Below are 121,896 nucleotides of genomic sequence, written 5' to 3' on the forward strand. Positions count from 1 at the left end.
GGCTCTGCCCACCCCACCCCTTCCAGGAGTCCCCATGTGGCCCGTTTTGGATTCAGGTAAGTGCAGGGTGCACATGGAGGCTCGAGGAGGGCAAAAAACGGGTCTACCAGAAGTTTGGGAAGGCTGGAAATGGGACCGGAGCCTGGGATGGCAGTTTTGGCCCTCCCGGAGCCTCGAGGAAAGCCTTTGGAGCCCAGGAAGTGCAACTCCCCTACCATGTTGCTGGAGGCCAACTAGGCCATGCCCACCATGGCCATGCCCACCCAGCAACCGGGCAGAGAAACCCTTACTAAAATTTTTGAAGCCCACTCCTGTTAATATTCCTTCCCTTTCCACATAAAATACAATAGCAGAGTTGGAAGGGACCTTGGATGTCTTCTAGAAACCCCTGAGATATTGGAACACTGCTATCATGTCTCCCCTAGTCCTTCTTTTCATTAAACTAGACATACCCAGTTCCTGCAACCGTTCTTCATATGTTTTGGCCTCCAGTCCCCTAATCATCTTTGTTGCTCTTCTCTGCACTCTTTCTAGAGTCTCCACATCTTTTCTACATCGTGGTGACCAAAACTGAATGCAGTATTCCAAGTGTGGCCTTACCAAGGCATTATAAAGTGGTATTAACACTTCATGTGATCTTGATTCTATCCCTCTGTTTATGTAGCTTAGAACTGTGTTGGTTTTTTTGGCAGCTGCTGCACACTGCTGGCTCATATTTAAATGGTTGTCCACTAGGATTCCAAGATCCCTCTCACACTTACTACTATTGAGCAAGGAACCACCTCTATACTGTGCCTGTGCATTTTGTTCTACTCTCAGGTGCCTTGGACAATAGTTTGACTCCCTCTTCTTTGTGACAACCCCATTATGCACATATTGTGCATAATGATGACTTGCAAATAAATCCAAGCAGTTGCTATGAGAGAGCTCTACAACCATTGACACGCCTGTAAAGGAATCTCTTAACACGATGGGGAATGGAGATCTGAAAACTGAGGCAGAATTGGAAATTCCCACCAATGGGAAAATGCCCACCAACAAGCTCTGTGAAGCTTCAACATTGCAGACTAAGAAGAAATGCCTTTAGCAAGACTAGAGAATTAACTGGGGTAATTGTTAAACATAGGAGGTTGTGTAAGTTTGCTGTAATGGTTTGGTGTAATAGTTAAAGTGCAGGCCTAGAAATTGGGAGATTGTGAGTTCCAGTCCTGCATTAGGCATGAAAGCCAGCTGAGTAACTTTGGGCCAGTCACTCACTCTTATCCCAATTCATCTCACAGGAGTGTGGGAAATCGGAAAAGAAAGGAACATTATTTATGTTCACTACCTTGAGTTACTTATAAAGTAATAAAGGTACAAAACTGATTCTGGAGTAGTGTAAAGCTTTCCTGTAGAAATATAATTCTTACAATCTGAACCTTCTGCATACCTGTTCCTCTCCAAATATGAAATAATTGTGTTTGATGTCTGATCTGATGAAATTAGTGCAATAATTAAATCCTGAATTACTGGTGCAAATCACCTGAAAGGGTTAAGAAAAATACAGTCGATCTCCTTGCTTAAATCATTTCATACATTTCTTACATTTGAGTCAAATCCTTGGATGAGTCTATTGCATTAAAACTTAATAACATGAATTATAGACTACAAAACACGAGGGATGCTATAGCCCAAATATACATAATGGACTTTGGATAATCAATCCAGCTGTTCTGAAATTAGGTTTAGGTTTAGGTTTAGGTAGTTTATTTATATGCCGCCCTTTTCCCTGGGGGGACTCAGGGCGGCTCACAGTTCGGAAGGAAGGGAGGACAAACAGATTAAACACATAAGACAGTACATCATTAAAAGCACAACATTCATACAATTCGGGTGGGTTGCGGTCTTTAGCCCCAGGCCTGTCGGGACAGCCAGGTTTTAAGGGCTATGCGGAAGGTCTGGAGGGTGGTGAGGGTACGAATCTCCACGGGGAGATCGTTCCATAGGGTCGGAGCTGCCACCGAGAAGGCTCTCCTCCGCGTGGTTGCCAGTCGACATTGACCGGCTGATGGAACTTGGAGGAGGCCTAATCTATGGGATCTAATTGGTCGAGTGGAGGTAATTGGCAGTAGGCAGTCTCTCAAGTACCCAGATCCACTACCATGAAGGGCTTTGTAGGTGACAAGTAGCACCTTGAAGCGTACCCGGAGATCGACAGGTAACCAGTGCAGCTCGCGGAGGATAGGTGTTATGTGGGTGAAACGAGGTGCACCCACGATCGCTCGCGCGGCCGCATTCTGGACTAGCTGAAGTCGCCGAATACTCTTCAAGGGCAGCCCCATGTAGAGCACATTGCAGTACTCCAGCCTAGAGGTCACAAGGGCACGAGTGACTGTTGTGAGAGCCTCCCGGTTCAGGTAGGGGTGCAACTGGTGCACCAGGCGAACCTGGGCAAATGCCCCCCTGGTCACAGCTGACAAATGGTGTTCAAAAGTCAGCTGTGGGTCCAGGAGGACTCCCAAGTTGCGGACCCTGTCTGAGGGGCGTAGTATTTGACCCCCCAGCCTGAGAGATGGAACACTTGCCAAATTAGTGGGAGGGAAGCACAACAGCCACTCGGTCTTATCTGGATTGAGCACAAACTTGTTAACCCTCATCCAGTCTCTAACAGCCTCAAGGCCCTAGTTCATCACGTCCACCGCTTCATTGAGTTGGCACGGGGTGGACAGATACAACTGTGTATCGTCCGCATACTGGTGGTATTTTATCCCGTGCCGCCGAATGATCTCGCCCAGCGGTTTCATGTAGATATTAAAAAGTAGGGGGGACAGGACTGAACCCTGCGGCACCCCATATGTTAGGGGCCTAGGGGTCGATCTCTGCCCTCCGACTAACACCGACTGCGACCTGTCCGAGAGGTAAGAGGAGAACCACCGTAAAACAGTGCCTCCCACCCCCACCTCCCGCAGTCGTCGCAGAAGGATACCATGGTCGATGGTATCGAAAGCCGCTGAGAGGTCAAGGAATACCAGGATGGAGGCATGGCCTCCATCCCTGGCTCTCCAGAGGTCATCGGTCAATGCGACCAAAGCGGTTTCTGTGCTGTAGCCAGGCCTGAAGCCAGACTGGAATGGGTCAAGATAACTAGCTTCCTCCAAGGACCGCTGGAGCTGAAAGGCCACCACCTTCTCAACAACCTTCCCCACAAAGGGGAGGTTGGAGACTGGACGATAGTTGTTTAGAACGGCTGGATCCAAAGATGGTTTCTTCAGGAGGGGTCTCACTACCGCCGCCTTAAGAGCGGGGGGAAAGACCCCCTCCCGAAGGGAGGCGGTGACAACCGCCTGGATCCAGCCCCGTGTCACCTCCCTGCTGTTAACAACCAGCCAGGAGAGGCACGGGTCCAGTACACATGTGGAGGCACTTACAGCTCTCATGGCCTTGTCCACGTCCTCAGGGGCAACAGCCTGAAACTCAACCCAGCGATGGCCTACCAGATTATCCCTTACATATAGACTACAATAATTCGTAGCCCTTGTTGTTTCTGGCTAGGTGTCAGGCACTGCACAAGCTGCCGTTGACAATATATTCTAATGGGTGCCAATGTAAGAAACTACCTTGTGTCCAATTGTCTCCTCTATTCAGTACAATATGCCTGGCAATAGATCTCAGGATTTTAGACAGATCTTTTTCAGTTCATAAAGATACCAAGGAGTGTGCCCTTTGAATGCATGAAATATGCCTTTTTCCCATAGAAAAATTAGGATGTAGGAGTATTTGAGCCAAATTTCCTAGGTATGCCTAAGCGCAACGAGAATTCAAACATGCCTAAACTATACATAAAAGAATAAATTTGACCCTAAAAGAAATACCGTAAAAACAATATTCACAATCACAATGGCTACCTAAATTAACTATTCCTTTACACCTAGACATAAAATACAGATGTATGAACTTATATTTAACCTACAAGCTCTTGCATTTTGAAACTGAATATTATGCCACATTAAAATTCATTTTTTTAGAACACATTTAAAATGTGGTTGGCAGTGTGTTGAGTGAACTTGGGCATTTAGGCTAATTCAGTAAGCCACAGTTCAATAAACTAAGGGCTAATCAGTTCCAATGATAAAGTCACAGACTGACTACCTACCTCACCAGTTTTCTGATGGTAACCTGTTAGTCGGATGGCCCCATTGCCTGGTGGGGCACCTTTCACTTTATCAAGAATGATTCCCAGTCGTGCTTCTTTTGGCTGCCTGCAATTTCCCTGCTCGGCATTTGGACTTGGGGGTATTTTTTTACCTCTGTTGGAATTATTAGATGCTGATTAGCTCAGATATTCTTCTTCCACAGCTCATGAAATAACATGTACCATCTTTATCATGCCCCAGGGGAAAATAGATTTCCACCAAAAAAAACCTAAGAAAAAAAATATTCCTACATACAGAGAGAAAAGATCATCAATCTGAAAACCAAATCACACTGAATTTTTACCTGGAATAGGCTGGAGAAGCCTCTGATCTGTTTCTAGGTGCTGCCAATGCCACAGCCAGGAAAATAGTGTAATGGAAGAAGGGGGACAAGGAAGGAGGGCTTTGTGTGTGCTGAATGTCAAGAGAGCGCATCATTAAAGTCTAGAAGATTCTTTAAGAAACCCAGTTTACATACCCATTTGGATGTTAGAGAGCAGAGAGGAAAGTGGAAGGTAATTGATGATGTGGGTGAATAGAGAGCTACAATGTGAGAAATGGGAAAGGACATGAGAAGAAAAAACAAGTAATTGATCAATTAATCACTGCATTTATTTGGAAAACTATTGGGCATAGCAAAACAAACCCCAAAGCAATAATAAAGAGTAAATCTCAAAGAACAAACAAGCTAAACTCAGAGTAATCTAAAACGAGCTAACATTAGAAACTTCTATTTAAATCCTCAGCTATATATTTTTTGTTTGTATGTCACTGGTGTTTTTTTCAGTCGGACAATTTATAGCACTGGTCACTGATCATAACCATAGCTATGGATATTAAATGGCAAGTTTTCCAATAACAATTGTTTGATAAGGAGATTATTTATTTACATTTGTTTGTAAGATGCCCAGAGTTGCCTTTATACGAGACGGTTAGCAGATAAGTCAAATAAATAAATAAATTTCCACTAGTACATTAGAGAGACTTTAAAAAAAAATAATACATTTTGCTTAACAATTTAAAATATTTTATACAGCAATTATCTCTTCAAAAAGCAGGGCTAATTACAGCCTATTTTTCTGAGCTTCGCATAATTTGATGGGATTTAGTGCTTGATAGTTAGATATAAAAAGTGAGGTGAAGGATCTTAACAATGTAGTTTGTTAGCACAGTACTGAACTGAAAGGTGCTTGTAATATGTGTAGCACCCAATTTGCATCATCACCTTGTCTTCTCCATCACATCTCTATTTAAATCCTCCATCAAGTTATACATGCCTCTGGGGCACATAGAGGCTGATGCCCTTTTGTTAATCTGAAAAAAATACTGCTTCACCAGACTGCCTGATTTTTAGCTCAAAGAAATGGGCGTGCCATTAAGATTTGAAATGTCAATAATGCTTATTTACTTTTGGTGTGTACTGACTAGTTGGCAGACTGCTGAATACAAAGTGAAATATATGTCTTACTAGAAATAATTTTTAAAATTTATATATAACCAGCTTTTTAAATAAACTATAGACGGGTCAGGGAGCTATGTTTCTATGCTGATTTGTTTTAAAGTTGAAAGGAAAGACAATTTTGGAGGGAGAAAAGGGTTAATCCTCCTTTTTCACCTTTCATTAGATTTAAGCTGGACAGACTGTTCCTGATTAGGAGGAGGGTCAACTAAACCAGTGTAAGGAGAAGCAGAAAAGGACAGGCTGGTGGGAGCAGGATGGAAAGAATGCTGGGTTGGAGAGAAATCAATGGGAGGCACTGTGGAACTGGACGCCTGTGTAGGAGAGAAGAGAGCACAAGAAGGTTATTATTGTAAACAGCAGGTCTACTGGAGAGCACACTGCAAATACTGTATATACTCGAGTATAAGCCTAGTTTTTCAGCCCACTTTTTGGGCTGAAAAAAGCCGCCTCGGCTTATACTCGAGTCAGTGAAAAATTTGCCCGAAATGGAGGAGAAAAAGGGGCGGGGCCATGCCGCTGGGTGACACTCGTGAATGGCCCGGTGCCCCTGTGAGTTTCCCCTCCCTCTGTGTCAGTTTGCCGCGCAGCGCGCACCGCACCATCCCCCCTCCTCACGTTCTAATGTAATGCAGGGTTGTCTTACGATTCCCCTTCCTCCCCCTCCTGCCGCTCTGCAACGATGTCCCACCTCCTCCTTGTTATGGCAAGCAGCCACATAGCGATGTCCCACCTCCTCTGGTACAGTGATCCAATGATAGGAATCACTGTGCCGTGTGTCATAGGAGGCGGGACATCGCTCCCGCGGCTGCACGGGACATCATCATCACAGCGGGACATCAGCATCATGAGGTGAGTGAAGTATTTCATTGAATACACCGCTAGTTTACTGTTTTTCTTTGAAATAAATATTCAAAAACATTATTGGTATCTATTTTTATTTTTGAAATTTACCGGTAGCTGCTGCATTTCCCACCCTAGGCTTATACTCGAGTCAATAACTTTTCCAGTTTTTTTGTGGTAAAATTAGGTGCCTCGGCTTATATTCGGGTCGGCCTATACTCGAGTTTATACGGTATTCTGGAGCTGGTCTCCTTCTCTCAAAGTACTCTGTTATCTTTGCCGCAACAGACCAATGCTCCGTAACTCTGAAGATTGCAACTCTGCTCAAGAGCTTACAACTTTATTGTTTCAAATATATATGTGGAGTTGCTAGTTTTTTTTTCAAGCTTACTACCTTAAGTTTGTTAGTGTTTCTTCCCTTGAAAAGTGATAAAAAATAATACAGTGGAAAGGTTATTTTTATAGTAGGTGCTTCCTAGATATCCTCATTGCTGAATACAGCCATGGTCCAACAGAATGATATTTTGAGTTTTCTCATTCCATACTAACAACTACCAAGTTTGTTGTCTCAGCACATGCTTTTTATATTTTCCAAGCAAACGTTCAGTCATGCTTGTTATTGCCTTTTTGGCAAACGGGGAAGGGCTCACTTTCTAAAGCATCTTTCAGTCTTTTCCTAGCACAGAAATTTGCAGTACCAGTTAGGAGGTTTGGAAGATTTGATTGGGTCCTCTGCATTCTCCAAAATGGCAGTTCTTGACCCAGTTCTTAGGATTGTGTGATGCTAGATCCAGTAGAAAGAAAGCATGACTGGGATAGTTGCTAACTAAGTTAAAAATATTGGGTCAATCTGACTCTCTTGGCACTTTGGATTGACAGCATCCATTGTCTGGAAAGCACCCTCCTATCTGTCCTATGAATTTGGATATGCATATGAATTTTTTTCTCAGAGAAGTTCTGCTTTCAAGCTGGATCCCTAGGATTTAGATTCACATCCACACATGCTTAAAATGCCAAAACAAAAATGGGTTACAGTTACAGCATCAGGAGCATACTTGAGCATGCATAAATATTTAGAAGGAAGATAATAAATTTAATGCAACAGAAATTAACTGTTCCAACTGTTCCTATTTGGTTTATATATTTTGTGACATGATAACATTGATAATTATAGGGTCCAACTCACTGTAGGAGGATATTTATATAAGGAAGCTCTGCCAGGCTGGATATCAGCCATTGATTGCATATCAGCATCTCTTGCATTCACCAGCCGCAAATAAAGCTCAGCTTTGCCAACCTGAGAAGTTAAAGGAAATGTTATATGATTAGAACAGAAAGATGAATGCAAACACGATGAGTTGAGCATATATAAATTGATATATTGTCAAAGATTAGTTATTTTTAGAATGAATAATCAATTTCAGAATCAGTGGTAGAATTGATGAGATCTGGCAGAGAATCTGTATAAAATCACAAGCACACTAAACATTAAGAGGCTGGCTATGAAGAACTACTGGAATACCTTTTTATAAACAATAATTGTTTGGGTAGGAAAGCTGTTGCTCTGCTCTGCTCTATTCCTTCTTACCTGAGGCACACCATTCAACTGTTCTTCAGTAAGACCTGGCTTTACAGGAAGCACGCGTATAGGAACTTTCCAATGCCCACTCATCACTTGGTGCAGGTGGTCAAAAATGTTGATTTTAGCCCATCCTCTGGGGGACAAATTCTGGATTTCCTGCCCATAAACATCAAAACCTCCAGAGGCCTGAAGCTCAGCTACAAGGCTGATGGAGGTTGAAGGTAGGATTCTGAAAAACACAGGAAATCCACAGCAATATGGCAACTTTTGATGAAGGATCTGATGGACAATGTGCTATAGCATAGAAACCATGACTTTTAAGAAAATACACAGCTAGTGTAAAGTTACCTCCTAAATAGGAAGAAGAAGAATCTAGCAAACCTGAAACTGGATGAAGAAAAGCAATTTTGTGCAAATTTAGGCTACATATTGTTCCCAGTACAAACGCACCAAGGTTTTCAAAAGGTCTTAGAATAAATCTGACATGTGAAAATAATGCCTTGCAAAGGGCCGTCTCAAAGCATCCCTTCTTTCCTTCGTATTGGGCGAACGGCTCAGTTGCCTAGCAGTGTTTTGCCTGAAAGCCCGGACATTACCACAAGGTATACTAAACAATCCATGGTACCTCATGAATATAGCCACGGAACAGAAATGACAGTAGTTGGAACTCAGTTGGAGGTATAGAAATATTAAATAGCAATACTATATTATTCAATAGTTTACTTTGACAGCCTTTAACCGTACTTTGTACTGCTACTAAGACTCAAAGGTGCTTTTTTTCAAGAGGCAACTGGACTTTCTTGTTTTTATTTGAAGACATTTAGTTATTCATCCAAGAAGCTTCTTCAGCTCTGACTAGATGGTGGGGAATGGAAGGAGTTATATTATTTGCAGAGACTGTGTCATCTGCAAGGAATATAAATCCTTCCACTCCCTACCATCCAGTCAGAGCTTGGATGAGAAGTGAAATGTCTTCAAAGAAAAACAAGAAAGTCCAGTTTGCTCCTGGAAAAAAAAATCTTTGGGACAACCATAACTTGGATGACTGAGAATCTCTATAGACATACTGCTACCGTGTTTCCCAAAAACAAGACAGGGTCTTATTTTCTTTTGACCCCCGAAATAAACACTTGGCCTTATTTTCGGGAAGGTCTTATTATTTTTGAGGTGCAGAAGGCAGCGAGTATGGTCACCTCATGGCTGCTGCTGTGTTGCAATATTTTTGGGAAGGGCTTATTTTTAGGGGAGGGCTTATTTTAGTGCATGCGCTCAAAAGCCTGACTGGGCTTATTATCCTGGGAGGTCTTATTTTCAAGGAGACAGGGTATTAAGTATATATTTTTCTAGAATTTAGAAACAATGTATACAGTTACAACACCATAGTAGAACTGTCAACTGAATGGCTTCCCACACAAAGACTTCCTGGTTAGGAAAGGTGTGACATGATGGAAATAGCCTGGAAGTTCACTGTTAGGAATATAATCTAACGGTTGGGTTGGCAATATACAAATCATATAGCAATGCTATACCAGTTTCTTTAAATCATACTGTAAAATGTGATTGGTTGCTGTTTTCCTCAATCGGCCATAAGAGGGAGCCAGAATGACTGTTAGCTCTCTGTTTTGTTAGATGCTAGGCTGATCTGATCTGAGTGTTTTGGAAGCTGGCTGTTAGAAAGTTAGAAAGAGCTATTGTAAGTTTTGCAACTGCTAGCAAACTTTGAGTACTGAACTGATTATATGATACTGTTATATGTTATATGTTATTTGGCTTATCCCTTAACTGAAAGACATTGATGACTGACTGTCTTATCCGTGTATGACTTGGACTGTTTGAGGGCCTCTGATACCTCTATTTCCACGAAAGTAAAAGCCTATTTAAACTACAGTGTCTCTGTATGCTGGTTTGCATGTTTCCAACACAACTCTCACAATGCTTCTCTGAACGCACTCGCTCTCCCAACAGGGAGCTTACCTAACACTCACCTTGGGACTGGCTGTCTAGCTGCTAAGATGGCACAGCATGCTCTTTGCCTGTCCATCAGAGACTGTGGAGAGTGGCCCATATCAGAGGAGACAATAGGAAGAGGTGTGGACTTCCCTAGTTGCTGGCAATTACGATATAAACCAGAGACCAGGCGAACATGGTAGAACATAGGATCCAACCCCAAAAGAAAATCATAGAATACTACAAAACCAGATCTGCAGAGAGAGAATAGAGTTAGTTAAATTCATAATATTCCATGTTGCTACTTTTTCTGAAGAGCTGGATGAGAATCGTCATACCCAAACATCTTGATCAAAATCACTATTACCGTATATACTCGAGTATAAGCCGAGTTTTTCAGCCCACTTTTTGGGCTGAAAAAAGCCGGCTCGGCTTATACTCGAGTCTACAACTGGATCCGGCAGTGCTGTTGCCTGTTGGAGGAGGAGGGGATTCCTTCCTGCGAGACCCCGTCCAGAAAAATGCGGGGAGCGGCAGCGGAGCCCCGGGGCTGCTTCTGCTCCATCCGCTGGACTGTTTCCTCGCCTGCCCGCCCGCCTGCTCATTCATTCCGTTTCCTAGCCTGCCTGGCCACTTATTCGTTTCGTTTCCCTCCCCTGCCTGCCCCCTTGTTCATTCCATTTCCTAGCCTGCCAGGGGAAGGATACTATGAAATCCCCAAATCCTCCCCACTCCAGGGATAGGATACTATGAAAGCCCCAGGATCTCTTGTCTTGCTGGGCAGTCTGCGCCAGCCATTCCCTCTCCTCTGTTAACTCCCTTCCATTCCACGTCCGAGTCAAAGGACGGCCGGTGGCTGCTGGACCTCCTGATGGGCCAGAGGTCTGTCTGTCTGTCTGGATGTTTGTCTGGATGTGTCTGTGTATGCGCGTGTAGTCCGCTGACTTCCACGCAGGTGAGCCGCTGCAAGCCTCCAAACGTGACAGGCTCCCAGCTTGGGTGGAAGAGTTTGACGCCCTTCCCGGCTTTGCTCTCCTTCGGGGTTAGAATCGGAACCCGAGGATGCCGGGTTCCAGTCGCCCCTGGCGTCCGAACCGAGAGTTGCCCGGCGAAGTTCCTCGGTGGGAACTCCGGCCGCTGCCCACCCGTGGGGAGAGAGGGAAGAGCCCCGAGCGAGCCGCCTCGGTTTGGCAACCAAACCCATCCAGCCTTTTACCTCCCGTCCCCCCGCCCGCCCGCTCGCAGCCCCCTCCCCGGGCTGGCGCCAACTCCTCCCCGTGCCCGGCCTCCAGCCGAGGCAAGTCGGTGTCTCTTTAAGCTAGAGAGAGGAGGGGAGGGAAGGCAGGGACCAGCCGGCTGACAATGGGCCGGAGCGGCTGAGTTGGAGCAAATTCCGCGGCGGAGGCGGCGTCCCAGCTCCAGCGGCTCCGAGGCGAGCGGCTTGGCCCTTCCGCTGGGCGCTCGGAGATGAAGGCGCGCTGGCGCTGAGTTGAGCGGCGAGCTTGCCGAGCGCGCGGCTCCGGGAAGCCCCCCTTCTCCTCCCTGCTGGAAGCCGAGCGAGCCCCGCCGCCCACGGACTCCCGCGGCCCGCCCCAGGGCTCCGGGAGGCAGGACCCGGAGGCAGCCCAGCCCTGCCGCCGCCCCCGCGCCCTCCACCCGCTGCGCGAGAGGGGACCCCGCTTTCCCCTTGCCGGATGCGTCCCTGGCGGAGCTGAGCCATGCGGCGGAGGCTCCCGCTCTGGTTCCGGAGCTTGCTGTGCCTCTGGCCGGTCCTGGTGGGACCCGCGGCAGGTAAGAGGCGCCGTCGAGCGCCTCGTACAATGATTTATGTATGAGGTTTAAGTGACTGAGACACACTCCTGGCTACGCAGCAATGTTATTTCTGACTTAGTATACTATGAAATCCCCCAAATCCTCCCCACTCCAGGGGAAGGATACTATGAAATCCCCCAAATCCTCCCCACTCCAGGGGTAGGATACTATGAAATCCACATTCCCTCCCCACTACAGGGGAAGGATACTATGAAATCCCCCAAATCCTCCCCACTCCAGGGGTAGGATACTATGAAATCCCCCAAATCCTCCCCACTCCAGGGGAAGGATACTATGAAATCCCCCAAATCCTCCCACTCCAGGGGAAGGATACTATGAAATCCACATTTCCTCCCCACTCCAGGGAAGGATACTATGAAATCCCCCAATCCTCCCCACTCCAGGGGTAGGATACTATGAAATCCACATTTCCTCCCCACTCCAGGGAAGGATACTATGAAATCCCCCAAATCCTCCCCACTCCAGGGGAAGGATACTATGAAATCCACATTTCCTCCCCACTCCAGGGGAAGGATACTATGAAATCCCCCAAATCCTCCCCACTCCAGGGGTAGGATACTATGAAATCCACATTCCCTCCCCACTACAGGGGTAGGATACTATGAAATCCCCCAAATCCTCCCCACTCCAGGGGAAGGATACTATGAAATCCACATTTCCTCCCCACTCCAGGGGAAGGATACTATGAAATCCCCCAAATCCTCCCCACTCCAGGGGTAGGATACTATGAAATCCACATTCCCTCCCCACTACAGGGTAGGATACTATGAAATCCCCCAAATCCTCCCCACTCCAGGGGAAGGATACTATGAAATCCACATTTCCTCCCCACTCCAGGGGAAGGATACTATGAAATCCCCCAAATCCTCCCCACTCCAGGGATAGGATACTATGAAAGCCACATTCCCCTCCCCACTCCAGGGGTAGGATACTGCAAAATCCCCAATTCCTCCCCACTCCAGGGGAGGAAATAAATATTCAAAAACATTATTGGTATCTATTTTTATTTTTGAAATTTACCGGTAGCTGCTGCATTTCCCATCCTAGGCTTATACTCGAGTCAATAACTTTTCCAGGTTTTTGTGGTAAAATTAGGTGCCTCGGCTTATATTCGGGTCGGCCTATACTCGAGTATATACGGTATGTTTGGATGGAGAAAGAATAGAAGGATAAATATATTTACTTTATATTAAAGTAGTGGCCACTTGATTTTTTTCAAACAAATATTTTATGCAGCAGTGAATTCTAACTGCAACTTATTTAGAAAGGACTGTCTGTCTGTACATGTGCATGAAGGCCTCTAAGGAATGGATATTATAGGTCACAGTTTTACATACACTGGATCATATGGAGCTGGTCCTAGTGTGTCAGAGGGATCCAGAAAGTACTGGTTTATTCCTGTAGCAGATGATCTCAAGGGGTCCTATAACAAAGAGGAGATTTATGAATTTATCAGCAGAATCCAACTAATTCTTTAACAGCATAACCTAAACAATCATATCTACCAAGGCCATCTTCCAACATGTTGTTGTCTGGAAAGATTGAGACAAATTGTGGTGGTAAAACATACCCCTCCATGCACTTGTGTTCACCACCAGACCCCTGCGATGCTCACTCCATGCAGGTGAACTGTTTAAAGTGCCCTTGTAAAAAAAAGCATTAATAGTAAGTCCTTTGATTGCCCATATTTATTGCCCCCCCACATGCGTGCACACACACACAACCTACAGTGCAACCTACAATCTTGATAATACCTGTTTGGAAGAATGCTTGGCAGTAAAAATATGGTGTGAAATGATAATGACACTTTTAAATGGAATTTATATGCAGAAATATTGCTATCTTCATACCTGAGTAGCTCAACTGTTTTCCTGGAAAGACTAAGGATCAATTGAATACTTTTCCCCACAAGGAGACTGAAGTTGAGAGAATATTTGTGATTACTATTGACTGGATTATTATTTTTGCACTTTGCTGTAACTTGGCAGGAAAGAACAGTGACTGGCTCCTAGAGGTTCATGCCGATTCTCAATGCTCAGAAGTTAACAGGATTTCAGACAATTAGATGGTTTCATTTAAGATGCTTGGCAACGATTGGAAAGGGGGAACCGTGCCACGTGGAAGAGTTCTTAAATGCAAGTTCTGACACATTGAAATTTGGCACCATAATACTTTTTAAGATGATCATATAAATGCAAAAAATGTCTTACTATATTCTTTTTCCTCTTTCAGTAGCTAGTAAGTGTATTTTTCAATTTAACATTGAACACATTTTATGCATGCTATCACTTGAATCAAAATATCTGTAAATATAGATCTGTAATTGTGAATAGTTATGGTCACTGATTTTTCAACTCAACGACCAATGGTCAGCAGCTACTAGAGCAAATTTGTTGGAAAGAGAAACTGCAAAATTTACTTGTATATTCCTTGAGGCAAAGTATTAGAATAAGAGAAGGAAGGAAGGAAAATATGGACAAAACTGCACTATAGCCACCCATTGTATAGATTGTGTGTCTTGCACATTTTTGCAGAACATGATTTCCTTACTACACACTGAGAGTTGTGATCACAAATATGAAAGAATATGAAATTATTGTCATAAAAGCTAGAGGTCAAAATTTGAATTTCATCCAAAAGCTACATTCACGATCCATCCAATGGACATCAGCTGGGTTTGGAGAAAAACAAATCCCATCCTTGAGAAAACTCTACCTACTTTCTCTGTGCTTTCAGAAGAGCAATGTTTTCTTGTCCTTTTTTGTTAGAAAATACGTACTATAAACAAAAGCATAGCAGATCCTGCAGATCAAAGACTTCTATATATCTGTAAAACCTCTCTCAAATTTGCCCAAGCCAAAGGGCACTCACCATAGTTCTAGCCAGAATGGTGGGATCAGGAAGTCCAAGGTGAGGAGGAGGAGGTGGCAGAGGTGGTGCTATAGGAGGTGGAAGAAGGGGTGGCGATCGTCTTCTAGGCCACTGAACTTTCCTCCTTTCAATATTGTGTCTCAGCCTACCAATCTCAGCATGTAGCTGAGCCATTTCTGCCATATGTACTTGTTGCAAGTTGTCCAGCTCTAAGTCCAAAGAACCTAATGAAAACGAAAAGGCTCATTAATGTAGCATTGTATCCTATGAGAGCACTTCCAAATGCCAAAAGAATGTGGAGATGGCTGGTCTAATTAAGCATAGGAAATGAATAGATTAACCAGCAGAAATAACTATGTCTATTCTTTTGGTGTTATAGCTTTTCATCAGTTAGTTCATGGCCCTATTCCATTTTTTCTGGATTGGCATCACTCAACATTTATCTACACCTTCAACAGGACATAGTTTTCCTCAATCTATAGGGAATACCAAATTTAACACCCCCAAAAAATTCTTGCTGTACAGATTCATTGGGGTAGCATGTTTCTGGGAGTGACTGAGAATACCCAGAGTGAATGCCAAGACTATATAACAATAGCACTTAGATTTATATACCGCTTTAAGTGCTCTGCAGTCCTCTCTAAGTGGTTTACAGAATCAGCTTATTGCCCCCAACAATCTGGGTCCTCGTTTTACCCACCTCGGAAGGATGGAAGGCTGAGCCAATATAATTGCAGCAGACTCTTCTTACCCCAAGCAAAAAGGTCATGCTGTGGCAGGACATAGAGTGAGATTTGGACATAAGAGTGAGATGATACGGGGTTGGACTAGAGGACCTCCAGGGTCCCTTCCACCTTGCTATTGTAAAGTAAAAGACATTTTCTAGTCTTGTAGAAGAACAGAAGCTTAAAATGTCAAACCACAATTTCAGCTACAGTTCTCGCTCACAAGCCAAGTGTAGAGCTAAACCACGTAAGTCAATATGAAACTAGCACTTCCTGCAAGATACCTGCGAACAATGGTGGGTTTCAAAAAATTTTAGAACCTATTCTGTAGGTGTGGCCTGTTTTATGGGAGTGGCTCGGTGGTCATGTGACTGAGGTGGGAGTGACTTGGCAGTCATGTGACCAGGTGGGCATGGCTTGGCAGTCATGTGACCAGGTGGGTGTAACTAGGTAGCTAAGGTCATGTGATTGGGTGGGCATGGCCAACTCGATGTCACTCACATGGAGGGGCACCTGGCCTGGCTTCTCCTTGCCCCTCCCCTCCCTGCCAGTCCTTGCCTCGTCTTGCATGTTATGGTGGGAGATGAAGCATTTTCAAAGTCATCTTCCCCTTGATACTAGCCAATAAGATGAGATTCTACTGTCAGAAGATGGCCTGCTGTACATTTCCAAATATTGGTTATCACCATTCTCTTGGTAAGACTGAGTGGAGAGATTTATAAAAAATAACAGAATTGGAAGGGACCTTGCAGATTTTCTAGTCCAACCCTTGCGAAAGCATGAGATGAGACCCTATACTATTATGGACAAATTTCTTCTTAAAAACCTCCAGTGATGGTATACCTACAATTTCTGAAGGCATCCCATTTCTCTAAATGTTCTGTCATAAATTTCTCATTTCTAGGTTGGATCTGTTTGATAGGTTTCCATCTCACAGATCCGTCTCATCGTTACTTCCAGTTGAGCCAGGCACCACCTATTCTATACATTTTTTTTTTGCCTGTGTGAAATCTTACTTTACTCTCCATTAAATTGCATTTTTGGTGAGAAATGATGTTCTACCATGGTATTCAGTTTACTACAATGATTTTTGCAAACCACATTAAAGGTTGAAGAATACACCTCTACTTATACTGATAAAGATTATTATTTTTCAACATTAAATCATACAGTAAATCAAATACTTCCAATCCTATAATTGAAAACACATTAGAAAGGCCTCCAATGGATGTTTTACTATTCTTTCTTTTCTTCTTTAATTAAATCTTTCTTTATTTTTTTTCTTGGGCCTTATTGCAATATTTCAAATTCTCACAGATCCTTCACAAAGAACCAATTCTAATTTAACTGGAATACAAAACAATCTCACACACACACCCCTCAGCTCCTCAACACTTCTCAGTGTTATGTACAGAAATATGCTTCTCTTTATTGCTCATTTTCAAATTAACAGGCCAGCTGGTTTGGGAGAGAGAAGCAGCTTCTTCCTCATGCACAAGCCTGATAGAGGACAACTGTCCCTCCCCCCCACTCTCTCTTGTTCCACTGCAGCATCTGGAAAAATGGGATAGGGACCCCCCCTGCGCCTTTTGGGGAAAACACACACACACAGCTGTCTCCAAGGTCCGCTGGTGGGTGCCTTAAGAAAATAGACCCGGGAATTGCTCTCTGGATGGGTTTTCCTTTCTTAAGCAATTTAAGAGCATTGCCACCGTCTTGCAGACTTCCTTCCCTGCTTTTCCTTTTCCTTTTCCTGGCAATCTATTGTGGATGGACAAGCAGAGCTCCAAGAGGGATGGGGGCCCAACTTCAACCAATTTTTTTTAAAAGGGTGCAGCCCGGAGACCATGCAGCCCCCCCCACCCCCCCCACCCCGGCCCAAAAAGAGCCTCCTGTTGCTGTTCCCTCTAGGCAGAGGAGCAAAGGAAGATGATTGAGGGAATCCCCTTCAGTTCTCTACTGCCTCCCCGTCACCCTGTCCGCACGTACCTCTTCAAGGTGCTGGGCTTCTTGGACCCCTTTCCTCTTGCCCCCCCCCAACATCTGCTCCAATGGCAATTATGGCTAAAAGCAAAAGCTCTTTGTAAGTGACTTCTTAACTCTTGTGAAAATAATTTGCCCTTTAACTTCTTGTGGGCTAAGGCTGAAATGCAGGCTTTGTGGCCGCTATCTTTACTCAGTTAAGAAAAAAGGCTATGAACCCTACCATTTTCCATTCTCCTTCTGTCCTTCAGAATTTTCATTTTCAATATCTCATCTTCCAGACGTGATTCTCTAACTCAACCGACAAGAGTTCTGCGTCCAAGTCTTTGAGTTGAGATCATCTTCATATTCTGCAGAAATATGAAGGAGAGTCAGTCAGAAGCAAGGACAACTACAAGTTGTGACCGAGGAAAAAGCATTTGCTAAGGTTTTAGATTTACAGGATCTATCAATAGTTCACCTTAAAGATTCATACATGCATAATAAATAAGTTTTCATGGGTAAGGTCATACTATCCAGTGGAAGAGTTTCCTCATAGACTGGGTTAAGACTTCACATTAAGGTTTACTGCATTTCATTTGGTTTTGGATTGCCATCTTGGATGCACCCAACCATTGAAGATATAAATTATAGTTTTAGTTTTGGCATGTGATATGAATCTAGTGATTATCTGTTAACAGTTTGCTGAGCTCAAGAGAGATGCAAACATTCTTGACTTAAGTGTAGGGTCAACATCCAAATTTGGGGTAAAGTTGATTGGAAAAACATAGCTCACTTTCTTTCTACCCCTTTGTTTAGGCTTTGTGCTATTTTTTTCCAGTGCTGTGGCCTCCAGCTGCAGTTCATACATCTGACGGACAATGTGATGGTCACTGCCTCCACTCTGCAAGTAAGTCAGGTACAGCATCCTGTCAGGGATATGAACAGTCATCATCAAGAATTATTACAATTTTCCCCCTGACTGTATATATTTAATAGTTGCATTCCAAAAAAAATTATGCAAATTTTCATGGCATGGAAATAATTTGATGAAAAAGGATGCTTTTCATGCAGCTGCTATAGGGTTTTGGTAATTCACTGTACCACTGGAGGGGAGTTAAGTATTCTCAAATTAGTAAAAAGTTTGCCTTTTCAATTGTTGGAGACAGTTTGTGTAGAAAATCAATCTAGGACATTTCGTCACTAGCAATTTATGATTTATATTATTATTCAGCCATCATCATGTCAAGAAACATGAAAAGTACAGTTTTATATTGCCACAATATAATGTGATGCTAGAGGAAATGGCCTTAAGAGTTGCAGATACAGGTTTGCTAAGTGATGGGAAAGTTTTATAGACAGAAACAATTAAAGATACAATCATCTCTATATATTCTAAGTTTACAGAAACTGTTATATGTCCTTCCAACTCTTCTTCCAACTCACTGTATCTCAGAAGAGAGGGGCCCAATAGCTGCTGGAAACACCATAGACTTGAGATGGCATTCTCGTCCATTTTATTTACAGTGCCACCTGTCTTTCTATTGGTGGCAGAATCCAGATTGCTTCTAAAAATGAAAAAGGAGGCATTTATTTATTGTAAGTAAAGGAAAAGGTTTCCCTCACACATATGTGCTAGTCATTCCCAACCCTAGGGAGCAGTGCTCATTTCCGTTTCAAAGTCGAAGAGCCAGCGCTGTCTGAAGACGTCTCCATGGTCATGTGCCGGCATGACTAAATGCCAAAGGTGCACGGAACGCTGTTACCTTCCCACCAAAGGTGGTCCCTATTTTTCTACCTGCGTTTTAATGTGGTTTCGAACTGCTAGGTTGGCAGAAGCTGGGACAAGTAACGGGAGCTCATCTCGTTATGCAGCACTAGGGATTCAAACCACTGAACTTTTGATCAACAAGCTCAGTGTCATAGCCACTGAGTCACTTATTTATTTTACTTATTTATTAATGTTTTATATGCCCCATCTCTCCCATAAGGTGCTTTGGGTGGCTTACAGGTTAGAAAACAAATAGAAAAATAATAATATAATAAATATTAAAATATTAAAACTATGGCAGATTAAAAATTTAAAAACAATAAAAAACCAAACTGAGACAGAATGGCACAGAGATTCAATCTTTCTACTCTGTCAACACCTCCAGTGGTGAGCAACCCGGGCCCCATGATAACCGGCAAAACCAAATTTTAATGCCCTTCCAGAAGGCTAAAAGGGTGGGAGCAGTTCTCATGTCTGGTGATAAGAGTATTTGGATGAGGCCACGATGAAAAAGGCTCCTCTCCTTGACCCCACCTGCCAGAATTCCTTAACAGAGAATTGGGGGTTATACAAGAGTCCTTTTGCTTTCTCCATTCATTGGCGATGCATATTATGTTCTCAAGCACGCTATAACAGTCATATTACAGATATCCAGACAAATATTATTAATATGGTCTGCACTGTCTTGATGTCTCACATGGTATGGACTAAAACATTGTCATATAGATCTTGACAAAAATGTGTTCAATTCCGGAGCTCTCTGTCCTGGAGTCTTACCTGTTCCCTGTTGCTACCTGCAGAAGTTCCACCTGTTCCCTCAGTGCATTTAAAGTCAACTTGTTCTTTTTTTCTTGGGTATTCAGCTCCATCAACAACTCTTCTATCTGAGATGAAGAAGAGTTCCCTAATTCAGCTCTGACAGCGTGTACGAATTTCTAGGTAAATACAAAATGGAACAAATTGTGCTGGAACAACTGCATCAATTAACGTATGGTTCAGGAAACACTTTATATATGTTTCATTACTATATGTGTTCTTCTGACCTGTTTCTCAGAAGGAGTAGATTGTCAAATGTCAGGAAAATCAGGAGATTCCGATAGTTCAAATGGATATAAAGATATATTGTAAGCTTGAGCTCTCTACAAGAATCTGAACTACTAATGGCCAAGGGAAATTAGTGGGAGATAAGAGTAGAAGGAATTCAAGGTGGGCTAGATTCACATCTCTTGTGGGTGTGAAGGATCATGACTAATGACGCTCCCTCGGGCTCAGCCGTGTTATCACTTACATAGATCAGAGATATATACCTGTGTTTAATCATATGACAACACTACAAGTAAATAGTTCTCCATAAAGAAGACCTCAGAAATGTAATCTTAACATGCTAGGGTAAAAGTTAGGTTTGAACTTTTTTTCTGAAAATTATATTTATACATGTATAGATCATTTGTTGCCTCTGGATTGAACAACTCTGATACAAACTTGCTCTTGATGAGAAATCTCCTCTGTCTTTTGGGAGTTGGGAAATTCCATACATAAAATATCAGGTACAAGCACCATTGAGGTGGTATTCTTTCATTAACTGCTTCCTTCTCTTATATGGTATACATGGCATAATTACCCCTGTGTGCTAGTCTCAAACACTTTTGGCTAAATGAAAGTTCATTTATCCTTGTTACTTTTTTCTCCAATTCAGCTATCTCCTTAACCTGAACGAGGAACAAAAGGGTGACAATTCAGCAAAATCTCTAATTTTCAAATTACCATCTTTTTGCTGTTCCAGGTGTTGGTTGCTAGCTTGGATTTCAGCCAACTGGCGCTCATGTGCACCTACTATTTGCCTATGACGCTGACAGTGTTCTTGCTGGTGAGGTGTTTGGTTTTCATTCTAAGAGTCAAGCAAAGACACTAGATTCAAATAGATGTTTCTCCTACAGCAAGAGCAAGGAATTCTCCAAAGGTAGATTCTGAACCTTAAGTTCCAACCTCCATCAACACTGACCATGTTGGGTGGAATGTCTAGGAATTATCATACACTAAATCATGACTATGTGAATTATGGTTCTGCATTGCACAGTTAATTATAAAAAAGATGATTATAATAATTAAATTATAGTGATAAGCTTGTAATTTAACACCATTAAACACCCATATCTGCCTATCTCAGGTCCTTGGGAAGTACTTGATAGGTGGAAAAAAATGTAGAATCCAATCTGAACATCTGGCTCACTGTGCAAGGAACTATAATGATAATAATTTTCAAAATAATCTGTAGCCCTAGACTAACAAGAGAGAAAAGCAGTACTGCATAGATGTATGTGTGATGTTATAAATCTCTCTTCAGCCCCCAAAATATATGTTAAAGTTTCTCAGGTTCATTTACCCCTACCTGAAGTGTCCGAAATGTTGGATGTGTGCCTTCAAGTGATATCCTCAATTTGTGGAACTGTGAATAGAAAAATTACTAAATAGCATACTTCCTTTCTAAAGGTGGGTAAAACCCGCACTAATTAATTTATTGCTATATCAAGATTCGTACTTGAACACTATTAACTTATTTCATTTACCATGAAATACCATGTAGTAGGACTATGTAGGAGAAATTTGAAAATTATCCAAAAGCTAAAGCACAATTTAAAATGTCTAAGTCCTAAATCAGTGGTTAATTACTCTGGTAAAGGTTGATGAGCTGATAGGAGCAGAGTCATCTATGAGAAAGACAAAGATTTACCTCTTCAGTCAGTTTTTTCAAGGCCTGGTTATCTGAAACTCTTCCATTATCATCGGAGCTTCTAACATTATGGACTTGTTGCTCGTGTTTCCCCATTTCCCTTGACATATCTGAAATTGTCTCTTTCTGGCTTCGACACATGAAGCTGATAATGTTGATCCATTAGATACCAGCAACCAAGAGAGAAAATAAATCATTACTGTATGACCAGGGTACATATTCAAGAAGATTGGAATGTCTTTATATGTTAGCTATAGCTCCCATAATTGCCAGCCAGCAGTAGTCATTCTATATTATGTTCAAGAGGAAAAGAAAATATTTTGTGAGAAGTTAGAAATTTGTTTTCTTCTTCTTTACAAGAACAACAACAACAACAACTACTACTACTACTACTACTACTACTACTACTACTACTAGAATAAACAAATGCATGCATCTACTCTTTCCTAATGCTTGGTTGCAATAGAGAGTATTGGATGAATTAATCTATTCAAGAAGGTGGCTCATAATCATTAGAGTGCCATAATTACAGACATACTGTATATGAGCAGTACTACAATTCTCCATTCCTGTGCCATTTTTCTTCTAAACATTTAAAAAGCTTATTTTACTTGATGACAAATTTAGCATTCCTATACTGAATAGCTGAAACACACAAGTACTTCCATGGGTTACTCCACTGACTGTTCCTTTGGAGTCTCTCAGATAGAAAATCTGGGTCCCTAGAATAAAGTTTTTACAAGAGCAGCTTCCAGAAAACCGTAATTAAAGTTTATTGACTGATTATTCTTAATATCATGATAAAGAAAAAAGGAGAGCGATAGAAAATATTAGCAAACTATTAGGAACAGTTATCCCCAACATAAGGAAAACAAGATGTGATCATTTAGGTGGTTATTCAGCATACAAAACAAAACAATTTTATCTCCTACTAGTCTATCAGAAAAAAGTTGGCATAAAGTTCAGGATCATTATCAAACCTATCCTCAATCACAGGAAATGTTTTAAAGTGTACTTATCTATTATGTTTATCTGTTCCTGGAACTGATAATACTGCAATCTCCTGCTCTCATCTTCAGACCAATCAAAGTAACCTTCAAAATAATTTTTATTAATAAAAATCAAGTTGTCCTTTTACCATGCTGTCTGCCATTTCTGTTTTCTTGGGCTCTTTCCCTTTATGCTGTGCTTGCCTGTGCCGGTATTTTATATTCATTGCCATTTCTCTTCCAATGCAGAATTTTTCCATGTGCTTCTCTAGCAGTCCGCCTAGAGCGGAACCCATCTCACAGTTACGACAGTGGAAAAATGCTATATCTGTCATCTTAAAAAGTATTCCAGATATTTACAAAGGGTTATACTTATCAGTATGCAAAAGGTGCTGGCTACTCATATTTCCTTGTAGGAAAGAACTGTCGTATCATTTGGAGTTTTTGGTTGCTCTGCTGGTAGTTATGGGGTGTAACCAACCTGACAAAATAATAGAAGATTGCCCACAGTAGCTGGAAATATCACCATGCCAGTTATTACTGTTTATGTTGCAATACCAGGGTTACATGAGCAATCTTCCCACTTGTATTCTTTGGCCAACCTGGCTAGAATTCTAGAAGGTTCAAATTCCAGTGTGCCTGAACATTATTAGGTTTGTGGAAAGCTGATTCAGGAATTTACAAGGGAGTGGGCCCCACTGGACAACTATCTGCCTTCACAGTCCTATTATTTTACATCGAGGATCTCTATATTTAATTCTTCAACACTGCAAGCTGGCATTCCTGGAGTAAGCACGGGACAACATCTATACTGATAAACTCCAAATCCCGAGGAAGAATAAATGTGATGAATAATATGAAAGAAAATGCACCTTTAGTGCTATTTGGTGCATTAGACAATAGTAAGCAATTATACTGTTTGTTTATCTTTCATATAAAATGTTGCATGAACCCTTTGAAGTGTAGGTTGTTATCACCCAGTCCTCTCCCAGAAAAATGAAATATCCTAGGAAATATTGAAAAGGCAGAATATTTCTCTGCATATGAAAAGAAAGAAACATGTTTTAAAAGACAAAATAGCAGCCTGTAGCTTCCTACCCATCCCCACTTTATTAATGGGCCATTAAGAAGGCCAAGCTAGTCCACTTTACATAATAAAGACTTCTCCACTTCAGCTACAGGAAAGCATGATAATATTGGCCCCAACTGACCACATGGCATCTGAGAACTCAACCAAACCTGGATTCAAAACACAGCCCAGAGAATTTCCCCTGCATGGCCCCATGGGAGTCTGACAACCAATCAGAATACATTTCTTACACAGAAACAGGAAACAGAGAAGTGGGACTGAACAGGTTATAAAAAGCCTAGCAAGCCCCTTCCTCAGCCCTTCTTCTCTTCTCCACCAACATTGAAGCATGTGATCACCTTTTCTGTTCAGGACTCAAGCCATGTGGTCCTGCCCAACAATAAACCATCTTTCCAAGCAGCCTCCATGTCTCCAGTGTCTTTTTCCCCACTTGGAGCCGAACCCAGAAATACATTTCTTTCATCAGAAGTTTGCAAAATCAATCATTCATTCAATTCATCATTAGTATGAATTCAGCCAATTGTGTGCTGTTCAAAAAACATGATTGAACAAATCATAGCTTAGCACAATACATGAATCTGTCATGCCTAGAAAATCAGCCATAGAATAAGTGGAGAAGCAGAAACAATGGAAAAAAGCCAGTGTTTTACATAAACAAATGTATTAGCTATTAGAAGTGCAGATGGCAGCTATAGAGCTATGAAGCATTTGGTAGAAAGACTAATAGAGGTTTAGAGGTTTAGAGGTTTAGAGGTTTATTAACATTTATAGGCCGCCCTTTTCCCTGAGGGGACTCAGGGCGGCTTACATAAAATCAAGGGAAGGATATACAAACAGTAACGCAGACAACATAGAATAAAATAATGAGCAACATTCATTCATCATTCGGGAGGGGCAATTATCTTTGTCCCCAGGCCTGACGGGCTAGCCATTTCTTAAGGGCTATGCGGAAGGCCTGGACGGTGGTGAGAGTACGAATCTCCACGGGGAGATCGTTCCAAAGGGTCGTAGCTACTACTGAGAAGGCTCTCCTCCTTGTAATTGCCAGCCGGCACTGGCTGGCAGATGGGACTCGGAGGAGGCCCATCTATGAGATCTAATTGGTCGCAGGGAGGTAATTGGCAGAAGCGGTCTCTCAAGTACGGAGACCCACTACATGGAGGGCTTTATGGGTGACTAATAGCACCTTGAAGCGCACCCGGAGATCAACAGGTAGCCAGCACAGCTCGCGGAGGATAGGTGTTATGTGGGTGAAACGAGGTGCACCCACGATCACTCGCGCGCGGCCGCGTTCTGGACTAGCTGAAGTCGCTGGATGCTCTTCAAGGGCAGCCCCATGTAGAGCACATTGCAGTATTCCAGCCTAGAGGTCACAAGGGCCCGAGTGACTGTTGTGAGAGCCTCCCGATTCAGGTAGGGTCGCAACTGGCGCACCAGGCGAACCTGGGCAAATGCCCCCCTGGTCACAGCCGTCAGATGGTGGTCAAAGGACAGCTGTGGATCCAGGAGGACTCCCAAGTTGCGAACCCTCTCTGAGGGTGTAGAATTTGACCCCCCAGCCTGGAGCGATGGAGTACTGGTCGAATTGTTGGGAGGGAAGCACAACAGCCACTCGGTCTTTTCCGGGTTGAGTACAAGCTTGTTAGCCCTCATCCAGTCCATAACGGCCTCAAGACCTCGGTTCATCACGTCCACCGCTTCATTGAGTTGGCACGGGGCGGACAGATACAAACTGGGTATCGTCCGCATATTGATGGTATCTTATCCCGTGCCTGCGAATGATCTCACCCAGCGGTTTCATGTAGATGTTGAATAGTAGGGGGGATAAGACCGAACCCTGCGGCACCCCATATGTTAGGGGCCTAGGGGTCGATCTCTGCCCCCCCACTAACACCGACTGCGGTGTTAATAAGGCTTACTCTTGTGTATCTAGTTTTTTCTTCTGGTGGAACCAATTAAAGCATCCCCAATGCATTCAGGTTTTCAAATTATAGCCCAAACTTTCTTCTATTTGTTGAAACAAGCAATACTTTCCAGCAGCCAGTGAGTATTGGTTATGATGGTCAACAAGCTTTAGTTAGTTGTAAGTGCTGTTTCCCTCTATCTGGATCTCCATGGTGATGAGCTGAACAGCAGTTAAGCCAGAGGAGAAAATAATCAGCTTGTCTGTAATAGCAGGCAGATTCAAAAATGAGGAAAAGATTCTGCAGTCACAACAGGCCAGCATAGAAACTTGGTGAGCTTGACAGCCAATTTCTGATGACATTCTTTTATAGCAATATACTGAATGCTGAATCTAATGTTGGAGCACGTTTGAAAATCACTTACTGTAATTAAAATAACAATGCAACTAAGTTTTTTTGGTTTATTTCAAGAAAACTGAAAAACCTTTCATAAGTTTAACATGTTAGAGTTATGTTAGCCTGGAAAGGAGTTATATGTATTTTAATAAATGTGCTGGCAATTTCTTTCCCCAAAAATGATACTATTAATGTTGGCTCCCTTTATTTTTCCTCTGTTTAGGGGCATATGGACCAATAAAACATGAATAATATTGGTAAAACCCCTGGATATTTCTATAAAGACCCCCATTTTTTAAAGTTACAGACCGCCAGCCATCAAATGCATCCCCCAGAATATAGATGACACGATTATAAATACCACGAGAACAATTAAGTGATTAATTTGTTAGGGCAAGGGTGCCCAAACTTGGCAACTATGCTGGCTGGAGAATTATGGGAGTTGAAGTCCACAAGTCTTAAAGTTGCCAGGTTTGGGCACCCCTGCCCTGAGAAGGACTACCACTTCCTGTACTGTCTGCATCAGTTTTGAATCGACTTTAGCATCTTCTGCTCCCAAGCCTCTCTGGAAAATGTAGTTTTAAAGTGGACACGCGAGGACCTCCCACTGCATGCTGGGAGATGTAGTTCTGCAAACGTCGAAGTCTCTGGGACGGACCGTCGTTTCCCGGCATGCCTTTTCGGCGCGCCCCATTCAAAGCGGCGGCAGTTGGTTGAGCGCTCTTGTGCGGTAGTGGGCTAGTTTGCAGGCGTCTTGAGATTTCTCTGGTAGTGTAGTATGGATCAACATTACAAGTGCCTTCAGCCTGGCTTATCGATTAATATTGAGCGCAGCCAATGGTGAGTGCCGAGAGGAGAAAGGCGATTTGCTTCGGAGCGTCTTTTGCCTCCTTCCGTAGCCCTGGTGTTTCTCTGGAGGCTCCACGAGATTAATGCTTAGTGCGTTATTGCCGCTTTCCTGCGGGTTCGCGTGTCGTAATGCAGAAGGATGGTGGCCGGGCTAAATTCCAGACTTCTTTTCTCCTGTTCTTCGGGACAGAAGAGTGTCAAAGAAGCAAGTTAAAGTCGGGCTATTCTGCCCCTTTGCCCCACGTTACTCGCTGGGACTAGCTAGCGGGATGAGCGTGTGCTGAGCAGTACCTCCATGTGGGTTCGCTGCTTGGTGCTTTTTTGAACAGGAGTGGGGAACTGTGGCCCTTTTAAGACTTGTGGACTTCAACTCCCAGAATTCCTGAGGCAGCATGGCTGTCTCAGGAATTTTGGGAGCTGAAGTCCACAAGTCATCAAGGGCCATAATTCCCCACCTCTGTTTTAAGAGCTGAGTGCAAGGAAATTTCACTTCAATTAGTGTACATTTCAAGTGACATAAAGTTTTTATTCTGTGATTCTATTGTAACAACGGTGTGATAATTTCCACTGAAAATTTCAAGCTATTGGTTTCTCTCTTTTGCAGAACATACAACAACATGGCCTGTGGTAACATTGTTTAATATTCTTAATCTTTGGAGTGCACATTGTTTCAGCTGGAGATGATAGTAATATAAGTGCTCTGGATAATACCAATAAATAACTGGCTTTTTCACAAGGAGAAAGTAGCCAGATTAGTGTCTAGATTTCAGCAGAACTGACTTAATAAGCTAAGGGGTTAAAAATAGGAACGATCGATTCCATGGATAGGACTTCTATGGGGAAATCCAATTTAGGAAGGTTGAGAAGTGACATGACTGCACTTTGGCCGCTTGGCATCTGATCAATATTTGCTATTTGCAGCATCCCGATCACAATTACAAATTTTTGGCCAGAAACTGATTTATTTCCAATTTTTGATTAAAAAAAGGCAATTTTGGACAATCAATACATTTACTGACTATTGCAGATGGTTGTAGCTTGTAAAATGGGACTTGGTCAAGTGGTGACCTGTTTAATGACTAAGCAGTTGGATTTTTTAAAGCATCCTGGTTTATAAAATTTTTATTCTAGAAGTAATGTTAGAAGGGTTGATTCAAGGCTTATAATCAGTTTCTCTAATTTCCAATGAACATAATTGAAGAGGGAAAATATACCGTGGAGCATCATGCCTTTTAAGATTGTTACTCATAAGAGGGAAAGTTATATAACATTAATACTTAAATTTTTTGGTTATGATAAAAAGTCAAGTATGAACTTAGTTCTGTGTTCACATCATATGTCTTAGATATATAATTTATAAGTATTTTCTTTTAGGTTCAGTCCATGGTGCAATTATCAAAAGGGTAAGTTTGGAAGAAATGACTGTATCTGTAGAATGGACAGAAAGCAACAATATCAAAGGGAAAGAGGTGAGAATTGAAAGTATGATCTATGTATAAACAACACTTTTAAAGCTATTTAGCACACATTTCTTCCTTAATTCTTAATTGAAGCCTGCTTGATCATTATAAAACAGGCTTATGTAGAATTAGTAAGAAGAGACTAACTGGAAATAATTAATATATTTCAAGGTTATTTGTCCACAGGTATTCTTTTCCCATTTCATAATGGGAAGAGGTTTTTTTTCATTCTTTTGCTGAAGACCACCAAATAGCAGTTTCCCTAAAAAATGTTGGCATTTTGTTATTGGAAATTTTAAATGGAATATATTTAAGAAATCATATAAAAAAGTACATTCCCAAGATTACTTACAAGATAAGGCATAAATGTTTATGTCGAATGAATTTAAGTACAGTATTCCATGCAGAGTATAAAGTCCTTAAAGAAATAGAGCAACAACTTCTAAAAGCCATGGATAGTCTCCAGAATTATTTCAAAAGTTGCCACCAAATTTATAATTTAAATTACGGGGAAAAAAAATTCTAAAGTGCCAATTTAGAAGTAGGCTTTATATATCCCTATTACTTTCAAGAAAAAATGATTTTGTCATTATATTTATTTCAATATTAACAGTTGGTCGTTTGACTCTGATAAGTACATAATATATCTGCTCACAATGAATGTATAATTGTGTTATAACTATACAGTGTTCTAAGCTGTCTGTATTTCACGTCCAATAGAGCACTAAGTATTTATCTCCCAGCACTACGTTGTTTTATTTTATTACACCTTTTTAATATTTATACCGTAAATTTAAATTGGTGAACCTACATAGTACCTTCTTCTTCTCTCTTCCTCACAAGAGGAAGAGAGAGTATCAGGTCTAAAGTTACCCAGCCAACTTCATGCCTGGAAGCAAGGACTAGAATTCAGTCTCTTGGATTCTACTCTGGTGCTTTAGCCACTAGACTAAACTGACTCTCACATGTAGGGCATTGTAATTAATGTGAAAGAAAATAGTAATTATTAAATTAAGTATATTTGTTTTAATATCAAAGAAATGAAATCTCTATTTGTCTTGGCTACATTTATACACTGTTCTCTTCCTACTTGTTTAAGGAATGCATCACTAGTCCCTAGAGTGATTCCTTATCAGAAAAGATTCTCTTGCATACTAGTGTATGAAGGCAACAAAAATAACTAGTTCTTTATTTGCCCACTGTATTCTCTAATTATTGTTGTATAGCTTCCCCTAACTGCTGCATGTATATCTATACATATATTTCCTGCTATATATAGCAGGAATACAGCAATATAGCAGGAAATCTAAAAGCAAAGGGTTGAATTAGTAAGTTGGCTGTTTAGAGCAGTGGTCCCCAACCTTTTTATTGCCGCGGACCAGTCAGCCTTTGATAATTTTACCGTGGCCCGCTGAGCGCGCGCAGGGGTGGGGGGCGTTGTTCGCGACGACACATTGATTGCGTACCTGCGCGGGGCTCTCTTCCCTGGAGCCTTTGCGCACGGCAGGAGCTTTTGCGCACGGCCCAGGAGCCTTTGCGCTGCAGCGATCATGTCCCCGGCCGCTGCAGCGATCATGGCCCCCGGCCGCTGCAGCGATCATGGCCCCCGGCCGCTGCGCCCGGTGCCAGGTACTCCACGGCCCGGCACGGTCCGCGGACCGGGGGTTGGGGACCACTGGTTTAGAGTACAATTCTAAATAGTAGTTGGGAATTGTTATACTTAATATGACAGGATTTATCATCAGGAAACACAGCTGTGATTAAATTAAATATGTAAATGCATATTAAAAGATTAGATATAAAGCTGCTTATTAATTTGATGTAATGTACACATTAAAATCAGAACCGACTGCTTTGTTAAACAATGGCAATTTTTCAGAATCTGATATAACCTGTAGAAGCTGAATTGTTATGTGGAAACTAAGATTCATGTGCTTGATTTAGGTGGCTTGCAGATCAAGAAAATGGCTGTTAGAATATTGCAGCTGTAGTAATAGGATTGTGATGTCATTCTAAGTTCAGCATGTAGATTAAGTGGTCATGACATTCACTGTACTTCTGTAAATCATAAAACTGTGAAGGAGAAGTTACCTGCAGAACTTATTCTTTTTGTCTTGGATAGTGAATACCCTTTTTGCAATGTCAGTCTTTCTTAAAATTAATGTTTGGTGAGTAATAATACACGCACTGTTTTACAGTGAATATTAAGAAATCATTAGGATGTACTAAAATTTAAAGCATTTGTAGTCAATGGCTTTCTCACAATCTTTTGAAATATACTACCTCCATAGAACTGAAAATGATATTGGTAGACAGGTGATTAATGTCTTAATATTCAGTCACCGAAACAATAATTTTACATTGACTTTTAATTGCTGTGCCAAGCAAATTATTGATTTTATTGAATTGATGATATTTGCGATTCATACTTAAGCATACTTTAGATTTTCATTCTGTTTTGTGTGTGTTTTTCCTATTTGAAGATTGACTTTCATGATGTGATAGCAATAAATCCAGAACTTTCTACAGCTGCAGTTGTTGCTGGTGTAAAAGAGAGCATTCAAGTTCGAAACAATGTACTACACAGGTATATTAATGTCAAGTTATTTCTTTGATTCTTGATTAAGTATCATGATATCTAAAATAAATAAATTTACATTATATATATATATATATATATACATAACACACACATATATATATACACATATAATATATACACATACATACACAACACACACACACACACCACACACTTCTGGTTTTCATATGATACAGTTTTTGGAAGTATCAATTTTTCTCTTACCTGCATTTAATTTTTACACTTTTTCTCAAATAATGTAGTAATTGAACCTGTGATATACGTTCTAATTGATCCACATTTTCTTAAATTATAAAACTAATCTGGTTTAATCGCTTTTGATCCATTAATTGTTATAGCTATGAAATTTCTCTGTAAAATCACTAAAAATAAATTGGTTTTGAACTTATCTGATGCACTAAGCATAGTCTTCATTGTCATTGTACAAAATAAATTCAACAAAATTGGTTATATATTGGTTATATCACTTCTATCATAGCTTCTCTCATTTTAACTGATAATCCTGAATTGCTTCAGCATGTGTTGAGTTTGTTAATCTGAGTCACTAGCGAAGAGCTTAATGTAATAATTTGTGTTGTAATTCTTTACTATTGTCTTGAATATTTTTTGTGATTTTTTTTTGACATCTTGCTAAATATTTTTTTCCCAAAAAGAACTGTTGATTTCCACAAACTCATTGTAATTGCAATATCCCAATTATTGCCAGAAGTATATGGGTCAGGTCAGCTTCTAATTGCTGATTTTTAAATTGGATTGTTATAACACAATCTGATTTGGAAATTCATTTCAGAAAAAAAGCCTTTTAATGTATGTACAATGGACCATCAAATGTAATCCAAATTGACAATCAATGGAAAATTGGTTGCAGTCAGAGATTTTATCATATTAAATCTTGGAAATTTTTGTAGTACAGTTGTATTAAATACTAATTGTGAGAAGGAAACTCAGGTCAATACTTTTTGAGTACAAGATTTCTTAATGTATATCTTAATGATTGTTGCAATGTGTAAACTACATAGGCTTGGTTTGGGTAAAATGATCCAAAATGGGTGCCTTTTAATTTTACTAAAATTTCAGCATTATTATAATATTTTTAGCATATAAAATCCATGACAATTGAGTCATTCTTTCACAGATATTCACTTACATCACTCCTGCACCTCCTCCTCAACCCTTGCTTTGCTTCCCTTTTGTGCCTATACCCTGTTCAGTTCTCCACAAACCTTCCCCAGCCAGCACTGCATACCTGACACACACACACAGAATCTCCTATGCTTGCCATGTCTCCTTCGCCACATCTCCTTCATGCACCCACTCACACCCCACATACCTTCCCCAACCCATGCTGAAACACCGCCCTCATGCGCAACTTCCCAACAAGATTGGCACCTCTTCCACCCTCCTGCGCATCCTGCCAAACCTGTGTGATATCTCTTGCACATCCTTGTACACCTTCATTTATTTGCACAACACCTCTCTTGTATCCTTCTTCAATCATCCTGACCCCAGGTGGTACCTCTTGTGTACTCCCTCACTTGGCAGCAGCCACTTATCTCTCCTGGCAGTCTGGAACTTCTAAATTCCTGCCAGTTTCCTCATTGACTTTGTTGGTGAAAAGCTCCTATGGAGCATTGGAAATGCTGATCACATGACCACAGCAATACGACAGTGCTGAAACACGTACACTTTTGCCAAATTTCAATCCCATGGGAGTCATGGGTCCCGGATTTTGGGTGCAGTCTTTAAGTTAGCCCATTTAAAGCACATCGATTCAAAAATTTATGTATTGTTTCACCAAATTGAAGATTACAAACAGGCAAACAGAGATTTAGAAGTACATTGGTGCCCAAAACATACACTTAAACCATAACCCTAGTAAATAAAAAGTACCTTTTCACAACATGTTTTCCATCTGATAGTACATTTGGAATACTATTTATGTTTTGCCAAATGTGTGGAAAGAAAATAAATCAGCTGGATGAATTTTTACTCGTCTTCAAGAAATCATGATTTGTTCAGGAAAGTTTAAATATTTAAATAAATCTTGACAAAATGAATTGGCAAACATTTTTTGAAATTATAAAATACCTATTGTAGTTAAATTTAGGAATATTGGGAGGAGAAATTTTTATCAGAACAGTTTACTAATTACTTTCTACATTAACGCTTTATTTAGTTTTAGTTTTTGTATTTATCCCAAAATGGTATAAAACTGGCCTATGTGTATTAATTTCCAGTTTAGACTTCTCCTAAAGAGCAGCTGTTGATTCAATTTAAATATAAACCATCTAGTATAATGTTAGATAGTTAAGAGACAAAGAATAAAAAGACAGACTCTGAACAGTTAATAAATCTAATTTATTATTATCTCTGTAGATAAGCACTTAATATCAATAAGCATTTATACTGGTATTCAGTGTATTTTGTAAAGACAGTCTCGGGCCTCCTTAGGTGTTGCAGACTCTGTAGCTTGCCATATTGGCTTCTTTATTCCTCCCTGGCTAGAAATTTCTCTAAATGATATGGAGAGCACCGTATTCCATTCAATTATTTTTTTATCAGCTGCCTTATTCATTTAGATTACATTCAATTGTTTTGAAAGTTTCCGATCTATCTTCAGGACATAAATACTTTTTTTCTTATGTTCAAGATCATGTACTTCAGTCATCAAGTTTCTTAGCTGTTGTAGGTGATAAAGGAATTCTATGCAGGCTCAGAATTCCATACAGTTAGCTGAATGGGCCAGTGGAAAAATAGTTCGCACTCTTTCCTCTTCTCCCACAATCAACTTCGTCACAACCAACATAAAAACATCACACGGGAAAACAATTTTTCAAGGGAGTAATTTTCATTGTTGGTCTGTTTTCCATGTGTTTTCAGCAACACTTACTCACATACCCACACACTTTTGTTATTTATTAAATTGGAACTTTTTTTTAATTTTAGAGACAAAATCGCAGAACACTTTCAAAAATACCTGGTCCCAGAGAAGGTAAAAATATTTTAATTGCCATAAGTATTACAAAGAGTTCCATAGTCCATAGTTGTCTATCCTGAAAATGATTTCCTGAACCTAGTTATGTGGCACATGATCAGTAATAATAAACTATGTAAGCCCCTTAAATTAAGAGTTTTATTGCAATTTCAACATCTCAAAAATTTGTGCACATTAATTCTCTGCATACTCAAGATTTTTTTGAGAAGTTCTGTATTGCTATGTCCATATTCAAGAAAGGATTTGGACAAGTATTTTATGTTTAGGATTTTCCTCCGTTTTCACAACTGCAATTTAGTATGACAGCAACAATGTCACTCCTACTGAATACGTGTAATAATATGATTGTTCAGTACTACTGAAACCATTGTTATATTTTCTTATTAAACTGTAATAATTTATTTTTCTTAAGAGCGCAAACATTCTAAAGATATAATGCAGAACAATTAATCTTTTCAACAAATGATCAATGCCCAAATTCATATTCCTTGAGCAAATCTCCACTTGCTTAGGAGGATTTTCCTCCTGCTTTATACCTCTATAACAGTGGTTCTCAACTTTCCCAATGCTGCGACCCTTTAATACGGTTCGTCATGTTGTGGTGACCCCCAACCATAAAATTGGTGGTTCCTAAGACCATCTAAAACATGTGTTTTCCGATGGGCTTAGGCGACCCCTGTGAAAGGGTCGTTCGACCCCCAAAGGGGTCCCGACCCACAGGTTGAGAACCACTGCTCTATAATCTGTCAGCAGTGTTTGTTTTGCTGATGAAACAACCCAATTAAACCATCCAATTATATAATAAGTGATATTTTGTTTCTACTATTTCTACCACATCTTACATGAAGTATGGAATTATTTGTCAAAATAGCATGTTACTCTAGACTTGAAAAGTTCTGTGTAATCCATCCTTCTCTGCATTAAGGGACACTGTATAATGACAGGAACATAAGTGCAAAAATTGAACAGTGAATCTTGAATGAGGAGGAATTGATTTTTTTCTTATAAAAAAAGGCTGGTAAATGAACAGCATAAAATGATGATCAGAATACTAAAGTTAAACTGATAATTTTAGCAAAAGAGTTTATCTATCTGTGACTCTTGTGATATAATATGAACATAAGAAACAAGGAAAATTATGTTTAGGAATTCCCCATTGATTTGACCTTGATCAAAGGTTAATTCCATTTTGCCTTTCTCACATCCTCACCCACTCCCACACAGCATGGTAACCCTTAAGGGTATTGTATGGCTCTTGAACTTCATCTACGTCCAGTTCTTGTTTTCAGGCATAAAGTTCAAGAGTTTTGGTCATTTTTTAAATCTTTAGTCGATTAACCTTCTCATATTTCTGACTGGTGTTTTAATGTACAGTGTATTTCATAGAAAGCCATGTTTTCAATGCTCATAATTATCTTGTTAAGTAGAAAAGTAGGTTTTTGAATAGTTAAATGCACTTTTAGTAATGGAATAACATGTGTGTTTCTGAGATTTACAGTTGTTGATTATGGAACTTCAAATGCCAGTGCTCAGTTTGATTCAAGAACAACAAATCCAATAAAAATGACTTGTAGGCAAATTCAATTGTTTCACATTTTTGCACACATGCATAGTAATTTGTCATTTGAATAGTGAGTATATGTTACATTGTTTAGATCCCATTGAAATCAACTAAACCCTCCCTCTTAAATTTGCTTCACTAAATCAATTTCTTTCTTGGCTGCATACTATTAAATTGCTTCCTAACAATATTTTATTCTTACTTTGCTCAGCACCAAGGTTCCAAAGTAACAAAATGTCAGTCATAGCAGAATTACCAAACAGTCCTCTAGAAAATGACATGGAGGTAGAAACTTCTGCTTCTGTACCAGCTAGAAGCCAATCAGCTCTTCCTGGTGAGTTTGGATTAGTATAACATAATCTCACTATATACTTAATTTATGCAAGTAAACTGGAGAAAATTATTGCTCATTTCTCAATATTGAAATAGCTTATAAATCAGTATTTTTGAATGCTCCCCTGAATATTTGAAAATGAATTGACATTTTAATCTAATGCCAACTCTGTTTACATTATAATTGCAAAACTAAACATTTGCTTCTATTGTCTTGATTGGACATTTTATATCAAGTAGTTTGGCATAATTTTGTTTGTCACTGGGAGGCTGCAGAACACTGTTACAACTACACAATTGGTTTAGGGAAATGGCAGTTTCACTTGTCTTCCTAATTTGAATCCTATAGTTTGGTGGCTAACTTTTATAGCCATCTACCCAAATGCTATAGTCCAGTGATTTGGACCTGACATCTTATATCCAGGATGTAACTCATTACTCTCTGAATCTCTATGACAGATGTCATGTGTTGGACACTCTCATTATTTCATGCAGAATCACAAATGCCAAAAAATAAATTCGTGTGTACATGTATGCATAAATGCACGCACATACACAAATATATACATTACAATCTTGTGATATTGAACAAGGACACAGTTATTTCAGGATTTTTTTTGAAAAAAATATCAAATTTTAGGTTTTTAACATGTTAAATCTATGACTTCCATTAGGTGTCACTTTGGTTCAGAAGAATGTTGAAAAAAATCTGGGAAAAATATATAAATAAAAATGGTACCACAAGAGTATTTTGGACTCAATTCTAGTGACATTAAACAAATGCTTAAGTAACATTTGGTTAATATTTTTTTCTACAAAGATGGCAGAAGAAAATTATTTTGATAAACTAATTAAATTCTGGATATCAATTTGACAATGAGTCAAAGGATAAATTGGAGGCCCTTTAGGAGTTAATTTTTAGTTTCCTCTGAATTAAATATTATAACTCATTGTGGTTTTTTTAATGCTACCTTGGCTATTGTTTTAACCAGTAGATTTTTTCTTCAACAGTTGTACGACCTCGAACTAGAAATAATTATTCTTCTGATAGATACAGTATACAATCTAATGATAATGAAGTGACAGAAGGAACTCCACAGTCTCTCAGACTTGTGTCTGCTGCCACTCAAGGTAGAATAATGTTACTTCATAATTCCTTAATTCTGTCTAGTGAACCGTATTCAATCTGACAGAGAGATTCTGTTACTGTCTTTTTTATGGAGTTGGTAAATCGATAATCAAGTATGTTAATTCAAGTTTAGCTTTAAGTTGGATTGATTTTACCAGTCAAAATAAAAAACAAATTCAGCCCTGAAATTTGGGGTATTACCTCACATATTTGAAATATACTCAGTTGACCAATTCAGTCGGGTAGTAGCAAGTGGGGCTACTGGTCATGCTCTATGAATATATAAATTTTAACCTACATATCCTATATTATAAGTTAATAAGTATTATTAACTTATATTTTACTTAAGGTTAATAAAATGGTAAATATTCAGGCCATCCTGAAAATGTATAGATAGAATAGCAGATTTGAATTTAGTTTGCTTTTTGTCAATAATAACACTGCTTTCTCTAGCTCGGAGGAAATCTAATATTGTAAAGGAAATGGAAAAAATGAAAAATAAGAGGGAAGAGAAAAAAGCCCAGTTTTCTGAAATAAGAAACAAGCGTGCACAGGTAAAAATATGTTGCTTAATTCTTCAATTAAATGTTCTACGTGATGTTTCATTTAACAGCTGAATGCTGTCAGTGTCTCAGGTAACATAAAATATTTTGGCCTTCGTGCAAAATATTTTCTGTTTCGTGCATATTTTCAATAAAAAATAATTCTGCATTCAGTGATTAATGTCCAGTAATATAGTTCCACAAACAGAGGTAGTTGCAACTGACAACATATTCCCTAGCTATAAGGAAGTAGTATTTAGTGTTGTCAAGTGAAGAATTCAGTTGAGTTCAATTCAGTTCAATTAAATCCACCACTATACAGCATCAGAATTAGTGTGACAGGGGAAATATAGAAAAGCAAATTAAGCAAAAATTCCAGATAGAGTTTTCTATTGTATTACCTGGACTATAGTCTTCTTTAGAAAAACTATATCAGGTAATAAGTCAGTCTGCTTGTACACATGAGAAAGCAGATGCTGCTGAAGCCCAGTTCTCATTAAACAATTTGGCTAATCATAAGCAATGCTTAGAATGATAATGCACCACCATCTGGAAGGCCAGGACTTTGTAGACCTTGGCCTAAAGTAGAATTTTTCAACACTGGCAATTTGGATTTCAACTCCTAGAATTTCACAACCAGCACAGCCACTGCTGAGGATGAAGGCCACCCATCTGGAAGCTGTCAAAGTTGGGAAATGGCTGATATAAAGAAGTCAGCATTCCCAGACAGCAACATACATCAGGCATAAACCTTTTTTCAGACGTATAGCCAGTACAGTGTAAAAAAAAAAAAACCCTCAAATGTTCCAAAAAGTACTATAGAATGTTCTATTCCCTCTATTTTCAAATTAGCACTTCATATAGTTAAGAGGGGGAAAAGTGGGTCTTTGGTTGTCACTAATCCAAAACCACCTATTTTATCTTACAGGAATATGACAGTAATTGTCCAAATTGGGATTTTGCACGAATGGTTAAAGAATACCGAAATACTATTAATTGCCAATCTTTATCAATGAATGATCCAGTAAGTAAAGATATGTAAACTATCTTAAATGTATTTATTATTCATGACCTATACTTGCAAATAATTAATTTAAAGAGGAAAAATTAGCAATTTAGGTTTCACTAGATGTAGGAGATGGCCAGACTGAGCCCAAGAGAAGGGTCAAACTTCATTGGTCCTTTCGTGCCCACAAGAGATCTAACTTCAGCCCACCTTCAATTCCTTTCTATTCATAACTCCTGCTAATTTCCCTTGACCATTAGTAGTTCAGATTCTTGTAGAGAGCTTAATCTTGCAATAAATCTTTATACTAATTTGAACTGCCTTAATCGCCTGGTTTCACCAGCACTTAACATTAGTCCTATTTTTGATTTTCTTTACAATATATTCTTATTTGCTTTGCCCAGATAACTTATGTGAGAGAGCAACTGAAATATTTGTAATTTTGGTTGTTCTGTTACATATTTGTAGGAGTAGGGGAAACTAACAGAATCGTTATATTCCGCATTCCTCAGATTTAAATTTCAGAAAAAAAATTCTTGAGCATATATTATCTAACACTACGATAATACATAGGGAGTTTTCTTAGATTTCATGATGTTTTGAAAGAATTAATTTGATTTTTAAGTTAAAATCATTATTACATTGACACTACTGTTTTCAATCTCTATTCATAATAATGAAATGTTTTTATCCTGCTTTTTTATATAAAACTCAAGGCAGTGAACATACCTTATTCCTGCTTGTTTTCCCACACAACCTTGAGGTTCACATTTTGTGGTCATATGCAGTTCTTAACAAAGTGTCTTTTCTGATGAGCTTTTTTATGCTTTTTGTTCTTAAAACGTGCATGGATTCTGGGGTGCCACCTGTGTGTGCATGTGTGTGTGTTTATCAAAAAAGTCAAGATGATGGCCACAACTACATAATCCAAACCTTGGCTCTTTTTGATGTGTGTCATAAAAAGATGGCAGATACAGTTGTGCCTGCAATCTTAACTTTTTTGATATTCCCTTTCTTCACATGGACAACCCTGAGGGGTTAGTGAAAAAAGTTGTCTGACCTTATCCCTTAATGCAATCTGCAATCTTCTTTTAAGATAGAAGAGCATAGAATTTGTGTCTGTGTGAGAAAACGACCCTTAAATAAGCAAGGTAAGATGACATTCAGTACTTAGCAATTCACATTTCAATTCACTATTGTTCCTCATAATGGGTTCTTTGTTTCTTCAGCTATTATGTGTTGGAAGCTAGCATGCCATTACTGAGTTAAAATATCATTTTAGAGCAATGTCAAGTGAAAACAGAAAACCAAGGAAGAATACATTTCAGTACTTATAGACCTTTTGAACAAACCTTGGGGATACAGTGGACAGGAGTTATAATTGATCACATCTAATTTTAATTATCCTATCACTTTTGAACTGAAACAAATTTTTTTGTTTAAATCTTTTTCTTACACTTCCCATAGCAATCACAGTTTTGCCCCAAATATTCTGTACGAAGGCTATTAGTCTTCTGCAACAATAATCATACACACTATTGTCTTCCTAGCATGTTTAAATGCTTGTGGAGTTCACAAAGTCCTATTTCATGGATCATTTTTTCTACTTTTCCCCCTGTAAACAGAACTTGGAAAGAAGGAATGCGATATAATCACTGTTGTTAGCAAGAACAGCATCCTGGTGCATGAACCAAAGATGAAGGTGGATCTGACAAAATATCTTGAAAACCAGCCTTTTCGATTTGACTTCTCGTTTGATGAAAAAGCTACCAATGAGATGGTTTATTGGTAATGCACATTTTTTTCTCCTGGCAGAATAGCGACACTTTACAAAGTTAATACTGAGGATTACATCATAGCTGATGCTTTCTGGGTGCTATGCTGCCAAAGTGACTTGGTGGAATAAGAATTTTGCTCTTTGTATTTGCTATTCCTAGCAAATTGCACTCTTCTGGAGAGCTCTGATGTTCTTGGGAATTGTTGGAGCCACTCTCCCAACTTAGGAGTCACAGTCCTTGAGTGCTTCTACTACCCCTGGAACCATTTTAATATTTTCTTTCCATGTTTTCTCTAGTTCTTTCATCAGGCTCTTCTCTACAATCTTCTCCAGCATCACATACTCCTTCCTTACATTGCTGTGCCTTGGCACTGCTATAATCTACCACCACTGCTATCTTCTGGTCTTTGCCTTTTACCACAGTGACTGGTTGATTGGCCAGATCCTGCCTGTCTGTCTGGATTGGGAAATGCCACTGGATCTTAGCCCTGTGATTCTCCACAACCTTCACTGGACTTGGGAAATCTAGCCCATTAATGCTCCTGTACACAATGCCAGATACTTGGTTGTGCCATTCAATGTTTGCTGTTCCTACCTGCATCATACATCTTACCACTATGTATTGCAGTATCTCTGAGATCTCTGTGCGTAGTCTTCACCTTGGATCCTACTTATTGTGGTAGACATCTGCTTTTATGGATCTTGGTACTTTGTGCTGTCTTTCTTTGTGTTAGCAGTCTGGATGGAAACCTGCTGCTAGCAGCTGGTTCATCTATGCTACTAGGCATTCATGCACTCCTATTCATTTCTTTAGCCAGTAAGTGGGGATCATATCTGGGCCAGGTGTTGTCCAGCACTTCATGTGCTTGATTTGCTGTTGACTCTCTGCTATTGTGATGGTTTCTGTTCTGGGAAACCTGCTTTCAGTTCCTGCAGCCACTCTGCACTTGTGTTAATGTTATCTCTTTCTCCCGTATGTTTTTCTAGTAGTATTCAGTTTCTGCTATGGATGGCTCAGCTATTACTGTGTTGTTGCATTGCAGTTGGGAGTACACTTTGGATGGTTCTTTAAAGGTCTCTACTTCTCTAGTGTACCTCCTTAGCCTGTGAGCCTTTGTTTAGCAGTCTCTAGGGCCTCAGATAGAGTCAGTCCCTTGAACTTTTTCAGTAGCTGAGTCTTATCCTTAATCTTAACTCCTTCTATAATTCCATCTGCTGACTATCCTCTGAGTTGTCTTAATCTTAGCCTCTAACATCATTTTTTGGTGGGTGGAGGAAGTATGCACTGCCATTATTTTTGATTGGGTAGCTAGGATAAACAGCAACTGTAGTGTATATTGGTTTATTGGTTTGAGTTATGGTAGTAGTGGGAATTATTGTGAGGGCTCTATTGGCATCTATACCTGATTGGCCAAGTATCTTGCTCTTATGTACATTTAATCTAGAAATTGTTAGTATTTTTATTGTTTTAATTTTTTAATATTTATATTTATAAACTTGCCCAGAGTCATTGACTGAGATGGACAACTATAGAAATCGAACAAGCAAGCAAAAAAATAAAATAAACATTCTAGCATAATGTCCAATGATTATAAATTCATAACAGTTGCCAAGTGTCCAAATTTTGATAGGTGACCATGAGGTTGTTGCAATGGTCAGGAGAAAAATGGTCATAAGTCACTTTTTTCAGTGCTGTCAGGACTACGTAAATATATACATATTTATTATGTGGGCTTTGCTGACATGGGCTTTGTTGGTAAACATAATAGAAATGTTGCCTTTATACTCACATACATGAAAGACATCCAGATTAAACCTCTCAAGTACCTGAAACTTTTGCAGCATGCAGCTACTTCAATGCTTTGAAAAGGGATGTTTCACCTGTGTTAATGTGCTTGTAAAGTTTTGTAAACATTTTTAATATTTCCACAGCTGCATTTTGCAATAATTCTACATTCTGGAATTATAGAACAAAACTTCCCATTAAAATACAACCAATGTGTTTCTTTCCATACTCATGCTGTGAAATAGAGATAGAGCTGTTTTAAATGCTTCTTTGGAAGTGAGAGAAATTAATCTCCCATGGATCCATGGACAACCAATGTTTCTTGAATTTTACTTTTTTTTTGCCCATTGGAGGATAGTGAAAATTGTACATGCTTAGTGGAGGATGTCTCTGGCAATGGACCTCACTTTGCTTAGAAGGAAATTCTGCTCTTCAATGTGCTATCTTACTTTCTGTGTACAACGATAGCATTTGAGTTTTTACCCAACCACTATAATTACAGTGTTGACCTTTGTGCACTTCTGATCCTGAAAATGTCTAGAATTTTGATCTGTGTCAATATTTTATTGACCACAGATATAATTGCTACTGATAATATTTTACAGATTGCTTTTTGTAGTTTCACTCATTGATGTTTTCTATTTGTTCTTATGCTTGGTCAGGTTTACTGCTAGACCACTTGTGCACACTGTTTTTGAAGGAGGGAAAGCTACATGTTTCGCCTACGGCCAAACTGGTAGTGGAAAAACTCATGTGAGTGTTGGCTTCTGTTATATTTTTAATTTCCATTTCCCTGAATTAGTTAATAACTTGAATCAAACAGAAGTAGTCTAAACTACTTCTAAATGGTTATCTGAAAAATTCTTGACTTAAAAACATGCTATCTTTACAGTAGTTTATAAGAGTGCCACCCTGATAAAATTGGAAAGTCATCATGTTTCCAAAGTGAGGTGTGGGAGGAGTAACACATGGGTATTAACCCAGCCCTTTTGCCCTGGAGACTGAGGTAATCTTTTGAGGCCACACCTCTGATCCTCCTTCTGCTCTCCCAGATTAACCTCAGTCTCCAGCCCAGAAGGAGTGTTTTTCCTGGCTCTCCCTCACCTAGGAAGACTAGGGGTTTTTTTCTGTAAGTTTTTTCTTCTAGAGTTTTTTTTTCCCTTACCGCAAGAAGCATCCGATCGCTGCATTCCTCCTTGAATGTGCTCTGCCGTGCTAGCGAAAGCCTTGCTGCCTTGCTAGTACGCACACGCTCTCCAAGCGGCCGGACGGTCGCATAAGAGGGGAAGGAGCCTCCGGACCGATCGGAGTGCGTGGAGAGGCCTTCGGCCTGCAGCTGCCCGACTAGGACTCCGGAGGATCGGGGATCCGGAGGGGATTGCCCCAACATGTCCCAGCTTCAGAGAGGCTCAGGCCGCAGGTCAGCAATCACCATCTTGAGCACGTGGGTGAGCGCGTGACCGGCAACCATCTACGGTAGCCGGGAGCGCTCAAGAGGCACCAAGGAGGCCGGAAGAGGCCTAGAGTGGTCCCCACTCTGCCGGAGATCCGCACAGGGGCCTGGATTTCGGTGTGGACCGGTGCTCGAGCCGTGGGTCGACGGCTGGAGAAAGAAGCGCGAGCCGAGGAGCATCGCACTAAACAGCTGAGCCGGCAGAGAGCGAGGAGGGGTGAGCGGCAGAATCGTAAGTGCATGGTGGACGCGGCAAGGAGTGGGGGTGCTGGGCCGAGAGCCCTAGTGGACCCAGATCCAGCCGAAGGGACTTCCAAGGGAGCTTCCCAGGTCACCAGAGGGAGCTCTCCCACCAGAAAAGGCACTCCCAGGGTATCCACTAAAGAGACCCATTCTAAAGGGGACAGAGTTACCAGGGCCTCCACTAGGAGATTTAGGGTGACCATCAGCCCATCGCCTTCCAGGTCACGCTCCCCCCGCAGGCTCCCTACGCTGGCAGAGGCCCAGGCGACCTCCCCTGGCTCCCCCAGCAGCTCAGGCAGAAGGCACAGCTCTATTTCGCCCTCCCTTTCGCCCACCCATTCTTCTGAGACGAGGGGGGACCCCTTTGGTCGCAGGGCTTCCAGCCCAGCTAGGCCCAGGCTGGCACCAGAATTGCCAGAGGGAAGGGACCACTTGCAACCTCCAGAGCTCCGCCCTTCCCTCCCAGAGCTACCTGAGAGTTTTCAGGAGGTTTTAGCCAGGGCCATAGCTCAAGTGATGGCTTCTGGGATGAAGTACCAGTCCCAGGGCTCTCAACATAGATCTTCCCAGCCCAGGGATCATCAGACTCTCCCCAGAGCCTCTGTTGCCAGAGAGCCCGGGTTCCCTTCTCCCTCCACTGCCAGTGAAGCCTCAGATTTAGAAGAAGGGGAGCTGAAGGAGGTGGGGTTTTCTGAGGATGAGGATGCTCAGTCTACAGAGGCCCCCAATATAACTGGCCTTTCCCCCCTCCTTATTTAGTTCCCTATCCAGAAGGCCAGAGTCACAGCAGACCTGGATCCCCCACCAGACCCCAGGCCGGCCACTGCCAACGCCTAGCACAGCAAGAGTAGCACGAAGGGTCCCTTCACAAGACTGAGCGAAGGAGGAGATTCCCACTCCAGAGATGTTCCTGGAGGTTCTAAACTCCCAGTGGGTTAAACCAGGATCCTTTTCCCATCCGGGGGGCAATGAGTGGAGGTTCTATAACCTCAACCCTACCTTTGCCCAGGCACTCCAGCTCCCGGAGTTGGACAACCTGATCGCCCCCTAGCCTCAGCTCAACCAGGGTGACGGGAGACATTGCAAACTGCCTTAAACAGAGGATAAGAAGGCGGAGACTGTCTTACGTAAAAACATTCCATGCAATAACCTGGGCCATTAGGGCGGCCGCTTCTGCATCCTTTTCCAACAGATCCACTGTGCTTGGCTGAACAGCTGAGAGACAGAACCCTGGCCACGGAGGTACGACTGCTGCAGGACATCTTGAAGGTGCTGGCAGCCATGCAATTCTCAGCTGACGCCAACCGGATGCAGTTAAGTATGTGTCGCAAGCCTTATCTCCCTCCGTAGCGCCAGGGCTTTGCTATGGTTGCGCCACTGGCAGGTGAAGGTCCCAGGCCAAATGGCACCCTAGCAGGATCAGACTACGCCGGGGACAAGCTCTTCGATGCCTCGCTGGATTCCTCTTCTGGTGGAGGACAAAAACAAAAAGAAGGTTCTCCCAACCACGTCCAGTGGTCGGATCACCGACACGCTCCCTACCCCAGGAGAACATCCTACCACCAGCCTGAATCAGATGCCCAGAGTCACAGGTATCAGACCCCCAGGTTTCACAGACAAGGGGATAGACAGTTTTCTAGAGACAGATTCAGGGGCCAGCAGCAGAGCAAGCGGCCTTTTCAAGGAGGGGGCGGTTTGCCCATTCTGCAGGTTCAAGTGATCCATCCACGGATCACCCCATTGGCGTCGCCTCTCCCTTTTCGCCTGGGAGCGCATCACCTCAGACGAGTGGGTCCTCCAGGCTGTTAGCTCGGGTTCCGCTCGCAACCCCCAAACAGGTTCCGCACCTTCGCCTCCTCTGCTGATCCAGCCAAAAGGGCCCTTAAGGCTAAGGCCATCAAACACCTACTAGATATCAGGGCCATAGAGAAGGTCCCAGAGAGGGAGAGAGATTCCGGATTCTATTCAAACCTATTTCTGGTTCCCAAGAGTTCAGGGGGGTGGAGAGCCATCCTGGATCTTAAACTGCTCAATTCCAGGGTGGTCTACTGTAGGTTCAAGATGGCTTCTCTGAAATCCATCTTAGAGGGCATCCGACAGGGCGACTTCCTGGCCTCCATCGATCTCACAGAGGCCTACCTTCACATCAGAATTGCCCCGGAACATCGCAGATTCCTTAGGTTTTCCCATGAAGGCAATCACTTTCAATATAGGGCCCTACCCTTCGGGCTGGCCTCAGCCCCCAGGACCTTTACCAAGGTGCTGGCCGCAGCCGCAGGTCACCTGCGCTCCTTCCCAGTCAGACTGTTTTGTTACCTAGATGACATCCCCGTCCTAGCCAGGTCCCCAGCCACGGCCAGGCAGGACCTGGGGACCACCATCAACACTCTCAGGTCCCTGGGGTTCTCTATCAACCTAGAGAAGAGCCAGCTGGTTCCATCTACCAGGCTCCAGCACCTCGGATCTATTATAGATTCGGGGGAGGTTTTCCTTCCCCAGGAGCGAAAGAACAGCATTGTGCAGCTGATTCATGTTCGTAAATTACGCTCTGTCCCTGTAGTTCTTCTTTCCAGGCTCCTTGGGAAATTCATTTCTTGTATAGGGATCGTGCCTTGGGCTCGCCTTCATGCCAGGGAGCTTCAGTGATTCCTGCTTCCATATCAGAAGGCTGGGACGAGCAACGCCAGATTCAAGGTTCGAGTGTTGCCCCAGGTGTTGCTCTCGCTCCGTTGGTGACTGACCCCAGCACTGGACAAAGGATCCCTCTTCAAGGAGCCAGCAAGGAAGGTACTCACGACAGATGTGAGCCTGTTCGACTGGGGAGCACACCTGGAGACTCAGATAGCCCAGAGCCGCTGGACTCCAACAGATCTGCGCAACAACATAAACTGGTTGGAGCTCAGGGCCATCCACCTGGCCCTACAACACTTCAAGACCACGGTGACCGGTCATCATGTCCTGGTCCTGACGGACAACGTGGCAGCCAAGGCCCACGTGAACAGGCAAGGGGGCACCCACTTTGAGGCCCTCCGGTTAGGAAACTGGGCAGAGAGGCATCTCCAGTCCATCAGAGCGGAACACATCTCCGGAATGGAGAACCAGCAAGCGGATTGGCTCAGCAGGGAGACGGTCAACAACGGAGAATGGCAGCTCCATCCCAGCGTCTTCCAGCAGATCTGCGAAATGTTCGGGCACCCGAAGGTGGATCTCTTCGCAACCCCAGCGAATGCCCAGCTGCTGAACTTCGTATCGAGGTTCCCTTCCAGAGGAGCCATGGACACGGACGCCCTCCGCTGCAGATGGCCACCAGTCTACTTTACGCCTTTCCCCCTCTTCCCCTCATTCCCAGGGTCCTGAGGAGGCTCGTGTCAGAGGGAGCAGAGATGATTCTAGTGGCCCCCTTCTGGCCACGCCGCCCCTGGCTAGCAGACTTGGTGGAGCTGTCCTCAGCTTCCCACTGGAGGATCCCCCCCGGGGGAGGTGTCTCTACACCAGGGGTCTCTGGAGCATCGGATCCGGAGTGGCTCCATCTGACCATCTGGCGATTGAGCGGGAACAGCTGACAGGGGCCCATTTTTCCTCAAGGGTCATTAGGACCGTCGAGGTGTCCAGGAGGCAGTCTACCACTTGCATCTACAATGCCTCCTGGGTGGCCTTTGCTGACTGGTGTAAGGCAAAGGACATTCAACCTGCCTTAGCTTCTGTACCCCAGGTTCTGGACTTCCTACAGGAAGGCCTGGAGAAGGGCCTGGCCCCCAGCACCCTTAGGAGACAGGTCTCTGCCCTTTCCACCATCCTGGGGGGGGGGGGGTGGACGCACCACCCTTGTCCCAACATCCGGTCCTCAGGCGTTTCCTTAAGGGAGCGGCGAATATGAAACCCCCAGTGGTCCATCGATTCCCCACCTGGGACCTACTCACGGTCCTCCAGGCATTGACGGAGGCACCTCTCGAACCTTTGAGGGAGGTTTCCCTACAATTTCTGACCCTTAAGGTCGTTTTCCTGGTTGCCATCACCTCAGCCAGGAGAGTATCTGAGATCAACGCTCTGTCCAGCAGAGCGGACCTCTGCACCTTCCTAGAGAACCGGGTCATCCTCAGATTGGACCCTGCATTCATGCCCAAGGTCAACTCCCCCTTCCACAGGACTCTAGAGATAGTGCTGCCGGACTTCTGTCCGCAGCCCTCCAGGGATAGGGAAAGATCTTGGCACAAGTTGGATGTCAGAAGAGCCTTGCGCATCTACCTGAAGTGCACGGCACCCTTTAGATGTTCAGAAGCCCTCTTTGTGTCATTTCAACTGTCCACCAGAGGCACTAAGGTTTCCCCGGCCACCATTAGCAGGTGGATCAGGGCGGCCATCTCACAGGCCTACGAGGCACGGTGAATCCAAGTCCCAGAGGGCATCACAGCGCACTCCACCAGAAGTGCGGCCACCTCAGCAGCCCAGGCCCCCATAGAGGAGATCTGCCGGGCCGCCGCCTGGTCGTCTCCTTCACTGTTCATTAGGCATTACTGACTAGATGCCTCTGCCTCCGCGGAGGCAGCCTTTGGTAGGAGGGTTCTGCAGGGAGTCCTAGATTCTCGAGGGGCTCAGGCCCATTGATCCCTCCCAAGGACATCGAGCTTTGGTATGTCCCATGGTATGTCCCATGTCCCACACCTCACTTTGCCGAGGTGGCGCAGTGGTTAAATGCAGCACTGCAGCCTACTTCAGCTGACTGCAGTTCTGCAGTTCGGCTGTTCAAATCTCACTGGCTCAAGGTTGACTCAGCCTTCCATCCTTCCGAGGTGGGTAAAATGAGGACCCAGATTGTTGGGGGCAATATGCTGACTCTGTAAACCGCTTAGAGAGGGCTGAAAGCCCTATGAAGCGGTATATAAGCCTAACTGCTATTGCTATTGCTACTTTGGAAACTGGCAGTTAGTCTTACCTGAACTGCATGTTTAAAAGGAGATCACTTCCCCCCCCCCTTGTTTAGGGCGCCCGCGCCAGGGGCCTGAGTTACCTCAGTGGTCAGTCAGGGCCAAATAGGAAGGACGTGTGCTTGCGTTGTTCTGTTGTTCCTTCCTTCCAGGTGCTCTGCTACGACCATCGGTTAATCTGGGAGAGCAGAAGGAGGATCAGAGGTGTGGCCTCAAAAGATTACCTCAGTCTCCAGGGCAAAAGGACTGGGTTAATACCCATGTGTTACTCCTCCCACACTTTCTTTTAAACATGCAGCTCAGGTAAGATCAACTGCCAATTTGCCTTGAATTTTGAAAATGAAATGCTTGATTTCTATGCTTTCCCACCCAGATAATTTGTAGATGAACAATTAAAATATTTTATTTTAGCTTGCTAAAATTTGTTTGAAGTTAGTAGAATTAAGGAGGGTTAGCCTGCTCTAATTTCAGTCCATAGTGTATTGGTGTGGGAGTGGGAGCAGATTTTTATAAATGGAAAACCAAATACATTTGGAATTATTTATTAATCTATTATTCCTTTGCAGTAGTCCTGTAGTATGATTAGTACTAGTAGCATTTTTAGTAGCAGTATGTTTATGTATATAACAAAGCTTCTATTTCAAGATATAAACATTTGAATGATGACTGAAATTTGCAAATTTGAAACATACTTTCATTTATCTCTTTATAGAAAAGTAAGTGTAAGAGTACTTTTTGAACAAGTTATTAGGTTGATTAGTATCGGCAATAATTAAATTCTAATCTGTTTGCAAATAATCAAAAGTGGCAGATAATGAGATTCCTGTTTAATTGTTAAGATCTTGTCTTCTAATGTATGTTTCCTTTTTAGACCATGGGTGGAGACTTCTCTGGAAAAGTACAGAAGGCTTCAAAAGGAATATACGCTTTTGCATGTATGTACTATCACAATTTGAATATTTTAAAATCATTTAAATCAATATTTTAAAATTATTTAAATCAGTAACTTTGATCAGGCTGCTTCTCCCCCTCAATATTAAGTCTTGGACACAATGCCAAAAATTCCTGTGAAAGTTATTGCCATAATAATTTCTAATATGGAGGGAGAGCTTTTAAATATATGGGGAGTACCATCTCAAGTGAATGAAATTAAATTTTAATTAAAATAAATTTAGGTTTCTCTTGGTCTAACTATGTTTTTTTGAGTATTCTTGTTTTCTTTCTCTTACTAGCACAGGATGTATTCCTCCTTCAGAATCAGCCACGATATAGGGCACAAGGCCTAGACATATATGTGACCTTCTTTGAGATATATAATGGAAAGGTGAGGCCATGTATGTGTTATTCATGAGTGCAAAAAAAGGACTTTATATAAAGTCCTATATAAAGTCCTTTGTATAAAATGTATTGCTGTTAGGGAATTGAAGGGATTGATAGTTCTCTTGGCTTGGATAAATTGGCAAACTCATTTGGAACTTCTGCATATCTTGCTTGCTCTTTGGTCCTCCGGGATTGGGCGGCATACAAATCTATTAAAATTACAAATTACAAATTCCTTCTGTATTAGCCAATGAAATGTGGACTGTTTTTATCACAGTGTTGTTAATTTAGTATAAATAGAGACCTTTCGAACAAATGAATATAATTTTGTCTAACTATAACTGGATATGAAGATCCATGCTCATGCTGGATATTTGAATAACATTATTACACAGGGAATGAATCATTATTATAAGAAAGGAATTAAGATAGCTTTTGGGTTTAACAATACTGTTCAAGCTGCATGTTGCAAAAACATGGGCTCTTAAGTGCTTCAGTTTGTACATTTCAGTGTCTTCCTTTTAATATTTACTTGAATTAGTTTGTTTTGTCTTATTTCAGTTATTTGATCTTTTAAACAAAAAAGCAAAGCTGCGGGTGCTGGAGGATGGCAAACAACAGATCCAGGTTGTTGGCCTACAAGAAATGCGTGTGAATTGTGCTGAGGATGTTATCCGAATGATTGAAGTAGGAAGCGCCTGCAGGTTAGTTGTTTTTTGGGCCGTGTTTTAGCTTAGCATATATAGTGTTCTCAACATGTCCAGTTCTATTGTGGAGGAGGGAGTATTACATAAGAGACATGGTGGCGCAATGGTTAGAAACCAGTATTGCAGGCTAATTTTGCTGACTGCCAGGAGTTTGAGCCTGATTGGCTGAAGGTTGACTCAGCCTTCCATCTTTCTGAAGTTGGTAAAATGAGGACCCAGATTATTGGGGGACAATATGCTGACTCTGTAAACTGTTTAGAGCGGGCTGTGAAGCAGTATATACCGTATTTTTCGGAGTATAAGACGCACCAAGGTTTGAAGGGCAATTTTTTTTTAAAAAGTAGGTAGGTAGATAGAGGGATAGAGAGGGAGAGAGGGAGAGAGAAATACAGTAGGTAGGTAGGGAGAGAGATAGGGTAGGTAGGTAGGTAGATAAAGGTGTATATATATAGAGAGAGAAATAGAGAGAGTGTGTGTAGGTAGGTAGGTAGAGGGATAGAGAGAGAGAAATAGAGATAGAGAAATACAGTAGAAAGGTAGGGAGAGAGAGAGAGTAGATAGGTTGGTAGGTAGAGGGATAGAGAGAAATATATAGAGAGAAATACAGTAGATCGGTAGGTGTTTCTACTGGCACAGAACTTGATCAATGTAATTCTCATCAATCAGTTAAAGGGCTTTCCAAAAGTGGAAAAAGTTTTTTCACTCTGCAAACCTCCCTAAAACGGCCCCTTTTTTCACGAAAACAGGCCTGTTTTTTTCCAAAAAAAGGCATGAATAGCCTTAGGGGGCTTGCAGAGTGCTCCTGGGCGGGTGGAGGGGGGGCAAAAACGGCCCATTTTCCACTCATTTCTGCCTTCCCCAGCCCCCAGGAGCTCTCTGAAAGCCTCCATAAGGGTATTCATGGCCATTTTGGTGAAGGGGGCAGGGCTTCGGGAGGCAAAAAATGCTCTATTCAGTGTATAAGACGCACCCAGATTTTCAGCCTCTTTTTTGAAGAAAAAAGGTGTGTCTTATACTCCGAAAAATACGGTAAGTGCTATTGCTATTCTTGCATTTCGTAATTGTAGAGGCTGGGTTTGGCACAATTCTTAGGTTCTAAGTGTTAAGATATCCTACAGTACAGGTATGTTTTCGTTACAGAATGAAAAGAAACTTTGCTCCAAAGAAACAATCTGCATCAAATTCTATATAAAACATTTTAGCAGTTTTTATACATTTTTAAAAATCTAATAATATTCTAATCATTAGAAAAAACAATTCTGAAAGAAAGATGAAAAAAAATTAAGGAAATTAAAGAAGATAATCAAGAGAAGGCATTTTATCATGAAGGATACAGAAGCGTCACTTTGAATAGCAAAATACCTTTTGTAGTCATTATGCAGATTAGTGACCTTCATGATATGCTAATTTTAATACTTAAACTTGGAAGTGGGGACACTAATTGAAATATGATGTTAGATAAGATGAGTCCAAATTATGACAAGAAAGATAAAGCATGCAGGACACTCAGTGCATTTTTTTTATCAGAGATTGATATTATTTGCACTAATAGTACAAGGAAAGTTGTGAAAAAGAAGCTGTATTTCAGTGAATTACTTTAGAACAGTGATGGAGACAAGCCATTGTGGATTCCTGTCCATTTGAATTAAAAATAAGGAGAATGGGAACATTCTTAATGCCTAGAAGATGCTCTGACTGCCTGCCAGACCCAGAAATTGAGAGGACTGCATTTTGACCAGTTAGGACAGTGATGGCGAATCTATGGCACGCACGCTGTCGCCCCAGGTCCGATCTCCATGTCGTTTCTTTCGTGAGCTTCTCTTTCCCTGCAAATGATGAAACAGAAGCTCATGAAAGAAAAAGATCTTACCTCTTACTGCACTGCTGGTGTTGGGATGGCCCGGCTTCCGCTTCCCAACATCCAGCTGGTCTTCGGGTGTCTGCTGTGCATGCGTGCAAGTCCACACATGTTTGTGCATGCACATGCACATTCACACATGCATACCTTTCCGTTTGGGCATTTACACATGTGCAGTTTGGGCACTCGATATCTAAAAGGTTCGACATCACTGAGTTAAGACAAGACCCTTCCAACTTTAAAAGGTCCGTGGTACATAAGGCTCCCCTCATTTACGACCTCATACAAGAGGGTAGAGCGGACCTGGCGTGCATTACGGAGACCTGGTTGGGCCAAGAGGGGGGTGTTCCCCTTAGTGAATTATGCCCACCAGGCTTCCGGGCGTTTCACCAGCCGAGAGCCCAGGGCAGGGGGTGGGGTGGCGGTGGTTATTTGGGAAAGTCTCAGACCTCAGGAGGTCACTGTGCCTCAGATAGGCGGGTGTGAGTCCCTTTTTGTGAAATAGGGCCTTGGAGTTCAGGTGGGCCTTTTTGTTACGTACCTGTCTCCCTGCTACGTTTCATCGGCCCTGCCAGAGCTGCTGGATGTGTTAGCTGGATTGGCGGTTGATTTCCCCAGGCTTATGATCCTGGGGGATTTCAATCTGCTTTCCATTTGCGAGACATCTGAGTCAGCTAGGGAGTTCATGGCTTCCATGACGGCTATGGACCTAACTCAGTTAATTCAAGACCCCACCCATAATGGGGGGACGCACGCTTGACCTGATTTTTGTCTCTGGGCAGTGGATGAATGATCTAGATTTAGGGGATATTTCTATCCAACCCTTGTCATAGTCGGATCATTTCCTCATCAGGCTTGATTTCCATACTACTACCCCTCACCGCAGGGAGGCGGAACCGACTAGATGGTTCCGCCCCAGGCGCCTGATGGACCCTGAAAGGTTCCTGATGGAGCTTGGGATTTTTCCTGAATCCCTTGCTCACAACTCGACCGAAGCCCTAGTGGAAGCCTGGGATAGGGCGGCCACTGGGGTTTTGGATCATGTTGTGCCTTTGCGGCCTCTGACCCGGTGTCGATCCCGGGTAGCTCCCTGGTTTACCGAGGAGCTTCAGGAGATTAAACGCCGGAAAAGATGCCTAGAGAGTGGTTGAAGGGCCAGCCGGTCCGAATCTGATCGAACACTAGTAAGAATTCATATTAAATCCTACTTAGTGCCGATAAAATCGGCAAAACAGCAACATTTTTCCGCTCTTATCGTGTCTGCAGATAACTGCCCAGCCGCCCTGTTTAGGGTGACCCGCTCCTTACTTAACCAAGGAGCTGGGAAAGACCCCTTGCAGGGTAGGGCTGAAGATTTTGTTCAGTATCTGCAGGATAAAATCGCTCAGATCCGGACAGGCTTGGACTCTGACTGGGTAAATTCGGGCGAGTCGACAGGGATGAATCTTGTGGAGACCATCTGGGATGAGTTTGATCCTGTGACCCCCGAGGTCATGGACAGGATTATGGGGAGACTCAGTGCTGCCACGTGTGTGCTGGACCCGTGTCCCTCTTGGTTAGTCTTGGCTTCCTGGGAGGTGACACGAGGCTGGCTCCAGGCGATTACCAACGCTTCGTTGAGAGAGTGGTGCTTTCCCACCGCCCTGAAGGAGGTGGTGGTGAGGCCCCTCCTTAAGAAGCCTTCCCTGGACCCAGCTTCTTTAGCCAACTATCGTCCGGTCTCCAACTTTCGCGAAGGTTGTTGAGAATGCAGTAGCACGTCAGCTTCCCCAGTCCCTGGATGAAGCTGTCTACCTGGATCCGTTTCAGTCGGGTTTCAGGCCCGGATACAGCACAGAGACGGCATTGGTCGCATTGGTCGATGATCTCTGGCGGGCCCGGGACAGGGGCTGCTCCTCTGTCCTGGTCCTATTAGACCTCTCTGCGGCTTTCGATACCATCAACCATGGTATCCTACTGCGACAACTCAAGGGGTTGGGAGTGGGGGGAACCGTTTTATGGTGGTTCTCCTCCTACCTGTCGTATTGGTCGCAGTTTGTGTTGACTGGAGGGCAGGGATCGACCCTGAGGCGCGTCACTTGTGGGGTGCCCCAGGGGTCGGTTCTCTCACCCCTCCTGTTCAACATATATATGAAACCACTGGGTGAGATCATCCGTGCTTTTGGGTTACGGTATCATCAATTTGCTGATGATACCCAACTTTTCAACTCTATCCCAAACCACCCAAACGATGCCCTCGACGTGATGTCCCGATGCCTGGAGGCTGTGCGGATCTGGATGGGGAGGAACAGGCTCAAGCTCAATCCCTCCAAGACGGAGTGGCTGTGGTTTCCGTCATCCCGATTTGTGCATCTTGTTCCATCTTTGATGATAGAGAAATTTTAGCCCCCTGAGAGAGGGCTCGCAATCTGGGCGTCCTCCTGGATACGCGGCTTAGTTTAGAAGAACACCTGACGGCCATGACCAGGGGGGCCTTTTACCAGGTTCGCCTGGTACATCAGTTGCGCCCGTTCCTGGATTGGGATACTCTGTGCACAGTCACTCATGCCCTCGTCCTTTCTCGCCTGGACTACTGTAACGCTCTCTACATCGGGCTGCCCTTGAAGAGCACCCAGAAGCTTCAACTGGTCCAGAATGCGGCTGCGCGGGTTATCATGGGGGCACCTAGGTGCTCCCATGTTACACCCCTTTTAGGCAGCCTGCGCTGGTTGCCGGTTGTCTTCCGGGTGCGATTCAAGGTACTAATTATGACCTTTAAAGCGCTCCATGGCTTAGGCCCAGGATACCTGCGAGACCACCACTGCCACCGGTAGCCTCCCACCGTCCAGTGCGATCCCACAGAGTGGGCTTCCTCAGGGTGCTGTCGGCCAGACAGTGTTGGCTAGCGCCCCCCAGGGGGAGAGCCTTCTCTGTGGGAGCGCCTTCCCTCTGGAATGAACTGCCCCCGGAGCTTCGTATAATCCCCGGCCTCCGGTCTTTCCAATGCGCCCTAAAAAGTTGGCTTTTCCAGCAAGCCGGCCTGGCCTGAACAAAACAAAATAAATTATTGATCACTGTTAATTTTAATTTTTTTAAAAAAATGTCAATTTTAATTGGGTTTGGGATATTCTATTTAATTTTTTTTTAACTTTTGTATTATGTGCTTTTTTTAATGTTGTATGCCGCCCTGAGTCTTTGGGAGAAGGATGGCATATAAATCTAATAAACCTAAACCTAAAAGTGAAAATTAAAAATCAATTAAATTCTATATTGGTTGTCCCTTGCCTCTCTGACTGCTGTTTGGCCATAGCATCTGGTTGGTTACACCACAGCATGGTGATAATGATGAAAATATTTTGCTTGATAAGACTAATCAAACCATACTGTCTTCTATTGACATATTATGTAATTAGTAATTCTATTATCATTATAGGACATCTGGACATACATTTGCCAATTCCAGTTCCTCTCGATCACATGCTTGCTTTCAAATTATTCTGCGCAAAAAAGGAAAGCTTCATGGCAAGTTCTCCTTGGTGGATTTAGCTGGCAATGAGAGGGGTGCTGATACCTCTAGTGCCGATCGTCAGACACGGATGGAAGCAGCAGAAATAAACAAAAGCTTGCTGGCACTAAAGGTACAGACTAGAACATAATACTAGCATTGTAGTGTACGACTGGCCTCAGTAAGAGCAAAAGTCCTATTGTCCTGTGGCCTAGGTAATGTCAGATCTAAGTGGCCACAATCTTTCTTTGCTACAGGTTGCTTATGGCTCTGAATGCATGGGCAAATTATTATCCTTGCTCCTTTTCCCCACCTTTTAGGAATGTATTCGTGCTTTAGGTCAAAATAAACAACATACACCTTTTCGGGAAAGTAAACTTACTCAGGTGCTGAGGGATTCTTTCATTGGAACAAATTCCAGAACTTGCATGGTAAGTCAGTCCAATTATCTCACAGGGTTGTTTTGTGGGGAATATAGGAGGAGGAAGAAGTATTAGGTATGTTCACCAGTTTGAGTTACTTACGAAAATAATAAAGGCGAGACAAACATCTTTTTAAAAAGTTGTGTAGGAGGTCTTAAGATCTTAATACAAAACTATTGTGTTGTTTCATCAATCTATATGTATCAATTTACACTTTTGGAAAGGTTTTTTAAACGATGTTAGTCTGGACATATTTGATTGGAAAAGTTATAAGTTTGTGGACCCTAAATTCTGAGTAACTATTCTAAAAAAAAAAATCTACAAAAGTTTAAATGCTTCATTATAAATAAGACCAAGAAAGCAGAGGTGACAGTACAAGCAGATAGATTAGCAGAAGGTAAGAGCTGAGTGCAAGCTGGTAATAATTTTGCTTCCTTTTAGATTGCAATGATTTCCCCAGGCATGAGTTCCTGTGAATATACTCTAAATACCTTGCGATATGCTGATAGGTAAGTGATATCTGCATTTGCAAATCTCATCATATCTTGGGGACAAAATGGGAAAAGAAATTTAGGGTTTTTTTTAAGATTGCCATTTCTAAATTGTTTCAGTTTCTCTCACATGAACCAATTTAGAAATGGCAAACTCTGTGCTGAGTTTCTAATACAAACAAATTGGGTTTTTTTCCCCCTTGCACAAAAAGCAATCTATCAAAATGTCAAAAATCCCCTTCAATGTAGACATGTCTCAGTAACAACTTAATTTCAGGAAGTACTTGCTGTATCAGCAAAAGAAGAAACAACTGATTATCAGGACCGTTTGTAGTCAAATTTACAAGGGAAGGAAAGCCTAACCCAGTTACTCCTGCATCAGATAGAAATTTTTCATTTTGCTCACTTCATGTTGCCCTACTTGGAAGAAATGGGTGCAGTATGTTTCTTCATATGAAACAAAAGCTGAAGTACTAGTCCTGTGCTTCTTTATCTGTGTTATGTATCAGGATGTTTTGAGTTCTTTATTTCAACAGTTGGACTTGTATTGAAATCCTTCTGCTCTGTTTCCAGAGTGAAGGAACTTCCTAGCAATGGAACAGCTGGCGAGGCACAAAACTGTATGGAAACTGAGTGTGAAGAGTTTGAGATTAGCAGAGAAGAATCAGACCATATTCTTGAAGTATGTATATGCATAGCTTAAGACCAATTTAATTAGGTAAAACAGGACTTGGTGCAAGTGTGCTAATATTTTTCCTTGTGAATAACAGCTTTCTGAAGATGAGCTGTCTCCTCATCTGTCCAGTTTTCGTGATGCTCTCACCCGGATTAGTGAATTGGAAGAGAAAGCAGTAGAGGAACTTAAGGAAATCAGGGAGGTATAGCAAGTTTCTGTTTTCTAAAGTGACCAATATTTTGAGGTATTATGCTGTAGATAATGAAATTATGCTTATGTCTGTGAACAGATGCTTATCAACAAGAAAACCTCACATATTCTTGCTAATTTGGCAGATATTTTCATTGATTTTTGTCAATTCAGTAAATTTGTTTTATCTCACAAAGCCCTCCCAATTTTCTTATAAATTCTGCATTCAGAAAATGAACGACTGTAACTATCTCCTGGACATTGCGGAACAACCAGATTATGACCTAGAGGCCTTTGTGTACCAAACCCAATGCTTCATAAATGAAGAATCCAAAAAGTTCCTCAGTCTGAAAGGTACAAATATTGCATTTACATTCATCTTGCTTTATTAATTTAGCTTTACTACTAAGTTTTGCAAATTGCATTCTAAACCCTGTAGAATAATTTGTGACTGATTCTTCAGGACTCTATGGACCACAAAATGCCAGGACCCCCGTTCTCCACCTTCTCCCAGAGTCCATTCAAACCTATGCCCGATGGACATTTTCTAACTATGTCATCCTCTGCTGTTCCCTTCTTTTGCCTTCAATCTTTCCCAACATCAGGTCTTTCACAGTGAGTCCTCAAAGTATTTGAGCTTCAGTATCTGACCTTCCAAAGAACAGTCGGAGTTAATTTTCTTTAGGATTATGGAATAATGCAGAGATGCAATTTCTATAGAGCAGGGGTGTCAAACTTGCATTACGTCATCACATATTGCGACTTCCCCCTTCACTAAAATGAAGGTGGGTATGGTCAGCACTTGATGCATCCAGCCTGCAGGCCGTGAGTTTGACAACCCTTCTATAGACAAATTAGCTCTTGTAATTACAGATTGGGAAAGACGGAGTACCCTCAGGTTTTCTGGGAAAGTAAGGAGAGCATATTTTTTCTTCTGCTTTACCAAGAGAATGTGCCCATCAGAAATTTCCTACCTAGGCTGAGTGTGACACAGTACAAGGCAGACAGAAACTTTCCAGCACAATGAATACAAGGGAAGATAGTTTTTTGTGATATCATTGTTACTTTCCCCCTTTTTTAAAGAATATAATCAGATTTATCCTGGGGGTTCTATTGAGCATGGCTCTTGAATGAGTCTTCAGTTTCCAATTTAGGAAATGGAAGATCTGGAAGCTGCTATTCTCCTTTGTTTCAACATTTGCAGTTAAGGCAGAGACTTTGTAAGATCTATAATGCCTGGGAGATATTCTGCTACTCCCCGACTCCCTGTAGTTCAAAATAGGATGGGCACATGGCATTGAATCTCCCTTTTTAATGCATGCAGAAATCTTGGTGCTGAATCTCATCCTATGCTGTTGAGAAACAATTTCTATTATTCCCCTTTTGGTGGGAGGTAGAAAATAGCTTTATAAGCCTTCTTATAAAGCAGGTCCTGAGGCAGTCCTCTGTTGTCCTTGACTCTTACACTCTCCCAACCAGAACACTGAGCTGATGCTCTTGCATGAACAGTAGGAAAAGTATCAGGCTATGATGGTCCAGAAATTATTTTATGTGTTTAAAAGTAGCTCTTATGGAGAATCTTGAAATGGCTTGAGTAAAAAGACTATTTTCAAGATAGGCATAGGATCAACAGATATAAGAATGAAAGATAGAATTGATAATAAAAGTGATGGCCTTCTGCCAAACTTAGGGAAGAAGTTAAGTTATCATGAAATGAAAGAAGAGTTTTAAATTGGAAAGAATACTGAGCTTCATCTGTATATTAACTGCCCTGCATGCAAGGTGCAGCTGACTTTACCCCCCTCCCCCTCATTACAAAAGATAAACTGGGTATAAAATGAGGACCCAGATTCTTGGAAGTAATATGCTGATTCTGTTAACCATTTAGAGAGTGCTGTATCACTATGAAGCAGTATATAAATCAAATTCTATTGCTATTGTTATCTAACACCTGAAAAAGTAGAAGCAATTAAAATATTTTCCCCCATAAACTAATGAGAAACCTCATGCTGCAGTGCCCGTGAGAGTCATTCTAGCACAGAGGTGCACTCTATTTCAGATGTATAGGGAAGACCAGCATTCTCATTTCCATTTGTCCCAGTCAAATTACCGTATTTTTCAGAGTATAAGACGTACTCTTTTCCCTCAAAAAAGAGTCTGAAAATCTGGATGATGAATATAGCATTTTTTGCCTCTCGAAACTCCGCACCTTCACCAAAATGGCCATGCATAGCTTTTAGAAGGCGTTCAAAGAGCTCCTGGGGGCTGGGGAGGGCAGAAATGAGCGCAAAACGGCCCATTTTTTGCCCCAGCCCCCAGCAGCACTCTATAAGCTTCCTAAAGGCTATTCATGCCCTTTTTGGGGGGGAAAAAAACGGGCTGTTTTGGGGAGATTTGCAAAAGTGCAAAACCTTTTTTTCCCCCTTTTCAAAACCTTGCTGCATCTTATACTCTGGTGCATCTTATACTCCGAAAAATACAGTAATGTTTCAATTTAATGAAACTCCATGTGGGCCACATGGGGGATTATTATTATTAATAGAAAGGAAGCAGCTTTTTCTGAATTTCCTTACAATATGGACTTCACTTTGACTTGCCTGTTTTCTCCTTTTTCACTTTCCATAGAGACTCTAGACGAACTAACGCTAGCCATGCAAATGGAAGAACAAGCCAGCAAGCACCTGAATCAACGTCACCTTCAATAACTGCCCACCTGTTAAATGAACCTTTGCCTCCCTTTATTTGTCTGTCACTTATTTGGTTGGCAATTAATGCATTTTAAAAGCAAACAGATGATCCAGCCTATTTGCTTTGAGTGGGTCTTTTAAACCTGATGCAGGAAACGGACAGCTTGCGGACAAAATTTCTAGGACTCCCCCCCCCCCCGCCATTATAGTACTGAAAGCTGCATGGGGGGGGCTTATTAGTGTTACATGTTAAGCGTGTGCATATTTCTAGTGTATGTAGACTCTTTGACTAAATATTTTATATGTTGCCACTAAGTGCAAACCAGTGGCTCTTAAACTGGATTTGCTGTTCTTAAGAAGTGAGTGAAACGGTTAATAAATTTTTCTGAATTCATTAACTTCTGCCTTGCAAAGCACTACAGCATTTTCTTTAGATCTCTACTTTGTTCTGATCTTTTCACTTTGAGTGAAGAATCCAATTGGATGAGTAGATGGAGTTGTGCTACTGGATGACACATTTCTTTTTAAATAGGCAAATTTTGCTGTTCTCCAGTACGCTGCTTGGAGAGTCCAAGCGTGGGTTAACACAACCTATCTGCCCTTGGACTGAGTAATGTTTTTCTTGACCACGCCTCCCTTTGCCTCTCTATGTTCAATTTAAAAACTCAATACGCCCGTTGGGACAGTTTTGGGAGTGCTCCAGTCCAAGAACAGATAGGCTGGGGTTCCCAAATCCAAAGTGACCATCTTTCTTCTCTACTTGTCTACAAGAGTATTTGTAAAGGTTTGATTATTATCGCTGAGAGGGTTCCCGGGCCAGTCCTGTCATCCGCTGGTCGCAAGTGGCTCAGGGCGTGGGAACTGCTTGTCCAGCTGCCGCTGGCGAGCAAAGGGGGGTAGGGAGGGCACAGATGCCTGTTCTAGGTCCTCCTGACCGCCTTTCTACCTGGGCTTCGTGGGCGTTTGCTGCTGGCTGCGGTGGTTCTCTAATCTGCCCGGCAACAGCGGCGACCGTTACAGCTGCTTCGCACGCTTTTCCCTGAGTGATGGCGGAATTGGTGGGAGGCGGCTGCGCGTGCACCGGCCGCCATTTTGAGTCGCCTGAGGTATCGTTGCTGCGTGTGGAGGTTCTGGAGCTCCGAGAGAGCGAAGATCAGAGAAGCGCACCAGGGAAAGGACATTCTACCTCTCAGCCGCAGAACGCCGCCGGGGGTGTGGTGCTAGTCCGGGGCGCCGGCTAGCCTTCCCTCCTCAGCTAAGTCTCGGGGCTCCGAGGGTGGTGGAAGGACTCCGTCCAACAGGCGGCCCTTCCCTCCTGAAGTCTCTGCAAGCGCGCTTGAGTCGGCTGGCCAGCATGGCTGCCCGTCCAGCTCATAATTGCCTTCCCAGACCCTGACTCGTGATCCAGTGCAGCATGGCTGAGGAATGCAGGGAGGCACAGGAGGAGCAGACAGGGCCCTCCAGCAAACGTAGCAGAATGGATCCCTTGGCAAAAAAGGGAAAAGGGAATAAGGGCACCAGTAGCAAGTCACCCCCAGGGACTGCAGGACTTCCAGAGGAGACCAGGGAGGCATCTCGTCCCCATAAGGCGGCAGAGCCTCTAGCCCCTCCTCACCACAGGGATCATTCCCCCTCAGATCAGGGGGATCAATTACCTTACCGATCGATTAACTCGCTGCGACCGGATGGGTGGAAAATCGCACGAAATGCCCCAAAGAAAACGTGGATATCCCAAGTGGCTCACGATCTTCAACCACTCCATTTCTCGATAACCGATGCCCAACAAGCCGCCCTAAATCGGAATCAATGGCGTGCTGTAATCCGTGACGTCCTGCCCCTGGCCTTCACAATGCAACAGTCACTGCCTTATGGACGTTGACATTTACGAAGATTAAGTCCAAGTCCAAGGGATCAATTTCCAAGGGGCAGTAGGTCTCTCTCTGTGGAGGACTATGGGTCCAGAGATCCCTCACCAGAGGCCTCCTGGGGCTATCCTGATTCGCCCAGCTCTTCTATCAGGGAAGATCGGGACTCCTTCCAGGGCATCCTGCCCAAGGAAGGGGATTCCAGCTCAGGCAGGGCTAGGCGCCACCGGCACACCAGCAAACATCGCCTGAGGGAGGGCAAGAGCCCAGCACTGTCAGCTAAAATCAGGGAGGTGATCTTTCTAGTCATCTCCCAGGGTATTGCGGAGGGCATCAAACGAAGAGACTCTCGGAAATCAAGGGCTCCCAAGACCAAACATCAGGCTAAGGCCTCCACCTCTAAGGAGCAGGCCTCTTCTCCCACTTCATCTGAACCCTCTAGCTTGGAGGAAGAAGGGGCTGAGGGATTCGTTCTTTCAGAGGACGAAGTCCTCCCTCTGGACAAGCCGGCCTTCACTGGCCTTTTTAAGCCGTCCTTGTTCAAATCTATACTGCATAAGGCTATGACGGTGACTGAGATAGGCTCCATCCCCAAAACTGATTCTTCTCAGGTATCTGCTTCATCCAAAGACCATAAACATGGACTATTCAAGGAAGCGGTTCCCGCCCAGGAACTTATTCCTGTACCTGACCTCTTTATGGATGTGGTCCAGCGTCAATGGGTCCAGTCAGGCACCCTGACCAACCCTAGTGGTGGGGATAAAGCCCTTTATTCTGTGGATGCAAAAATGGAAGACATTTTGAAACTTCCAGAAGTGGATGCCCCAGTAGTGTCCTTAACATCCAATTCCAACTTATCAGCTGACCTTCTGGAAGGCCTAAAGGCCGAGGATAAAAGGTTGGAGAAGGTGTGCCATATAACCCACATGGCGTCTGCCTGGCCTCATTTTTCACCAGAGCATCCCTGTTCTGGCTGAGACAACTCAGGTCCAAGCCTCCCCCCAGGAAGTCCAGGTGGCGCCACGAGCTCACCAAGATTATTACAGCCATTGAATATTCAGTGGATGCTTCGCTGAATGCAGCGAAGTTTGCCTCCAGGGCTCTAGCTTCCAATATCATTTCTCGCCGCCTCCTGTGGCTTCAGCACTGGCAGGCCGAGATGAAAGCCAAATGGAAGTTGGCCTCTGCTCCCTTCAAGGGAGGACACCTGTTTGGGGAGGCCCTGGACAAGTTTGTCATCAAAACCAATGGAAGGTCCTCCCGGCCACCTTAAAAAGGAACGAACATAGGGGCTCTGGTTCCTTTTGTAAGCAGCCCTTCCAGAACCAGGAGGCCGGTCAAGCAGCCTCTTCATCCTCCTACCAGAGACCTTTCCAGCAAGGGGTGATAGACACCAAGATAGGTCCCATAGCAGGCAACCACAGTCTTCCTTTCGGAAGCCATTTCGCGGGGGCAGCAGCAACAACAACCCCCGCCCATTTCACAGGGGGAAGTGACCATCACTGGGTCCCTCCCATAGGGGGTCAGCTGCAGCTGTATGGCGACAGGTGGGAGGAGATAACCTCGGACAGGCGGGTCCTCAATACCATCAGGAAGGGCCTTGTCCTAGAATTTCTGACCTTCCCCCAGAGGATGTTCATCCGTTGTCCCACTTCCAGGAACCCAGTAAAGAGGGAGCTCATGCAAGTGGAGATACTCCATCTTCTCCAGATAGAGGCCATAGAACCTGTTCCAAGGGACCAGGAGGGGCGGGGCTTCTATTCCATCGTGTTCCTGGTCCCGAATTGCTCAGGGGGGGTGGAGGGCCATCTTGGACCTCAAAAGCCTGAATCAGCATCTGGCTTACAAGAGGTTCAAGATGCAATCCATCCATTCCATCCTGGATTGCGTGAGGAAAGGAGATCTATTGACCTCGATAGATCTGAAAGAGGCCTACCTGCATGTCCCCATCCATGCTTCCCACAGGAGGTTCCTGAGGTTCTGTTCCGAAGGGAAGTACTACCAGTACAAGGCTCTCCCCTTTGGGCTATCGTCAGAGCCCAGAACATTTACCAAGATCCTGGCGGTGGTAGCGGTAGCGGCCCATCTCCGCAACCATCCTGTCCGTCTTAGAATGTTATTTGGACGATATAATTAGTCATTCTGTCACACCAGAGCAGGCTCAACGCGATGTCATGCTGACCGTTCGGACGCTGCAACAACATAGCTTTTCTGTCAACATGGAGAAGAGCCAGTTCTGCCCATCCACTCGCATACAGCATCTGGGTGCAGTCATCAATTCCAACTCCTGCCAGGTATTCCTCTCCCCAGACCGCCTGACTAACCTGAAGAGCAGAGTGAAGCGCTGCCGTCAGTCCAGGTCGGTGCCGATCGTCCAGCTGTCCCAGCTCTTGGGGATCATGATATCCAGTCTGAAGGTGGTTCCCTGGGCCTGTCTGCATGCCAGGGAACTGAAATGGTTTCTCCTTCCAATGCAGAGAGCGAAAATCAGCAATTCCCACAGGTACGTACACCTCCCGCGGAAGGTGACCCGATCCTTGGCCTGGTGGAGGTCCAAGGCGATCGTGAAAGGCTGTCTGTTCAAAGAGCCAGAAAGGGTTGTTGTGACCACAGACGCCAGCCTTCTGGGGTGGGGCGCCCACTGTCAGGGTCAACTTGCCCAGTGCCAGTGGTCTCAGAGGGAGGCTGCCCACAGCATCAACTGGCTAGAACTGAGGGCAGCCCAACTCGCGCTTCGCCGATTTGCAGGGCTGATAGCGGGAAGTCATGTACTGTTAATGACAATGTCGCAACAAAAGCCCATATAAACAGGCAGGGAGGTACCCATTTACCCATGCTCGAGGCAGAGGCTCTGGGCAGGTGGGCGGAGTGACATCTGGCTTCTCTCAGAGCACATTGCATCTCCGGAACCAGCAACCGGGAGGCAGACTGGCTGAGCCGACAGCGCATCGATCACTCGGAGTGGCGTCTACATCTGGACCTGTTCCAGCAGATCGTGAGATTTGGCAAACCACAAGTATACCTCTTTGCCACACATTCCAACACACAACTGCCATGATTCTTCAGCTGTTACCAATCACCGTTGGCGGAAGGGACAAACGCACTAAGGTGTGAGTGGCCCCGGGAACTCTTATACGCATTCCCTCCTCTGCCCCTCATTCCTCAGGTAGTGGCCAAGATCCTGACCGAACAGGCAGAAGTTCTTCTGGTGGCACCATTCTGGCCCAGGAGGTCCTGGTACGCAGACCTTGTCAGTCTCCGTTCAGAGACCGTGGCGAATTCTTCAGGATCAAGTCTCCCTAAGCCAGGGCACCGTCAGTCATCCAGACCCCCAGTGGCTACAACTAGCCGTCTGGCACTTGAGGGGGACCTCCTGAGGAAACATCTCTGACAAGGTCATACGAACAATACAAGCGTCCAGGAGACCCTCCACTACCAGGATATATGATGCGACCTGGGCTGCCTTTTCATTGTGGTGCAAGGCTAGAGACATTGTTGATTTTTCTGCCTCAGTCCCTCAGACCCTGGACGTCCTTCAGGAGGGTCTGGATAAAGGTCTGGCACCCAGTACTCTCAGGCGTCAGGTCGCAGCACAATCGACCATTCTGGCCAGAGGCTCGTCTCGCTCTCTGAGCCAGCACCCTCAAATTGAGAGCTTTCTGAAGGGCGCAGCAAACATCAGTCCACCGACGGTCCACCGTTACCCATCCTGGGACCTCCCATTTGTCTTAAGGGCTCTGACGGGTCCTTCATTTGAGCCTCTGTGTACGTCTAGTCTGCGCCACCTAACCATCAAGACTGCCTTTCTGGTGGCTATCACTTCTGCACGCAGGGTGTCCAAACTGGCGGCTCTCTCAGTCAGGGAGGACTTGTGCGTGATCCCCCCCGACAGGGTTATATTGAGACTCGATCCTTCATTTACCCCTAAAATTAACTCTGTTCCATAGATCTCAAGAGATTATATTGCCTAACTTTTGTCCTAAACCTTCTCACCCTAGAGAGCGTGAATGGCATAAGTTTAGGTTAGGTTTAGGTTTATTGGCTTTGTATGCCGCCCACTCCCGAAGGACTCCGGGCGGCTCACAATAAACAGAGGAGGGAATAAATAAGACAATACAAACAAACAATTTTAAAATCCACAACAGTCACAATTAAGACGGGGCTGGGTGCTTTAACAGCTAGGACTTAGTAGCTTTATGGAAGGCCGGGAGGGTAGTAAGGGTCCGGATCTCCACGGGGAGCTCGTTCCAGAGGGCCGGAGCAGCAACAGAGAAGGCTCTCCCCCGGGGGGTTGCCAGCCAGCAATGGCTGGCAGATGGAACCCGGAGAAGGCCAAGCCTGTGCGATCGAATTGGTCTTTGGGAGGTAATTGGCAGGAGGCGGTCTCAGGTACCCAGGTCCGATGCCATGTAGGGCTTTATAAGTAACAACTAGCACCTTGAAGCGAGTCCGGAGACCAATGGGCAGCCAGTGCAGCTCGCGGAGGATAGGTGTGACGTGGGTGTACCTAGGTGCACCCACAATCGCTCGCACGGCTGCATTCTGGACTAGCTGAAGTCTTCAAACACTTTTCAAGGGCAGCCCCATGTAAAGCACATTATAGTAGTCCAGTCTTGAGGTCACAAGGGCGTGAGTGACTATCTGAAGTGCCTCCCAGTCCAGATAGGGTCGCAATTGGTGCACCAGGTGAACCTGGGCAAAGACCCCCCTGGTCACAGCCGATAACTGGTGATCTAAAGTCAGCTGTGGATCCAGGAGGACTCCCAAATTGCGAACCCTCTCTGAGGGGCGTATAATTTCACCCCCCAGACTGAGAGATGGAATAATTAGCCAATCTTTGGGAGGGAACATCAATAGCCATTCGGTCTTGTCAGGATTGAGTGCAAGCTTTTTCGTTCCCATCCAGACCCTGACAGCCTCCAGGCACTGGCCCATCACTTCTACTGCTTCACTGAGTTGGCACGGGGCGGACAGATACAATTGTGTATTGTCCGCGTATTGGTGGTATTTAATCCCGTGCCGCTGTATGATCTCACCCAGCGGCTTCATGTAGATGTTAAATAGGAGGGGGGACAGGACCGAGCCCTGCGGCACCCCATAATTGAGGGGCCTCGGGGTCGACCTCTGTCCTCCGACCAACACCGACTGCGACCTGTCCGAGAAGTAGGAGGATAACCACCAAAGAACAGTGCCTCCCACTCCCACCTCTCGTAACCGTCTCAGAAGGATACCATGGTCAATGGTATCGAAGGCCGCTGAGAGGTCCAGGAGCACTAGGATAGAGGACTGACCCCTATCCCTGGCTCGCCAGAGATCATCGATCAGCGCGACCAAAGCAGTTTCCGTGCTGTAGCCAGGCCTGAAACCAGACTGAAAGGGATCCAGATAATCGGTTTCATCCAAGGACCGTCGGAGTTGAGAGGCGACCACTTTCTCAACAACCTTCCCTACGAAGGGGAGGTTGGAGACCGGACGATAGTTGCTCGAAATGGCTGGGTCCAGAGACGGTTTCTTCAGGAGGGGTCTCACCACCTCATTCTTTAAGAGGAGCGGGAAGGATCCCTCCCGGAGAGAGGTGTTAATTATTGTCTGTATCCAGCCCCGTGTTACCTCCCTGCTGGTTGAAACCAGCCAGGAAGGGCACGGGTCCAGTATACAAGTGGAGGCGCTCACCGCTCCCATGGCCTTGTCCACTTCCTCAGGCATGACAAGTTGAAACTCAATCCATAAACTCCGCTCAAGACCTTCCCCCGGTACCTCGGCTGGTACCGTGCAATTGGAGTCCAGGTCTGTCCGAATCCGAGTGACTTTATCCGTTAAATACTGAACAAATTCCTCAGCTCTACCTTGCAAAGGTTCATCCCTGTCCCTCCCTTTCAGGAGGGAGCGGGTTATCCTAAACAAGACGGCTGGGTGCGATTCAGCGGACGCAATAAGAGCGGCAAAATGCGAACATTTCGTATTGCGATAAGATAGGCTCTGATATAGGCTCTCATCAGTGCTCGGTCTGACTCAGACTTATTGGCCCTCCAGTGGCACTCTAGACGTCTCTTTTGGCGCTTCATCTCCCGGAGTTCCTCGGTAAACGAAGGAGCTCTCCTGGACCCGCTACCTCGGAGAGGCCGCAAAGGCGCAATCCGGTTTAGAGCCCCCGTCACCGCTGCATTCCAGGCAGCGACTAAGGACTCGACCTGACTGTGGACGAGAGTGTCAGGTATCACTCCAAGCGCCGTCTGAAATCCCATGGGGTCCATCAGGCATCTGGGGTGGAATGACCTAAGCGGTTCTTCCTCCCTACAGTGGGGGATTGGTTTCCGAAAGTCAAGCCTCAGTAGGAAGTGATCAGACCATGCCAAGGGCAGGATCTTAATACCCCTCAATTCTAGATCACGCCTCCACTGCTCCGAGAGGAATACGAGGTCAAGTGTGTGACCCGCTGAATGAGTCGAACCCCGGATTACTTGCGTCAAGTCCATGGCTGTCATGGAAGCCATGAACTCCTGCACCCCATCAGAGCGTTCACCAAGCGTAGGCAGGTTGAAGTCCCCCAGCACCATAAGCCTGGGGAACTCTACCGCCAGCTCGGTAGTCAAGGAGCGAGGGGAGGGCTGTTGCAACGCTGTTGGGAGGTAGGTACGTTAACAGCAAGCCCACTTGACCCCCAAGGTCCAACTTCAACAAGGACTCACACCCGACAAGCTCTGGAGCAGGGATCCTAAGAGGAACTAATGACCTTCGGACAATGACGGCCACTCCCCCACCCCTTCTCTGAGGTTGCGGCTGGTGGAGCACCTGAAATCCCTCTGGGCACATTTCAGTGAGGGGGACCCCTCCCTCCGGGCCCAGCCAGGTTACAGTAATACATGCCAGGTCTGCCCCCTCGTCTACTATTAGTTCCCGGACGAGGGGAACTTTATGAACCACAGACCTGACATTTAGCAACAACAGCCTGAGACCAGGGCCCTGACAGTTCTCGCCATCTGGCCCTGGAGTGGAACTAACAGGGCCGGAAGGGGGGATCGCTGTGACGTAGCAGACCCTCCTTCCCCAGTAATGGCTAGCCCTGAAGTTCCCGTCGTACCTGCCCCTCCCCATAATGACCGTAATGCTCCGGCCCACCCCCGCAACCATAGACCCCATTTCCCCTCTCACGGCCTCCACTCCTTTCGGCAGGCGATTTGAATCAGTCATACTAGGATGGGAGGTAGGCCTGGGCCCCCCTACCACTTCTGCAATAGCATTCAGTGGAGGAGGTACCAGGTTATAATCCCAATCCTAACATACATACACAGCCACTCACCCAGACAGTCCCCACATAAGTCAATTAAAACACAAAAACTACAACAATAATGAGATTTTAAAAAGTGGGTACAGACATCAAACAGGCACACCATACACACCACATTCATTAAAATTCGCGGAGCACTGCACTAGTGTGATATAAAAGCGATGGTATAAAGGAAGAGGGAGAGCTGCTCCGCTCCTCTCCCTTCCTCTAGGTCCCAAAAAGACACCCAAGGCCAAAGGTCCAAAAGTCGGTATTGTGCAGGGTGATTGTAGATGGAGGGGGGCAAGGTGTAGACGCCCAATGTTAGCAAGCAGCAACTTTCCAGTCTCACACCCTCCAGATCAAGATGAAGATTAACACAATCACCTAGTTGGACGTGAGGTGTGCCGTCTGCATTTATGTAAAGAGGACTAAAGAATTCCGTCGTTCAGAGGCGTTCTTCATCTACTTCCTTCCTGGGTCTCTCGGCCGCAAGGTCTCATCTCATACCGTAGGTCGTTGGCTGCGCACTTGCATTAAGCTGGCGTATGAATATCAGGGCAATATGGCCCCGTGCAGGGTCACCGCACACTCTACTAGGAGCGCAGCAGCGTTAGCAGCCTGGGCGACCCAGGCATCTATTCTGGACATTTGCAGGGCGGCCACATGGGCTTCCCCCACCGCCTTTATAAAAAACTATAAAATAGACACCTTTGCCTCAGCCGAAGCCTCCTTCGGAAGAAGAATTCTGCAAAGAGTTGCTGAGACTCCAGAGACTCTGGCTCCTACCCACCCTGGGACACAATAGCTTGGGCATGTCCCACGCTTGGACTCTCCAAGCAGTGCACTGGAGAAAGACCGTTGGCTTACCTGAACGGTTGTTCTCAGGGCGCTGCGAAGAGAGTCCAATCCCATCCAGGGGTTTTTTCTTACAAACCGTGACTGTATTATTGACTGTGAACTTTTATCATACGATTGTCCTTTCGTTTTTTTTTTCATGAAGACTGTTTTATTTCGTTTTCATTTTCATTTTATACAATCACTTATATACTGTGCAATTAAGAAAACAGTAAACACAACTCATCTTATATTCCACCATAGAAAACCAACATAACACTTCAACCCTCCATACACCCTTTCTTCTCCCCCTCCAACTTTCATTTCTCCCGTCCAACATTCCCCTCTTCTACTTCCCCTCCCCCTCAAACATTCCTTTCTCCCCTTCCCTCCATCTCACCCTTCTTACATTCCCCTCTCACTCCCTCTCTACTCCTCCCTCTTCTTTCCCTCTACTCCTCACTTCGGTGTATTTCTACTATTCATTAATCTATTCGATTTGTATTTTATACTAAAATTGAAAGAAAAGAAAAAAAAAGAAAAGAAAAGGAAAAGAAAAAAAAAAGAAAAAGGAGCAACAGTATACAAGTGCGTTCTTATTGTTTTGGAAATTGAAACTATGTTTCCCCCCTCCCCCCCTCCCCCCTGTAAACCCCCCTCCCTACCCCCCTTCCGACTTCCCAGATCCCATACCCGGCATAGCTTTTTATCAAACACAGTCTAGAGTATATTAGAACCAAATAGGTTAAAAATTGAAAGATAAAAGAGAAAGGAAAAAAGAAAGGAATTAAAAAAAAAAGGGAAAAATCAATAAACTCTCTACATTGAGCTCAGCTTCCCATCATTATTAGAACTTAAACAATGTACATCATTCCTGATCTCAATTAATTAATTGCTTGCAGGATTTCAAACTATATTGAAACCAAATAAGTTAATCAAATAGAATTCTACTCTAGCTAGGGGCCTTATCTCTTTATCTAAATATCTGTCTATTTCCAAACCTTTAATTTGTCCCTTTTATACCTCTATGAAGCAATTTAAACACATCTCAAATTCTTCTCTCGGTTTCCTTTTCCAACTCTTCTCGTCCTGCCTCTACCCGTGTCCATATATATATTTTATTTTCATCCGTACTCCTCTCATATTTGCTCCGCCTTCCTGCAAACTCCCTGGGTATATCCTTTCAAACATTATATTCAAGTAACAGTTTATACAAAAATCAACTTACTTTCTGGCTCAAAATAAGCTCTAATTCAACCTTCACTACCCTCCCATCTACACCACACTTCCCAACTCCATTCAACCTGAACCATGATCCAGGAACACCACGATCTCCGCCCTCCTCACCCTAGAAAATAAATCATGAGCAATTTATATAAAAATTCAGAGTTATCCATCAAGTCTTTTTTAAGTCCCATACAATATATTTTCCGAGGAAATCAGCATTAGTTCTTTCAGCCTTAATGTCTCTTCATCGATATACAACTATACCATTTTATGCAAGACAGAAGTCACAGAGTATTGTTCAAGTTAAGAATTAAGCAAATGTTTTGGAAGCACGACTAAGTCCTTGTTCTCTGCTCTTCTGCCCTTCCGGAGGGGGAAAGCGATACCTCCTGCCTTGTAGTTGTGTGTTTTGTTGTTTCTCTTCTACTTCTCCTTGTCTTTCTCCAAGTCCAGGTGATTCAGGATGTCCCGCCTTTAGGATCTTATAATAAAAATCTCGGGCTTCCCAAACAGAGTTGAGACGATATTTTTGGTCATCAAATGTAACTATAATACCAAATGGCACATCCCATCTGTACTGTATCTGACAATTTCTGAGTTCTTTAGTTAGAAAAGCATAGTCTCTCCTGGCTCTTAACATTTGAGGTGGTATTTCTTTGAAAACGATCAAGTCCTGTCCATCAATTCGCAGCCTGTTATAAAACTCTTGTAATATCGCATTTCTGGATTCTCTTGTAGCAAAATATATAATTATATCTCTCGGAAGCTGTCTCTGTTTTGCCGCCCACGAATTATGGCGGTAAATTTTTTGGATCTGCCAATCAAAGTTGAGTCCCGGACTTCCCACCAAACGACTGAAAGCCTCAGAAAAAGTCTGTTTCAAATTCTCCTGTTCATTTTCACGCAATCCCCTAACTCTTATTGCAAGCGCCGTCTTTTTATAATTTGTCATAACAAGTTATTTTTCTGCATTTTTAACTTCCTGTTGCAACACTTCAATTTTAGATGTCAGGTTAGAATTAGCTTCCTCCAAGAGCTCCAGCTTATCTTCCATTCCAGGAATATAATCTGTCATTACATTTATGACTACCATCATATCCTCCTTTGTTTGAGCAATCTTGGCATCAAGCTTGTCCCATAAGTCCGAAATAAGTTGCTTCATTTCCTCTCTAAATTCTTTAAGAGTTTCAAAAAGAAATTCTTTCGTTAACAAATCTCCAGTAGAGGGCGTAGAAGGCAAGAGCTGTGGCTTTGTAGCAATTGCTTGGGATGTGTTGTTAAAAAAACGTCTCGGCTGCTTTGATTTCGGAGCCATTATAAAAAGGAAACAAACAGAGTCTTTGCTCACGTTGGTTTAAGATAAGGTACTTTCAATAAACTTTTGGCAATTGATAAAAAGAAGTCTTCAAGGAAACAGGGCTAATTAATTTGTGAGAAGTTATTCCCTTAATTCTGTGCCAGGAAGGTGGAAATATATCGTATAACAAATGCGGAAGCTATAAAATCGCCATTTTAAAAAACAATTAAACAAAGGAGTTTTTTATAAAATTGAAGCTGGTATTTTGAATAATAATTTTAAAAAAGGGTTCTCAGGAATGGTCGCTGCTCGGATTGATTTTAAATAACTTAGTTTCAAAAATTTGTCCTGAGGGGGGGGGTGTAACTTGCCTTGAGCTGAAAAAAAACAGCTGAGAAGATCTGGCCGGAGTGAATGACTCAGCTTTGTTGAACCTTCTTCTCCGTTCACAGCCAAAAAAAAAAAGCTGTGAACTACAAAGAGGATTCTAATGACTGAGTCCCTCCCTGCTTCTTTCTTGCCTGAAAAAAGAGATATCTATAGATCTTAAATAGATATACGAACCAGAACTCTGAGGGCAGCTCTGTTGAGCTACCGGCGACGGCAACCCCTCCCCCCGGAAGTCTGTCCTTTCGTTTTTAAACTGAACAAAGAGAGGCAAAGGGAGGCGTGGTCAAGAAAAACATTACTCAGTCCAAAGGCAGATAGGCTGTGTTAACCCACGCTTGGACTCTCCTCGCAGTGCCCTGAGAACAACCGTTCAGGTAAGCCAATGGTCTTTCTTTTCAGATAGTTATTGTCTAAAAATGATTGCACAAGTACACATAAAAATAGGGCTACTGAAGGATTCACAGAATTTTAAAAATGCAATTTAACAGTGTCGTTGATTGGAACATTATGGTGCTCTGAATACAGTAATAGATGAATGGATCACATAGCAAGAATATCAACCATTGTTCTAAATATAAATTTCTGGAAACTGATAGCCCTAAGTATATGCGGTTGCACCTAAAATCAAAGGTTTTAAGATAGAAACCTTTATTAAACAAGTTTTACTTTTTAAAAATCTTGTTTTGCTACTGAAAAATAAATAATTATATATTTAATAATTAATGAAAAGACAAGTTTACATTTATTTTCAGACCAAATAAATGATGTTTATGAATTTGGGGAAAATTTCAGAGTAGACAGCTATATTCCAGTTGTTAAATTGTAACTACTAGTCTCATTCCAGTTGGAATAATGAAACAATTAAAAACATTTATTGTGCATTAAGGTTGGCTATTAGCAAAAACATGTATGTATATTTGGAAAGATTATGTTCTTGGAGATACAGGCTATAAGAGAATGCATCAGAAGGTATGTATTCAGGTTAGTATTTAAGCAAATTAATTTGAAAGTAAGTATAATCTTGAAGAACAAATTAAATTCAACAATTCAATGCAATTTTATTTAACATAGATATTCCGTTTCCTCTTTTAGAATGTAAGTTAGTTGTACAAGGAGCTGTTCCACATTAATATATAATTCATAGAGTTGGGCTATGAAACTGGTCAAAAATTATCCAATGATAAAAACCATTTTTGTTCCTTAAATTTTCCTGAGTTTTATCTCCTTCAGTGGTATTGAACCGTTGCTATTTGTTGCAAGATTATGGGAACTGTAGTTTAGTATAATCTGTACTGCAACAGATAGAAAACTAGTCAAGTAATTATCTAGTCAATGGAAATAGAAATCACCTGTTCCAATGTCGCAAATGGCACACAGTTTGCACTGCAGTTATATAGTCCTCCATATTTTCTTCACAGGGATGCATGAAAAGATTTTGAAAAAGGTACTTTGTGAAAAGGGTGCAGAAAAATGGAGAGAAGATTAAAATCAACAATATGAATGAAATTAAGCAAGTGGCTCAGATAATATTTCACTGTCTTCAGAGTGCAATTCTTCAGGGCTTGATTCTGTCTCTAGTTTGAGGAGAAAAGTACTTTCAGTTAAAAAAACCCACAATTTAGTCTTGAATCTATTACTGAAGCATTGAACTAATTTTAAGCATGTATGTATATGCATACCTATATATACATATGAACATGGTTTAGCTCAGATCACAAGATTGGTGCTGTAGAAATTAAATAATCAAATGACTGGGGACTAGTTTATTTTGCAATAAAGTTACATCATAGAGATATGATTTTATCCATTTTGGGTTGTCAGCTGGTATTTCCTTACACAGGTTTTATATACACAAATACACACACAAAAGCATATATAAAAATATTGGTGTTTATATTTTTATTGTTTGATTAATCTAAGCAGTTTCTGAATTTAGCTGTAAATTATGTGTAAAATACTTTTCTGATTCTGCACCAACAGAGAATTTACAATACGGTAAATTGTATATACAATTCTGTATATATGTTTCTTGTAGGCTTTTGGCTATGACTGCAAAAAGCATACCTGTAAAAGAGGTTTTTCCTTTATCCAAACAATCTGCTGGGATATTGACTATATTGGTAGCCAGTATATCAGCCTGTACAGCGTCCATATTCAAGTACAAATTTTCAGCATCTTGCTGAGAAAAGAAAAATGTTCATTTTAATTTGAAAACATGGAGATCACGAATGACTCTTGTTTCTGCCTGTCACAAAACCATTCAAACTAAATTCTTGACACACTTCCTAACTTGAATCCCATGATGATTGTTTATAGCACAAATTACTGGAAACAAAGGGCAAGTTCATACAAGTGCATCAATTGATTTCACTTTGATACATGGGCAAGCATATGAAACATTTTCAATGGAAAGTTAACATAGGTCTTACTATAATTATTATGCTGCAGTTTAATTAGACATGAACATGCATATGTAAATCAGATTAATGTCCTGGTCCTTAAATTGGGGGTTTGATGGCCTGTCTTTTGATCACATTGGATATGCCAACTGTGACTAATGAAGTAGGACAAAAATCTGTTTTTCATGTGCCCACTCAGTCTCTTGTCACCTTTCAATTATATTCCACACACCAGAAGAATACTGAGAAATAAAGTAATGTAAATCGCTTAGCCAATTCTGCAATCATTACTGGCTTTTGTTTTAAGTCCAATTAAATCTATCTTTATGGCTACTGGGAACTACAACATCTGAGGAGCAAAATATTTCCACTTTTGGTCTTGGAAATGGCAGATTTCAGTAATCTTCTCTAGATAATTAACTTGTCCTTTGATCTCAATCTATGACATGCTATGTATTGTATTCATGCATAATTGGTAGTAATCCAAAAGGTCTTGTCTCTGGATTCTCAACATTCTATAGGGAATTTTTTCCAAATGATTATAAAATGACAAGGCTTACATAATAGGGCACAATTATGCACAGGCATTATGATCTACAGGTTTACAGATGTGTCCTTTATCCTTTTAAACAGTCAGTTCCCTTTGAAAATGTTGTTAATCTAAAAACCAGTGCATAATTTAATCTCCCCCATTAGTGAATTATTTTGAAATAGAGAAGAATCTTTTTGAAGACTTTTGAAAGGGAAAATAAACAAATTATATCATAATACAGGGTGTACCAAAATTGCTAATATGGTTAATGAATCTGTATGGCAAGAATTCTGTGAATGAGAAAATTCACCCATGAGCAACCCAGTATTGCAAAATTGACAAAATATTGGAGCAAGGATATGTCAGAAAATAATGACATTACAAACAAATGGACAATAAAGTCATATAGTCATGAGATCTGCCTAAAGCAAATGAGAGAAATCACTATTTCTGCCTGTCTCTCCCAGTGTTTTTAAGTTTCCACCAATTTTGGTCAATGGACTTTTGGCCATTTTTTCCCTAGCCTTAAGACTGAACTACCCGTGTTGTTTATCCAATAACCAAGGCTGAGCAGCATTGGTTTACGCCTTTCTAGGTTCAAGTTCTTACCTTTCTATAAATCTAGGAACTACTACTGTGGGGCAATCATGCAAAACAAAATCGGAATTGAACAGATTTAGGGACTGTTTAAAAATATCTAGCAAGGAGCGGAGAATAAATAATGTTTATATTTAACTCCTGAATGTCATTTGGAAAGATGGGAATAGAAAGTTAGGAAAAACTCATTTTTTGCTTTAATGAAATGTCCTTTTCAATATTGTCAGTTACATTTCTCTGAATGTACATCCCTCTGTAATGTAGACATTAAATATTACTATATTTATTAATAGTAGAATAATTAATTTTATAAATTAAGCTATTTTCACTGTACCAATATAAACAACAAAAACATTTTTAGATAAATTAGTGTAATTATTTTAAAGTTATATATACTATCTAAATTTTATTAAATGCTGATATTCTGATTATTTTTGTGTGGTGGTGGTAGTATGTGTTTAGTCTGTTTCCCCTCTGTGAGATACAGTATTTAACAGCTATTAAAATATGTTTTTAAAATACTTGTTGATTTTAATACTTAATCTTGCCCTTAAAATATAAAACTTGGTACTTAAAATTGAAAATCCATCAGGCAAGCCCAAGGACTGGAAACACATACCATGAATAGCTCGAATAATTTTTCTCCCATGGCCCTCTGAACGTAGTTCTCAATCACTATAGACATCTGTACAAAATACTACAAGGAAATATCAGTCCAACTATAGGAAAAAGCAGCACAATTTTGCAAACATTTGAAACATTTACAAAGTATTTTCCAAATCACCTCCCTGCTTGAAGTGATAAAATAGCTGTGTCATCTGGAAAGGTAACTGGTTTTCTGTATCGCTATGTGTATCTACTGGCAACTTTGAGTCTGTTGCTGAGTGTGCTTATGCAGGTAAGCAGTGGCAGGATTTGAAACACTAGCAACTACTCCAAGGAAAAAGTGCTTTAAAAAACCCTCTTGTAATTCTTTACTTTGGGGAAGAGTCAGGGTGACAATGGAGTTGAGCATTTACTGGCTGGATGTCCTTCCTCACACCACACCAGAGATGGGTTGTCCCGGTTCAGCATAGATTGGGTAAACCAGTAGTGGCAGCGGCAGGAGGCTCCGCCCACCTACCTGGATGCTTCTGCGCATGGGCAGAAGTGTTGTGCGCACTCGTATGAGTGAACTGGTGGTAAAAATAATGGAAACCCACCACTGCACCACACGTTTGCAGCAGATATTTTTTCTTTGTGCCCTAGCAGAGAAACATCTGTCACTATCTAGGACAGAACTCTCAACTTTCTGAGTAGGTTGAGAGTTCAATCCTAGGTAGTGGCAGATGTTTCCAAGGATGTTTTGCTTGTACTAAATCATTGTTGAAGTAATCCTTTCAAATTATTTTCTCAGTTAAAACAGAACGCTATGTAGGAATTCTTAGGCAGGTTTAGTTGGTATTTTGTTTTTCTCTTCCTGTGCTTGTGCTAGAGTGGAGGAAGATGAAGGGAACTTTACTATCACTAGCAGTTTTAAAACAAAAACTATAGGAATATCATTCTGCCAGTTTTACTTAAATACGGAAGCAATCCCTTTTCTACACAAACATGTTCCCTCCTTGTCTATCTTGTACTTCAGCCATAGCTTGATCTTGCTTCTATTGAATTCAACTACCATAATCCCAATTGCATATACAAACTCTTAATTTCAATTACAGAAGTGGCAAGAATAGGCTGCAACCAGTTAACCCCCTAATTCCAAATGGTACTTGCCTCTAATGTGATGCTAGCTTGTCTTTGACCATTGGTGTGGTCCTTGTTGCCCATGGCACACATAAGGCCATGTACCACATTCAAGAATATCAACTCCTCCGCCACTTCTCTAGACTCCTTCGCCAGAATTCTGGGAGGGAAATATTGAATAATTTACAACTAAAATACTAACACAGACCGGTTTTGTAAGGTCTGAATGTATGGCTGGTGTTTCAGTTCAACACTGAAGTAATTTTCATGAAGTAATAGTTCAAATGGTACAGGCTACACATGGCCTATCCCCAGGACTCATTTTTGCTGTGCTCAGAACAAGTAAGACTGAAATGTGTTTTTTTCCGCTCTTTCTTTTTGAATGGATGATTAAAGAGCAAAGGGCTGCTTGTACAAAAGTTTCTAGTTTCTACAAAATCTATTTTGCCCCTTAAATCTACAGAAATCTCACAGAACACTAAATAAATAAATACACCAGGTTTACAATAGCATTTTATAAATGGAAAGATGCAAAGATTTAAATATATCCATCCCATTAAACAGTATTTGCTTCTTTTCCCTTTCCCTTTGTAATTGTGATAAAAGTCTTAGTTATAAAGCATTATCAAGCAGGAATACATGTAAAATGTTTGTCAAAACAACTACTTTTTTCTTTAAAAGGTATCTGAAAGTTGTCTATATCATACTTGTTCTGGTTTATGCTTGGACCTGGTGGTTCCTTCTACCTCTTCTGCTGGAGGAGGAATGATTTCAAATGTTTAGACAGCTAGTTGCAGTAACTAAAAATTTCTTACCCAATGGTTTTGGCTGCTGCAGCTTGCTGAACATATGCTGGCAAGGATTCCATCAGGCGCAAAGAGCCTGCTTCTGAAGAGGCGATATAAAATAGAAATCAAATACGGTACCTCGTAGCTTTCCCAATATTTTGTTTTGGATTTGAGTAGGAGCCAAGTAGAACATTCTTAATCAGATTTCCCAAGAAAAAACATTTCCAAATTCTCCAGCTTTTAAGCAGCAATATTTGACTGGTATAGCTATTTTTCATTTCAGTAGTAAAGGGTAGGAACTTAGATTTTTTTTGACTTTCAGTAATTTTGGTTTATATTTTCCTTTGAATAACACAGTCCTGTCCCCAGCATTTCCTAGCATATGCAACTACAATCAATGGTGAAGTTTTATAATGGGATCTACCCAGTGGTGAGTTCCGGATCCCTTTCTAACCGGTACGGTTGGAACGGGTCCACACGGATGCGTGCAGCACACGTGCACACACATCGTACCTGCCTGCAACGCCTCCACAAGCCTCCGTGACGCTCCAGCTGCTCGGCAGTGTTGTGCAGATGCCATACGCGCCATGCATGAAAGTGCCAAAGGCTTAAAGGACAGGTAAGGAGCTCGGGCGGGCGGGTGCGCCCTCCAGATCACTGTATCGGAATGGTACCCAGTGCTCCGGGCAGACACCCGTACTGGGGTGTACTGCCTGCAACCCACCATTGGATCTACCTCCTCAAAACCAGAGGCTTAAGTTTCTGAAAACTTGGAATCTGATGGACCAATGGTAAAAGGTATGGGTTTAGTTAGATAACATATATTACATGTTGCTTCCTCTGATACCAAAACTTTTCCCTCTTCTCATGCAAATACAGATATAACTGCAGGTGGTCCTCAACTTATGAGGGCAAAACCTGAGCCCAAAATTTATCTTGCTAAGTGAGAAATTTGTTAGTAAAATTTGCCCCATTTTATGATCTTTCTTGCCACAGTTAAGTGAATCACTGCAGACTAGTAACAGGGTTGTTAAGTGAATCTGGTTTCCCCATTGACTTTGCTTGTCAGGAGCTCACAAAAGCTGATCACCTGACTCCAGGATACTGCAACCATCATAATAAATATGAGACAGTTGTAACCAAGCATCTGAATTTTGATCACATGACCATGGGGATGCTGCAATGGTTCTAAGTGTGAAAAATGGTCACAAGTAACTTTTTTCAGTGCCATTATAACTTTGGTCACTAAATGAACAGAGGATCAACCTTATAAAAGTAGGACCCATCTTCCATACAGACAAGTTCAAATACCACTGTTCCACAATATTACCTTCTAGGATTCTTGCTTGCATCTTGGCTGTCTCCTGCCTTGATGGCTTTAGTAATGCAACTAAGCCTTTTAGCAGAGCTGGTCGCACATCATGGGCTATAAGGTCCTTAATCAGTTGGATAGCTACAAGAAGGAAGGTATCCAAATTCCTATTTTGCCAAAAGCTAGTTTTAATTAGATAGTATCTCTTATACATGGGTGTCAAACTTGCAGTGTCACGTTGCCATCATATGATGTTTTGCAACGTTTTTTACCTTTGCAGAGCTGGGATGGCTATGGCCTACACATGACACATCCACCCCTGTTCTTATACAATATAGCCTGTTTTCCCCATAGACTCTGGGGGAAGGGAACAGAATCCATTATCCCATTTAATTCTGGTTCTCTATGATCTGATTTCATTAAAAAGGGTCTGCTATTAGGGACACTGTCATATATGAAATATGCATGGGAACATTAGATATTATAATGGCCTATAATGATGGAGAAGTTATAGAATACTAAAAACACACCATTTGAATTCAGTTCTTGGAAACCACTTCCATGTAATTTGCATATCAGCCTTACAAATGTAGATTGCTATTTCTCCCAGTGTGGCTTTTTAAAAAAAAAACCTGTGAAGTAATATTTTAGCTCCATGATAGCAAATCTATGGCACAGGTGCCAGAGAGGTGGCACACAGAGCCCTCTCTGTGGGCACACACACTGTTGCCAGCTGCTCTTCTGGTTTCCAGTGTGTGCATGCATGCTGGCCAGCTGATCTTTGTGCACGCCGGAACGCCAGAAACCAGAAGCGCCAGAAACCAGAAAGCCACCTGGCTAGTATGCATGCACGAGCCAGCCACCTAGTTTTTGGGTTTTACGGCATGCGCATGTGTGCCAGCCAGCTGGTCTTTGAGCGCACTGGAGCACCAGAAAACCCAAAGACCAGGAGCACTGGTCAGCAGGTCTTTGGATTTCCGGTGCTCCCGCGTGCATGCATGCATGCATGCACACACATTCTGGTTTGCCAAAAAGATTCACCATCACTGTTTTAGCTAATAACTGAGGAGGTAGCCTTCCATGACTTCCAAAGTCATCTAGGGTTGACTTTGCAAGATCAGCCAAGAATAATTATGTACTTTGAATGTCATGTCATTAAACTGCAAATCTGTTTTCAGGGAGCGGGAAATAGAGCAACCAACTGATCAGTGCAAAGTTATTCCCCAAAATAGCATAATTAGTACTTGTCAATCAGCCATTACTCATACCCTGGGTAAAACAATTATGATGCAATTTATCTTTAGATATTCTATCTTATCTCTTAAAGAGAACTAGGTCCTTTTAAAACAAACTCATTAAAAACTGTTATAGATTATTTTTGTTTTGTTTAATGGAAGTGTCTATTAAAAATGAAAGTTATATGCAGTCTAAAATTGATCTTAATAGGAAGATCATTCAGCCATGATCATTCAGCCATGGATTTCCACCCAATAATTGGACATGCCCTTACGGTGGCTTTTGTGTTCTGATCCCTTTATGAGAGAAATCATAACTGTCTTTTAAAAAAATAAAATTAAGGGGGAAAGTCTAAAATAATAATATCGAGCTGCACAACTAGGTAATACAATCCCTTTCATTTTAAAATGTAAATCAAAACAGTGGATGAAAACTGAAAATATAAAAGAATCAAGGAAATCTATTTGTAGTAAAATAAATAATGAATTTATATAAGTTATTACCTCAGATAGGGTTGTATTCTAACCCCAGTGTTTTTTAATTTGTATGTCAATGATTTACCAGGGTTTCCATTTTATTTTATTATTTTATTTTATTGATAAGGTTGCAAGAATAATCAATCAATAAACTACTATTACATTATTATCCAGATCCAGAGGAAGAGTATACAGCACTCATAGAGGATGCATCCCCTTTTATACCCTGATGATATATCTCAGCTTTTAGATCAATATAGGGTAGGACTAATGGAAAATGTGGAAAGGTAAGGAAATATACATAAGAGATTTTTATAAAATCTCTTAATGTAGAATAAACAAGAGGTAAAACTCCAATTAACCAATGAAATATTGTGGCTCTTATAGATTCAAATAAACACATACTTATGTAGTTAAAAGAGAATTATGTAGTTTACAACTGCCCATTAACACATTTTCAGAAATTGATACTAAATTGACCTCCAAAATGTATGTGTAAATACAGGAAGTAGATACAGGTAATCATTTCCTAAGTTTGAAAGAATCTTGAGAAATTAGCGGGGAAAACATCTGGATAACGAATGACAAGTGCTGCAAAATTCTGGGGAATTTCTGACAGCTTCTATGCAGGAATTATATTGGAAGATTTTGCAATATCGTAATTATGCAACAAAATGTTGGAGGGCTTATAGAGAAAAGAGAACAATCTTCCATTATTGGTGAATATATGCTCTAGATATGTTTTTGTAAGTTGAAGAAATTAGATACTCTTGTTTCTATAGGATTCAGAGGGATTGTATTTGTTTTATAAAAGATAGTATTACTCTCTCAACTCACTGGATATGTGGAAATAATATGATCAGTAACAAGATAATTTTGATAGTGAACTTGTAAAATGTCATAAAAACTTTAAGAAATTTATTTAAATAATTAAAATTTAAAAATAGTGATTAGTAACATACACATATTTATTTTCCTATGAAAGCAGTCATTTTGCTTATTTCCTATTAATCTTAGAGATATCTTGGCTTTGTCACCCATTCAGTAAAACTAGACAAAAAGAATCTATGCACACATGGATTGACAAGGTTAACTATTATGATGGGTGGTATAGGCAAAATATCTGAAATGATTCAGGTAAGGAAAATGTGATGGTTACTTGTGAGACTTCATATTGCATGTAACATTGCTTTACACACACAATCTTAATTTTCAAGTCAGTTCCCTTCTCATCACCCCCGCTTTAGAAATGTTAAAATTACTCACTATTTCATTTAAACTATGATTTTCAATTTTCAGTAAATGTATTTTACTTAACATAACATTTGAAGAGACAAAAAAAGCCATTTTACCTTCATACTGTACCTCGAAATTCAGAGAGCGAAGCACACTCAGCACAGAATCAACAATGCTTGGATGGGCTTTTCCCACAATTGACTGGCAAATTAAAGAAGAAATAGGGGAGCATTATTTCCCAAATTGGATTCTGTAAAATAATATATCCATCTTAGACTGCTCAATTTTTTTAATCTTATTTAATTATTTTTCACATTTTTGAACTGCCCATATGCCTCAGAGAGGGACTGCATGTGCCCAATTAATTTGGAAAATACACGTCAGAAGCATATAAATATTTAGATTTAGCATGTTCCAATAGATACCACTTTGACCAACAAAGCTGAATTCCTTTCTGCCACAGATTACCTATTTACCTTGAACAATTCTGAACTTGCTTTTAGTGTTAATTTTATTTATTTGATTTGATTTCTCATTTGTGAGTCTGGGCAGCATAAAAAATGCCACAACATAACATAACAACCATTATCACGAAGCCAAAAAATAAAACAACCATGCAAGCAACACAAAAGGCTAAAATAATTAAAAAACATGTAATACAATCGTGAGATGACACAAGGTAAACTTCAAGGCAAACAAAACAGTAATGGTATCATATATATTTTTATGCTGATTTTTCTATTTTAAATGTGTTTTTTATACCTATGTATTCTTTTTTACCACCTATTGTACATCACCATGTGTCACTTTTCATGAAATGGAAGGGCTATATAAATTTGATTAATAAATACATAATAAATATTCAAATCATATGTAAATGTATAATGGCAAATGGATGCCACTCACTGAAGTTACCTTTGCAGGCACATATATCATTAAAAGCATGCATATTAAGTACTTTAAAAATTAAGCACATTAAAGAAATATGCCTGAGAAATAAATACCTCTGGCAAAGAACTCTTAAGTAGGTATTAAAGCACAGCATAAATTTCAGGAATTATGCACAATGGCCTGGTTTTAAAATATTTCACATGTCCAATAGAACAATAAAGTCAAATTTTCCCAGATATGGAGTACCCTCATAATATTGCAAGTTGCCAGAAGGCACAGTTACATTTTATCTTTATTAAAGTTATGTCATTCTTCAGATGAAAAATAGTAGCTGGCTGCAGAACGTCTAGTGGTTATTATTTGAATAGTTATTTGAATCCATTATTTCTTAAAATTAATTTTAGTAAGGATGTGAAAAGCAAATCTTGGTTGAGGAGCTAACTTCCTGGCATTAGTTCTGTTAATTGTCATGTTTTTGCTGAATAAGATACTGAGATGGCATTTAGCAAAAGAATTTTATTGTCATCTCTGTTTCAAATAATATAATTATTTTTCACTAGCAAATCACATTAGTCAATCCCTGTTCTACAAATCAAGCATGTATTGCTCTGACAAGTCAGTGACCCTAATTATTTTTATTAGACAAAATTAGTTTCAGGTATGAAAACCAATTCCATTCAATTTTGGGTTTCAGAGAGGAAGATTTATTCAGGTAGTATGGCATAAATAAATAGTTGTACAAAGATGTAAAGATGAACATTTATTATAGCAGACTTTCAGACCCATTTTATTGGAAATATACATTATTTCCCTCAGTTGATAGGCAGGTCATAGATGGGCATGTATGTGTTTGGGTGTGTATATTCACACAAAACATATGCACCCCAAAAGAAAGAATGAGATAGTGAAAAACATCAAGGTCAGAAGGAATTACAATATAATACAGCCTATGAGAATTGTGCAAAAGCCTAAATGTACAAGCTTACATGTCCTCGACTTACAACAATTCGTTTAGTGGCCATTCAAAGTTACAACAGCACTGAAAAAAGTGACTTATGACCATTTTACACACTTACAACCTTTGCAGCCTTCCCACGGTCATGTGATTACCTTTTACAACCCGGGCAACTGGCATATATTCATGAAGGTTACAATGTTCCAAGGTCATGACTTTCTGAAAAGTCAGTGGCAAAGCTAGATTCACTTAACAGTGTTACTAACTTAACAACTGCAGCCATTCACTTTACAACTGTGGCAAGAAAGGTTGTAAAATGGGATAAAACTTACTTAACAACTGTTTTACTTAGCAACAGAAGTCTTGGTCATAAGCCGAGGACTATCCGTAGGCAACACTGCTAACCAGACACCATAGGAGTTAGGCTTAAACAAAGGGCATATCCAGGTTGGGGTGTGGTGTCAAAGAACTCAACATGATGGCCACTGTCATGCAGTTCTGGCCACCAATTGGATGTTTTTGACTGCCCTACATATGTTCCAACATTACAGCTTGCATTTTTGTATTGTATTTTCTTTCTGAGATTAGCCCCCACTCCTTCCATGATTACCAATTTATTGACATTTTAGACATCAGGGGAAACAAATTCTGTTTTACTGAAATTTATTATGCTAGTTCCCCACTAGAGCCTTGGGCAGCACCCATCTCTTTAGTTGCTGGTGACCATGATGCTGGCCTGACTAAAAAAAATGGAGAGAGAAGGAAAAAAGGAGAGGAGAGAAAAAGGTCTGTGACTGAAGAGAAAGGCTGGGAAGCAAAGTTAAGTGAATGTGCAAAGCAGTTGCCGGTTCCTGGTTGAGAAGAAAGATCTATGGCTGACTTCCCTGGAAGAAGGAAATAGGGAGAAGATATCAACACTCAAGACGGAATGGAAGGGATTAACATCGCTGGTGAAGCCCTGGTCCCTGGAGAATAACTGGGAGAGGACTCTGATTAGAGATTGTTCCCCCAGTAGAAAAGTGGTTGGTGTTTGGCTGAGGAGATCCAGGAGAAAAGTCAACGGTGCTGAGAATATTACAGTAAATCTAACCAGTTCCTCTTGGTAAACCCAGAAATGAGGGAGGGAGATGAGTACATCAGGGACAAAGCAGGAGAGCTAGCCGGAGATAATTTCTAGAGGAAGACTTAGGAACAAGCCTGAGATCCAATTACGTTTATATACACCTCTTATAAATAACTGCTTTAAACAGCCTCACTATAAATACTAAAAAAATAAAGCATAAAAGTCTCCAGTGTTTTGTCTCACTTCCCATCCTCACATTGCAAAATACACCTCCAGTTTTTTTAAAAAAAGAACCCTGAAACACTGTGACAATGCTAAAATGAAAACTGATTCTAAAATTAGATAATTAGATACCGGTAATAGAAATGTCATGGTCCAAGCATGTACAGTGTAAGTCACAATGCAGCTAAAAAAAGCTTTATATTTCATTCTCAGTTATGAGCGTATGTCTTGACAGTTACACGTTATTACTATTGGTCATTGAATTTGCAAATCTATCAATTTATTTATTTAAAGGAAATAAAATTCTATACAATCCATAAAACTGAGGTTGCATACAAACACTTTCATGCTTTATACCACTTTCCATTTATTTGGCTGACCTGTATTATCCTGAGTGTTTGTAGTGACAGCTGCTGGGCTTTGGGAGAAGTGCACTTTAAAAGAGCAATCAGCCCTTTGTACACCTGATTTTGATATTTGGGGTTGCCATGTCCTAATGTATCCAGAAGAATCTGCACCTGCTCTTGTGTTTCTTCTGATTTGGAAGTGGCGAAAAATTCAGCAATTGATCGCACACCTGCATAGGAAAAAGCTTTCTGAACAAGTAGGTTAAGAAAAATCTGCCAATAATGAGTTTCTTTGAACTCATCAACAATATCAATTAACCAATAAAACCCTCTGGTAAATAATATTGACTATGAGAAATATTGTGGGCAAGGATTCCCTCCATATAGGAACTGATGAATATCAAGCAAACTTCAACTAAAACAAGGCAGTGTCAATATCCCAATACACTAGATCTATCAAAAATGGTTAGATATAGTAAAATTTTAGACATTCAAGGACATTTGAAAACAAACCAGGAATTAAAGGAGCAAAATATAAATATAGACTGGTGGTCATACCTTCAACTACAATTGAGATACAAAAAAGATGTAAAAGAATATGTAATATACACAGAATTACAACAAATAGATAAAATTTTAATTGGCCCGGAAAATAAATTCATAACGAAAATTTACAAATATTTATTAGAAGTAACATAAGAAGAAGAAAAAGTTAAAGGTTTCATGATAGCATGGGCCAAAAACTTTGGACACCATATAGATCTAGTGGATTGGGAAAGAATTTGGAACACAAATTATAAACTAACATGATCAGTAGCACTCAAAGAAAATATTGTTGGGATTTGCCACCCACGAGATTGGCTAAAATGTACCCAAACATGAATCCCAACTGCTAGAAGTGTAAAAAAATACAAGGGACTTTCTATCATATGGTGAACCTGCCCGAAAACTCAAAAATATTGGACAAAAATTTGAAAATGGGTGCAAGAAATTACAGGAGAACAAATAAAATACAAACCCGAACTCTTTCTGCTGGGAATAATCAAAGGGAAATATACAAAGAAAATTAAGTACATATTAACACATCTGCTGACCAATGCTGGAAACAAAATAATATCCCCTCGGACAAATTAGTGATACAAAAAATTTTGGATTGTAATGAGATGGACAAATTAACACTAAAATTAAAAGACAAAGAAGAGTCGGAATATTATGAAATTTGAAACAATTGGTACAAATGGCTGCAAAACAAGAATAAAATTAATTAAACCGAAAAAGAGAGAGAGAGCTGTGTATAAAGCTTTATAAACATAGAAGGAAATAATATGTACATGTACAGGTATGATGACCTAATAATGTTGATATAATGTCTGTAAGGTGTTGTAGACGGAAAATAATATATTATAATTAATATATAATAATAATTATTATTGAGAAAAATTACTGGTTGAGAAAAATAAGGTCACAATCATAGACATCGCAATACCAGGTGATAGCAGGGTCGCCGAGAAGGAACATGAAAAAATCGCAAAATACCAGGACTTAAAAATTGAAATTCAACGACTATGGCACAAACCAGCAGTAGTAATTGGCACACTGGGTGCTATTCCAAAAGCACTGGAATTACATTTAAAACAGTTAAAAATTGACCAAATCACCATCAGTCAATGCAAAAAGCCGCACTGCTTGGATCTGCACGCATATTACGAAAATACATTACGACGTCCTAGGCCCCTGGGTGGGGCCCGACTAGTAACCAATGCCAAATCCGGCGAAACAACTGGCCGCTGTGATACAATTGTATAATAATAATAATAATAATAATAACAACAACAACAACTCTGCCATTGCCGGTCCCAAGCCCGGATGAGAAAGGAGGAGGGTTGGGGTCAGGTTGGCATCTGGTCCCATAAAAAAAACCCGCCAACCCATACAATATGGTGAAAAAATCGAATAAGAATTCCATACCGCATCGGTCGTCGCGCGGGTTAACAAGGGCCGCGGCGGATGTTGGGGTCCCTGGACATCCATCGACAAGTGGGCTACAAGTGGACCAGCCAACAAAACGACAAAAATATAGTGCAGATGAAAACTGTGCCATAATGGCCTGTTACTACAACTCAGAGCCAGAAAAAAGAGGCTATTTAAAGCGAATGTATGAATTATGGAAACAACAATATCCAGATTCAAATGTTAGTGAACAACGACTAGCAGATCAAAGGCGATTTATTATACGGAATAAAGTGTTTAGTGAAGTTGAACATGAGGAAATTCAGGCAAATTGCAAAACCCAAAAAACAATATCACAAGCAGAAATAACTGATATTCAAGACACAACTAAAGACATTATAGTAGAACTCCCAGAAGAAGCTCTCGGGGAGGAAATAACATCACCACCACTAGAACCAGTTATCACTGAACCAACTGATGAACTAACTCAAAAACAAAAAGAATTGAAGGATAAGATCATGGAGCATTTTCTGCTTAATGAGGAAAGGCAACGTTTACCATCACTAAAAACTGTGCCTAAGAAAACTTTGGCCCCTATCATGAAAATGGTTAATGCAGTGTTTTCAACAATTGAACCGGGATCCATCTTGGAAACAAACCAGTTACCGTAATGTACAGTGCAGCTGTAATAGTCACTAATGAACTAGGCATTAAAATTAAAGTACCTAGTCACACAACAGAAAAAGCATCAAAGCCAAAGTGGAAAATCCGTTTAGAACAAAAAATCAAAAAATTAAGGGCAGATGCTAGTAACTTAAAGAACATGCATGAGCAACGGCTTAAAAACAACAAAATCATAGATCGGCTAATCAGAAGATATAGATTGGATACAAGAAACATCAATGAAGCTGTAGAGATTGTAAAACAGCAGATAACAGCAACAGCTAGAAAAATTGAAAGATATGAGGCACGAATCATCCAATATAAACAAAATCAGCAATTTCGATCAGACCAACGGCGTTTTTATCAAAGTCTTAATGTGAATGGTGACACCAAAAATGAAAAACCAGAAAAACAGGCCACAGTTGAATTCTGGAAAGAATTGTGGGAAAATGCAAAGGACTACAACAAAGAAGCAAAGTGGATACATGACTTTGAGAAAAGCATTGGCAACAAACAAATGCAAGTATTAGAAATAACAACTGAGGTGGTCAAAAATCGAGTTAAAAAGGTAAAGAATTGGACATCACCTGGAAAGGACCAATTACATGGTTTCTGGCTCAAATATCTGACCAGTTTACATGCAATATTGGCCAGGCAACTGAATGAAATTTTACAAAAGGGCCAAATTGATGAATGGTTGACAACTGGAAAAACATACTTGATTCAGAAAGATGCAACTAAAGGAACAACACCTGAAAACTACAGACCAATAACATGCTTGCCAACAACCTTCAAATTACTCACAGGCATTATTGCAGATAACATGATGGATTATTTGGAAACAAACAACAACTTGCCAGTAGAGCAAAAAGGCAACAAAAGAAGGAGCAGGGGCACAAAAGATCAGCTTCTAATTGATAAAATGATATTAGAAAATTGTAAGAACAGAAAAACGAACTTGAATATGGTCTGGATTGATTACAAAAAGGCATTTGACTCACTGCCACATAGTTGGATCATAAAATGCTTAGAAACAACTGGCATTAGCAAAAATATTACATCCTTTACTGAAAAGGCGATGAAACATGGAGAACTGAGTTGGCAGTAGGGAATGAGATCTACGGAATGGTTAATATCAAGCGAGGAATTTTCCAGGGTGATTCACTTTCACCTCTTCTCTTCATCATCGCAATGATCCCACTATCAGTAATCTTAAAAAAAATGAAATTAGGCTACCAAACAGCCAAAGAAGCTGAAAAAATTTCGCATTTACTATATATGGATGATTTGAAATTCTATGGAAAGTCAGAAATAGAAATCCAATCATTGACAAACACAGTCCGAGTATTCAGCACCGATATTTCAATGCAGTTTGGCATGGAAAAATGCGCCACTGTATCCATAAAAAGGGGCAAAATCACTGCATGTGAGGGAATTGAAATGCCCAATGGCCAATTAATTAAATGCAAAGAAAATGAAGCCTACAAATACTTAGGCATTCTGCAGTTGGATAACATCAAGCATGGAGAAGTAAAAACTATTGTCAGGCGAGAGTACACCAACAGAGTTAGGAAAATTTTGAAATCTAAATTGAATGGTGGAAATACAATCAAGGCCATAAATACCTGGGCAATACCAGTTATAAGATACACAGCTGGTATAGTTAACTGGACACAAGCTGATTTGGACCTTTTGGACCGAAAAACCAGGAAACTAATGACAATGCACTACAGTTTACATCCACGTGGTGATACTGATAGACTATATCTGCCCCGAAAATCAGGTGGCAGAGGATTATTACAAGTGAAGCAAACAGTTGAAGAAAAACATGCACTGGCTGATTATTTAAAAGAAAGTCAAGAACATCTATTAATCTAAGTAAAGAACAAAAATCTACTGAAGGCCCAACAGACGAAACAAGAATACAGAAAAGATGTGATAAAATCAAGAATGGAGAGTTGGCAGAACAAAGCACTGCATGGCCAATTTCTGGAAAAAATAAAAGATAAAGTGGACAGTGAACAAACTTGGTTATGGTTAACAACAGGTACATTAAAGAAAGAAACAGAGTCACTAATCCTGGCTGCGCAAGAACAAGCTATCCGCACAAATGCCATTAAGGCCAAAATCGAAAAATCCTCTGATGATGCCAAATGCAGACTTTGCAAAGAAGCTGATGAAACTGTTGATCACATACTCAGCTGCTGTAAAAAAATCGTGCAGACTGATTATAAATTGCGGCAGAATTCAGTAGCACAAATAATCCATGGGAATTTGTGCAAAAATTATAATATTAAAACAGCAACAAACTGGTGGGAACATCAGCCTGAAAAAGTCACCGAAAATCAGATGGTCAAGATCTTGTGGGATTTCCGTATACAAACTGACAAAATACTGGCACATAATACACCAGACATCACACTGGTTGAGAAAAATAAGGTTACAATCATAGACATCGCAATACCAGGTGATAGCAGGGTCGCAGAGAAGGAACATGAAAAAATCGCAAGATACCAGGACTTAAAAATCGAAATTCAACGACTATGGCACAAACCAGCAGTGATAATTCCAGTGGTAATTGGCACACTGGGTGCTATACCAAAAGCACTGGAATTACATTTAAAACAGTTAAAAATTGACGAAATCACCATCAGTCAAATGCAAAAAGCTGCACTGCTTGGAACTGCACGCATATTATGAAAATACGTTACGACGTCCTAGGCCCCTGGGTGGGGCCCGACTAGTAACCAATGCCAAATCTGGTGAAACAACTGGCCGCTGTGATACAATTGTACAATAACAACAACAATAACAACAATAGTAATAATAAAAATCACAAAGTACTGGGACTTGCAAATTGAAGTTGAGCGACTGTGGAAAAAGAAATCGTGTGTTGTCCCGATTGTAATTGGAACCCTTGGAGCAATACTTAAAGGGCTACCTTGCTATTTTGAAATTTTAAATTTATCAAACTTAAACATTCTGATTCTACAAAAAACCACCCTACTCGGAACAGCTTATATCCTCCGACATTACCTTAACAGTTCCTAGGTCCTTGGTTAGGACTCGAGCTGTTGAGCTATCAACCAGCCCCAAAGGCTGTGAATCTCACCAAAGATTAACCACATATAATAATAAGAAAGAAGTAATTGAAAAGCAAGCTGAAAATTGGAAAAACAAAGCTATGCATAGCCAATATTTGAAAAATATTGAAGGCAAAGCTGACCAAAAGCTAACTTGGAACTGGTTAAGATCAGGAGCACTGAAAAAAGAAACAGAAGGCTTTATTTTGCCAGTTCAAAAACAAGTCTTAGGCACAAACTGCATGAAGGCAAAAATACCACCAACAGCAAATGTCGCCTCTGTAATGAGAAAGATGAGACAGTTGACCACATGATCAGTGGGTGCAGCAAAATTTCACAAACTGACTACCTACAACGCCATGACCGCATTGCTAAGATCATTCACTGGAAATTGTGCCAAAAGTTTGGATCTGAGTACAGCAAAAACCACTGGGAACATCAGGTTCAGAAGGTTTTAGAGAATGAGAAAGGCAAGATCTTGTGGGAATTCAGAATTCAGACTGACAGGCACTTGGCCCACAACACACCTGACATAATAGTTGAAAAGAAAAAAGTATGGTTCATTGACATTGCAACACCTGGAGATGTACGAATTGAAGATAAACGGTAAGAAAAAATCACAAAGTACCGGGACTTGCAAATTGAAGTTGAGCAACTGTGGAAAAAGAAATTGTGTGTTGTCCCGATTGTAATTGGAGCCCTTGGAGCAATACCTAAAGGGCTACCTTGCTATTTGGAAATTTTAAATTTATCAGACTTAAACATTCTGATTTTACAAAAAACCACCCTACTCGGAACAGCTTATATCCTCCGACATTACCTTAACAGTTCCTAGGTCCTTGGTTAGGACTCGAGCTGTTGAGCTACCAACCAGCCCCAAGGGCTGTGAATCTCACCAAAGATTAACCACATAATAATAATAATAAATTTAAATTTATCAGACTTGAACATTCTGATTCTACAAACAACCACCCTAACTTGGAACAGCTTATATCCTCTGATGTTACCTTAACAGTACCAGTACTTAGGTCCTTGGTTAGGACTCGAGCTGTTGAGCTACCAACCAGGCCCAAAAGCTGTTAATCTCACCAAAGATTAACGACATAATAATAATAAAAAAGAACAGCAGTGTCAAACTCGATTTCATTGAGGGCCGCATCAAGAGTGTGTTTGACCTCAGGGGTCTTGATGGGCGTGGCCAGGGTGGGCATGGCCAGCTCAATGTCACTCGTGTCAGGGGTGCCTGTGGTGGCCCAAAAGCTCTGTCAGTGAAAACGGGCTCCCAAACTCTGTTTTCGGCTGCAACAACTTCCTGCAACCCTGTGCTGGCAAAAACAGAGCTTGGGAGGGCTGCCCGTGGCCCTCCTGAGTTCAATTTTCACTAGCAGAGGCATCATGCGCCAGTCCTTTGCTGTTTCAGGACGGCTCTGCGGGACAGATATAAGCATTCCGTGGGCCGGATCCAGGCCCTGAGTTTGACACCCCTGCTATAGAGGGCAGGGGTGAGGGGGAAGAGCTATCAATGATTTAGGAGACCCAGCTCTGAAGAACTGCAATAAATAATTATATTTGAAAAATTGATTGGAAGTGTTGAATGACCTAGTTGGACAATTGGTCAAAATTCTTCTCTGACATTGGATATAATGCTGCAGGTTCCCAGTCTACGTGCAATGTAGTATTTGACACTAGCACTATATTATTGATAATGTTTTCTTTTCTACTCCTTTAGAGCAGTTTTTCTTTCTGCTACCAGTAGTTACAAAATACCATAGTCATGCATGAAGGTCAAAATTCAATTCAGATGACAGACAAACTCAGTATAACATTAAATGTGTAAATGATAGACATTAGGTTTCTAAAATGGAAATATCAACAGATAAGGAATGCAGATGATTTGGGGGATTAAATAGTTTTTGAGAATAATTTAATTCTATAACCCTAATAATGATTAATCTCCTAAATACTTTTTCAGTTTTTAAGATATCAAATTTGTCCTAAATGCTACAGACTATATATGTGCTGTTGTGGAAGCAAGGAACTATTCTTTGAAATATCTGGCTTTTTAAGTAGGCAGGTTTCTGAAACTGTGCTAGTTAAAGCCTACAATTCTTACAATCCAACTAACTTGGTTGGATTTCCATCTCAACTGCACAAACTCTTGTGTGTTTGTTTTATAAAAAAACTAAGTGTTATTTATGGATAGATGCCAAATGTTGCCAAATTACATCTTCCGGCATCCTCGTAATTGGCTGGGATTGTGAGAATTTGTGATTCAGCATCTGGTCTCTACATGTTATGTATCCATATTTTAGAGAAAAGGATGAACTGAATAGATGATATATAAAGATATAGAAAATATATATATATGAACATATTGTAGATATAGATACATGGATACTGTATAGAGATCTAGAGATCTATGATAATAGAATTAATTTTTCATATTCTAGTAGTTTGAATACTCAAAGGGAATTTCAGAAAGATATTATTTTGCAGCAATTTCAAAAGGGAATTATGCTTCAATTAACTCAATGCATGGCTCTAACATACTGCAATAAAGAAAAAAATACCATAATACCTTGTTGAAGGAAAACATTCTTATGAAGACCAAAGACTTCTAGTATTTTAAAATTAATGTAAATTGGATCACTGAGATGATTTATCATTCTGCTGAATTACAGAAGGGAAGAAATTATTTTCTTTCCATGAAATTCAGACAGGAAAGATTTTAATTGTGTGAGAAAATAATTATCCTGATACTTAAAATAGTCTTTCTTAAACAACAGATGTTGAAATAAGCCTACCATAGCTTTCACAGATAAGCTCTTTGAATTTCCTGCCAGATTTTGCCACTAACTGAAGAAGTTTTACAGACTCCATTTTGTCTTCCTCTTTCAGTTGTTTCAGCCCAAGTATTTCCAATAATGTGAGGATACCACCAATTTCTAGGAATTCAAGAAGATACCTCTGGCTGCAAAAATTTAAAGAACAAAACAAAAGGCTTTATGGCAATTCTGTGTGTGCGCGCATGGCATGCATGTCTGTAAAAAGAATACTATTTAATACCACTTCACTTAGTCCTAGAGATGTTGATGCCTTCTTAGAAAACTGTCATCATTCTCAATGTTTTTCTTTTTCTTTTTTGTGATGACATACAAGTTAGCAATACTTTTAACACAGAAAATTAGAAATTTCAATTTCCATTTAACATGTAGCAATTTGCATCCCCTCCAGACAAACTAAAGAGGATAGTGGTTCAGGTTTCATCAAAAGGCTTTCAAGGGTTATTTCTGGAATTGCTTCTGTCTATAATATGCAATTATACTGCATTATTTCAAATATGGTAAAATCTGCAAGTGTATTATAAAAGATTATATAACATTTCTCCAATCTGGGATAGGCTACTATTCAGGCAGTGTACACTTGATGATACCAAAGAATATTTAAAACAGTAATCATATTTTATTTTCAAGAACTTGTAAATAAACAAATGTCTTCAGAAAGCAAAGTGCCGAAAAGAGAGATTCATCAAACAAGAAAATAGAGAAGCATACCAACAGAACTTCCTATACAGTTAGTCCTTGACTTAGAACCATTCATTTGGTGACCATTTGAAGTTACAACAGCACTGGAAAAAGTGAGGTATGACCATTTTTAACACTGATGATTGTTGCAGCATTCCTGTGGTCATGTGATCAAAATTTGGACACTTAGCAACTGGCATTTATTTATGGATGCAAGTGTCCCAGAGTCATGACCACCTTTTGCGCTCTCCTGGCAAGCAAAGTCAATGATTCAATTAACAACTATGCTACTAACTTAACAATTGTTAACTGATTCACTTAACGATTGTAGAAAGAAATATTATAAAATGGGGCAACATTCAATGTACAACTATTTTGCTTAGTAACAGAAATTTTGGGCTCCTAAGTCAAAAACTATTTGTATATCATTTGATACCACAAGAACATAAAGAACATTCCTTCTTTCAACAACATAGAAGACTAAAAATTGTAAGATTCCTCCGACTCCTGAAAATGGTACATTTACTTACCCACTTGCAGCTGAAAGGAAGATACCAATTGATTTTAACTGTTTTTCCAGGCATGTTCCATACATATAGCTATTATGACTTAGTTAAGGTTTTTATTTTAATATATTCTGAATAAACCTTAGCTGAATTTATTTTTCCTTATCCTCTTTGCTCTTTTTAAAGCCATTTACAAAAATTCTGTGTATGGGCTTAACAAACTATATTTATGTTATAATAAATGTACTAGATTTAATAAACTATCAAACAGGCTATTTATTTTGTCATGAAACAATAAAAATAGTGAATTTTCAGAATTTGTTTCTGTATCTGTTGTGGCCTGCAGAGCTGGCAGCAGAGTCAAACAGCGAGGAGGTTGGGGAGGAACATGAGCCAGTCCTAGGGGATGAGGAAAGCTCAGATGTGGGCTCTATGTTGGAGGCAGAGAGGGAGCTATACAGCAGTGAGGCAGAGGAATAGTTGGTGCCTGTTCCCAGTGTGCACATGCGCAGAGCTGCCAGAAGACAAGAACAACTAAGAAAGGAGAGTCAACTTAGGAGTAAAGCCACACTTTGGAGGTGATTGGCCCCTCCCATAAGAAACAAAAGAGCAGCAAACAGGGAGTTCGCCCTCCTGGGTTTGGAAACTAGTTACTTGGCAGCTCTCCAAATGAGATAAGGTTCGTGTTGATAAACATTTCTATGAAAGACTGTTTGCTAAACCTTGCTGACTTGTGAATGAAAGGAATTCACAGTTGTGTAAATAAAAAGGGTTTTGTTGGGACCAAGACTTTGCTTCTTGCTTTTTAAGGAAGCCTGGGTCAGAACAGTATCTGAGACTACATCTTTCAAAACTGTACTTCTTGGTGTAATTAAATAGTGTATAGCCCTAGTAATTTCAACATTGTTTCACAGTATTTCCTTGTTCTACCTGACCATCAATTCTCCAAATGGATACGTTAGCCGGAGCCAGGCAGTTATTCGTGCCAGAAACAAACTGGCTCCCTGAGAGAATTCTTTCTCAAGTTCTGGACCAGTCTTGCCTTGGTTAGCAAGAATGAAATTTTGAAGAATATGTTTTCGAGTAACTTTGTTAGCACTATCCCATTCTTGTAGGAAAGTTATTAATCTACTGATTGCTGCTTGCTCCTTTATAGAAGTCATGTCCGGTATGGTTTTTCTAGTGAGAAAAGAAAAAGAGAGATTAAAACTTTATTAGGTTAATATTTTATATTCTGTAAGCCGCCTTGAGTTGCCATGGGCAAATAGGTAGCAATAAATAAATAAATAAATAAATAAATAAATAAATAAATAAATAAATAAATGTTTGCAACCTCAGAAAATGCTCAGACATTCTATCTAGTTTGATGACTTAAAACAGACAAGAAGTCCTTTCTAAGTTTCATCATATACAGCTTTGCAAAATAACTACATACTTTCATATTTTTGAAAGAACTTGCTCACATATTTTTAATTTGATAACTTTATTCCTAATATGTCATCTTCCTTCATCTCTGATAAGAACATCTGCCAATAAAAAAATATTCTTTTGTGAATGAGTTTAAACATTGGCAAACTTGTAGAAAAATTCATTTTCTTTTTTATAAGTTAAACAAAGATGACATTAAGATCCAAATTAGCTAACTTTCTCCGATTAGCTTTCCTAATCTGCCCATTGAAGAATATTAATTATACCTTAATTGTAGCCAATTTATTATCTCAATTTTGACATTTCCTCAAATGGTCTTAAAAATCCAACAAATTATTTGGATTATCTCCTGGTTCAGGATTTTGAACAGCAATGAAAATGGCAGTTGGACTTACCTGAACTGCATGTTTAGAAGAAAAGTATGGGAGGAGTAACCAATGGGTATTAACCCAGCCCTCTTGCCTAGGAGACTGAGGTAATCTTTTGAGGCCACACCTATGGTCCTCCTCTGACCTCCCCAGATTAACCGATGGATCGTAGCAGAGCACCTGAAAGGAAGGACAGACAAGAACAGCACAACACACATCCTTCCTATCTGCTATAGCTTGACCCTGGAACTCACTCAGGCCCCCTAGGTGCTGGGCGCCCTACATCGGGGGGGGGGGAGTGACTCCTCCCACACCTTTCTTCTAAACATGCAGTTCAGGTAAGTCCAACTGCCAGTTTCCGAAGTGAAGGTGTGGGAGGAGTAACCAATGGGACATACCAAAGCTAGATGTCCTGGGAGGGATTAGATGGGCCTGAGCCCCCCGGAGAGTCCAGGACTCCCTGCAATACCCTCCTGCCAAAGCAGCATCCGCGGAGGCGTAAGCGTCTAGCCGGTAATGCCTAATGAAAGGTGAGGGAGAAGACCAGGCGGCAGCCCGGCAGATCTCCTCTATGGGTGCCTGGGTGGACCAGGCTGCTGAGGTGGCCGCACTTCTGGTGGAGTGCGCTGTGATGCCCTCTGCGACCTAGAGTCCCCATGCCCCGTAGGCCTAAGAAATGGCCGCTCTAATCCACCTGCTGATGGTGGCCAGAGAGACCTTGGCCCCCCGGGTGGATGGCTGGCAGGACACGAAAAGGGCCTCCAAACGCCTAAAGGGAGCAGTATATGCGCAAGGCTCAGGTATATGCGCAAGGCTCAGGTATATGCGCAAGTCTCTTCTGACGTCGAATTTGTGCCAGGATCTCTCTCTCTCCCTGGAGGTTTGGGGACAGAAATCCGGCAGAACTATCTCTAGGGCCCTGTGAAACAGGGAGTTAACCTTGGGCATGAATGCAGGGTCCAATCTGAGGATGACCCGGTTCTCTAGGAAGGTGCAGAGGTCCGACCTGCTGGAGAGAGCGTTGCTCTCAGACATTCTCCTGGCTGAGGTGATGGCAACCAGGAAAACGACCTTAAGGGTCAGAAACTGAAGGGAAACCTCCCTCAATGGTTCAAACGGTGCCTCCGTCAAGGCTTGGAGGACCGTGGGTAGGTCCCAGGTGGGAAGTCGATGGACCTCTGAGGGTTTCAGATTCGCCGCCCCTTTGAGGAAATGCCTTAGTACCGGATGTTGGGACAAGGGGGGAGCATTCATCCCCCCCGAACCATAGAGAGGGCGGAGACCTGTCTTCTAAGGGTGCTGGTGGCCAGACCCTTCTCGTGTCCCTCCTGGAGGAAATCCAGAACCTGTGGGACAGAGGCCAAAGCTGGGCGGAGACCTTTAGCTCGGCACCAGTCCACGAAGGTCACCCAGGAGGCGTTGTAAATGCGAGTGGTGGACTGTCTCCTGGACGCCTCCACTGTCCTGATGATGGATCCCTGGGGCTCTGGGCCTGGCATCCCTGTTCCTAGCTGCCTCCGCCATTTACTCACAGTTTTTTGGTGCCACCAACCTCCTCTTTGCTCAGCTGGCCTTTAAAGGTGGGGGTGGATTCAATCTTCTGACCCTGAATCCTCTTTCTTCTTTCTTCTGCTGCTAGTCTGCGGCCTGGATTGCCGGCAGGCACCGCTCCAGAGCACTCCCCGGATCACCGGCGGAGTAGATCCTGGATGAAGCCTCTTCCGGCTTCACTGGTGCCTCCTGAGCGCTTTCGGCGTCCGTAGGAGAATGCCGATCACGCGCTCACCCATGTGCTCTTCAAGATGGCGGCGGCAAGATGGAGACCGCTGACCTGCGGTCCGAGCCTCCTCCTGGAGCTGTGGCACAATGGGGCGATCTCCAAGGGATCCCCGGGCCTTGCAGGTCTTCGTCGGCCCCCTCAGAAGCCGCACGGTCGCTGCTGATGCCTCCGCGATGCGGAGGCTTCCTCCCCCTTAACGCAACCATCTGGTCACTTGGGGTGCGCGCACACGCTGGCAAGCAGCAAGGCTTGTATCCAGCAGCGCAGAGCACGGCAGAGGAGAGGTGGAATTGAAGAAGCTGTAAGGTAAAATCCTGTAGATAAGCGATCCTGTAAGAAAAATACTCCTGAATCTTTGAAGTGAAGGGAGAGTCACAGTAACGTTCCTTTCAGGCCGGAGACTGAGGTTAATCTGGGGAGATCAGAGGAGGACCATAGGTGTGGCCTCAAAAGATTACCTCAGTCTCCTAGGCAAGAGGGCTGGGTTAATACCCATTGGTTACTCCTCCCACACCTTCACTTTGGAAACCTACCATATTGTTTCTTTCTGATATTTAACAGAAATATTTCAAGACCAGAATCCAAGCCAACTTTCAATTACATAGTTTTAGATTTACTAGCCAATAGCCTGATTCAAGATGTTGGCAGACTTGGTGAAGTGATTCAGAATGGTTAATTAAAATAGATCCAAAGCAAACTCCCTACACAGCCATTTTGGCAGTAATATTATTATTTTTCCACTAATCTCCTTTACTAAAGATTATTCACAGCTCTGGTTTCTTCATGCTTCCCTTTTATCTTATATCTTAATATTTTCATAATTTTGCAGCATTTTTTCAATCCCAAACTAAAACATTTTCACACCTTGCAGCTTGATAATAAATGCATATTTAACAAGAACACTGAACCATTTATTTATGTTCTAAACATGGGACAAAAACTCACATTTAATTCTTACACAAGAATGTTGATATAACAGTTAGAAAAAAACTACAATTGGGGCAACATTAAATCTATGTAAATAATTTATAAAATCTTCAAAACCAAACCAGTCCTGACAAAAGCACAGAAATCCATTACAAAATTAGGAAACTGATCTGTAGGAGCAGGGTGGGTTGCTGATGGTTTTACTACTGGTTCGTAACCCTGTTCAATGTAAATTGTTCTTCGCCCATGCGGAGAACAATTCACAGTGAACTGCGCATGCGCAGTCACTAAAAACCAAAATGGTGGCGGTGGCAAGGGAACCGGTTCGGAGACTTGGCAGGCCTGAGTCGCTGCCGGTTCTGCGACCCAGGCCTGAATTCCATTACTGGTTCAGCTGAACCAGGAGCAACCCTACTCTGTGTAAGAGCTTTTGTCTATGGCAGAGTATCTACATGGAGAAAAAAAGTTCAGAATAAATCAGTTTTTTCAGAGTTGTGACTGAAAATGCATTAGCCATAACTAATATTTGTGCTGACAAGAGAACAAAATGTAAAGTTCAATCATTTCATTTACAGAAAATTTCTGAACTGTTACTTATAGCTAATACTTATATTTAAAAAATACAAATTTTATTAAGCCATACTTATTTAATTTATAGTACAATTTGGTATATGTACTATATGTCCTCAAAGTTACTATGAAGAACTTTAAAACCTAAAACAAGCCCCTATTCATATAATGGATTTCCCTTTTTTGTTGTAAACAGAGAATTCTGTCACTATTTTAAAAAGAGAATAAAGTTATTCAACATAAGGATAAACAATCAGAAGATAAAAAAGTAGTAGATTCTAGGTATAGAATCTATTCTAAAGAAATCTACTCCAAACTGAAATAAATATATTATAAATATTTATAAGAGCTCTAAAAGTATCAATTTAAGACTCCATTATTATTGATAATAATTAATACCACATAATACATAATATGTAGTTAGAGTTCAACTTCCACTTCTTCCACTAAAGAGATTGGAAAGTGAAATTTAATTCCTTTCTATCTTTTAACTTTCACGGCCCTTATGTCTGCCTTCAGACAGTTAGTGAAGGAACGGTTTTGGAGAGGCAATAGAATCATTTAATAATGATAGAAAAGAAATAACGAATAAATAAAGTCCCTTTGCACAAGATAGATTTCTCCTGATTCTACACTGGATTTCACCCACACTGTGAATAGGAAACCAAATGATGAGAAATAGTATATTCTGAACAAAATGATCAAATAATCATAAATTCAGTATGATAATTTTAGCCTTTGGGAACTCCAAGCCAATAGGTTAAATTGGTTAATTATTGCATATGTCAGACTGTATCAGCCAGTGCTATGGACCATTTTCTTCTTACTAGATTTGGTTTTTTTAATGACATCCAACTAGCTGAAAAATATATTGTTCATCTTAATGCTTAACAGTCATAATTTCAGAACCTTAGGAAATAGAAACCAGCAATTCTATTAATTTTAATTAGGCTGTCTTCCCAGAAACAGCTCTAGCAAATTTAATAAAATGTTACCCTATTGCTTAAATCCCTCCATTAACTACATTTTCTAATTTAGCTAACAAGAAATGAGATATGGAGACTATAGCCAGAGTAAGATAACAGTACTGTAGGCTATTTTCTTATACAATTCTCTTTTCATAGCACATCTACTATTTATTTTTAGATAAATAACATTTCGGAACTACACTTCTATATATTACCGGACTATAACCTGAATTCATTAGATCTCTTTTTCAAACTTTTCTGTATAATTCTCCAAATATTATTATTTGTAGTTATTTGAATAATGTCTAAAATATATTGATTCTTGAAGGCTGCCTATTTATTCCACATGACAATTAACATAAACATTACTTTTTTATATTCAGCTGAGACTTGGGATATTTTTTGTCTTACTAAAGCAGTGTTTCCCAAAGTGTGGTACGCGTACCCCCAGGGGTATGGGAAGAGTTTGGTGGGGGTATGTGTTGTATCCGGTTTTAACAGAAAAAGTCCTGAAATACATCTTGCCTTTTTCAACTTCATATTTATGCGAAGTTGCTTTTTCTGCATTTGTAGACATTAAGTTGAAAAAAAGGAACAGACTATTGGACGAGGAACCGCATCTCAGATTAAAATTAACAACCAGGGAACCAAATTATGATGATCTGTCATCTCAACATAAACAATTTCATCCTTCTCATTGAATCAAATAAATGTTCTTTATAATATAACTTTCATTTATTTTGCATATGTACCAATAAATAAATAAATAAATATATTTTGATTTTTATTAAAGCATATGTTTTTTATGAGGGGTACTCAGCATTACGAAAATTATAGAAGGGGTACACATATGTCAAAAGTTTGGGAAACACTGTACTAAAGTATTAAGTTGGTTAAAAGAATCAAGTAGTCTTTCCATTAATACCATAATTAAACTTGAAAATTGGAGGTATTATATAACTCTTAAAGGCAAGAAGCTCTAAAATATAACTTTCAGTTGGTGATCAGTATCCTTTTGTTTGTCATCTTTTCTTGATTATTAATTTCTGGCAACCATGCCAAATGATTCAACTGCGAAAAATATTATACACAACTGTTTAGCACGTTGTCCTAATTGATCTATCCATGATATATTTATTCATGTTTGGGTTCTTATTTTGTCCAAATAAACCCTTTTGCTAGATGTTTAATGGAATCTAACAATTTAAAATTTACACAATACCATTGGGGGGAAAAACTAAGAAATCCAAGAACTGGTTTGGTTGCACAAACATCTCTCTGATAAACTGAAAGACAAAAAGGATAAGTACAAAAAATGGAAATATGATAAAATTCATCTCACTTCAATGTTCTGCAAGAAAAAATAGCTATTCCAAACATATGCATTTATTTTAATTATGTATAATATGGATCAAACATTTCTGTTTCATCTTTTTAAACTCAAGAATATGCAACAGCCTTAAATACTGTTGGCAACCACACATTTTTTTTAATGTAGTTTATTCTTTGAAAACTAATTGGCTGCTTCAGGTCTTATTTGTTCAAGTTGACTTGAGCCTTAACAATGCAACAACATTTTAGATAATTGAGCCCAGAGGGCAAGGATTACAGCACAATACATCCTTAGAAAAGCTGAGTACTACCAGCAAAAAAGAGCAATTTAGATTTAACTTTACTAATCTATTAACTAGAATGCTCATTGAGAGCAACAGCTAGAAACAGTTAACAATTGTTAACAGAAAACTACAGCAATGAACAGTTTGTGGCTTTATAGATATATTTTCCTGGAAACAATATACAGATAGTCCTCGACTTACAACAGTTCACTTAGTGAACATTCGAAATTACAATGGGACTGAAAAAAGTGACTTATGCTTGTTTTTCACACTTATCACCATTGAAGCATCCCCATGATCATGTGATTTACAAATACAAATACAATAGCAGAGTTGGAAGGGACCTTGGAGGTCTTCTAGTCCAACCCCCTGCCTAGGCAGGAAACCCTATACTGTTTCAGACAAATGGCTATCCAACAACTTCTTAAAGACTTCCAGTCTTGGGACATTCACAACTTCTGGAGGCAAGTTGTTCCATTGATTGATTGTTCTAACTGTCAGGAAATTTCTCCTCAGTTCTAACTTGCTTGTCTCCTTTATTAGTTTTCACCCATTGCTTCTTGTTCTACTCTCAGGTGCCTTGGAGAATAGTTTGACTCCCTCTTCTTTGTGGCAACTCCTGAGATATTGGAACACTGCTATCATGTCTCCTCTAGTCCTTCTGTTCATTAAACTAGACATACCCAGTTCCTGCAACCGTGCCTCATATGTTCTTGCCTCCAGTCCCCTAATCCTCTTTGTTGCTCTTCACTGCGCTCTTTCTAGAGTCTTCACATCTTTTTTACATCGTGGTGACCAAAACTGAATCAAGGAATTATAAAGTGGTATTAACACTTCACGTGATCTTGATTCTATCCCTCTGTTTATGTAGCCTAGAACTGTGTTGGCTTTTTTGGCAGCTGCTGCACACTGCTGGCTCGTATTTAAATGGTTGTCCACTAGGACTCCAAGATCCCTCTCACAGTTACTACTATTGAGCAAGATACCACCTATACTGTATATTGCTCAATATTTCAGATACACTGAAATACCTGTGCATTTTGTTTTTCTTGCCAAAATGGTTTTCACTATTGAATTTCATTTTATTAGATAGTGCCCAATGTTCAAGTTTGTCAAGATCCTTCTGTATCTTAAGCCTATGTTCTGGAGTGTTGGCTATTCCTGCCAGCTTAGTGTCATCTGCAAATTTGATGAGTTCCCCATTTATTCCCTCATCCAAATCATTGATGAAGATGTTGAAGAGTACTGGGCCTAAAACAGAGCCTTGGGGTACTCCACTGCATACTTCCCACCATGTAGATGCAGTTCCATTGAGGACTACACAGTCAGTCAGCCAGTTACAAATCCATCTGGTGGTGATTCTGTCTAACCACATTCTTCTACTTTATCTAGTAGTAGGTTATTGTCTACCTTATCAAATGCCTTACTGAAGTCCAAGTAAACTATATCGACGGCATTCCTCTGGTCCACTAATTTTGTCACTTTGTTGAAAAATGCCATAAGATTAGTCTGGCATGATCTGTTATTGACAAACCCATGTTGGCTTTTGGCTATTACTTTGTTTACTTCTAGGTGTTCGCTAATTCGTTGCTTATCTTTTCCAGAATCTTTCCTGGTATTGTGGTCAGGCTGATAAGTCTGTAGTTTCCTGGATCTATTTTTTTTCCTTTTTTGAACCACATCAACTCTTTTCCAGTCCTCTGGCAGTTCCCTGGTGCTCCAGGATCTCTGGCAGATATAGTTTAGTGGTTCTGAGATCTCGTCTGCCAGTTCCTTCAGAACACTGGGGTGTAATCCATTCGGTCCTGGTGATTTGAACTCATCTAGGATAGACAGGTACTCACTTATCATTTTCTTCTCTATTTCAACTTGTGTTCCTAATCTGATTTTTGTGGTGCTGTTTTTGATAGGTTGGACTGTTTTATCCCTTTGTGTAAAGACAGATGCAAAAAATGAGTTAAATAGTTCTGCTTTCTCTGTTGCTTGTCACCTTCTTGCCACTTTCTCCCAGCAATGCACCAATTGTTTCCTTAACCTTTTTCTTGTTTTTAACATGTTGGAAGCTTTTTTTATTTTTTACTTTTGTGGCAAGCCTTTCTTCATTGAGCCTTAGCTTTCCTCACTTCATCTTTACAGGCTGGGGCTATTTGCTGATATTCTGCCTTAGTTATGTCCCCCTCTTTCCACTTTTTATATTTACCTTTTTTGTCTTTCAATTTGTCAGAGAGTTCTTTATGCAGCCATGCTGGTTTCTTTTGGGAGCTGTTATTTTTCTTCTTCATTGGTATTGTGCTAGACTGGGCTTTTGTAATCTCATTTTTCAAAATTTCCCAAGCTTCTTGAGTTGTTTTCCCCTTGAGGAGTCTCATCCATGGAATTCTTCCCAAGCTCTCTCTAAGTTTATTGAAATTAGCTCTGTTAAAGTCCAAGACTCTAGTTTGACTTTGTTCTACTACTTGTGTTTGCATAATGTTGAATTCCAATATTGCATGGTCACTTGCCCCCAGGGTTCCTGTGGCTTCAACACCTTCTATCATTTCCTCTGTTAGTGAAGTTCAATATGGCTGATCCCCTTGTTCCCTTCTCTACTTTTTGGGAAACAAAGTTGTCTGCTAGGTTTGTTAGGAACCTGTTGGATCTTCCACTTGGTGCAGTTTGTTTCCCAGTTGATGTCAGGGTAGTTAAAATCCCCCATTACTATTGTGATGTGCTTCCTACATACCTTAGTTAGCTGACTAGCAAAAAGTTCATCTACTTCCTCTGATTGGTTGGATGGCCTGTAGTGGAGACCTATGGCAATGTCATTCTCTCCTCCCCCGGCAATCTTTAATATTGACCCAAATGCATTCAAGATAGTTCTCATCATTGTTGTGTTCTATTTCTGTAGAGATGTAGTTATTTCTTATATATAGTGCAACTCCACCTCCTCTTTTATTTGGTCTATTTCTTTTAAATAATTTAAATCCTTCTAGCTGTATGTTCCATTTGTGGGTTTCATCCCACCAAGTTTTTGTAATGGCAACAATATCATATTTGCCCTCATTTACTTGAATTTCTAATTCACTGTTTATTCCTCATACTCTGTGCATTGGTGTATAGACATTTGAGTCAATTTTGATTGACCCTGTGTTTACTGTCTACATAACCTGTGTTATGCCTGACTTGCCCCTATTTTCTTGCCACTTGTATGATTCATGCACATGGTATGGCACTCACTATTAAATGCTTGGTTTTGCTTGACAGCAGGACTGATAATCTTACCCGCACAAACATCTATGTTATATGCACTGATAACCCTGTGAATTTTAGATTGCTGGGGACAGAAATGTTCTGTATCAATTAATTCTCTGTCCCTGCTGTTCAGTTTAAATGTTTATCCAGAAAATCTGTGAATTTAATGCCAAGTAACTCAGTCCCTTTCTTGGATGGGTGCAAACCATCTCTTTTGTACAGTTTTTCATTGGACCAGCTGCAGACATCATGACTAATAAAACCAAAGCTTTCCTTTTTACACCACTCCTTTAGCCACACATTAAACTTACATTCATATGCTTGATAACTGACTCACATTTACGATGGTTGCAGTGTCCTGGGGTCATGCGATCATCTTTTGCAATCTTCTGACAAGGAAAGTAAATGGGGGGGACCAGATTCACTTAACAACTGTGTTACTAATTTAACAACAGCAATGATTCACTTAGCAAATGTGGGAAGAAAACTCGTAAAATGGAGCAAAACTCACTTAATAAATTTCATGTTTAACAACATAAATTTTGGGGTCAATTTTGGTCGTATGTTGAGGACTACCTGTATAAAAGCTTTACTGCTGCCTTCTGCCCTTTATTTATCAATCTATTGACTTCTCAGTGTTCTGCATCTCTGAAATTTTTTGAAAACCCTTCTGCATGTCAAATCAAGAGCAGCCCTTTTAGCATTTTGAGCTACAATTGTCTTTGTGCTCTTTATCACTTAGCTGGATTTCTTGTACAATAAGGAAAACAACAACAATATTCACAGGTTGTTGTTTTTTTTGCTAAACCTTGGGCGGAAAACTGACCCCAGCTGTCTAACAGTAAGCCCCTTCTTGCCTTCATGTCTGGGAATTATTCTACCATGCAGTTGTTAGGGGCACAGTACACTGTTAAGAAGAGGTTGGACTGCCATTTGTCAGAGGTGGTGTAGGTAGGGTTGCCTGCTTGGGCGGGGGGGGGGGGGTTGGACTAGATCACCTACAGCAGGGGTCTCCAACCTCGGCAACTTTAAGCCTGGCGGACTTCAACTCCCAAATACCCCAGCCGACTGGCTGGAGAATTCTGGGAGTAAGTCCGCCAGGCTTAAAGTTGCTAAGGTTGGAGACCCCTCATCTACAGTACAGGATCCCTTCCGTTAATCTGTTTTTAAAAAAACTACTGTGTTTTTTTTTGTGGGTGTGCGTGCGCGGGCGGGCGTACGCACACACACACACACAGTAAAAGTGCAAAAACAAAACCTCGTTTTCAAGGGAGCAACACTTGCAATTTTCATTCTCTTTTGCTCCTCTTCCCTTCTTTCTTCCTCAGAGATCAGCCGTGAAGTGCAAAAAATATAACCTTACTGTAAAAGCTTCCTTACTGTAAAAGCTCCCATTGCTTCAGAGCCGCCTAAACAGCCTCCCCAAAGCTCGCTCGGCTTCAGGCTATTGTAGACGGCATCCAGTGCTCTCCAGTCCGCATCCCCCCCCCGCCGTCTCTTTCCGTCTTCCGCTTTTGAGGACCCCTAGTTTTACTATCGTCTCGCTTCGCTTTTCCTCAGATAAAAGTTCCCCGTACCACGCATATATATCCCCGGCGTATATAGTAAAGTATCCAAGCCTCGGCTGCGCACTTTTTCCGGTCGGGATGCCCTTCGGGGGCAACGACGTATCCGAGCGGCCTCAAGCCGCTATTCTTCTTGCGGGGGGTGGGGGTGGCGAGCGGGGACTCGGTTGCTAGGGCCGCGAAGTTGCTAAGGGAGAACGCGGTAGAATTGTCGCGCGCGCTCGGCCATCCTTCCTGTTTGGGTGGACAAAAAAGTCGGGCATTTCCGGGACGGGGAGTGGGGGCAGGTGGAAACGGAGCGGGGAGGAGGAACACGACGGAAGCGGCGGTTGCGAACGCCGGTGCAGCAATGGGGAGGCGGGCAAGAGAGTTGGGCTGCGTGGTGGATTTTCCCTTGGAACGAAGTGCAGGTGAGTGAATGAGCTGGAAGGAATTGGCTGGCAGAGAATCGGTGAGGGGAAATGGACGTGGGTCGTAATGAGAGCCAAGGTGGGTTTCATCGACACACGTGTCTGGAATCTCTTCCCAGCGCTCAGATGCTTTTAACCTTTGGGTGTATGAACTTATCAGGGGGAAAAAAAGGTCAATGCAACTACGAGGTAGTTGGTATTTGGCCACCGATATTGACATGCACCTGCATCCTTTTTGGAGCCCTAGGGCTAGGATTATTTTTTTGTCAAGATGCAGATTTTATTTTTTTTAATTTATTTTTTTAATTTTCAGAAACTTATTTGGAAAAAGGAGACAAAATAAATCCTCCGGTGGTGGTGATAATGCTTGGATGGGCCGGCTGCAAGGACAGGTATCTAGAGAAATACAGCGCCATCTATCAACAGAAGGTGAATATTATTTTTTCCTATATAAATTCATCTTACAATTGCTATCTGTAAATGAAAGAACCATTCTTGGCCTATTCAGAAATCGACAAGGAAAAAAAACAATACCAGGTGTAGCATCTTCACTTTTCCCATAAAAGACCTATTCAGAATTTTTAAAGTATCAAACGAGAAATCAGTTTCTCCATGAAAATTCTATGTAAAAAAAAAAAAAAAATCTAAGCTGGAATTTAACCTAGGGAGAGATGCTGGGAGGGTAGTTGAAGCACCTCTGTGACTGTAAGTACCCAAATTTTGATCATGTGACTGCAGAGGCACTGCAACAGGCATAGGCAAGGGGAGCTGTCATTAGTCCAGCTTTTTACCACCAACATAGGTAGGTACCGTATTTTTCGGAGTATAAGATGCACCTTTCCCCCCCCCAAAAAGAGGGTGAAAATCTGGGTGAGTCTTATACACTGAATACAGCATTTTAGGCCTCCCGAAACCCTTCACAAAAATGGATGTGCAGAGGGTTTGGGAGGTCTGCAAAGTGCTCCTGGGGGCTGGGGAGGGCAAAAACGAGTGAAAAATGGCCCGTTTTTTGCTCTTTTTTGCACACACACACCCAAGTCCCCAGGAGCACTTTGCAGGCCTCTCAAACTATCTGCATGCCCCGTTTTTCACAGAAAATGAGGCGTACAGAGGGTTTGGAAGGTCTGCAGAGTGTAAAACCTTTTTTTAAAAAAATTATCTCTTCAAAATCTTGGTGCATCTTATACTCCGGTACATCTTATACTCCAAAAAATATGGTACATATCCTGCATTTTATTCAGTAGCTCAAAGCAGCACATATAGAACTCTTCATCTTATTTTTCTGTGAGGGAAGAGAGGGTGAGAAAGATTGACTCGTTCAAGACAACTCAGTTAACTTTTGTATCTGAGGTGAAGAATAACCTGAATTTCCCACTCCTGGTTTGACATTTCGATCCTGTGCTATCTGAATGATTGTCTACTATGTTAACAACACAGCGATAGATTAAGCTATAAGCTATGACTACTTGCTTGAATTACTGACACTGAAAATAGTAATACTTAATTCTACTAAATATGAGTCCTGTTAACACATTTTGTCATTAAAAAAAAAAAGGAAATTATAAACTCACAGTAAAACATGTGTATTCCTCACAGGGATGTGTAGTGATCCGGTATACAGCGCCATGGAGACATGTGTTCTTTTCAGAATCCTTGGGTATAAAATCCATGCAGACACTGGCTACAAAACTATTGGAGCTTCTTTTTGATTACAAAGTGGAGACGAAGCCTCTACTCTTTCATGTCTTCAGCAATGGCGGGTTCATGCTCTATCGTTACATTGTGGAACTTCTTCACACTCAGCAGCAATTCCAGCATCTGAGGGTAGTGGGAACTGTTTTTGATAGTGCACCTGGCAAGAAGAACTTGAGGGGTGGGGTTCGTGCTCTCTCAGTTGTCTTAGCATCATACAATATGTGCATAAAGTACTTTCTTCTACTGTCATTTGCATTGCTGGTAGTGACATTGCGGATTGTGTTGTATCCTATGACCCGCTTTATACATGAAAGCCATTATGAAGCAATGTTGAACCAACCTTCTAAATGGCCTGAGCTCTATTTGTATTCCAAAGCTGATTCTGTCATTCTAGCAAGTGACATCGAGAACATGGTCCAGGCTCGACGACAGCATCGGGTCCTTGTTAAGATGGTCAACTTTGTACATTCTGATCATGTTAGCCATCTACGAGCATATCCTACCTCCTATGCTACTCACTGCATCTCCTTTATGCACAGTTGCATTGAAAGCACTTCTCACTAGTTTGGGCACTCTAAAGATATCAGCATATACCTCGTCTCTTGATTGACTTTATATATTAAATAATACTGCTGCTTCTGTAATTTGCCAAGGGTTTGAAGATTTTCTGAGAATCTGATATTAACTTGTTTGCACATATTTGCTCATTTAACTTAATTTCCAGACCAGATATTGGAGTCTTTCTGAGATACATGGAAGTAAAGTTTCCTAAGTTTATCCTTGCCTAATTACCATGTTCAGTGTGATTATGTGGAGCTGTAGCATATAAACAGCACTGCGCCTATTTAATTCTCCTTTTATTAGCTTCTTCCTTTGCTGTATCTCTTTTTTTTGTCATTTTCATCTCAGATTTTTCTTGTACCTGGAAGAAATACTGTGAAGTTGGATTGTACAAATAGGAATTTATTGTCCATTGAAGTGTGTATGATACAAAATAAAATTAAAAGGATGAATCTGCTCCATTTAGTGCAGATCTCTTTTAAGAGGTATGGCATAAACTGCATGCACAAATTAAAACAATGTTGTAATTGCCTTATCCGTAGATGCATACCCTTTCAGAAATCTAACTCAGATTCAATAATAGTAGTTTGAAAAGTGGCAAATAATGTTCCTTTATTGTCCTATTTAAGTAGATAGGTGGGCAAAAGTAATTTTACAGCGACTTACTATAACGTGTTCATGAGAGTGAGAAAGCTATAACAAGAAAATATTGATTAGAGTACTAGACATTCTGTTGTAGCTATAATAACATTAAATGATGGAGATATTCATCTTGGTGTCTATCTTTTTTTTCAAGTTTAAATGGCTGTTCAATTTGTATACTCTAATGTCACATGTCCTTTACTTCTAAGCATATGCTTTTGTGTCATTATTCATTAACTTATGGAAGTTTGTTCTTAGTTTATCTGTGCATTAAAAATGATCTTTCTGGGGGTTACTGGAATTATAATTCTAACACATTTAGAAGGTTTCAATAGGGTAAGAGGCTGAGCTATAATGTTCTGTAATACTAACTTTATAACTTGGAAATAATAGTAATAAGATCTCAATTCTTAGTTGTATAGTAATCCCAACGAAATTAATGGGATTCCAGAATAATAATGGAAAGGTTTATAATCTTGTTTCTTTAACTCTTAACTGCAGGTCTGGCAGGATGAATTTTCATAGTAAATTAGGACATGCTTTATCTTTTTGATGGATTTCCTGCAGCTTATGCTGAACATAATAGATTTTGTCTCTTTTTCTACAATATTGTCAAAAATACTGCTGTTCTCTATAAATTTTAGTTTCTATGTTTTGTTTTTTTTAGATTTTGGGGGTGGGGTGGTCTATGCACATCCGTGATGAATAATATGAAAAAAATAGGAAGATCTCTTTGTATTTTTATGCTTCATTTGTTTTAAAATAGTGATTATTAGTGCACTTCAACCACTTACTCCTGCATTCAGTGTCCCAACAGCTTGGTCCTAAATGCTAATTTTGTTTAAACTTACCTCCTGGTAATCGTGGAGAATTGCAGTCTCATTCTGAAAATTACTGCATACAGTTGATTTGCATAAATGTATTCAAAGTAGTTTTCACTGAACCTAAACTACTTGTGCTATATTGCATCAGCATTTCTGTTACATCAAATTATATAATGTATAATTGGTATAGACTGTTTTTAGCACTGATCAAGCGTATGATGAGTTCTGCTGCCTCCCCTGTACATCACTTTAATTTAGAACTAGATGAACTGCATGCCTCAAGTGAGTTTGTTTTACTCTAAAGATTTGTATATTTAAAAAAATATTTCCCATTTATTGGCAAAGGAAATTAAAATATAAATAATAAAAATAAATTATATCATATCAGACTAGAAGAATAAATGCAAAATTAATCAGAGTGAATAACCAGATAATCAGCAGTTCAAATCCTTAAGTGTTATATCTCTGTTAAAAAAAATATGATAAAAAGAGGCTTACCTTGGCATCTGAACTGAATATTGTTTTTTAGTACGATTTAAATTGCAATATGAGATTTCTAAAAAATGAATATATACATACTGTCTTCTTCACTTTTTTGTGTAAAGGTGTGTAACTCTGACCTCTGAGGGCTGCCAACCATTGCATAGCAAGTTAATGCTTTATTTTGTTTATTTTATTCTTTAGGAGTAGGAGTAGAGTGGCTAGAGACAGATGGGCAGTATAATAAGGGAGGTAACAAGGATTATCCAGGGGTTGGGAGAAGCAGCAGCAGGGTGAGAAATGGTTTGACAGGAGGGGAAAATTCATACTGAAGAAATAGAGGGGATGGGGGGAAAGGTGACAAGGCTAGTAGTGATAAGTGGGGGGGGACAAATAGAAAGGATTGTTGGATATAGATCAAGAAAGCAAACAACTAGGAGGAGTCACAGGGAAGTTAGTGACCAGGGAAATGATTAGCAAAGTGACCTGGGAGGAGAGAAGGCTTGGGATGTGGGAAACTAAAGGCACATTTTAGACTGCATTGGATAACCAGAGAGTTTTTTTCAAGTTAATCTTTGTTCAGAGCTTACACTATGTAGGATATAATGTAAGTAAGTGCTGAGACTGAGAACGTGGAGCCCTATGTAGATACGCACATATTTCTATTCTTATTTTACAACTGGGCTTTGGTAGAAGCAGAAAGAATCAACCAATATGGACATATCTTTGCCAGAGTCATGTCTGCCACTTTAGTAAAAAGATTGGCAGCAGGTACTTACTGTACATACAGTAATTTTTCCAAGAGCAAGTTTTACAATAAGGGAGTGATTATATTGGTTATTTCTTAGATATTTTCCTGAAAAAAGTATTTTGTTTTTATAAAAATACCTAATTTGTGGGGTAGCAGGGGGAATCAACTGATTCTTCTCTAGTCAAAATAGCAAAAGAGTTCCACTATAGTGCCTTTTTAATGGTAGCAGGTAAAGGTTGCTCATCTAAATATTGGATTGTATTTTTCCAACTGAAGCAGTGTTGTATATTCAACCTAAAACGCTTGGCAGGCACAAGATAATAGAGTTACTGCGAGTCCATGCAGCACAACTTTACTTTGACGGTCTCCTGAGTAAAAAGGTAATTACTGGTATTCTATGTTTAAGTAATGGATGGATATCAGAAAAGATCACACAGTTCTTCTGCCTAATATTTATTTCTGATACCGGATATCAAGGAAGTTTTTAACTCGAAATGAGATTAGAGGTCTGTTTATAAACCTATTTTTTCATTAGTTGGATAAATCATTCATTTTAATGTGGATGTAAGAAAATATTTTTGCAGTTAAGCACAATGTAACGGAATTATAATAAGCTGAAAAAGCATAAAATGCAAAAATAACCTTTATAGTAGACCAGAAATTTCTATTCCTGATTTAATTTCATTAACAGATGGTGTCCTATTTTGTAAATTCTACAAATTGGAATACTTTTTACTGATGTAAAAAGTAGCAATAATTTGGTCAAGTTAAATAAGGGTCTTAGTTCTGCTTTTACTTCTTTATTTACCTAGATATAAGAATTCCAGGAAGTGTTCTTAGCTGCTAAATTTAACCTATCATCAGTTTCATTGCAAATGCAAATTTTTACTCATGAAAAACTCACATCATGAGATAATCAGAATGATAAAAGAGCAGGTAAATCATCTGTGTATGCTTGAGTAAACTTGGCTTTAGGAGGAGCTATGATGATACAGCAGGGACGTGCAGTCACTAGAGGCAAGGGAGGCGGAGCCTCACCAGTCTCCTCAGGAAAAAGAAAGAAATTTAAATTTTTTTTTTTAAATAATTAAAGCCAAGATAGTTGCTACCAGATTCCAGGTCACAGTGGCTTGGTGTCTGCTTAGTGTTAACCAAAGCAGGAGGCAAGAGAACTCGGGGCCTCTTTTCCATAAGGAATTTTTCGCCTTCTAAAAGTTAATAAAGAGTTAAAAGGCAAAGAAGTTCAGATGGAAAAGAGGCACTAATTCTCCCGCCTCCTGATTTGGAAGCAGCCAATCGTGTCTTCTTGAGCACGCTTACGTTGGGCGGGGCGTGCTTCAGAGGAGAGAGGAGTGGGCGAGAAGGAGGAGGCTGCCTCTTTGCTGCAGACCTGGGCACTTGGCGGCTCCCGCGATGCAAAGTGCCCCACCATCCCCGATGCTGCCGCCCGCTGCCCCGGCCTGCTTCTCCAGGCTCCGCTGCTGGAAGTCCCGGATCGCCTCTGGGGGAAGGCTGGGTGAGAAGCGGAGCGAAGCTTCTCTGCGGCCTCCCGGCGCTGCCCAGAGGCTCTTGCAGGAGCACGTGTCAGCGGCCGGCGGCCTGTAGCAGCCCCGGCTGTGAGACAAGGGAGCACTTAAAGCAGCCGCCGCCGCCACCACCCCTCCTTCGCCCGGCGGGGCGGTGGTGGCGGCAGCGGCTACTTTAAGTGCTCCCTTGTCTCACAGCCGGGGCCGCTCCAGGCCGCCGGCCGCTGACACGTGCTCCTGCAAGAGCCTCTGGGCAGCGCCGGGAGGCCGCAGAGAAGCTTTGCTCCGTTTTTCACTCAGCCTTCCCCCAGAGGCGATCCGGGACTTCCAGCGGCGGAGCTTGGAGAAGCAGCGGACGCAGGCCGGGACAGCGGGGGGGGGCAGCGGGGCACTTTGCATCGCGGGAGCCACCAAGCACCTTTGCTGCAGACCCGGGCGCTTGGTTGCTCCCGCGATACAAATTCCACCCCCCCGCCGAGGCCGACCACTGCCCTGCTGAGCCTCACCAGGTATCAACCTCACCACACATCACTGTGATACAGTGGTTAGAATGCGGTATTGCAGGCTAGCTTTGCCTACAGCCAAGAGTTCGATCCTGAGCCAAAGTTGACTCAGCCTTCCATCATTCCGAGGTTGGTAAAATGAGGACCGAGATTGTTGAGGGCAATATGCTGACATTTGTAAACTGCTCAGAGAGTATTGTAAAGCATTGTGGAGCAGTATATAAATCTAAGTTTGCTATTGCTAAGTCTATTGCTATTGTTATTTTCATAGTATTTATGACTGCATCGGGTGAAGCTATTTTTTATAATTTTGCAGATATTTTAAAAAGCTTATTTACTCTACTCAGATCTTTGTTATTCAGTTTGTCCCTGTTATTATTGTTCCTGAAGTTTGCAGAAGTTGAAGATTTTGTAATGTGACTCCCAAGTTTTTAACTTTTCTTTACCAAAAGTTGAATGAAAAAAATATTAGTTTGGGGATCTGTGGAATAAAAGGGTTTGAATATCTTGTCCTGGTAAGTCAGCCGATTTAGATAACTAAAATTAGTTTCCTATAATCTTACATAAGATTAATTATATTAATAAAATTGTTCCAAGTGTATTGGACATACCAGAGAATGTTTGCTAATGGTTGTTTCAATTGTCTTGCTGACATGCAATTTAAGAGTAAGAATTTTTGTTTTTCAGTTGGAGTTGTCATAAAGTCACATTTGGGGTTGAAATCAAGGATTGTTACTTTGGATGGATTTCTCTGTAATAGGTTTATATGTTCTATCATAAATATTCAGGGTTGAACTCTGTGGAGTTCTGTGAACTTGGTTATTTGCTTGGAGACATTTAATTACTTAACAGATGAGGTTATCTGATGAGGTTACCTAGCTGGGTAATGAAACAGCTACAAGCAAACAACCAAGCTAAAAGTATTATAAAACACTAATGTTGCTTTAAAGAAAATTACTGTTGAAACATGTCTTTTAGAGCTTCCTTGGTGCATGGGAAATAAGAAATTGATCAAAATAATTTTCTGATGGGAATATTTTTGTTTCAGGCAGGGTTCTGACATAAATTTGTACAAGATTTCTAGTTTGCACAAGGAAATGGAAAAGATTTAAGTACAAAGGATATCAGAACTGGTGATACTGGAGATTAAAGTTGATTATGAATACTTTTGTCATTCATATAGAAATCTTCCAACACTTTTGTGAACATAATCTAAGAACTTTGAAAAGTAAGATAATTTGTAGCTGAGGAAAATCAGGTATAAAGGAAATAGTGCTTGTTAATGTGTATTGGAGAAAAGATCATCTACTTATAGTTAATGGACCTTCAATCACTTTGCTGAATATATACTGTCAGTAACTATTTCCATAACTCACTTTAGTACAATCTTTATTTTTGTCCCATAAGAACTTTACGGGTTGGTCAATACTCTTTCCTTTTATAAGCAGACTGCAGGTTTGACTTAAGAGGGTCAGTGTCTTGCCAGGAAGGCCCAACAGATACAGGAATGAAAGCCAGATTTTTAAGATTACAGTAAAGCGCAATTTGATATCAAGTAGTTTTTAACTTTCTTAAACATCTATTTGACTTTTATTTTAATTCATTAAATGTGTGTAATATAACACCAAAAGCTATTGGAAAACTTGACATGTCTTACCAAATGCTTCAGCCTAACTGACTACAAGGCAAAATGATAAAACACGGTTCTTAATGGTCTGGAAGGTCTAGTGTCCAATCCTGCTTTCTGTACACCTTAGTTATTTCCAACCTCTCATTTTGATTAAGGAGCTGACAATAAAATATTGATAAGGAATTAACCTTGAGCCCTTTTTGCTTCAGGGTCAATAGACCAAGAACCAAATAAACGCCTGCAATTGGAGATCTTGAAGTACCATTGACATGTAAGGACAGAGAACCAAGTTCTGGGGGCAGGAGTCCAGGTCATAAATGACACTCTGCTCTGATGTCTATGCAGTCTTGAATACCACAATCACTTATTTCCATATGATCTGTCATTATTTTGTGCTTCTGTCTGTGCAAACAGAAGATGTCTTCAAACTGTTCCATACATAATTATGCCATACATAACAATGGGTGTGTTGACATAATTGATCTTGGCTTTAAGAGCTATATTTTAAGATGTAACAATCATATGATAAACTCACATTTTTCCTTTCTGTTCTTGTTGATGCCAGCTTTGAAACAACATCCCAATTCGTGTTGAGCCAGTTCCTCTTTATATTTCAGCTGGGCACAATAGTTTATTCTTCTTCTCAGCCATAGTTAGTCCAATGTAATTAATTAGCAGTCAAATGCTAGTAAACAACTTCAAAAAAATGACAATTTCTCTATGCCTTTGGACTGTTGTATATTTTTAGTTTGATTAGATCCTGCTTGAATTTTCCCAAAATTTCACTGAGCTACAGAAGGCTGAACATGATTTTAATATAGAAATGTTTAAAAAATTGCTATATTCTGGAGTGTTAGACATGTCTAACATGATGTACAAATAGCATTGCAATCATTTTGACTTGAACACCCTCTCTTCCGCTTCCATTAGATTTTATGGGACTGCTCTCTATACAGTCTTTCCCAAAACAAGGCCTGTGGTAGAACTCCTATAGCTGGGAATGTGATATTTTGCTTCTTTATTTGTGTTCTTCTGAAACTCACTTTCTGGCTGGCTGAAAATAATTTTCCTTCTTTTAATATTGTTAACAATTAAACTGTTTTCAGTGTTTTACTTTAACATTTAATTTGAGTTGCAATTAAAAATGAGTATGACCCCTTATCCACCAATATCATTCAAATGATGTCAACATTATCAGACTGATGACTCTTATGGAAGCCAGTTTGCCTACGAAGTCATGGGTACCCCTATAGGCAGACTGGCTTCCATAAGAATCTGAATTGTACAATTGTCTGAATTATTCTTCAGACAATTATAACCAGGATGTATAAAACCATGCATAGAGAAAACGGAAAGTAAACTTTTGCCCCGTCTCTCAAAACACAAGGGCCATGAAACTACTTGGAAAGAGATTTTTTTTAAAAAAGGAAACACTTTTTCACATAGCATATAATTAAGAAGGGAAATTGCTGCATAACTTAAGATAGAGTGAGCAAGGCTTCAATTTTGTCTGCAACAACTTTAACCAGCCTTTTAAAATCCCTGGCATCACCATCACTGCTCTAAACTTTTTTTTTTAATTCTTCCCATGCTACTGCCTCCCTCAGCTTAACATGGTTATAAATTTCTCTTCTGAAGCCAGTTTAGTTCAAACAACAATTAACATGCAATACAGACTGATCCTTGGACAAATACTTTCCGAATTCCGGATTTAGTAATGATTTTTTACTTTTACCTTTTCCTCCCTTTGAGGAAACCAAGAGAGCATGTTCTTTGTTCAAGGTGGATTAAGGTTGGTGTAATATGGTTTGCAGTAAGAATGCTTATAACAAGTTCCCTAAAATGACCTTTTTTAGAGGCATCTAAGCCATTTGCAGTCATGGTATGTCGGCCTTTATCCAGGTCCTGTTAAAAGTCCTCCAGCTCATACAAGGAATGGAAGGAACCAGCCAGGATCTTATGGGCTGGCAGGAATAAAGTGAGATTTGCATAGGTATTCTTTGAGTGCCAAGACAGTATCCTAATCAGTTAAAAGCGCTAATTCTGCCTAAACACACATTTTCTGCTAGTAGTCAGAACAGCAACAAAGACAAGAATCCAAAGTTCAGGTTTCCATGATGGGAACAGTTTGCTTAATTAATTGTTTTGCCTGATTTCCATAACAAACTGGTGGCTTGTTGTCCGTGAGGCTTGCTCATTCATTACCGTTAATTAGATATGGATCTCCTGGAAGGCAGCAGAGAGTGATGGGCGAGCCTCCTGACACCTGCTCTTATGCATTAGCATTTTCTCAATACATTCGATAGATCATCTCTCTCCTCTTTTTGAGGATATTTTAAATAAAATATAACCTGCTCCATCAGTAAGATTTATGTCACCCCCCCTTTTTTTCTTTGCATGTTCTTTTTCATCAGCCTGGTCAGGAAGTAGTTAATTATTTATTTCCAACACCTCAGTTTGCCAGTTTCAAGGTAGTAAGTAGGAGGAAGTGCCTTTTGCCCCCATTTTGCTTGTCTGAACACTATTACTGATGATGGGCTTCATTGCTATTTTTAATGGCACAAGATAATTTACTTAAAGCTATATCAGAAGATAGTGGGCAGCACTACAGAACCCCCCCCCACTCTATTTCCTCATAATTGCTCTCAATATTAAGTGTATTTTTTGTTTTGTTTTTTGACTGATGGTGTTTGAATTTTGAATTTGAATTTGAAAGTTTATTTATAGGCCGCCCTTTTCCCTGGGGGGACTCAGGGCGGCTTACAACTCATGGGGAAGGGGATACAAACAATGACACATAAGAACAATACATAATTAAAAAGAACACAACATTCATACCATTCGGGTGGGGGTGGGTTAAATCTTTAGCCCCAGGCCTGACAGGATAGCCAGATTTTAAGGGCTTTGCGGAAGGTCTGGAGGGTGGTGAGGGTACGAATCTCCACGGGGAGATCGTTCCAAAGGGTCGGAGTTTACTGGTTACTTGGTTTTGCTAGGCCTTTCTCCACAGTTTGTTTTTAATGCAAGATCGCAGTCCTGGGTGAATGAAAAAATAATGTCTGTTGCTTTGAATGCAGAGGTCTTGAAACTGGAGGGAAAAAAATCATAATGTCTGTTCCCTGCCAAAATAGCTTTATGACGCTGACGGTTTCTTGGTTCCTATTCCAGGACAGAAAGTGGCTGAAAACTGATGCTATTGTGAAAAACAGATGGGCTTGGGATGGTGTTGAGGAGGCAGTAATTAGTTACTGATGTAAAAAAGG

The 121,896-nt window shown here is 41.2% G+C and overlaps 4 protein-coding genes across 7 annotated transcripts; 2 read left to right on the forward strand and 2 right to left on the reverse strand.

Moving 5' to 3' along the window:
* Positions 1 to 5,783: 5,783 nt before the first annotated feature.
* On the reverse strand, positions 5,784 to 23,220 carry CCDC17 (coiled-coil domain containing 17). Its single transcript, XM_032218966.1, is given in 19 exon segments — positions 5,784 to 5,945; positions 7,661 to 7,771; positions 8,063 to 8,285; positions 10,042 to 10,257; positions 13,174 to 13,259; positions 14,708 to 14,931; positions 17,639 to 17,701; positions 17,704 to 17,736; positions 17,739 to 17,765; positions 18,187 to 18,323; positions 18,841 to 18,892; positions 18,895 to 18,962; positions 19,943 to 20,077; positions 20,079 to 20,100; positions 20,930 to 21,053; positions 21,555 to 21,611; positions 21,897 to 21,983; positions 21,985 to 22,041; positions 23,035 to 23,220. Coding segments are annotated over 19 exon segments (2,070 nt in total).
* Positions 23,221 to 31,090: 7,870 nt separating this feature from the next.
* Positions 31,091 to 61,164, forward strand: KIF2C (kinesin family member 2C). Its single transcript, XM_032219062.1, has 19 exons — positions 31,091 to 31,171; positions 34,133 to 34,178; positions 35,954 to 36,076; positions 37,087 to 37,206; positions 37,658 to 37,758; positions 38,675 to 38,770; positions 39,849 to 39,903; positions 40,378 to 40,540; positions 42,978 to 43,068; positions 49,808 to 49,871; positions 50,169 to 50,260; positions 50,818 to 50,960; positions 56,234 to 56,438; positions 56,626 to 56,736; positions 57,169 to 57,236; positions 57,792 to 57,900; positions 57,989 to 58,096; positions 58,314 to 58,437; positions 60,709 to 61,164. The coding sequence occupies exons 3-19, from the start codon at positions 35,977 to 35,979 to the stop codon at positions 60,786 to 60,788; spliced, it is 1,830 nt and encodes a 609-aa protein (XP_032074953.1). The 5' UTR covers positions 31,091 to 31,171; positions 34,133 to 34,178; positions 35,954 to 35,976; the 3' UTR covers positions 60,789 to 61,164.
* A 13,208-nt stretch (positions 61,165 to 74,372) lies between these two features.
* ARMH1 (armadillo like helical domain containing 1) lies at positions 74,373 to 109,860 on the reverse strand. 4 transcript variants are annotated; one of them, XM_032218794.1, is made up of 12 exons: positions 109,679 to 109,860; positions 98,116 to 98,337; positions 97,183 to 97,251; positions 95,933 to 96,099; positions 87,466 to 87,662; positions 84,071 to 84,155; positions 81,025 to 81,147; positions 79,722 to 79,794; positions 78,937 to 79,066; positions 77,801 to 77,878; positions 75,718 to 75,832; positions 74,373 to 75,227 (listed from the first exon to the last, which is right to left on the reverse strand). In XM_032218794.1, the coding sequence occupies exons 2-12, from the start codon at positions 98,319 to 98,321 to the stop codon at positions 75,160 to 75,162; spliced, it is 1,311 nt and encodes a 436-aa protein (XP_032074685.1). In that variant the 5' UTR covers positions 98,322 to 98,337; positions 109,679 to 109,860; the 3' UTR covers positions 74,373 to 75,159. The 4 variants fall into 4 exon arrangements, with proteins under 4 accessions (XP_032074685.1, XP_032074683.1, XP_032074682.1 ...); XM_032218792.1 differs by having other exon boundaries at positions 109,624 to 109,767; XM_032218791.1 differs by having other exon boundaries at positions 109,427 to 109,767.
* Positions 109,861 to 109,899: 39 nt separating this feature from the next.
* Positions 109,900 to 113,047, forward strand: TMEM53 (transmembrane protein 53). Its single transcript, XM_032218250.1, has 3 exons — positions 109,900 to 110,021; positions 110,335 to 110,450; positions 111,618 to 113,047. Exons 1-3 carry the CDS (start codon positions 109,961 to 109,963, stop codon positions 112,278 to 112,280), a joined length of 840 nt encoding a protein of 279 aa, XP_032074141.1. The 5' UTR covers positions 109,900 to 109,960; the 3' UTR covers positions 112,281 to 113,047.
* Positions 113,048 to 121,896: the final 8,849 nt, after the last annotated feature.

Source organism: Thamnophis elegans, chromosome 5 (genome assembly GCF_009769535.1).
Source record: "Thamnophis elegans isolate rThaEle1 chromosome 5, rThaEle1.pri, whole genome shotgun sequence".
NCBI classification, from domain to species: domain Eukaryota; kingdom Metazoa; phylum Chordata; class Lepidosauria; order Squamata; family Colubridae; genus Thamnophis; species Thamnophis elegans.

What these genes read in the sequence shown, in the direction of transcription:
- KIF2C (XM_032219062.1), top strand. Translation starts at nt 35,977, where the DNA reads ATGTCAGTCATAGCAGAATTACCAAACAGTCCTCTAGAAAATGACATG. An exon ending in ACGACCCTTAAATAAGCAAG is followed by an intron (nt 39,904 to 40,377) that starts GTAAGATGACAT and finishes CCCTGTAAACAG; the next exon opens with AACTTGGAAAGAAGGAATGC. An exon ending in ACCTTGCGATATGCTGATAG is followed by an intron (nt 57,237 to 57,791) that starts GTAAGTGATATC and finishes CTCTGTTTCCAG; the next exon opens with AGTGAAGGAACTTCCTAGCA.
- ARMH1 (XM_032218794.1), bottom strand. Translation starts at nt 98,321, where the DNA reads ATGACTTCTATAAAGGAGCAAGCAGCAATCAGTAGATTAATAACTTTC. An exon ending in TTCCTTTCAGCTGCAAGTGG is followed by an intron (nt 96,100 to 97,182) that starts GTAAGTAAATGT and finishes AAATTTTTGCAG; the next exon opens with CCAGAGGTATCTTCTTGAAT. An exon ending in GCTTATCTGTGAAAGCTATG is followed by an intron (nt 87,663 to 95,932) that starts GTAGGCTTATTT and finishes TTTCCTATGCAG; the next exon opens with GTGTGCGATCAATTGCTGAA.
- TMEM53 (XM_032218250.1), top strand. Translation starts at nt 109,961, where the DNA reads ATGGGGAGGCGGGCAAGAGAGTTGGGCTGCGTGGTGGATTTTCCCTTG. An exon ending in TCCCTTGGAACGAAGTGCAG is followed by an intron (nt 110,022 to 110,334) that starts GTGAGTGAATGA and finishes TTTAATTTTCAG; the next exon opens with AAACTTATTTGGAAAAAGGA. An exon ending in GCGCCATCTATCAACAGAAG is followed by an intron (nt 110,451 to 111,617) that starts GTGAATATTATT and finishes TATTCCTCACAG; the next exon opens with GGATGTGTAGTGATCCGGTA.